At 47.3% G+C, this 131,022-nt stretch overlaps 4 protein-coding genes across 8 annotated transcripts; 3 read left to right on the forward strand and 1 right to left on the reverse strand.

The window, feature by feature from the left end:
* The first annotated feature begins 10,896 nt into the window (after positions 1-10,896).
* LOC119393638 (biogenesis of lysosome-related organelles complex 1 subunit 6) lies at positions 10,897-60,255 on the forward strand. 2 transcript variants are annotated; one of them, XM_049416304.1, is made up of 4 exons: positions 10,897-11,184; positions 55,054-55,148; positions 56,873-56,954; positions 57,440-60,255. In XM_049416304.1, the coding sequence occupies exons 2-4, from the start codon at positions 55,072-55,074 to the stop codon at positions 57,653-57,655; spliced, it is 375 nt and encodes a 124-aa protein (XP_049272261.1). In that variant the 5' UTR covers positions 10,897-11,184; positions 55,054-55,071; the 3' UTR covers positions 57,656-60,255. The 2 variants fall into 2 exon arrangements, with proteins under 2 accessions (XP_049272261.1, XP_037516674.1); XM_037660746.2 differs by lacking the exon at positions 10,897-11,184 and adding an exon at positions 53,986-54,143 and having other exon boundaries at positions 57,440-60,254.
* A 1,305-nt stretch (positions 60,256-61,560) lies between these two features.
* On the reverse strand, positions 61,561-61,939 carry LOC119393640 (cytochrome c oxidase subunit 7C, mitochondrial-like). The gene is made up of 2 exons (XM_049416305.1): positions 61,754-61,939; positions 61,561-61,683 (listed from the first exon to the last, which is right to left on the reverse strand). Exons 1-2 carry the CDS (start codon positions 61,862-61,864, stop codon positions 61,567-61,569), a joined length of 228 nt encoding a protein of 75 aa, XP_049272262.1. The 5' UTR covers positions 61,865-61,939; the 3' UTR covers positions 61,561-61,566.
* Positions 61,940-62,018: 79 nt separating this feature from the next.
* Positions 62,019-93,041, forward strand: LOC119393639 (nuclear pore complex protein Nup205). Its single transcript, XM_037660747.2, has 6 exons — positions 62,019-64,726; positions 68,729-69,336; positions 76,616-76,796; positions 79,673-79,939; positions 88,620-88,847; positions 91,853-93,041. Exons 1-6 carry the CDS (start codon positions 62,162-62,164, stop codon positions 92,642-92,644), a joined length of 4,641 nt encoding a protein of 1,546 aa, XP_037516675.1. The 5' UTR covers positions 62,019-62,161; the 3' UTR covers positions 92,645-93,041.
* Positions 93,042-96,731: 3,690 nt separating this feature from the next.
* LOC119393641 (WD repeat, SAM and U-box domain-containing protein 1) lies at positions 96,732-116,807 on the forward strand. 4 transcript variants are annotated; one of them, XR_005183952.2, is made up of 7 exons: positions 96,733-97,451; positions 104,145-104,674; positions 104,758-104,791; positions 105,621-105,761; positions 106,812-107,208; positions 113,521-113,727; positions 116,704-116,807. XR_005183952.2 is itself a non-coding variant. In XM_037660749.2 (6 exons), the coding sequence occupies exons 1-6, from the start codon at positions 97,182-97,184 to the stop codon at positions 113,664-113,666; spliced, it is 1,515 nt and encodes a 504-aa protein (XP_037516677.1). In that variant the 5' UTR covers positions 96,732-97,181; the 3' UTR covers positions 113,667-116,807. The 4 variants fall into 4 exon arrangements, 2 of the variants coding, with proteins under 2 accessions (XP_037516677.1, XP_037516676.1); XR_005183951.2 differs by having other exon boundaries at positions 96,734-97,451; positions 113,521-113,748; XM_037660749.2 differs by having other exon boundaries at positions 96,732-97,451; positions 106,815-107,208; positions 113,521-116,807.
* The last annotated feature ends 14,215 nt before the right edge of the window (positions 116,808-131,022 follow it).

Below are 131,022 nucleotides of genomic sequence, written 5' to 3' on the forward strand. Positions count from 1 at the left end.
CATTCTACATATGTACTAAATATGAAATCAAGGCTTCGACGGATGCCCGTCTGGTCGGGAAGAATCATTGAATAAAAAGACGAAAACGCCGACCACAAGAGAATAAAAATGTAATAAGACGTTTCGGCACCAAAAACGGGAGCCTTGTTCACAATTGTGAACAAGGCTCCCGTTCTGGGTGCCGAAACGCCTTATTACATTTTTTATTCTCTCGTGGTCGGCGTCTTTGTTTTTTATTCAATGTACTATATGTACTCCTACGATACAGGCGTCATATCCGATTAACGTCTGTAGTTCCAGTGCTGGCTCCGCTTTTATAGCAGTCTAATAAAAATTGCATTCGTATCCCTATGCTTCAACAAGCTATATTGAAGCATTGCTCGACCCCGGTGGAATAGATTAACGTAAGTTACGTGCGATATTCACATGACTGCACCATAAAGCGCACTTAGTTTCGGTAATACTGACGTATGTACTCTAACGTGAGGGCTGAAGTTGCGTCGCACCATAAGTTGCCCTTTAAACTCCAGTGTTGACGGCGTGCTGGGTAAGCCTCCGATGTACACATACATACTACACTTTCAAAAACATGTCGATCGACCTCTTAACGCTTGGCTCAAAGCCATAAAGTGCAGCCTAGAAGTACTCGCTGACTGCTTCGCATGAAACCGATTCCCACAACTCGTGGGATCTGCCGAAATTTTTTTTCTTTAACTGTTGCGAGTATTCTGTAAAGGCGGTAACAACCTGCGTGGATATACTCGCACACAATTGCTGACGTGACAATGTGGGACACGGTCATCTTGTGGCTTTCATACACTACAGCTTATTACTCAGTGAAAATAATTAAAACCGCAGAATGACGTGTGCACCGTATAACTTCTTTTAGACGACACTTTTAACGCAGTATATTTCTCTGTGGCACACATTATGATCGACTGTAAATAAATGCGTGAAATTCACGTAATTCTTAGAATAACAGAAAGCTGAGCTAGTTGGTACGTATTCATTCTAAAAAGACAGGGCGTGCAAACACGGTCAAGAGAAAGAAGTCAGGACACCACAAACGCCGTTTGTGGTGTCCTGACTTCTTCCTCGTGTCCGTGTTTGCACGTCCCGTCTTTTTAGAATCACCTACTTCGAGGTCAAGGTACTGGAGACCAAGGAAGTGCAAGTGTTAGAATGCATTATAGTGTATTTTACAGCAATTAGTTGTAATCACAACGTAAATAATTATCTAATTATTTTATAATCAGTCATGTTATACTTCTTCATAAACCGTATTCAACGACTCAATGAAATTACATGCGACAGTTATCTGCTGGCAGCAAGCATTTACAAAAAGGTAAAAAAAAAATATTTTGAAATTCCTGCCGATACGCCCCACGTCCATCGTCTAGGGCTCCTGCAACACTTTTCCAACTAATCATGAAGTGACCTCATTATAAGAATTTATTGCCTTACGAATCTACTGCCGCAAAAAAAAAATTATAATCCGTCGAGTACGAGCGCGATGGAGATTTGTCGCACGTCCGAAGAGCTTCCTCTCTCCTTTCGTCCCAGCGAGCGTGCTGAAAGCTACACAGGGAAGAGGGGGGGGGGGATGAAAGGGAGAACTTTCTTTTCTTGTTTTATTCGAACGCGTGCGCGGCCAATGCATAAACATCGCGCGCGACTCACCCGCGGCGCGGGAACGTCGCGCCACACCGCAGCTGCCACGGTAACTATGCAGCTCACGATCTTTAAATCAGCCAATGGCCGTGTCTTTTGGGTTTGTGGCAACGCAGTTGATTTGAGTATATGGCATCATTTGTCGAGAGAAGAGCGAGTGATTTCTAGCTGACTCTGAACTTTAAGTTCCCTGCCGAGTGCTGCGCTATAATGTTTGGCTCACATGTTTGGCTCACGCAGATCGACAGCATTTTCTGACCATGTTCAAAAAGTGTTGCAGGGCCCCTTTAAACACGGTACTGCCTTCACCAAAGCGATCGGAAACATGAATGCTTAATTTACCATTAGCTAAGTGTTAGTGGTCTCTTGCCAATAGTGCACAGAAATGGCAAAAGTTAGTCGCGTCTCCGAACGAGGACGCCATGTCGCAAGGGGATATGTAAGGAACGAATGACGTCGGATAAGTGACGCAATGCTTAAAAGAAAAAAAAAATACAGGCACCTCGATTTGTGCCTCGAGTTCTTGCCGGGCAACATGTTCATGAAGAAGACGAGGCGGACCATATTTTTTGGGTAACTGCTCTCTCGTCCCCAGGTCTCACGGATGGCTGTTCGTTGTTCTCGCCTCTCGGGTGACGTCGCCACGAAAATGGCTATCTGGGGCCATGTAGTGCTCATGTACGAATCCCTGTACAGATTCGGGTAGGCCCAGAGATCCGCGGCTCCCGACGGCGGTGGCGGCACCCGCCGCAGGGCTCGTAACGCGGTTGTTGTCGCATGCTGCCTGCTCGAGCAGTTCACGCAGGCTACGAGTGCGGGCTCAGGAACTGCGCATGAGCTATCTAAGATTTGAGGGAAAACAAACAACTGAGAAAATGTTCACGGTAAAGGGGCACCAAAGTGAATCAAGAAATTCGCGTAGACTGATGATAAGTTGCGCTCTGAAAACTCTGTGTCGTTAATTTCCCCGCCATATGTTTATTCATAGATGAGAAAATCAGTGTCAAAAGTCTCGCTTTTAAATGTCCCGCCAAACATCCGTTGGTGGCGTCAGAGATTTCGAAGTAGTCTTTCTTTTTTCATATTTCGGCCACATTGGCTCAACGAAATTTCCTGGAACTTGGTGTGTTAAATCTCCGGCTCCCTTGGAAGATGTATACTTCATTTTTTACCGATTGGGAACTAGACGTAGAAGCTAGTAGACGCTGTCGAAATTCATGACGTGACGGCAACTGCTGCGGGAACTTCAAAGTGTCGTCGCCACCAGCATTTTCTTTTTGCGCACTTTTTCGCTTACCAAGCGTCTTCTCGCAGCAAGCGTGATGTTTATTGCCATCGTGAAAGAGTAATTTACTAAAACGATTAAAATAGTTTTTTTTTTGTTGTTTAGTGTCCCTTTGAGGCTTTTCGCAACGACCAATTTGCAGCTTTCGCGTTTCGGTTTGTGTTCTTAACACTGTGGTCGCCTTGCGCCGAAGCTTTCCGCGGTTTACGGGAGCGGCAGAACACGTAACCCAGTGGACGGTGCCAGGAAAAATTGGAGGAAGACACCACAGATCTCTCAGCACAACGTACGAGCTTCCAGTGCCTGAAGCTTACCGAGTGCGCGTGCTCCGCATTAGTTGACCGCCTTCACGGTCTATATAAGAAACGTGACCATCGCTGAGCTGGAGCCTATACTCTTACTTATACTAGAGGTATATACTAATTTACGGGTGGGTTTCGGTGCCGCCATATTGGGCTCCTAACCTTGCCGTTTTGCATCTGGAACAAGTAAATGAACAGTGCTACGGTAGAAATACACACATGAAAACCGTTAGGTTGGTGCGTTAGACGTTTCCTGATCTTACTTTGAGACCCGTGCTATTACCTGACTCGCTACTTACTGAGGCTGGGCGTGGGACGGGATCGCAGCACGGGCGGGAGTTTCTGCCGAGCAGAAGGCCATATAAACTGGTTGTAGCCCGTGAGCAGGACATAGGGCAGCCAGATTAGTAGCGCAGCAAGGAATAACTTGAACTTCTGCGAACGCGCGAAGCAAACATCGTTAATTCTTCGTTTCTGATCGCAACCCGCCGTGGTAGCCTATAATGGCTTTAGTGTTGTGCTGCTGAGCTCGTTCACGCGGCTTCGATTTCCGACCGTGGCAGCCGCATTTCGATCGAGGCGAAATGCAAGAAATCACGCGTGTTTAGACAGATTGGGCGCACTCCAGTTGGCCGAAATTAATCCGGAGTCCATTACTACTGCGCGCCACATTATCACGAGGTCCAAGTTGTGGCACGCGAAGCCCCAGAATTTAAAATAATTATTCTAATTTATTTATAAATTCTTGTTTTCCTGATGAAGCCTGCATACTCAAAAAAATCTGAATTTGCGTATTGAACCAATATAGATCTTCAGCAATAAAGATGTTCACGATCCAGCCTCGATGTTAGATCACCAGCTTAAAATGCCATCGTAAATAATCCCCACTTCAGAAATTTAAATGATGCTACTTAAGGAATCGCGGCTGCTAGACACAAGGAAGGGAAATAAAAACTGCATGTATGGCAGTGGTAATACAGTATAACGAAGTCGTTGCTGTCTCTGCTAAGTATAACAAAGTACGTTGCTGGGCTAGGTGTTTCATAATCTTCAAAATTGGATAGCGCCAAATCGAACAGGACAACGAAGGAAGGGGACAGGGACAGGACTACGAAGCGCCTGTGCAGGGCATTCACTAAACCGAAGGTTGCTGGATCGAATCACGGCCGCGGCGGCCGAAATGCTCGACGGAGGCGAAATGCTAGCGGCCCGAGTATTCACACTTAGGTGCACGTTAAACAGCCCCTCGAAATTTTCGGAGCCCTCCACTACGGCGACCCTCATAATCGTATCATGGGCTTGGGACGTTAAACCCCAGCAATTATTAACGTTAAAAAGCAAACGAAATACGAAACAAACGCAGCCACACCCTCACACGTATGTCTGTGATAGAGAATGATGTTTTTAAGATGTTTTAAGTCTGTGACGTTCCAGACGTGGAATCGAAGTCACGCGATAAAAGAGAGGATGTCGTGGTCATAAATCGATACTGCTCAAAATCCTGAGGTGGTAATAGCGGTGCTGCGCGTCTACCCTGTTTATATGTCCAGGAGTTCTTACCCTGAAATCAAGAAGTCTCGCTTGCGTCATTGCTGTGGAACGTTCGAGAGCCGTCCTCGGGTTCAGAATCAGCGACGGGCGCTGACGTCAGCGTTAGTACGATGATGATGACCATTGTCCACGGCTATGGCACGTACCCACTTTGAGGTATACGTCATGAATCACCTGTAGACAGGAGATAAGAACGCAAAAAATTGTTTCTGTGATGTATTAACACAAGATCATCGACCGCCTCTTAAAGCTTGCCTTAAAGTCGAACAATGCGGCAAAACCAGCCTCTAGCTGACATTCGTAGAACATCGATTCCAAGAGTGCGAGGTACTTGCTGGGTTTTTATTCATATAGTGTTGTGCGATAGCCTAAGTATTTATATTCATTCTCACTATTACGCAGTAAATGATTACACAGTGAAGTGCTCCAGGTCGATAACGACACGAAAACAGAAACAACGGTCGCCCATCACGGGTTAATGCTTTCCTCGAGTTATGAAATAGTACGACGCAAGCGTTGCTTGGGATGATAGCCTACTCAAAGCATTAACATGTTCGTCACGTACAGTTAATTTCAACATTCCTATGCGATGAAAAAAAAAATGACGGTGGTTTTTCTGTAAGCCTTATATGTTGAACAAGATGCAGCAGATCTTCTCTAGCAGCGGCCAGAGAAGAGCTGCTGCATCTTAAGCCTGCCCGATGCAATGTGTACAGAGTGTACACTCTGTATATGAGTGTACATCTTTGCATCTGTGTATGCATCTGAGTGCACTATCGTAATTTACACCTATGTCCTTGTATTTTACAGCAGAGCTCTTATGTCCGAGGTTCCCAGTGTGTCGTAGAAATAAAATTATCATCATCGTGAACCGGTACGCTCTCTCCTCGTCCTCTTCATCCTCTTCATATTCGCTCCCAGAACACGTGCGCCGATTTGTGCGGCATGGGATGCAATAACTCTGATGGGCGAGAGAACGAGTACAGAGAGAGAGAGAGAGAGACAAATAAATAGATAGAGAAATAGTTAGCAAGGGAAGAAAGAGAGAAAAGGTAGAAGGCGAGAGAACGATTACAGAGAGAGAGAGAACATAGAAAGAAAGAGAAATAGAAAAAGAGAAAGAAAGGGAAAAAAGAAAGATAGAAAGACAGAGGAGGAAATAGACAGAGAGAAAAAGAGATATAAAGAAACAGACACAAAAAAAAAGATAGAAAAAAAAGAGAGACAGAAAGCATAGCCATGTATAATACAGTGTAGCAAGGGATGAGAAAGAGAGAGGTGAGAGGGTAAAAGCCTAGCCAAGCCAGGACCAGCTAGGTGACCACCGACTCTGATGGGACCCAGCCATGCGCTATTTAGTGCAAACTGCGCTAATTTATTGTTACGTATGCACACAATTTCCATTTTTTTCATTTCGTTTCTTTTATTTTTTCGGCTACCTATCACCTTTTTTTTTTGTTTTCATATTATGCCACTATATATTTAAAAAGCAACTGTAACACAATAACTTTGTCAAATTAATGGTGTTGTAAGTTTCTGTGTAACTCATGCACAGTGTTTGCTTCATTCGCTGCCAATTAACTGCCACTAAATGATGTAAAATACATGTGGCGTGTATAGGGGCCCCCGTCAGGCATTGCTGGCCTTTTGCTCCTATACCTTTCTTAAAATTATATTCAAGATCATTCATTCATTCATTCATTCAAATGTCAAAGCAGTCGACCAACCATTGTCCTCACCATGCACGTTCTTTTCCACGTGACCGACAGGTGGAATAAGGAACAAGAAGAAGAAGAAGAAGATTTCCGTATGGGCGCCGTCGCTCGCTTCAGACAGGTAAGGAAAAATATAGTGCGTGCATATTTATGAAGTCTCGAGAACCTGTAATATTGTGCGTCGTCTGCACTGCATGGGGCAAAATCTGGAATCGCCATTTGCTTTCTCACATATGGTACTCGTACGTCCATGCCTTGCAACTTTGATGTCATGGCTTTTAGTTTTCACTGGCCTCGTATTGCGTGCCGCCGTATTTGCTAATTTAATTGTGTCAGTTTACAGTGGAATAACTTTCGCCTGTAGCTTGAGTGCTCTACGCCGGTACGTCGTGTGATATTACCTAAACGAAAGAATGCGCATTATTAAAAGGGCGGCGTCTGCTGACGTAGTGCATTTGCAACAGATGTATTAGCAAAAGCTCCTGACATGCATAGCCATATCCAGTGATACCACGAAGTTCAGCGGGTGTTTGAGACTCGCGAAGAAACGCAACAGTCTGATCAAAGTTCAATCACGCACGGTAGTAAGTGTATCCGTATGCGTAGTGGCCACGGGCCAGTGATAAGTGAGTTTTAGTGCTAGGTTCCCCAATCGCTAGGGGCCCCAAAAACTGCCCAGCATTCTTTTGTAATCTCCCTGTGTTCTGTTCGCCAGCCGCTGGAAGGACGCAAGGGCTTCGGTACGCACTAAAACTCTCTATTGCGAACGCTATGTATGCTTTGAGTCTGTCTTAACGAGCCTCGCTAAATAAACATGCTCAAGAACTCTGTCCTTGTGTTGAGGCTGGTGCATTGAATTCTATAACTGCGAGGATGCGGTGCTATACCTCTCGAGAATTGCCCGAAATTTCGGATGACATTTTCACGCTCTCGATGGAGATCGCTAAGGGGTGTGCTGTGCGACGCAGCTGGGCAACGTTAAGTTGGGTGTTACAAGATGGCAACTCATGATAAACCGTGATCTAAAAACTGTTACATTGTCATTTAGGACAGCCGGAGGCCTAGAAGTTGGACATGTGTAAGAAAACGTCACACATCTAACGGCTGCGGCGGCTCAATGTTTTCGTTTTCTTTTCTTTTTTTTTACTTTCATATTACCCTAAAGTTGGGCTTGTTAAATGAATCAGGTGGCTAAGTCACAATCCCAGTCACTGACTCACACTTCTCGATTCTCTTCTTCTCCCGCCCAATGAATCACGTACCTTCTCAATAATGAAAAGGTCTCAGAATTAGTGGACATGGTATACTAATATCTTGTGTATGCGCACACATTAAAGAAGCCTTAGTGCGTCTGCGTTTCTGATTCCTGGTGTGCCAAGGTAGGCGATATTTAGTGCACGCCCTTGCAACCTACCGACTAACCAACTGACAGGACTGTGCTTACTGTACTGACTCACATGTACCGAGTAGGATAGACTGAGCCGACTAATCTCGCTCTCACTCACTCACTCACTCACTCACTCACTCACTCACTCACTCACTCACTCACTCACTCACTCACTCACTCACTCACTCACTCACTCACTCACTCACTCACTCACTCACTCACTCACTCACTCACTCACTCACTCACTCACTCACTCACTCACTCACTCACTCACTCACTCACTCACTCACTCACTCACTCACTCACTCACTCACTCACTCACTCACTCACTCACTCACTCACTCACTCACTCACTCACTCACTCACTCACTCACTCACTCACTCACTCACTCACTCACTCACTCACTCACTCACTCACACACTCGCTCACTCACTGATCCCTGGGCGTTTATTCATTAACTTGCTAACTTGGTCACTGTTCTACATGCAGCTAAGAAGCCCCGTTGGTTCTGCGTTGTCTCCCACTTACTCCAAGATCTGCTTTATGCTGTACGTGCTGTTCATCGTCGTACTCGCGGAAGTCTGCTACCTAATAAGGATTGCGGTGCACACTCGCACGGCACATGGAGGAATCGGCTTGCCCTTTTTGGTAGAAACCGGAAAGGCTGCTGACAGCGCGTCCCATCTGAACCGTATCTCCACCACATGCTGCGTCACAGGTGGGCTTAGAGTCCTTTAACTATTTCGTGAGAGTGAGTGTCACGACTACTGTGTACGACGCTTCCAACCATGCAATCCTGCACGCGCGTACGTAGCGCTTTCAGTGGAGTGTGCGTTTACATTGTGCACGCAGAATTAAGGTGAATGCCTTCTTTCGGTTCATGGAAGTCGACTTAATCAAGCGACGAGCAATTATTGCAGTAGGAATGGTTGCAAGCACTTTTTTGTTGTTTCTGCGATCTGCACGACAACAATAGGTGATTCTGAAACGCCACTATCAATACACCATTTATCTTGCACTGGCGTAGCCAGGAGGGGGGGGGGTCATCACTCCCCCCCTCGAAGTTCTTCAATTTTTCATGCGTATATACGCGCGCGCACACACAAACGCACGCACGAATATACATAAAGTATGGTTGAACCCCACCCGAAAAAGAATTTCTGGCTAGGCTACTGTTTTCGTGAGTAAGTTTATAACCGTGCGACAATGTTCGGATGTTCATGGGAACAGAGAAGCGACGAGAAAGTCGGAGAAGAAAATAACACGAGTACGTGCTCTAATTTGAGAGCGCGTGCTAATTGCTGTCGTTGGGAACTATTTAAGCAGTACATGCAGCTCGCAACTTTATAATTCTTTAGAGAGAATATTCGCAGCTCGCTTTCAACTTTCGCAAGATGTATATTGTCATTGGAATTCTTTGTTCATTAATTGTATGTAAGATGTGGGCACCTTGTGTAGTCGCCGGCTTTGCTCCTTCTAGCAACATAAACATTCTGCGAACATCAAAACAGTATGGCTCTCAAGGTTTCTTTGCAAGTATTTCATGGGTCGCGACGCAAGCTGCAAGTGCATAAGTCAAAGATCCAGGACTCAGCTAAGCCCGCGCCCTTGAGCTTAGCAGCGCAAGCACTCAGCCGCTAAGCTACCACAGAGAGTAGAACTACATTAAAAAAGAAATATACGCAATATGGCGTCCAGATAACAACTTTGAAACACGGTGCAATCGAACTTAAGACGTGCGTTGTACCACCCTGTTTGCCGAAGTTTCATTCAACACGGATGATCGAGCTATTCGGCACTTGTTCCTGCGTAAACTCACTCAGTTCGACTGAACGAGTTCTTCGCCGCGGTGGAGCAGTGGTTATAGTGCTCAGCTGCTGACCCGAAAGTCGGGAGTTCGATCCCGGCCGCGGCGGTCGCATTTCGATGGAGGCGAAATGCTAGAGGTCCGTGTACTGTGCGATGTCAGTGCACGTTGAAGAACACCAGATTGTCGAAATTTCCGGACCCCACCACTACCGCGTCTCTCATAATCATATCGGGGTTTTGGGACGTAAAACTCCAGATATTGTTGACTGAACAAGCTCAGCCCCGCCGAGCTTCGGCACTCTGACGGCAACCGGCGTCTCCTGTTCCAATTTGAACTACGATTGGCAGCGGCTTTCTGACAAAATCGCACGCTTCCTTATGCATTTGCCTAAGACGACGCGAAGGTGAAAGCCACTTTCTTCTTTTTCTTCTCAGTCGATTATATTGATTCCCTCCCCTTCGAAAGTTTTCTGCACCCAACGTGATTTTGCAATGCCTCCGGGATCGGAGGCACTGTAAGTTTTCTGCCCCTCACGTGGTTTTGCAGTGCCTCTGGGATCGGCATACTTTTGACCAATCGATGATGTCATGTGACGGCGTCATAGCGACGTCATGATGACGTCGCAAGTTGAGCGATCTGTGACGTCATAGTGACGTCATCACATTATGTTGATTTTTTTCTATCACTGCGTGTTGGCGCCGACGGTCACTTTTGTGTCATAGAGGCATCTATGATGGACCACAGCGCAACTGCCGAGACGAGGTATAAGAAGAAGGACGAACAATGCGCTGCTTACAACTAGTTTATTTTCTTCAGAAACGCGCATATGTACGTGGCACAGAAGAAGAAAACGACACGGAAATCACACAAAAAAAGAAAATCCCGTAATAAATCAGCAAAATATGAGGCCAAGCCATTAACTGCTATCGACGCGTGCTCTATTAAGAAAGTTCAACTCTTTCTTGGTGAGTGTTATTGATGCTAGGCTTATGCATTGCTCCACCCCTGTGTTCCTCGTCTGTGGTCCACCATGGATCACGAACTCGTCCAATTTTTCACGTTACTAAGCACCTAAGGATTTCGCCTTAAAAAGCACGCGCATTTGTCAGGGCCTCCGGAACAAGTTGTGACCTGCGTCACTTGCCCGTCTCCATTGCCGAGTCCCTGGTTGGTGATCCGCGAGCCGCCATCATCCGGGCGTCACCCTTCCGACGCCACGACGGCGGACCGGAGCGCTGCCGTACTGTGGGATTACAGCGAGCTGCTGATCACCGCGCAGAGAGCGAGCAAGTGCCCTCACTCGAACCTCGTGGTGGCGGTTCGCACCGAGGCCCATCGGCGGGCGCAGCGCAACGCCATTCGCCGCACGTGGGGCCACCATGGCAACTACGCAAACTGCAGCTTCGGACTCGTCTTCTTCATGGGAGCCGCCTGGACCAACCGAGTCGTCAGACCCGTCAGGGTGAGCGCTCTAGGCAACGCCTCCGAGCTCGTCTACTTGGATAGCAAAGGCATGCATAAGGAAATGGAAAGGCATAGAGATGCACCCGATGCGCCAGTTTGTGCTGAGGTGCACCGCCGTAGTCACAGTTTGTGTTGAGGTGTCAGGATGGAAAAAGAATCAACTGAGTATTTAGAAAGCAGCGATACCAACTATTAATAAAATTTCGTTACAATAACTGCGTAACAAAGGCGGTAATGAAGACCGGACCAAACGCTACACAAACGCACCCTGTAATTCTTCCTTCTCTCTCTCTCTCTTAAAATAAGTATAAAACTGCGTGTGGTGCCGCCACATTCAAGGAACTTAATTCAAGTACAATTGAATTGTACTTGATTCAATTTAATTTATTCAAACAATTCTCTCCTCCTCTGTCACGCCGGTCTATCGAAAAGGTCGCCATTTTTCATTTTCCTATTTCTTGTACGAATGGAGCAGATGAAGTGAAAGGGTTGTGGTCTGCGGTTCATCGCAAGCGTACCACTATATTGGCGATGACAGCTTTCAAAATGATCGTTCTATAGCCTAGTTTTGTAAATGCTTTCACCGTCGCCCTACTGTCAGTAGCTCTAACACCCCTCCCCTTTCCGAATTTTCACTTCAGGGATATTGTTCCGCATATGTTGATCAACGAATCTCGGTGCGGCGACCGTTTCATTACGGAAAGTTAAAGTTATACATAATTCATTCGGTGTAGGGCCTCTAGCTTTCGATAAATGTGAGCAACGTCAAATTTTCGAACGGTGTTCATCGCATTACAAAAATTTCGACGCATCGCGACACTCCGTAGGGTTTGTCTTACTTCTCAAAACGCAGGCCGAGTTCCAGCTGCACAAGGACATTGTGGTCGAGCTGAGGGACAGACGAGCACCGCGAGAGACCTGCACTTTTGTTCTGGCCGTCGAATGGATTCCCAGCTTTGTTCCTAACGCCTCGCTAACGCTTGTTGTCAGCGACGACACGTACGTCGACGTCAAGGCCATCCTATTTGCGCTGGACTCGTTCACCCTATCGACGGGAGACCTGTTCGGTCGCGTAACCCCCGGTCACGATGCGAGTCCATTCCCTCACCTCGAGGATTGCGCGGTGTTTGCGAAGCCAAGCGCTCTGAGGAGACTTCAACCGGCCTTTGCGGACGAAGACCTGTCGTGCGACGCGGAAGTGGCCCTGGTCACCGGTCCCATGTCGCATAAAGCGCACCTCAACGTCGTCCACGTGAACAACGTGGAACCTTGTAACCGTGGAGACGGGAAGAGCGTCGCAGACTCGCCAGCCGTCGTCGTCAGTGGTGATGCTTGGCAGAGGCCGTTCACGCGTACGCGTGTATCGATCAGGGAGATGGAAAGACTGTACCTGCAAGACATATCGTACTACCACAACTTCTCTTCCCTTGTGTAAACGTTTCCGCTTCCGGAGCTGGAGACAGGAGCTACAAGAACGTCCAGCTCTCCAGCGGATTTTTGAGCATGAATAGCCTAGAGATCCCACAGCGATTCCTTAATCATATCAATAAACTTTCGTGATAACTCTACTGTTTCAATTAGAAGGAGTTTATTTCACAAATCGTTGTGAAAGTATAGTTAAGGTGCGGATCCGCGTTAAGAAGCCTCGCACTCTTACCTGTGAACCCAAGTGCCAGTAATAGTTACAGAAACGCTCCTTGTGTCAAGCGATTGAAATAATTTTACGCCCTTCGAATTCGTATGTGGGACATATTCGAACTCACTCTAGTATCTTAGTTCTATTTCTTTGTATCTTTCTATACCTCTATATCTCTGTTACAGAGAACACTCTTTCAACGAACATCAACCTAACATATTATCAGTTGTCCTTTCGCATACAATAGACCCACCCGCCTCCTAACCTTTTTAACATTCACCCAAATATCGGCCGGTCTTTCTTCTTGTTTTTGTTTTTCCGCCTATAAAAAGAGATATTATCGGTAGCGCCGTTCCTGTATCAAATAGCCTGAAGGCTATCCGCGAGACCACAGGCTTAACGAAAAAAATGCAAAATTTTAAACACGCCTTCGCAAAGTGAACGGCTGACAGAGAGAACACAGTGCCCGTGTCTTCGAGAGGTAATTAAGGTTTACAGATCTGCCTTGCGTCTGCCTACACGACATCGCCTAATTGAATTAAAAATATTAATTCGATCGCGGGCGAGTGTTCCGGCCTGTGTTCATATACGCCTCGAAGACCCCGTTTAATTTGCAGCCTTATTCAGGATAAACCGAAACAAACTTCCGCGGGGCACCGACAAGGAAGAATCAAGGACACTACTTAATTCCTCCATTGTGTGACATGCTTATTCATTTTTAACTTGGCCTTGAAAATTTGATAAAGTTCATGTTGATTACTGGACGGCGCGAGGTATTGCATGGAAGTGGCAGATTCAGTAGTTACTACTGGCCGTTGTTCCTTCTCTGTGTCATTCGACTCAGCAAGCAACGGCATCCGCTGTGATAATTTTTGGCGTGTTGTTTGCATAGATGTATGAGTAGTTCGGCTGAAAACTCCGAGGTTTACTAACGTTCTTATATGGCGTGAGCGTTATACGGGAAGCTTGCCCTAGCGCCAATTGTAAGGGTAGTCAAAAGAACTACACGGACTACATCATCTTTTATTAATGGGCGTAACCATCCAGTTGTACTCGGTAGGGCGGGTATGTCTCCCTTTTCCCGAAAGCGTCGAGAGACGACGAAGCAGCTCCGTCGTAGTATGGTGACGTAGCACGGCCGCTGGATAAAAAGCGCACGGGTGCGGCCTGCCGCGTGCTCCGAAACCGGCGTGACGGGCCTAGTTTCCCGGACCACCGCAGCGGCGCCACCGGGCGGGGACGGGTTTCGCGGACGCCCGCGGGATCACATGCGCGGCGCGCTTGCGGCAGTTATGCTTGAGCGCGTGCGTCTTCATGTTACGCCCGAAATCTTCTTCTAAAATTTATCTAGCGTGTACACATCAGTTAATTACCGATATTTCTTGTACATTCTTGCAGCGCTTGGGAATTTTTGTTCTTGCCTTGCCAAAGATGCAACTTCGCGCACCGATCGCTTTTTGCGGAAGTAATCCCGTGGGCATATTTTTCTGGTATCCTAGAAGACCACAACTAACCAACCTGGAGACGCCGCACCTTTCCTGGTGCATCGAAATTCTTTATTTTGGCTCTGAGTATGTTGCTTCAGATTTAATTATTTCAATTCAAAAACGTGATCTCAGAAACTGCAGCCGCCACTGTTTATTTGACACAAAATAAGATAAACTTCTTCTTTCCTCCAAACATGTTTATAGTACACATACGGTACGGTATCACATACAACTGCCATGAAATAATGCTTATCATATGTGCGACCATCTCATAGAAGGAGATTCGAGTCACTTTGAAATTTCAGTGACTACATCTTCAATACTGACAATTGGGCGAGCTGTTACGGATTAATTAATATGAAAACGGTCAGACGGAAAGAGTGATTAAAAGCCTGAAAAACGCACGAACTCAACTGCTTGCATTCCTGCGCTTTTCAGTATTTCTGTACCTTCCCGTTACGCCGTTTTCATGATCGTGCAACGAATTCAACAGTGAACATAAAATCTGGACAAAATGTGAGAAGTCATTTTATTTATCTTGAATTCAGGGCTCATCCCTGCTAGCTGCAAATGGCGGCTTGTTGCAAACGTTGTTGAAATCCAGCAGCCGTGACACGTACCACCTTCCCGTTTTCTCTTATGTCTAGTTTTTTTTTTCTAGTTCCCACCTTTCAGCCCGCGGCACCTTTGTCATCGGTTCCGGTTGTTTACGAACGCTGTCGCGTTGCGGTGGCGTGCGTTGCCCCGCAATGCCATGTGGTACTGATGTTGGTTGCCGTGAAAACCACGTGTATCCCTTTTATTCAGAGAGTTGGGTAGTCTGTGGTCATTAGCGGTACGGGGCACAGACTCAAAGTTATCTCAGCAAAATAGGCGGAGACAAAAAAAGTGCAGAAAAGCGGCTGGTGGGCGACGACAAGACTTCATTTCAAACAAATATACGTGGCAGCCAACACACACATTGCGAGTGACTCACAGGGACAAAGTTAAGGTGGGTCGCTTTTGACAGCTATACGGTAAACAACAACAAAAATGTGTGCGGGGGGGGGGGGGGGCGTTCCAGACCAAGACATAACTCAAGATACAAAACCATATCGTGGTTTTGTATCTTGATTTAAAGAAAACTTCATTTGTAGCTTGATTCTTCGAGATATTAGCCACTCCAGTGATCGGCCTTATATATACATCAATTTGATGACATTGCCCTGCTAAGAACTGTCAAGAATATTTGTAAGCCACTTCTAATGAATATATAATTCCGCAGCCTTTTCAACAAAGTTACGACGAGTGCGTCACTATATTTGTAGAATCCGCTAGTATCAAGCATCCGAAGCTGAACTACTTTTCAGCACAGTATCATGTATCAGACATCATGAAAAAGATTCAACGTATGTTTTTACATGCACTTCCTGTGTATAAAGAACATGAACGTGTATTATCAAATGTTTCAAATAAATACTTGTCAAGCATTTGCAGAAAGGTGCTGAAGAAATGTCACGGAAATCGATATGTTAAAATAACAAACGATGTATTCATTACACGCACATAAATATAACAACCACTTTTTCACACATTCAGTGCCATATAATGTTGCTACGCGCATTGTGGAATATTCTTTCAGACACAAAGCAAAAAGTTAGTCCTGGAAAAAAATGCCAGGAGCTCGGCACGTACACGGAAACTTAAGTGGCTATTTAACCAGATTACGCGAACGGACTCAACTGAATGCATGATATGTCATGACTGCGATAGATAAGATAGAATAAAACCGCTTAGAACAGCTGAGTGAGATCGCTGTTGTTACCACCACCAACTAATTTGCTGCGGCTGCTGCCCCAACGGAGCCGCCGGCACCCGTTTCCCCTCCCCGCCCCGTCGCGCCGCAGCGGCCGCAACTGCAACTAGGGCCAACACGCGCTCTCCCATAGAAAACCGCCCGACGCGGCAGGCCGTACCGTGCGCTTTTTATCCAGCGGCCGTGGACGTAGGCGCTGGGGAGAGGAGGATTTGGAGAGGCCTTAGCTAGTCTAGGTGGTGTTGAACCATCTCGGGCTTTTGCACGAATGATGTATTAGTTTTCGCTCTAAGAAAGAGTACCTGCTACTCCTTCTGGTGAGTCCTGACTTACCGAATATTTAACTCTCCTTAAAGATACACGTTAGCTCTCTTTCGGAGAGTCGCGCTTCCCACGACTCTCCTAAGGGAGTATAATGATCTCCAAAAGAAAGTTCACGCGTACCATTAAAGGGAGTTATATATGTAGCAAGTAAGAACTCACGAAAAAAGAGTAAGAGGTACTGCTTTTTTTTTTCTCAGTTTGTATGTCGTGAGTTCAAATTAACAAGGTCGCCAAAGGCCATATGCATCCATACAGCCGTTTTCACTAGTGTGATTGTACTGCAGCACCATTCATTCAGGTGTTAAAGATACGAAACGGCACCGTTAAGAGCCCTAAGATGGCGGCACCTAAACACATCCGTAAAATAGTGTATAGGCTTATCATTCGTATATGTGCTTCTGTGGACGTTTAGTTATGAGGAAACTAAGCACAGTGAACTAAGTCCGAGAGGATTCTAAAAGGTCTTTGCTTTAAAAAAAGGCTGACCTTTTTTCTTTTTCTTTTTTTTCTTTCCCTTTTTTACGCACGTTTTCTGTAGATAGTTACTGACCATCACGCTCTTTGTTGACTTACCTTCACTAAGGACGCGAGCGGGAGAGTTGGCCGCTGGACTTTTCTTGCTATACAGAAGCACTGCTCCAATGCTATTCAGAAGTCTGGCTGACTGCATAAGAGGTTCAGTATCTAGTCGGACGAATCGGTGAATCTGCAACTTAACAGACAGGGCGAATGAAATAACAAAGAGACAAGAAGAATAACCCTTGAGTCGTGAGTCAGCGCTTGTGTTTCGTCGTTTCTTCTTCTTGTGTCTCTGTTATTTTATTCGCGCTGTGTGTAAAAATGCATAGAGGTTCTCACAGTCGATCGTCTGACGCCACAAACCATAGAACCCGGCATATCTTAACTATAGACACGAGCATCTGGGCCCTAGCAGTCTTTGAACTGTCATGAACGCACACACCGTAGAAACGCAGAATGGCCGCCTTGAAGTCCCCGGGCACGAGTACAGTGCCCTGCGCACCTCGTCAAAAGCGAAATCCGCGCTTCTCGTTGAATCTCCGAGCACTCCGCACGAAATCGAGTGTTTGCCAGGTTGGGCATCGTATTCGCCGTCTCTGACGATTCCAATCGGGAAATAATTGCGCGCGCCGAGACGGACTCGCCGTATCAGCAGATCGCTCGCCGTTGCCTCATTTATGGGAATCGATCGTAGCGCTCCCTTCTAATGTTTTCAACGTAGAAAAAAAAAAAACGTCGTTTCCTCGAGTCACTTGATCTGGACGTCGCTTTTGAGTGTATACCTGTACAAGGCGACATTCGTATGCGACCTTCGAGACGTCGTTTCCTTGGCTTTTTTGCCTATACTGTCTGTCCGTGAACTCGTTTTGTACCATACGCGGTGGACTCATTAGAGTGTCTGCTGCTGGCTATATCAAAACAACGAAGTGTCTACGAAAAAAAAAAAAAAAAGAATACCACAAGCGAGCACTTGCCTATACTCTTCCCGATATGAGCAAGCTGTTTCGTTCTCGCGTAATCAATTATTTCAGACATCTACCGGAAGTTGTGCAATCGAAAACAAGTTATACGCGAACGTGCGTCGGTGTAACGAGTGTAACGAAGCGTTCAACGAATTTTACTGGCTAAGCTCGAATATTATGTAGTGCTGAGTTTGATAGTAGAAAACAGACCCTGACTCGTGTAGAGTGAACAGACCCCGCACGTACTACGTTACAGCTGCAGGAAAAGTGGATAGTGTTACAAAGTACAAAACAACAAATACTGCATTGCTGCATCACTCTCTGATACCAGCTCCAAATGTTTTAAACGACCAATAGTGAAAGAGAACACTACGAAGTTCAAAACCAAGCAAACAAGGTGGACCTTCCTTGCCTGGTTTTAAACGTTAGTGTTCTATTTTGCTATTTCCTTTCTAAAATTGTTTGCTTTGATTTGCTAGGTACTGTATGTTTAATTAGCAACACAAAAAACGCAATTTAGGAAATGTAACTCTTGAATATTTAAAATAATGATAAAATGCAACAGAAATAACGCCACAAGAACGTCTGAAGTTAATACCGCGAGTGAATGAATGAATTTTATGACGTTTGCGTCCTAAAACCATAAAGATTATACGAATACATTAGGATACATGTATCCAACCCTCCCATGGTAGGTGAACGATCGCAGCGCCGCAGTTGCTCCTATTAATTCTACTTGGCAACGCCGTATCTACTGCGTACAGCTAGTCATCGCGCATCGCTAACACGCCCAAGTCGCCACCCAAAACTCTGCAATGCAGCGTGTTCGACGAAGCGAATCGAAATAATAGCTCCTCGACTTTGCAGCAACCGCAGCGGCGCATCGCGTCGTGCCATTCGCAGTTCGTTGGGCGAAGAAAAAGAAAGCCACGGCCTCCGCGACAAACATGGCGCGATCTTATTAGCCAGCCCACTCGATGCGTTGCTTCGGTGATTAGGTGTCGCTGTACCCGGAGCGCGAACTCTGGATTCGCTCGCTCACACTGCGATCGCTCGTTGTTGAAGCCGCAAAAGAAACTTCTGCGCGCGTCGCATCAAGCCAGTGAATCCGGCCAGCCGCGAAATTTTTTTCCGGGTCGTCAGTCACCAAGCGTCTTATACAATAACGCAAAGCCGCCCCTAACGAGCTTCGTCAGAAAGCAGTAAGAGAGAGAGAGTAACACGCCCACGAAGCGTCCGATGCGTTCGTAGTCTCTTCAGGGCTCAGTTCTATATACAAACTCCCATTTGTATTGAAATCCTCTATCCTTCCCCTTCATCTTTCTTTCTCTCTCACAGCACAGCGTGATCGTCAGTGACTGTGAAGCAAACTTTGTAATTACGCTCGCCCCCAGCCTGTTCGAACGTATGATGCGCATGAACGATTCGCGCGTGCTTGGTGTGTTGCGGGCCGCAGCCCGTGCGGTGGCATGCGTATACAGAAAGATACGCGACGTGAACCGCGATGGCGGCAGTTCTCGTAAGCAGCTTCTCTGCGCTTATTTTGGCCGGGGAACGACGAGTCGCCCACGGCTGGTATACTAGCTCGCGTTACCACGTAACGCGCTTCCGACGTGGAAAGAAAAAAATTCGGCAGATCCCACCCGTTGTGGGAATCGGTTTCACGCGAAGCAGTCAGCGAGTTCTTCTATGCTGTATTTTATGGCTTTGACCCAAGCGTTACGAGGTGGATCGACGTGTTTTTGTAAGCGTACTAGCTTTGTGCACATCGTGGGCTTATCAGGCACGTCGACAACACTGGCGTTTAAAGGGTAACTTATGGTGCGACGTAACGTCAGCCCTCACGTTAGAATACATACGTCAGTATTATCTAAACTAAGGACACTTTATCGTGCATGTGAATATCATACGTGACTTTCGTTAATGTATTACTCCGGGGTCGAGCAATGCTTCAATATAGCTAGCTGAATAAAAGGAATACAAATGTAATGTTTATTAGACTGCTATATAAGCGAAGCCAATCCTGGAACCATATACGTTAATCTAATATGACGCTTTATCGTAGGAGTACGTGTAGCGCTTATTGCTTTCTTTTAAAATTAGATAGCCAGCACCACAACCACAATTGACGTTGCGCCGACATTACGCCTGCATAGGGTCTTTTTCCAAAGCAGTTTCTAGACCTGGCGTGGCTCTATGGTAGTATAGCAGACTGCCACGCAGATTGCTTGGGTTCGATTCCTGCTGAGATCCCAATTTTTATTCTTTCCATCCGTCGGGTCAACGCTGCCGATGTCGGTTTTTCTTAACGCTCTCGCATTTAAATTACCAGTGTCTGCTCTCATCGTTCCTGGGTAGATATAAACTGTCGATCACCTGTGGCGCATACCCGTACGCCGCGGCCCGTGGTAAACAGTTATATGCCACACGTGTCTGGAGGAAAGGGTTTGACGACGTACGCAACAGGATTTTCACGTTATTCATGTCATGACCCGACAGTCATATTCGTCAAATCGTCTTACCCTCCTATGCCAAGTTTGGTCTACACCAAGTTAAGGAGGCGACCGTGAGAGCACCTAGATGACGTAGACGGCTAGATTAGTTATAGATAGATAGATAGATAGATAGATAGATAGATAGATAGATAGATAGATAGATAGATAGATAGATAGATAGATAGATAGATAGATAGATAGATAGAAACGCTCAAAGTGCCAAAGGTTCGCTAAGAAATGCTTCGCATTTAAAAAAATCCGGCAGATCACACGCGCTGTGAGAATCGATGTAATGCGAAGCAGCCAGCAAAGTGCTGCATACATCGCCTTGTTTGTCTTTGAGCCTAATGAAATCATTCATGCCATGGTTTCTATTCCACCATATATAAGGCATATTTGCCATGCACGCATGCATGCACAATACATCATGCCCACGGTGTAAGAAAGAGTTAGGTGCTTACACTCGCCGCTCCGCTTGAGGAGAGGGCGCGGGCAGATTGTGTTCGCCGATGACCTTGAGCCACGAGCAGTTTTCGCGGCGCGCGTTGAGATGGCGCTACGGTCAGGGGTCTCAGGGGCTCGCGCGGCGCTCATTCTGAAATTCGCGCGCAAAGAAAGATCTTCCTGAAAGCTTTGTGTGCATGACATTTTGTGATTTATAAACGCGTTACCCTGTGCCTGTGAGCCCCGTCAGTGCATTTGTTTTGCTAGTTCGTCTATTGTGATTGAGTGCACGTATACCTCGACGCTGTGTATGATGCCGAGTATCCTTTAGCGGCCTTGTCGCTGGCTGCGCCTCGAAATGGGCAAAAAATGTTTTGTCCCGAATTGCAAGTCCGGGTATAGGACTTGTGCGGAGCGTGTGTCGCTTTTCAAGGCTCCGCGTGAACCAGAGCGCTTAGATAAGTGGCGACGGGCGATTCCGAGAGCAGACAGAGTTTTGGAGCATACTGACCATGTGTGCGCAAGCATTTCCCGGAAGAAGCGATCTCTGCAACATATCATGCAGAGTACAAGGGAAACGTCCTGTTGCGCGCCCGAAAGAGACCTACGCTCTCTTCGGATGCTGTGTCTAGCATTTTCGACGGCTGCCCAAAATACCTGACCGTGCAGCAAAGAACCAGGAAACCTCCGCGAAACGGCGGGCTCTGCTGCCGCTTTCTCGGAAGCAACGGGGGCGAAAAGGTTCAATTGCTTCGGAACTGCCTTACCCGACCGCTGAATGTACGCCAAATGTATTGCACGTAGAGACAGCGACTCCACGGCATGGCGATGCTGAATCAAAGGGCACGCAACGCAAGAGGCCGCCTTTCGACTTCAGCAGCGACGAGCCTCCTCCACGTGAAGAACAGGAGGCTTCTGAACACAACACTGACAGTGTGAGTGGCCTATGCGCTACCGACACACGTAGTCATCAAGCCGGAAAGGCAATTTTATGTTTTAAATTCAGATGCCACTTTTTGAGCTGCCTGATCTATGACTATAATTAGGACAAAGAAACATTAAATATTGTAGAACAATCAGAGAACAGAAATAATTGTGCTTACTACTTCTCTGATGCAGTCGCGTTTTTTACGTTCACAGTATTCACGTGATTATAATCAGTTTGCCAGGGGTTGACCTTCGGGACCCAATGAAGTTCTTCACACCATATCATGCAGCCGACATTGCCAGAGGCCAAAATGCAGCAAATGCGAGACGCTAACCGAAAAACTGGCAGGGGTCGCGTGTCGATTAAAGTACTTAATAGAACACGTGTAAGTTTCGTGATACATTGGTTGAAACTTGTCTGACGAAGTTTTTTTTTTTTTCGTTCAGCTTGCTAAGCAACTAGAGCGCAACAGCGATATCCACACGCAGACACTCACACATACACACACACACACATGCACACACACACAAACACGCACACACACAAATGCACACACATACGCACGCACACGCACACATGCCCTCACACACGGAATACGCACACAAACGCACACACGCACATGCATACAGACAGGCACACACACGAGCGCACGCGCACGCACGCAAATGCACACACGAGCGCACGCACATGTCCTTAGACACGCGCACGCACACATGCACTCACACACACGCAGACACACGCGCACGCACACAAACGCACACATACGCATACAGACACGCACACATACGCATGCACGCACGCAAATGCACACACACGCGCGCACGCGCACTAATGCACACACGCGCACGCACATGTTCTTACACACGCGCACGCACACATGCACTCACACACACGCAGACACACGCGCACGCACACAAACGCACATGCATACAGACACGCACATATACGCACGCACAAACACGCACAGACATGCACGCGCATGCACACAAATGCACGCACATGCACACAGGCGCGCACACATACGCACGCACGCACGTAAATGCACACACACGCAGGCACATACCCTGCGCGCACACGCGCACTCACTCACACACACGCAGACACACGCGCGCGCGCGCACGCAATACACACACACATGCTCGAACACGCACACGAATGCGCACAAGCACATGCACACAGACGCGCACACATACGCACGCACTCAAATGTACACACACGCGCAGGCACATGCCCTTACACATGCGCACGCACTCACACACACGCGCGCGCATGCACACACGCAATACACACACACACATGCACGCGCACGCACACAAATGCACACACGCACATGCACACAGACGCGCACACATACGCACGCACGCAAATGCACACACGCGCGCACGCACATGCCCTTACTCGCAGGCACACATGTACTCACACACACGCAGGCACGTGACGCACACACACATACACAGGCTCACACACACGCGCGCGCACACACACGAGCAATACACACACGCGCGCACACACACGAGCACGCACGCACACTATCGCCTTCCTTATCGCTAGCGTGCCTGCGCTCTTGGGTGGAGACTGCCTCAAGGTAAGCCAAGCGCAAACGCCCTCGAGCTGCTATCCTTCGAGTTGCTATCCTTATAGCAGCTACCTCGAATTTTCACTCACGGCCAACGCTGTTTTTTTACTCAGAACCAAAGACGCCGACGCCGACGCCGCCGACACCGGAATTTCAACGAAACGAGCTCTTTAACGCGGTCGCGTCAAAATACGACCGCTCTGCAGACCAACGTTTGCTGGTGTCGGAACATTTATATGACGAGAACGCTTTTGGGAATTAATCTTCCGATACAATTAAAAATCAATTTCGTTACTGCAGAATCTCAGTGTACTAATTTATTCACATCTATGTGCATAGGTATATCGAACGTAATAAACAAGCGAGGCTGCGCAGCAGTAACGTACTAGGCGCGGATCGGCGCCTTTCCCCAGTGAGCCCCCGTATGTTAGCGCCACCTGTCGCAGCCAAAGGAAACAGCCAAGGCGGCGAACACAATCTGGACGCGGCGCCGGCGGCAGAGTCATCACCTAACTTATTCTTACACCGTGATCATGCCAATGAAACGCATATTCTTGTATATACAATGCATGACCTGTCGTTTATGTTCATCACGCACTCGTGTGATGCCATACCACTTTTGGTATATATCTAGTTAACAAAACGGCCGGAAGGCACCATGACAGTGGCATGTAAATTATACCGTACATGGCATGCATAACATGATTCGCATGTTAAGACCTCTCATTTATGTTCGTCATACAGTCACATCGCGCAATACCAATTTTGGTGTATATCAAAGGAGCGAAATGGCCGCGAGTACACCATGAGTATAGCGTGTAAATCATGCCATACATGACATTCATATCATGGTTTTTCATGTTACCACCTGTCACTAATGTTCATCATACAGTCACATCGCGCAATACCAGTTTTGGTGTATATCAAGCTAGCGAAACGGCCGCGAATGCACGATGAGCGTGGCATGTAAATCATGACATACATGGCATGGGTTTTCATGCTACCACCTGTTATTCATGTTCTTCATACAGTCACATCGCGCAATAGCAATTTTGGTGCATATCAATCTAGCGAAACGGCCACGAGTGCGCCATGAGCATGGCATGTAAATTATGTCGTACATGGCATGCATGCCATGATTTCCATGTTACCACCTTTCATTTACATTCGTCATACAGTCCCGTCGCGCAATACCAATTTTGGTGTACATCAAGCTAGCGAAGTGGCCGCGATTGAATCATGAGCGTGGCATGTAAATCATGACATACATGACATGCATGTCACGGTTTTCATCTTACCAACTGTTATTCATGTTCTTCATACAGTCACATCGCACAATACCAATTTTGGTGTATATCAATCTACTGAAACGGCCGCTAGCGCACCATGAGCGTGGCATGTAAATCAGTTAGTACATGACTTGCATGTCATGACTTTCATGTTACCACCTCTCGCTTACGTTCGTCATACGGTCATGTCACGCAATACCAATTTTGGTGTATATCATGCGAGCGAAACGGCCGCGAATGCACCATGAGCGTGGTATATAAATCATGACATACATGTCATGGATGTCATGGTTTTCATGCTACCACCTGTTATCCATGTTCTTCATACAGTCACATCGCACAATACCAATTTTGGTGTATATCAGTCTAGCGAAACGACCGCGAGTGCGCCGTGAGCAAGGCATGCAAATCATGTCGTAGATGATATGCATGTCATGATTTTCATGTTACCACGTGTCAGTTATGTTCGTCATACAGAAATGTCTCGTCATACCAGTTTTCGTATATATCCCTTAATTTAAACGGCCGCGAGCGCCCCGAGACCATGTCATGTAAATCATGCTGCACATGACATGCGCGTCATGACTTGCATGTTAGGACCTGTCATTATGTTCGTCATGAACTCCTGTCACGCCGTACCAATTTTGGTATATACGAAATTAACGGAACGGCCGCAAAAGCCCAAAGGCCGTGGAATGTAAATCATGCTGTTCATGACATGCGTGTCACGATTTTCATGATATGACCTGTCATATATGTTCGCAATAAGGCCATGTTATGACACGCCAATTTTGGTATACATCCGATTAACGAAACGGTCAGGAGAGCACAAAGTCGTAGGCGGATAGATAGATAGATAGATAGATAGATAGATAGATAGATAGATAGATAGATAGATAGATAGATAGATAGATAGATAGATAGATAGATAGATAGATAGATAGATAGATAGATAGATAGATAGATAGATAGATAGATAGATAGATAGATAGATAGATAGATAGATAGATAGATAGATAGATAGATAGATAGATAGATAGATAGATAGATAGATACGCTCAAAGTCGCAGAAGTTCGCTAAGAAATGCTTTGCATTTAAAAGAATAGATTGATCAAAGCTAGCGGCACGTTTCTTCCGCGCCATGCAGGGTGTCAGACAGTGACGCGCTCAGATCTATTCACTGGTGTCCTTAAAGGGGTACTGGCACGAATGTTTTCAGTTGCTTTTTTATTGCGTCAAACGAAAGGTCAAGCCCTCAAGAGCCTAGAAAAGGTAGTGCTACGCGCGAGTGCGTCCTGAAAAAGTAATTACAGTATGTTTTTAAAAGCTAGTTTCGGTTCCTACTGTACCCTGACGTCATAACACGGTATGAGCTTCTCGTCACGTGCTCGCACAATATGTAGTGACGTTTCCACGGCCGCTCCACACCGTGGCTCCGTTGGTGATGCACAAGCGGCCATTTTGGAAGTTTTGATGACGCACAAGCGGCCATCTTGGAAGTTTTGGTAGCTAACGGCATCACAACTAGCCAGACTACTGCGTGAAGTCACCAGAATTTGTACTGTAGCCTGACGTCAAGCTAGTGTCGATGTCAATAGGTGCGCCATGGAAAAATTGACTTTAATATCAAATTAAAATATCTTATCAGCATCTGCTGAGCTTCACACTTGCTCAGAGCCGTCTCTGCATACAGGAGATTTGTATGGCGGGTCTGACCGTAAAGTAATGAGACTGGGTGTGGTAAGAAGAATTTATTGATCCGATGAGTATATATATAGTTACAATTCTTCAAAATACTTTTCTTTGGCGTCGATACACCGATTACAACGCGATTCCCACGCCGCAAGGGCTTCCTGAAAGTTAGCTGCCTCTACCCCTTTCAGAGAATCTGTGACAGACCGTCATTGGATGGCGGGAACACCGTCGAAACGATGACCTGTCAGGCTTCTCTTGAGCTTTGGTAACAGGAAGAGGTCCGTCGGGCTCACATCAGGGCTGATGCAGCCCTGAGGCAGCCCTGGTGATTACGTGACATTACATTTTTTTTGTTTTATAGCGATAGCAATTATGTGTACACTCCGTGCACATTCTTGCCGTTGACGTCGCTGTGAAATCCCGTATAAGGTCCAAGATCGATAACATAACCCCGCGCGTCGGGTGTTCTATGTGCGAGTGATAGCGTGCGAGGTCAGTCGACAGACACGGCTCAAGCGGAGAGGAAACGCACCGGCCACCCTCAGTCGCGCAAGAGGCCCAGGGCTTGTCCCGGAGATGGGACTGCGTGGCTCCGGCAGAAGCCACCTGGGCGTGGTCGCGCGCGCCCTATCTTCACAGAGATCGGCAGACATACGGCTCATACCTTTGTACGTGCTGCGCTCTCACCGCTAAGTTTGCGTTGAAGTGATACAGAACACGACGATCGCTTCGCTGGCTGCAGCGGCCGCGTTTCCGTAGGCCAGTCATTTGTTATGTTACGCCAGGTCTAACGCTAAGGGGATTGGCTACTATAGCCTTACTTAGTATAACATTCCAGTGTTTTGATGTTGCATTCATTGTTTCGCCCTTGCGGCGAAAGTGACTTTTTTCGGTCATGCGTAAAAAAACATAGATCCTCCAAAATAAATAGTTTAGCTAAAGATTAGACACCAGTACGGGTCCTTCATTAATTTTTAAATTATTCTTATTTATTGCTACAGTGAACGCTTTTACGCTTGACAACATCCTCTTATCTCCAGGCTATGTTTGGGCGCAATATCGCCAACATTCTGCTTCACAAAGAAATACTTCACGACAGGAATACTACAATTTCGTAGCTTTTCAAGATCGAGGCCGTTTCTTATTGTTTATGTCATTTGTTGTCTTTTCCTCTTCGTGTTTTGTTCTCCTTTCGTGTCTACCTAGGCGCGAAAAGCACGTTCGGTGGTGGCTGCCTGAATTACGGGTCGTATTAATCACGCATTTGCATGGTTATACCGCGTACTTGGTCGGTAGAGCGTCTCAACGACCTAGGGAAGCAGCCACGCGTCAAGTGGCGTTCCGCGGCTCGCCCCTACACGATATAACGGGGCAAACGTGCAGCCAAGCGCGCGCAGGTCGAACGCCTAGGAAGATTTACAGCTAGCCACGGTCGGCGAATACAATTATCGATGCTCGCTTTGTTGCGCGCAAGCCTGGCCGATAAAAACAGCGCCTTTGTCAGGGGCGAGTATTGTTTGTCCCGCATAGCTTGGCCCGGATTGAACGAGACAGAGCCGAGAGTGCGTAACGGCGTGCTGCCATTCGGTTGCTGGGGCGGCTTCTGAGGCGGCAGTGCACCAGCCTATACGACGCTTGCATCTCTCTCCGGAAGGCTAATATTAAGGCGAAAGCCTTAAACGGCTCGTGAAAGGGTCCCTCGGCGAAAAGCCAGCGTGTGGTGCAAGAAGTCGCATGAATACCCGCTCTTCTTGTGGGTCGAGGCGCGCGAGCTGCGTCGGCGGCGTCGGCTTCCAACACGAGGTATAAAAAAAAATCACGTGATTACGTCACACTATGACGTCATGTTGACGACACAGGGCTTCGAAATTTTTGACGTTGTTATGGCGTCATCATGAAGTCGCATGACGACGTGATCACATGACCCCATCGCTTGGTCAAAGGTGGGCCGATCCCGGAGGCATTGCAAAACCACGTTGGGTGCACAAAGATTTCGGGGGATCTATGACTCGACTGAGAAGAAAAAGAAGCTGGCTTTTTGCCTTAGAGTCGTTTTAGGCAAATACATAAGGGGCCGTGTAACCTTTTGTTTCCTTCTTGGCACATATACAGAAGCTTATTTCACATATAGCGATCGCACGGAAGGAACCATGTAGTTGTCTTGCACCTTTGTCTGAGCTATTCCCGACGTATATAACTTTTTGAGATCAGAGGCCGCATTTCGGAAAGAATCTCGTACTTCGTTTCTATCCATTTCTTATAATGTGAACTCAGATAAGACGCGGATAGAAGTTGGACGTTCTTCCCCTTTTTTGTCTTTCTTTTTATTTCCTATTTACTTTTGTTTACCGCTCGGGAGCGCAAAGTTATACTGTGTGCTAGGGAGCCCACATGACCGGCCGGTCATATAGGCTCCCTACTGTGTGCAGTTCGACAACACAGTACTGTACCACGAAACGCGCCCATGACAATTGACTGCGATTACGTAACGCTGTCCGCCGCGGTGGTACAGTGGCTACGGCGCTCGGCTGCTGACCCGAAAGTCGCTCGTTCGATCCTGGCCGCGACGGTCGCATTTAAATGGAGGCGAAATGCTAGAGGCCCACGTATACTGTGCGATGTCAATGCACGTTAAAGAACAGCAGATGATATAAACTTCCGGAGTTCTCCAGGAACCAGAGAAGACGCTACCCACCGGCACATAAATAAGAGGCTCAACAGGGTACAAGCGGTGACATGGAGAAGATTACAGGCCGGAACCTACCTTAATGAAAGGCTGCTGCACGCCGTGTATCCGGGGGCCGGCGTGCGGGACTGCAAGTTCTGCCCGCCGGACACGCCCAACGCCCTGCGATATGGAGCTGTGGGGCAAGAATAACCCACACGTGCCACCGAAGTCACCACCATCAGCCATCAGGCTATAACGGGCCAAACAGAGCAGAACAGACCAGTAGGAGGCTGTGCTGCTGACGCATGACCTTGGAAACCAGCTATGGTTTGTAGGCAGGGCTAGGGCGGCAGCAGTGAGCCGTGGCTACCTGGAATGAGGAGCCACCCACCTTTGGGCTCAAGCCTGGTCGCTATATAAAGTTTATTTCTCTCCCCTTCTCCACTACGGCGTGCCTCGTAATCATATCGTGGTGCTAGCACGTAAAACTCCACAATTTATTATGATTACGTAAAGATGTATTCCGCTGTCGCGCCCGAAGTCGGGAACTCTCTAAAATATGATTAGGGTCGGCCCGCAAGTCCGGAATTTCAAGTTTAAAACTGCTAAATTTAATCTAAAACGAGAACATTTAAGTTTTGCCAAGGTTTTCTGAACATAGGCTCACCCTCACAAATGGTATGACGTGTAGGTTTCCAGGACATAAGACACTGTCAACATTTAACGCGACGCAGGAGACAGCGTTTTTCAAAGGCGACAAACCACGACCCGCAGGGCGAATCTTCACTGATGCAAGCGGTGCTCTACGCGGAATGAATGTCGAGAGCGTGCAGTGCAAATGTCTTTTAAGTATGGCATTCAGGGTGGAGAACAAATAAATACATTCAGCAATCGACAAAAAGAAGCGAGGCGCGCGTATGCGCTTATAGAAAAGGAAAGACAAGCTTACGCGCTACCCGTGTAAACGGAAGAAGCCCATAGAGCAAAGCAAACAAGTAATCGGAAGCAAAGAATTAGGGAGAAGTTAAAAAAGGGTGGCTGCGGAGTGAAACGGTGCGCGTAATCGTGAAGCGCGAAGACTGCGCGGCGCAGTACCTGACCTTTGAATGTCTATGGATCTGCTTTTGTACAAAAACGAATGCTTCTTTAAAGAGAGAGAGACCAATAAAAGAAAGGTAGGGATGTTAACCTTTAAAAACAAAAGCAGCTCAACAATAGGGGAGCACAAACTGTCTGGGACGCGTTGTTACAAAATCACAAATGCGAACTCTAGAAAATAGTGAGAATTTTATGTAACCCAATTTTTCGTCGTACCTCATCTTGCTTCTTGTCACGTGGCACCTTAGACAACTCTTTCTTCTTGCGGTAAGCAAAAGCAGCAAGAAAATAAAACTAGGGATACTTGCGAGGCAAGCTTGAAGTGAAACAACAAGAAACAAAAGCAGCGATCCATAAACATAGCAAGAAGAGCAGCGGTTGTATCTAGCGCCTCTTACGACGTGAGAACGGCTGCTTGTAGCAGCCGATCGATGTCACCCGCACCGCACCCCAAAGTTTCTGAGGCCGGCAGCACCTACCGCGATTTCATAGTGCCGTGAGGCGTCTACATATCATGTGCGTGACGCTCTTGCCTTAGTTTACGCAGCGTGTCGATGGTGGCGCGCCGCTAACAGAGGAGAAAATGTTTAATCGAAGGAAAGGCGTAGTGTCTCTGGCCTGCTGCACTTTATGTGAAGCGAAAGTCAAACGCCACGGGACTGTTGCATCTTCTTCACCGTAATTTTGCAGCCTGGGCGATATAGCTGTTACGCGCCTGCTTGCGGCAATACGCGAAGACCCTCGAGACGCGACGCAGGTGACGCCCGTCTCGACCCAACACCGCTTATAGAGCTAGTTCTATAGGTGGTGTTGGTTGACCCCGCGTTACCCTGCTGTATAAAGTCAGAACACGGTCGGCCTGCACTCCTGCAGGGTTGTTTAAAGTAAGTGTAGCTCCTTCCGCATTGCGCACTGAGTGCAATGAAGTTGGGGATATAGACCACTTCATCTGGTCCTGTAAGCGCATTTGCCCTGAAAGGCAGATGCTCATGGACGGTATGATGAAATGAAAAGAGGGTTTCCTCACGAATGCTGTGAAGAGATTGTGTTTCCGGAAGGTGCGCGGATGATGCGCAAGGAAGTGGCTGCTATTTTTTTACGCCTTCTTTGAGAGACCGGTTTAAGTGATGTATGGTGAGATATAGTGCATGGAAAGAGTCGCTCAGGCGGAGCAATTGCCGGCCAGGTCTGCCAGGCTGATTCTACCTGTGGCAGCATCAGCACCACCACCACAGCTTACACTACAGCATCTTCGAGATCGACCTACCTTTCTATTGTACTTTCTCCTCCATGACTGACCCACTCTACTCCGTTTAAAAACTTACAGAACAGACATGCCTAAATCAGGAGAACTCATGGAACGCTTCGTTCTCAGACGACGATTTATACGTTTCTTTGATGCAGCTAGAATATTTAGGCACTTTTTTCACTGTTTGTCAGTGTACCTTCGTACAGATTAGAATCGGCCACGAACAGATCTGTAAGGCAGGTATAGTGCATACAAGCCGACTCTTTTACATGAACACTGTTCCCTGTGTGAAGCACTGGGCAAAGGCAACAGCAACATTACCCAGCAGCCACGGTCAGCAATGTTCGGGAAACACAGCAACGCAACTTTGCAATTAGAAAGTAAAGAATTGGCATCAGGCACAGAGAGAGAGAGAGAGAGAGAGAATTAAACTTTATTGAGGGACCAGGCGCGCGTGCTCTTCGCCCAGAGGTGGGTGACTTCCTCATTCCAGGTAGCCATGGCTTGCAGCTGACGCTCGAGCCCTGTCCACCAACCGGAGCTGGTCCTCAGGGTTCTCGGACGTCAGCAGCGCCTCCCACTGGTCTTCCGGATTTTCGTCCACGTTCAGATTAGCGTAATTTAAGCGAGTTTTCACTTACATTCTTATATAATGAAGGGCGGTCACGTGGTGTGATTTTTTTCGCTCATCTAAATAATCTCTTTGCGGTTACTCTTCGAAGACTATATTACGTAATACACCAAGTGATTCTCCTGTAGAAGCCTTTGCAGCATCCATGCCTACTGACAAAGGTTTCCCATTGTGACGTCACTCTCAATATGGGAAGCGGGGGAGCAAATGTCGCCCCTCGCTGCCAAGGATCTCAGCTACCGTGTCATAGGCTCTGACGTTCGCCTTCAAACAACAGCCAGCGAGCGGGACAAAAAAGCAACCTCTCCAATCCACCGCCTTCTTTTTTTTTTCACATCTACACCCAAGGTATTTCATACAAAACGCCGCAGGCGCTAACCTGCGACCAAAATGAGGTTAAGGAAAAAAAAGTCTTTCGACGAACCTCAAGATTGGTTGTGCTCCAATTGACAGTCATTGGCTCCTCTCTCTCTTTTTTTATCGCGCTGCGTAACATCATTATGCCGACATTCCTTGCTTATTTTTTCTCGTCTTTTTTTTTCTAATTATTAGTAGCAAGCCGACCTCTTTCTTTACTTTCCTTGGAGGTATTCGTTCTCTCCCCTCCCTTACCTAAAACACTTAGCTGAGATACAGACCGATGGTGTTGCGGCTTTTCGCCATACCTCTTGAGCGCACCGTTGACTTGCAGGATCATACTCATGACGGCCAGCGCAAACAAGACAAGAGACAAGAAAGTACACGACACAGGATCACACGACTTGCAGGATCGCTGTTGCAAATGTGGAGACAGAACGACTACCAGCAGCAACAACCATACACACACACACACACACACAAAAAAAAAAAATAAGAATCAAGTATAGTCGTGTTGTTTTAGTGTTTCTTGGATCACTTGTAGATTCGCGATAACGGACGTGTAGGAAGAGCGAAAACTCGACCACTCGGAACGAAAACAAAATAAAAAGGAAATCGAAAAGAAGAAGCTTCCACTTCATGCCTGAAGGAGTTTCGAGACTACGTGAGTGGGAGCAAATACAAACGTTCACATCCTTCATTACGACGTCGGAAATATATATATGAAGGTGGAACGACTAAATGAAGGGCAGAGGTGCAAGGAAATATCGCCAGAAGAGAGTCGAGACCGGGAAGCAAGGAGAAACTAGAAAGGAAGGGGTGGATATTGCTTTTTTGTGTGTGTGAGGAGAGAGAGAGAGAGAGGGGGGGGGAGGAAAGAAAGGGCAGCGAACGTTGGAGCGAATAAAAGCACGCTTATTGCGGCTGAACGAGACGCGGACTCCCTCGTCCAAGAGTCCGTCATTTCGGCGCGCGGCGACAAATTGCAATCAGCGCTTCGCACGTGAGTGAGGGCGGGGACTGCCCCCGCTTGTACTTGGGTCTGGACACGGTCGCTAACTTATGCATTCAACCCCTCGATGAAGAAGTGGGGGCCACGGACGAGCAAGCGTCAGGATGAAGAAGAAGAAGAAGAAGAGAAAAAAAGAAAAAAAAAACCGCTGACGTCGCGCCCACCGTTAGCACTGGCTGCACGCCCGAAGCGCCCTTTACCGATGCGGTGGCGCAAGAACAGAGAAAACGGAATTGCACGCCTTCATCGAGCGATTCGTAGAAAATAAGAAAAGAACGCTCCACTCGCGTTTCGTCCCCGAGAGAAGCGTGGCAATCTGGTCACCCAGCGCATGTTCCGTTTGGCTGCGAAACCTGGGTACCGTTTGTCTTTCAGAATAATCAGTGTTTTTGTAGGTATTCCGGGAAGATTGGTGCAAAACTGACGCAATGAATGAACTACGTCGGCGCTTGCGCCCACTTGCCTATTTCGAATCATTACCGGCCGTATTGAAAAGCCTCATCAGGTGCAGTTACGGCATTTACCTGTTTCCATTCAGAGAGAAGATGGTAATAACTTTGTTTCTATTTTCAGAGAGAGATAAAGATGGCGACATGTTGTTTCGTTAGAAGTAATTTCAAGCTCATGCACATGTTTATCCTGTAGTCACCATCTAGTGTCCGTTTTGTTTCCTTGGGTGACATGTCCTTTCCTTCGGTGACATTTTCATGAAGCGGCTTAAGAAGGTTTCAGTGATGCTACCGAGGACTTCTGATTTGGAGCAATTTTTGGAGCAGCAAAATTTCCGTTTTGGAGCACTTTGGAGCAGATAATTTTGCATCTGGGAGCACTTTGGAGCAGCGAATTTTACATCCAGGAGTGCAATACAGAAGCATATTGCATTAACATTCAAGCACCCGAGTATTATTACGGGGCTCTTATGAAGGCTAGAAATATTTCGATTCATTGCAAATCTCATGGAAAAAATCATCTCAGGAGCATAGGCGTGCGCACAGGGGGGGCGCCCCCCCCCTAATCACCTAAGAGGGGGGGGGGGGCGCAAAATCTGCCCCGTACATTGACCCTTGCGATAGCAATTATATGGACATTCTCGGCGGATTTTTGCCGTCGCCGTAAGTTTCCGTATAAAGTCCAAATTAATAACATCACCACGCGCATTCTAGCCGCGGGTAACACTCGTGAGCGCTGGCGACGAACGCGGCTGAAGCGGAGATTAAACTAGCCGGCCGTCTGTCTCCGCCGCACGGACAGCGCATGAGATAACATCTTCCCGCGTGCGGGCCTGCCGTCGATTGCTCATCAAACAGAGAGGAAACGCCCCGCCCGTCTTTCGTAAGGAGCATGAAGGGACGCCAGGGGAGCGGAAGGGGGGGGGGGGGAGGCGCATCATTCGAAGGCCGCAGTCGCTTGCGCGCGCGCTATCTCGAGGCATCAGGAGACGGCTCGTAAAGTTGCTGTGCTCTCAACGCTTACTTCGCGTTTGGAGAACTCAGAGCAAGAAAACGCTTCGGTTCCTGGAGGGGCCATATTCCCTTAAACCAGCGTTTTGTTGAGTTACGCGAGATCGGATCCAAAAGAGTTAGCTGCTATAGTCTTACTTCGTTTCACAATACAATTTTTTGGTATCGCATTCATTGCTTCGCTCTTAAGCGAAACTGAGTTTTTTTAACCGTTAGCTAATGACCCCCGAAAGCGAGGGGTGGACGTGTAACATGGCGTAGCCGCTTCACTGTGGGCCGTCAGCGACGGGCCCGCTACTGACAGCTGCGCATTTGCGGCTGCTCCGACCAGGAGATATGATTTTAATAATGAGATGACATTTTTAAAAAAGCAAGCAAAAAATTCGAATTGGAACCCTAGCACATGAGCTCGAAAGGGCAGGGCCTTTTAGGGGGTATTTACCGCAGAGTGATTACAAACTCGTACGTGCTGGCGGAAGGAATTACGAAAAAGCTGTTCTGGATGAAGATCCATGGATAAAGTATATCTGAGGAAAAGTGTCAACGCGTTTCCACCGTTCGCGTGCTCTTCCATAAACGCGAAGCAAGGAAAATTCGATATTGTCCCATATATCTACCAAGGTATATCTACTGCGAGCGATCCCAGATTTCATTCCGTGATGTCCGGAAACAGAAGTGACAGACATTTTAGCGGCATTCATGTAGTTATTACTGAACATTGCTTTACTTACGTGGCGTGCGACGCTTGAAACGAGCTATCAGCAGCGTTTCTGGAACAGACGACGTCCGCCGATGAATCGCCGTCGCACTTTCTCGCTACCGATAGGCCTAGACGTCACGAGCCTCTGCGGAGAGCGCGTTTTGCTGTCGAGCCGACTTGCAGAACAGAAGCTGCGTCGGCACCGTGAATTGCATCGTGGCTTACTCGGAACGCACGCGCGAGCGCTATTTATTCAGCGGAATAATTCTTGATCCATGATTGCGACTTTATTGGCAGCCCCAAGATCGAGCTGCACATGTTCTGACGCGCCGGCGGTGCGATTGCCGGTGATAGACGCCCCCAAACCCGAGACTTTGGCGCAGTTTGGCGGAAATTTCGTCGATATTATCAGGATGGCGCAGTAAATACAATTTGGCGCACTTTGGCGCAGTTGGCGCAGGAGTGGAATCACTGGGTTTGCGAGAGAAAAAAAAACGTATGCGTTTGTGGCCTATGCTGTAAGGACTCCGAAACGTGACAGGAGGGTTGCTATAATGAATTAGTTGCACTGAGCTTACTTTTTGTTTATAGTTGTTTTATCGTACTATATGTGATGCTGTGGTGGGCGTGCGAGTGCGTGCGTCAGAGTTGTCATATGCTACCGAGCTAACAAGCAAACAGTCATGACAAAAAAAAAAAAAAAGCCCGAAAAAGGAGGCGCGACTTTCGCGATGAAGCCCGAAGGAAGCGGAAATTTAATTAATGTTCCCATTCTTTGAAATATTTTTCATTATAATAAAAAATGTCACTCAAACACGAAGGGGAGTTCAAAAACGGTTTAATTATATTGTACAGCGAAAATATGAGCAAATGAACGAAAGCACATATTTACTTTTTAACATTGTCTCCACGGTAGTCTCCATTCGGTTGAATATGCGTTTGCCGGTGCATAATTAACGTTACCTGTTGATTCCCCCAACGTATGTTTGACTTCAACACTCAACTACTCAGTCATCGACAAACGCGCTTTTAGGGAAAGACAAACGCACTATTGGTGAACGTGGTGGTCACTAAAATAATTATATTTGCTGGAAGAATCCAAATAAGCCCAACAAACGTGACAAGCGTCTGGAAAATCCTACAAGCGACTCGGCAAAAAAAGAAGCCCAAACCCGTTTAATAAAAGGCGGAACTGGCAACTCTGACGTGCATGATGTGAAAGCAACTTGTAGCTTTGTTACACCGCAGGTCTGTCTTACTGAAAAGCACGTTTTACAGCATTTACAGTGGCTGCGTTGTCGTGTCACGGCATGAACTACTGTACTCGCATGCCTTCGACGTAACTTTTAGCGCGATAGCGTTAAAGACCTCGTTTCGCAGAAATTCCCCAAGCCGGTATCGGTGTCTGTCTTGGTGTCGGTATCGGCGGCGGCGGCGGCGGCGGCGGCGACGACGGCGGCGTCTTTGGTTGTGAGCGAAAAAAATCAGCATTGTCCGTGAGCGAAAATCTTAGGTAGATGCAAATAAACAAATAATAAAAAAATATTCTCTTTGAGTGGGACCGAGGATTCGAACCTGCGACCCCTCGATCCGTGGCGCGATGCGTTTAGCCGCTCGGCCACAGCGCATAGATCTTCTGGCGTACTAACGGCGAGCTATTTATATACACCATTTAGCTATTTATATACACCACCACACAGAAAATTAAGCAGACCACAGGCTCTGACACTCAGGCTACTTCAAGTCGGGGCGTACCCTAACCCCGCGCTATTGCACAAGATCTATCCTGAAATACAGCCAACTAATGCATGTTCATTATGCGCAGATATCGCTAATCTCGAACATATGCTCTGGCGGTGTCCCGCGTTACACGGCGGCGAAGTCATCACGCCGTCAAAATGGGAAGAAGCTATTACAAGCTCCGGACTCGAAGCACAACTATGGGCAGTCCAACGGGCCCGCGACGCAGCAGAGAGACTTGGTCTTTCTGTTCCGACGTGGGAGCGGCCCGCAACGTGCTAGGGCGCGTTCCGAGGGACCGAAATAAAGTTTATTCATCCATCCATCCATTTAGCGTTGGTGGTACGCACATCTCGGAGGTTTTTACAGCGAAAGCTGTTATGAGATCATTTCACCGGCCGTTTTTGGCGCCGTAGTTGTCCGCCGCCGCCGCCGGTGTCCGTAACCAGTATCGCTCGAAATACGAAAAAAAAACGAAATAAGAAAAAAATTTCCAGGATGGAACGAGGTTCGAACCTGGGTCATCTGCGTGGGAGCCCAATATTCAACCTCTAAGCCATGCCGGTGCTTGAAACTGCTTTGCAAAAAGGTCCTATACAGGCTTCATGTCGGGAAAGAACCACATTAGCATATGCAATATAGCGTGGGTAGAAATAAGCACCAAGCGTCACACAACGCGAATTCTGTAACCAGGCGTCACACAATGCGAATTGCGCAACGAGTAGGTTGTTGAATGCTTCCAACCCATTACAAAGGGCTCTGCCATAATTCTTCATCGTCATCAGGCACAGCATCAACAAAGTGCGCATAATGCCTTACATGCGTTTAGCAGGTACCAACGCTCTCCGTAAAATGACGAAAAATGGCACAGTGCCTGCTGCCCTACTTCTAAAAAATTACAATGATTTATAGCGTAGTGGGTTCCTCGCAAGTGCACTTGTATTGGTTGCCAAGGAAGCCCATACGCGCATGATCCATTTCCTCGGGGTCTCAGTAAAGTTCTTCGCCGCCCCCCGTCTCTCTCCCACGTCAACGTATGTTATACAGCATGACGGGAGAGGGAAATAGCGACCGGGCGTCACCGAAATAAATTACATAACTGGTGGGCCGTTTAAACATTCCAACCCATTACAAAGGGCTGAGCCATAATTCTTCATCGTCATCAGTCGTCGCGTCAACAAAGTGCACATAATGCCTTGCAGACGTGTAGCTGGTGCCTTGCTTCTCCGCAGAATGAAGAATAATGGCTTAGTAGGTGCTTCCCAACTTCACAAAAATTGTGATTTATGGCGTAGTGGGTACCTTTCTAGTGTACTTGTATTGTAGCCCCAAGAGAGCTTAACGGGCTCTAGAAACGCCGCTCTTCCAGCTTTCGCTGTGACTGTGCTGCGGTTTCAGCGCAGGCCTGGCGTTCTTTTTAGCGGCTTGACTTACCGCCCGCGAGGTGGCGCAAAGGGCCCACGGCATTGCCCCGTCGTATGGCCGTGTTTCGTCGCGCCGCACGCATGGATATTGAAACCGAAGGGCGTTCGCACTTTGGCCTTCCTTGCGGCACGGTTTAGGTCTCCACCGAGAAGCGAAGCGAGGCTAGCGATTGGGAAGGCGATACGAACACGGTCCGATAACGCTATGGCGTTCTACTCTTGAAAGCGAAGCTCAAGCGTCCACCAAGTTTTCGGATGATGCACAAACACTGCACGCGATTACATGGTCCATGGGATCAAAGAAAAGAGAATTGCAGACATGCGCGCAAGACCTGCATAGTTTGTTCCTAGTACAGAAACGTGTAAATGGCTGCACAAGGAGGAATTCTCAGCAGAAATATTTTGGAACCAGAAGGATGACTATGACTGGAAGAACGTGGTGGCTTACTCTCGGCCTTATATTTGAATATTGTGTTCGCCTCTGTAGGTGTTGTACTTTGAACACACAGGAACTATGCATCCGATGCCTAAACATCACCTTCTTTATTTAATGTCCCCACGCGACCATCCTCATCCTCTATCATATACAACACTAGGCAAAAGTCACACTGTCACGTATGCATTCGCCTAAGACGACTCGTAGGCGAAAGCCATCTTCTTCCTTTTCTTCTTCTTCTCAGTCGACTGTATTGATAAATAAGTTATAACGTGTCACTCACGCCAAACATTACGGAATCTGTCTCTTCCTGATCAACTACCTCGAATAGCCACTTCAAGGTGTGTATAAGGCGTAAACATTCGTTCACGCTCAAGGAGGAACAAAGAAAAAAAAACTCCCTTCGTAAGCCTGAATCAGAATAATGCGGCAGGCATGTCTGCTGGTGAGAACAGTAAATTAAGCGAATTTAATGACTTCAGTGTATATATCATAGTCATCACCCTGGAGCACCTGCAGTAGCATGTCAGGCGAATAGCCAGGCAAACATCTCCAGCTTTTCATTAAAACATTTCTCTCTCTCTCTCTCTCTCTATGCACGTAGCGCCATCTGTCGTCGGGGACTGCGGTGGCCTGCCGTAACTGAATGGGAAATAGGCGAAAAAAATCATATCTGACGAAAAAATACAGATATCAAAAACGACCCCCGGTTCTATACTTGAACATTCTGTTAAAATTACAGTGTGGCGCTACAAACCGCGTGGCTTCCCAGAGTGTTTAAAATTTTACATTGGGGCCCCATGTATTTCTAATGGGTGGTGTTCAATTGCCCTGGGAAGCCACAGGCTTTGTAGTGCGATACTGCAATTTTACCAAAATGTTCCAGTAGGTCTCTACTATATAGAACCCCGAGTCATTTTTGATAGCTTGCTTTTTTCAAGATATATGATTTTTTTTCGCATATCTCCCATTCAGTTACGGCAGGAGGCCGTCGTTAACGCCGAGAGATGGCGCCACGCACAGATGTCCCCTAGAGTCACTGATGTCCCCTAGAGTTACTCTATATGCTACATATACAGTAACTCTAATGTCCCCAAATCCTGGGAATGTATAGCAAGGTTTGGCTGCTTTATATTATGATGAAATTGCAATGGTCTTGCGTAACTGTTTCTCCAAGTACTACTAACTTCGCAGCGGTGGTCGGGGTGTGCTTCCCGGGTATTGTGCATGAATCGTTGATGTCGTAATGCTTGCCTTGTCGTTCCAGAATGGATGATGTTTGCAACGAGTCCTAGTTCTACCGCTCTTGTTTCTTTCTTTTCTTTTGCTTTTTTCGTTTTACTCTGGGAGTATTCTAAGCCCACGAGCCAGGAAGCCATCATAAAAGTGGCGGAAGCAGGGCAGACACTACAGGAAGCTTTTAAGTTGTTTGAATATGACGCAACGCGCGACGCTGATCGAGCCTTTTAACTTGAGCGAGACACTGCCGAAGCTGTCCTCACGGATGGCGGTACCCACAGCAAGTAGGCGAAAGAGGCGCGCAAAGCCTAAATGGTTTGTACGGAAGCAGGCGCCTTCGAAAGAGTGTAGGACTAGCACTTATTCTCGAAACACTGGTGCACGCGTAATGGTTCGATTTCAATATATACCATATCTGTTATTTCTTTTGGATTGTTGCAAAGGCGATTTATCGATCACTGGTGACATGCGCTTCCACTGAACGTACACATCGAAAAGGTGTGGAACTGTGATGGTTTGTCCCGCGGTCGCCACACCTTACACACAAGGTCCCTGATTACATTTCGTCTAAAAGTAAAAAAAAAGAAAAGAAAAATAAGCGAAATCTTCATACATATGTTGAAATATGCAGCTCTGAACGCCTATAGAAGAAACATTTAATGCTATAGTTCAGACACACTGCAGTGCATTTTCAAATTTAATCTATTCTTTTTTTTTATTTGAACTTGTTCACTTGTTTGGTCACTTGGTTGGTCAAGCGAAGCGCTTGCTTTAATGTTGAAAACTTACAATCGCGTCTAATCGATTTCTTTTGCTTATATTTGTGATATTTGTCCCCATAAATTACTAATTCTTAGGCGAAAGCCTTATATGCCTTATGCGAAGGCGGCCTTGAAAGAAACCACGGCGGGTGGTACAAAAAAATCACGTGACCTCTCAAGCGTGGCTCGAGGCACTATTTACGCGCTCACTTCGTCTTTTTGGCGTTCTTGTTACTAAAGGCCGCGGCTGTACTGACCGTTATGGAGGAACGCGAAAATGACGCACGATAGAAGACGCTCAGCTGCAGGGCCTATAGTGTATTTCGTGGTAGGTCGAAGAGGTATCCAAGACCAGAGGAGCATCGACAAGCAGGAAATGAGACGCTCATCGGATTCTGACATGACGTTTCGGTTTTAACAACGAGGCTGTTTAAGCCGGCCGTAAAAGCTTTGGTGTCCGCAGAGAACCGCACGTGGTTATGCGTCACAGGAATTGGGCAAGCCCCACTACCAAGTACGGCAGGTGCGAGCGTTAAACGGAAACTCTGCTCAAAGAAGTGGAGCACGTGGAACACGTGAAGGAGATAGAGAGAGGGAGAAAGCGATAGAAAGAAAGAGAAAAATAGAGAGAAATAAAGGGTATAAAGAAATTAAAAGATATAAAGCACTTGGTTTGTTAAGGCGAATCAGCGGCCTTCGTTTTGGAATGCGTAGAAAAACATTGTTAATGATCTATAGCATGTATGTCCGACCAATATTAGAGTTTAGGTGTGTGCTATTCTGTGAGGGAGCCACTTATAAATTACCCCCTCATCTAACTATAGAACGTGAGGTATTACGGTTATGTTTAGGTCTTCCTAAGTTTGTAGCCCATAATATTCTTTACCATGAAACATACCTGCCTCATCTGCAAACCAGGTTTCGTATTCTAACAGTCCAGACATTTCTAAACAGACGCTCGCAATATGTATTTCTTAGCGAGCCGTCCATATTTTTTTATTGTGAGTGGTCTCGGCTACTTCGTCCTCAAATAATTTTCGTACAAAAGCTATTGGAGTCATATTGCTTTTTAGCGCAAAAAACGACGCCACAAGCGCTGTGTTTCGTCTTCTTTCTTGTGGTGTCGTTTTTTGCGCTAAAAAGCAATATGGATTCTCACTAACTAGCCCGCCAACGCATTCTGTTGAACTATTGGAACCGTTACAAGTGACAGTCCGTGATATAAGTTTCCCAAATGTACTCAATCATAAAACAATAATAGAATTTTATTATATATTTCCAAAAAATGCTAAACTATTGCCCATTAGATATTTGAACGGGTTGTTGAACAACCAGAGTCTACAGATAAGTTCAGTCATAGCCACAGACGCCTCCGTTGCAGATGAGAAGGCAGGAGTGGGCATTTATTCAGCAGCATTAAACTGGTCTTTTTCACTTCGACTGCCCGATTTTACGCCAATATTCCAGGCAGAATTAATGGCGATTATTCTGGCATTACGCAAACTCCCAGCATCCATTTCTTCAGTGGTTATACTGACCGATTCTTTGTCAGTTTGCGCTGCTTTGACAGTACCAAAATCATCGAGCTGCCTATCAGAACTATATACGTACATGCCCAATCATGTACGTATTGTCCGCTTGGTTTGGGTGTCAGGTCATACTGGAATAACTCTAAATGAAGAAGCGGACACATTGGCGGCAGCATCAATTCAGGGCCCGGTCCTGAAGGTTCTAAGACCCTCCTCCCAAAATACTATCGCACGATTTCGATATTTTTGTATTCGAGAGGAACACACAAAATCTTCGGTTCTAAACGGTGCAGATTTTCAGCACCCTAGGTTTCCGTGGCATAGCTCATGGTGTGGCACAAGACAATTAGAAGTTACATTCACTAAATTGCGATGCAGAATTCCCTCTTTAGATTTTTATTTACACAGGCCTGGTTTCGTTCCTTCCCCTCAATGTTGTTATTGTTCGCAAGCAGAAACCATGGAGCATTTTTTCACAGAATGTTGCAGATATCAACATCTAAGGCAAAGATTTCTCGAACCTCCTTTCCGAAAACTTGGGCTTGAGCTTTCCGTAACGTCATTACTCTCCCTGGGGGCGTCAGCACTGGGTCACTGCAACAGGGACATATGTGATGCGGTATTTAACTATATAAAAGAGTAAAAAATCCTGCCATGCTAATATTCCAAGTACATACTTATTTTATTCATTCATTCATTTAATTAATCGTTAATTATTTATTTAATTCTTTTATTTAACTCACACTCTCTCTCCCCTTTTTCTCGCTCTTTAGCATTCAATACAGAAACTGTAAACACAAATAATATTTTCGTTTACCTACAAATTATATTTTTAGAATTATCCCCCCCCCTCCTTCACAAATCCTACTGCCGTACGATTCATGGCCGATCCCCCGTGGTTGGTTGAGCCCAAGGAGGTTCTATAGAACCTCTGGAGTGGCAGTCCCGGCCGCCGCCAACGGGAGCAAGTGAAGCCGCCGGCGGCCATGTAACTAGAGGAAAAACAGGGCGCGACCGCCATAGACGGCAATGGAATACGCGCGGCGCGCGCGTTGGTTTGCAGTCCCACAGTCAAAAAATGAGATGGAAACTGCTTTAAAGTTACACCCACGAAATGTTGCCTCTTCTCGTTTATGAAACAAATTATGTCATACACCCATTGTCAGCTGCAGACTTTCAGAATAATCTGTTGTCGAAGGGGTGCTTCGTATATCGAGCGCGCTGGCGCACTGTAATTACATATGTGCTACTAGGAACTGGGTTTTTGTGATGTAACGGCGTCAGTGTTCAAGGGGTAACCACAAGCTAACGTGGAACGCACTTATTCTCACATAAGCACACATCCATCACGCGAAAACGGCAAGAAAACTGGCCGCACGGTGAAGTGCGCGAACGAGTGCAGGTGCATCGTCACTGCTCTCGCCTGCGCAACCTTTCTGTTGCCGCGTATAGTGCGTGAATCAACAACTCATTGCTTTGTGTTGCCCTCGCTAACTTTCTGATGGGGTGCGCGATTGCTTGACGCATTTAACTTTCCCACAGGTTCAAAACCAGTGGGGGCATGCCCCCACACTCAAAGCTGCTCCTCCCCCCCCCCCCCCCCCTTAACCTACGTGGGCGACGTGTGCCATCACGGCAAGCGCAGCGCGCACAACCTCGAGACAAGGTAGCTCTCGCCCTCTCAGAATAGACGCATAAAAAGGTAAAGCAGCCGCGTCCATCGGTGTTTCGGTTCCGGTTTGGTCGGATTTCAGAAGAGTTACATCTTCCTCTACCAGCCTACGTCACTCACTCCCCGTGACGTCAGGTCACGTGACCTCTCGGCGCACGTGCAACCGCGGGTGGTTGGCAAAACATTCCCGCTGCCGGCTCAGCGTGGTACAGACGCACGGTGTTTGGCGCACGTTTTTTTTTTCTTTGGAACCTTTTTCTGAATCTTTCGGTTCCAAGATTATTTGTGGTATGTGTCAAAGAACATATAAATGTGTCGTGGACTGCGTGACGAAAAATTTGTCACGCTGCTGGCTGTTTAACTTGGAGAAGTGAACCCACGTGGTGGTTTGTGCGAGGAACAGCGGCATCGTCTTCGAAAATGTGCCGCGTTTACTGTGGCGTGTAGTGTGCGTTGAAAGGCAGCGACGATATCGGTTCACATTTGCGGACGTTGAAAGTGACAATATTGTGTGTGGTGTGTGTTGTGTGAATAACGATGCATCTTGTTTGCGAAAACATCGGCACGCGTTGTTTCTAACAGGGCAATTTGCAGTGACCGGTTGTCGACGGAACATCAGGATTGGACATTTTATTTGACGCGATGATCTGCGAGTGCGTACGTCTCAGTGTTTGTGCTGCGTGCACAAAAAAAAAAGAAAGTGCATGATGTCCGGACCGAAAGGTGAGACTACGCATGAGCTACCAGCGTGTTTTAGCATTGCGGAACATGCACGTACGGTTTACCACGGCGAATATCCAGAACCATACGCGTATCGCCTTTTATTGGAGATATACGTCATAATGGAAGCAGTGGAGATTCTTGTTTGTCATATTCTAGTTAGCTTACCTTTACGGCTCGATATTTATGAAGTGACATTCCGAGTTTGTGTACCAAGTCTAAAGGAGAGGAGCAAGTATGGAAACACGTTGAAGGCATCAGATACAGCGACGTAACCGCGCAAGAGAATATTTATAATTAAATTATTGTGTTCAACATCTCTAAACTGCTCAGTGGATTATGAGGAACGCGGTAGGGGAAAACTTCGCTTTAATTTTCACGAGGATTTTTTAACCGAACGCAGGCTAATGCCTGTTTCCTTCGTTTTTTCTTCTTTGATTCATCTCTGATCAGAATTTTGCGCCGTGAGTGAGAATCTAATCCGTGACCTCGCGCACAGAGCCGCCAATGCTGTACATCGTTTAAAACTGCAGTGCAGATTTCGCTACGGAAATTCATGCCATGCTAATCCATGACATACTAATATTTCTCCAAACACCAGTCGCCGTGAAAATGTACAACGTTCGCTTCCGAGGAGCATAAGATTTTTTTATGACTGTCATCCACGACGAGCAAATCATATGTTGACCTAGCAGAATCGTTCATTACAGGCAGTAACTCTTCCTTCTAACAGCTGTGAGTTCAGAAAACAGCAATTTGCAAAAACTTCTATCGAAGTAAAGCAGGCACACGCAGTGCTGCTATGCAGAGAGATCCCGCCGGCGGAACTTTCTTGCCAACCAGCACCTGCTCCGAAGGCGGGACTTGGGGGCAGGACACTGCCAGTGACGTCACACTGTTTGCAAACAGGGAGAGGTCTATTTCTTCTTTTCGTAACTATTTGTGTTGAAGCTACGTCAAGGAGGTAGAAGCTAAACGGCTTTTGTAGATGCGCTGGGAAAGCAGGAAAAATTGTAGGTACACTGCCAGGCCGTCTGCCCTGGTCGTCTGCCCCGTTCTGTCGAAGCAGCATTCTGCGAAGTGAAGGTGGTTGGTTGGTTGGTTGTTCCTTGGCAACCTGGCGCCACCCACCGCGGGGGATCGGCCATGAAACGGGCGGCACCTTATTTTAGAGATAAAATTGTTTTACATGGAGCAGAGGTGGTCAGAGCTGGTCACCGTCCTTAGCTCTCTAACCATTTCTTCGACCGGCACGTTTCCAGGTAGAACGCTGCGCGCAGTCTTTCGGAAACATGTAACACGGATAATCACGTCATGGAATGTTGCGTTTGCCATTCCTCGCATGCATCAAATTCGATATCCATGCACCGCGATATGCATGCACGCCGTCAGTCTTGACTTGCAAGAAAACACCAGAAATCTCGGAATTCTAAGGGCGTTCAGACTTCCTACTCGTACCAATAATGCTCGGTACGTCCAGCTAGACTGCACCCCACTATTTGGTACTTCGTGGATACACTTAAAAATCACGTACAACGTCGTGTCAGCGAACATTTAAAGCGTAAAATTTTCGTCGATACAACTGTACGCATGTATTACATGTATGCGCACTTTTCAAATTGTTTCCAGTTTAACAGCATGCACGGAAAAACAGACAATCGTCAGCGAACGAAGTGAGGACACTTACACGTGAAAAGTGATCCCAGGAGTCTTCTTATTGCGATTTGTGCAGCCATAAGCGACGCACGAAGTCACCATGGCCTCGTAAAATGTTTAACTGCTTTACAAAAGCATGCCACCGTCCCCAAAGACAACTGCGACGGCGGGACAACAGAGCGCACTCCGTCGTCTGCTTCCGAGTTTTTCCTTTTGCAATATGGCGGCGACCGGATGGATGGATGGATGGATGGATGCTATGAGCGTCCCCTTTATAACGGGGCGGTGACATGTCTGCCACCATGCTCGAAGAAAAAAGAAAAAAAAAAAACTTCCTTGTTTCATGCTGGCCTAATACCTTGTCTACATTGATTAAATCTATCTTATTATACCAAAAAAATTTATAAATTCACGTACGGTCTATCCTCTGCCTCTTAAGGCAGAATGACCTTATTTCCCCCCCCCCCCCCCCCCCATTATTTATTTTTGTACTTTATCTCTACTCTTCTGCCACCAATACTCTAACCGTCTCTTACTTATTTCTATCGCGGACGTGTGCAGCTTTCCATTGTTGTCCCTAAAACCCAAGGCTTCCTGTAGACTCGTGCCCACAAGTATACCTGGGTGAATATCGCCACATTCAATCAGTACATGTTCCATCGTTTCCTTAGTTCCCCCGCAGCATCTACAGTGTTCGTCTTCGTTACTGAATCTCGCTTTATAACTTCGCGTTCTAAGGCAGCCCGACCTTGCTTCAAACAGTAAAGCGCTTCCCCTTGAATTATCATAAAACCTTTCCCTCCTTATTTCGTTTTTTCCCTTTCGGTAGTTACTCAGAGCCGGCTTCTTTTCCATCGCTGTCATCCAATAAGTCCTCTCCGCCTCCCTGACCTTCCGCTTAATGCTCCCTGTTGCCATATCGCCCGCACTGCTAGCCGTATATTTACTGGTGAGCCTCCTAGTTCTCTTTCTCCACTGCGTGTCAACGCTTTTTCTATACAAATACCTGAAAACCTTCTCTGCCCATCTACTCTTCTTCATTTTCCTCAGCCTCTCTTCGAATCTCATTTTGCTCTGAGCTTCCCTCACTTCAAAGCCTGTCCATCCCATATCACCCTTTACAGCCTCAATTGTCGTCTTCCCGTGAGCGCCCAACGCGAGGCGGCCCACCATCCTTTGATTTACATCCATTCCTGATTGTACCTCTGACTTCATGCAAACCACTGAGTTCCCAAATGTAAGCCCCGGGACCATCACACCCTTCCACAGCCCTCGAAGCACCTCGTACCTATTGTATCCCCATAAAGCTCTGTGCTTCATAATTGCAGCATTCCTCTTTCCCTTTGCTACCGCTGCTTTCTCTTGTACCTCCATATATCTATCCCCTTCATTTACCCATACTCCGAGGTACTTGTACTCGCTTACCCTCGGTATTTTTTGGCCCTGTATGAAGACCGCATGGTCTTCGTGATCATTGAATACCATCAATCCACATTTTGTTGCACTAAATTCTAGTCCTAGAGCCTCACATTCCCTTCCGCATATATCTGCCAGTCGTAAACCAAAACGAAGATCTATGGGAGCTTCAACAGCTTCAACCGCACCTACTGTGAAGCCGAAGGAGGCTTCAATGAACTACACCGTCCTATTTGTGCCTGTTACGCCATCGGACAATCTGAGACACCTGAATCGGCAGACCATCTCGAGGAAACTCGAGTCTCTGGCTCCAAACGAAATCAAGGATGTTCGGGTCAACCCCCGCAAGAATGTCTTGGCTATCGACGTTATACACCAGGCATCTCTGCTTGCTCTGACCAGGGTCACAGACTTCGACGGTATCAAGGTTCGAGCTCACCTTCCACTTAACAAGGACATGGTGGTAGGTGTAATATACGATGTAGACATCTCCATTCCTTGTGGCGACCTTGCAATGCTCATCAAGGAAGTTAGTGACCACAGCAACATCGTCCAAGTCTCACGTCTTGGCAACTCGCGTTGCGTGAAGATTGTCTTCAAAGGTGACATATTGCCATCCCACGTGAAGGTGGGACACTTTCGTCACGTGGTCCGCCCGTTTACACCAAGACCACTCCAGTGCCGTAGATGTCAAAAAATGGGTCATGTGAGCGGAGTTTGCAGGAACGTGGCGATTTGCCCCCGCTGTGCAGAGCCACACAATGCGGAATCCTGCCGAGCAACTGCCCTCAGATGTACCAACTGCCATGGATCACACGAAGCCTCATCAAGGGACTGTCCATTAGTGAAAAAAGAATGGAGCGTCATGAAACAGATGGTACGGGACGGCTCGACGCACAAAGAGGCTGCTGATGTGGTGAGAAATAGACATCGACGCTCGCGTCGGCGACGAAGGTCTAAGACTACTGCTACCCAATCTGGACGGACAACGCGATCTCCTACACCTACAGATCGTCAGACTTCCCTTAAGCGACAGCTACCACCACTGCCGCCACCACCACCGCCCAACGCATCACAATTGGAGAGCCGGAAAGACGCAGAAGCTTTGAAAGCGGCGGCGGATGTCGCGTGGCCCTCACTGCCACCACTGCGCACTCATAAAGAGTCGATGCAGAATGCCCCGCAGTGTGCTTCATCGTCCACAGATGATTGTCACGACAAGAACCTACAAGTCCTCGCTGTGTTGAGGTCCCTCATGACCACGATGCGCACTCTCCTAAACGGAATGACAACCCCGTCGGCTCAATGCGCTCTGCAAGTACTGGATTCCTTGGAGCCAATCCTTGCAAGCCTTTTTTAACATCTCGCAGAAGAACTGATGTCAAATATTTTCCCGTTGTGACTGTCTGTGTGTATGCGGTGAACACTGATGTGTGCACGCGTATTACTTGTTCCCTCTTTCCTCCTTGCTCTCTATCTTCTTTTTTTCTCCCCTTCCCCCTCCCCCCGTGTAGGGTAGCAAACCGGGTACAACCTGGTTAACCTCCCTGCCTTTCCTTCGCTTTTATCTCTCTCTCTCTCTTGACTGTCCGCAAATAAGACAATATCATCAGCATAAAATAGACCTGGAAGCTTCTGCTCAACCATCGTGCCGACCTGTTTGTGTGACAAATTAAACCCAATGTTGCTACCTTCTAGCGCTTTTTCCATCCTCACCATGTACAGCATGAATAACAGCGGGGACAAAGGACATCCCTGTCTCAGCCCCTTGCTAATTTCAACGCTGTCCTTGCTACTTATTCCTTCCCATTCTATACAAACTGTATTTTCTCGGTACATTTCCCTCAAAAGCTGTATACAGTCGTCCCCTATGCCCACTTCTTTCAATATATCTCACAAAATTTCCTGCTTAACGTTGTCATACGCTCCGGTGATATCTAGATAAGCTATGTATAAGGGCCTGTTTTCTATTTTCGATATTTCTATACACTGGGTAAGAACAGATTATCGTCTAACCGCCTGTCGATTCGAAATCCATTCTGAAGTTCTCCCAAAATATCATTTTGTTCTACCCACGCTTCTATTTTTAATTTTACTGCCTGCATCGCCAACCTGTATAGCACCGATGTAATGGTTAGCGGTCTATACGAGCGAATGTTATCCTTTTCTCCCCTGCCTTTATAGATTAAGTTCATTCTACTTTTTCGCCAACTGTCTGGTATTTCCCGCTCCTGTAAGCACTTTTCTACGGCTTTCAGCAGTGCTTCTTTAGTGTTATGTCCGAGTTCGTTAATGAGGCTGACGGAAACCCCATCTAAGCCCGGAGTAGTGCGCTTAGGAATTTTTCCTTCGGCCTTCTTCCAATTGCACTCCTTTGCGTACTATTACCTACCGGGGGAATCCCCTGGGTGACCTTTTTAAACGAATCGGCTGTTATCTTTCGGATGTAACCTAGCGCTTCATGCTCTTCCAATTGATTTCCTCCTTCATCTACCAAACGTTGTTGCATTGTGACAGACTTCCTACCTAGCGCTTTTAGGTGGCTCCAAAATATCCTAAGCGCGGCCTTCTTCTTTTCGCGAATCTCTGTCATCCAGCGTTCACTTTCACCTTTAATTTTTGCCTCGACTAATTTCTGCACGATGGATTTTTGCTCTAAATATATTTCCCATATTTGGTTGACTTCGTCCTGTGGCCGCTTCTCTTTTTTTTGCCTGTCTGTGCTCCCGTGATGCCTCACGTCGCTTCTCAATCGCCTCCCGGATTTCTTTGTTCCACCAACTTTTTGGCTTTCTCTTTCCTTTCCAACAAATAGTTTTCTTCTCTTTTTCCATTTCTTTTGTGATTATATGTAGCAGCTCACTATACTTCCAGTCTTTGCCTGGCAGTTCGTCTACTTTTTCTTCGACTCTTGCGGCTACATTCGTTATTTGTTTGTCATTTAGATACAAGCTGCCAAATTTTGATTCTATGTTCTTATTTTCAGTTTTATATCCCATTTGTAATATTATGCGTTTATGATCACTACCCAAGCTGTTAATGCCTTCCTCGTCTATTCTCATCTCTCTAAGTTTGTCATATATTCCTTCTGTCATGAGACAATAATCAATGCTCGATTGCCTGTTTCCGACTTCCCACGTGATCTGCCCCTCACACTTCGGCCCCACGTTAACTATCCCAAGACTATGTTGCTCGCAGAGATCTACCAATAACTTGCCATTGGTGTCTGAATATCCGTCAAGGTCACGAATGTGAGCGTTCATGTCCCCCAGAAGGATTATTTCGGCATCATGGCCAAATTCTTTAATATCGGTGCTTATGCATTTCACTATCTCCAGATTCTTTTCTCTGCAGTTATTCCCCGTCCACAAGTATGCTACACCTAGCCACGTTTTCTTTCCACCTACTGTGCCCGAAACCCAAAGGTGCTCTGAAAACGTCTGCTTCACTCTATCCCATTTTGTTCTGCTATGAATTAGCATTCCAACACCCCCACCTCTCCTTTCTGATGCGATCCTGTTACATCCTTCCGAAATATAATTGTCAATATGTGGTGGCTCTTCCAAGTCTCTAAGGTGTGTTTCTGTAACCGCATAAACACCTATCTGTTCCTTGTTTAACTGTCCCTCAATCTCTAACCATTTTTCCTTTTTTCTGCCACCCTGCATGTTAATGTAACTAATTGCAACACGCGCCTTCTCCCTTCTTTTACCTTTTCTCTGGTTTTTCGCTATACTGCCTGTCAAAGAGTCCCCCTGGTTGTTTTCCTCATTACAAGCTACCCTGGGCACCAAAGGGCCCGCGTGCCCCCCAAAAAAGCTACTGCGCGTCCAGCAAGTCGCCAACCCACCTCATTACCAAGCCTCCTATCGAAGTGTATTCCGTCTCTTTGAAAACCACCCCACCTGTGCACCTCTCTGTTTATTTCCACTACCTCGATGCCTTTCTCTCGACTCATATGCCATATCTCTTTGTTTGCGTCGACAACCGCTCTTTGCAGGTTGACGTCACGCACCGGTACCTCCGTTATTGTGCATACCACTATCTGCACCTGAGGGGAAATGGCGCGCATGTCATCTACCCCTTTCGCTAATGTGGTCGCTAGTTCGGCTGATTCTTCATTCAAGACGTCGTTTAGACCTCCCGCGATTATCACGAGGTTATGTCCATTAGCCTTAGTTGCGAGTTTTGCGCTAGCTTGTCTCATCACTGATCCCAGCCCATGTCCCGGGAACTTCCCTATTAAAACTCGTTTGTCGCCTCTCACCCTTTCCTTGACTGCTTCTGCGCATCTAACTAAATTCGAGTCCCCGGCGATTATCACGTGTTCCGACTATTCTGCTGGACTCTCCCGCACCTGGCCACTGCCTCGGTTATTAGCGCGTGCCACTGCTGCTGTATTGTCCCCTCCCCTTCCCAAAACTACTTCGCGGAAGCTAGGTCCTGTGACCCTTGCACCTGTCTTTTCCAAACCTGTTTCCCCCTTCGCGTCTACCACTGTGGGGGTCGATGCCCCTCTGTTCCCGCTGTCGCTTGCTTCCTTGTTCGCCATGACTACCTTTGCTAACCCCTCCTCGGCTGACTTAAGCCTTTCCCCCATAGCCATCGTTTTTTCCCGCTCTGTCGCCAACGCATTTTCCAGTTCGGCGATTCTTACCATGAGCTCATTCTGGGCAGCCATCATTATTTCCATTTTCGCCTCTAACTCGCATTGCTTACACCTGGCGTCAGCTCCCTCTGTCTTCTCATCCGTACCAACCTCTATTTTCCATCCCATTCCGCACCCTGAATACTTTACGGTCTTTTTGACCATGGCTAGATCGTTCACACGGCGGATTAAATACACTTAAAGCCAAATGATATCACTAAACTCCGCAAGTATGCTACACTGCAAATCACATGTGTACCTTTCAGCCACGTGGTGTCCGAACGAACAAATAATAATAAAAAAAAACCAGGTAACTGTCACACAGGAAACAGTACAAAGTTGTAAGCCCTATTAACCTTCAATCTAGTGGCTTATGTACTCATATAACTAAAAAAAAACAAGCTCGAATCATGCAAAAAAAAAAAAAAAACTTATCTGACGCTGTCATTCCGGAGCCCACGAAAAACACGTCCGTTCTCTAGCAGTCCGCACACGCAAGGATCGTGCAATGGCACCACCTGCAATGGCACCACCTGCAATCACCTGCTTCACTTACGAGGGCGCCACCTCCACTCCAGAAGAAATAGTATATAACCTCCTTGGTTGAGCCATTCCTCTAGGAACCAACCAATCAACTGCGTGAACGAGCAGCGCGTGCGAACCAGAAGAGACCGTGAGAGCGAGGTATATACGCCACTGCGTGTTTGTGTGTCTGATGAGTAGAACACGCTTATAAATTGCACTTCAGGAATGCCTGCTTCGGAACGGAGGTAAATGCCGTTCGTTTTACTTACACCGTGCTCCAACCGTTGCCTGCACGTAACACAACCACGCACTTCAAAACTTTCCCACACGTCGCCCCTGTAAAATGTGCTGCGTACTACCTTTCTGTAAGCTGTCGAGTGCTCGTTGCAGTCGCAGCGAATTTGTATCGAGCGCCATGCATGCCATGCATCATGGCTAGAGTGTACTAGAAGCTTACTCTATCCGTGCCGTGCATGCATACAGATATGATGACGATGATAATGAAGCAGGCTGGTGTCACTGACCGCTTGACTCTTAGCCAAAGCTAAAGAAAGAAACAACACTTAAAAAAAGAGAGAAATGGTGGGAACAAAATGCTCGTCGCACTTCAATTACGGTCCCTTCCATCCACCGCATTCACCTCTCCGGACACTGACGATAGTAACGCCGCTAAACGGCTTTTGCGAGAATGGCGAGCACAAGTCTGCTTTCTTACTGTGTATTATTCGTGCGCTTGAGCAGCTGGCCGCTGCCCCAGCCCAAGTTTTCTTGTCGAGTTGCAGCTGTATCATCACGACCCGACCAAGCTGCTCTGTTACAGCTGATTGCCACTGGGCCACTCGTAAACGCTGCTGTCTGGCTCTAGGTCATTATCATTACTTTTTTTGGATCATGAATGGAGAGTTGTTGGCTGAAAGCGAGCATACGAATGCGTGTGACAACTTGCTGCTACTCTCTGTAATTGCTGTTTTGCCTGCACGCATAATAATACAGCTATTGGGCACCCGTTCATTCAATGCAGGGTTATGTGTTAAAGGATGACTGCTAGCTACTAGCCAGCCGGAGTATCGCGACCATGGCTTCGAAGTTTTTGAGATGTACTCTGTTTAGGTCTGGTACTATCCAGCAGTTGAGGCCGCGATCATAATGTTGGTTGACCACTGTACAAAGACCTTGGCACAAGGAATCGAGTAATTCATGTTAAAAAGGCGGGGCATGCAAACACGGACACATGAGAGAAGTCAAGACACCACAAACGTTACTTCTCTCATGTCCGTGTTTGCACAGCCTGTCTTTCAAACTACCTCAGCACTCTGTGAATCGAGTAAATTGATCGGCAGGAAATAATCAGGCACAACCTCATCTCAGCTTGGCTCATATCAGCATACCTCCGTTTACAGCGCCGCAGTTTCACACAAAAAGCGTTGAAAGAGACAAAAAAGAAAAAGACCTATTCACACTGTTCTGTGTCTTAGATGTCTTTTGTTTTCATTATTGCTTGTGTGAAACTGCAGTGTAGTAAATGTCCAAACAACATTGAATAGTAGCTTGAAGCTTCGTGGCAGTTCGAGTGGTTACTGATTCTATGCCAATTCCAAATGTTGACAATTAAATTTACCCTTTCGTGCATGCCAGTGTGTAAGTTTATAATTCGGATGTGGCCAACATGCAACAAACAGCTAGGAGTTCATAACGCACGTTCCTTTAATTGACATCAGCTCTAACTTACTGATTGTGACCTGGCATTGTCGATTGATTTCTCGAACGCGTCACAGTGACAGCTTTCAAGGAGCATGGCCACAACTACCATGGAGCAGCTTGGCCACGTGGACGACCTACGTGCTCTGCAAGCAAGCCTGGGTGACTTGACGTGAGTGCTTTCTGCTGCATGCTGGTGTTCTCTGCAAAAACATTCAGCTCACCTTAATAAGTGGTGTTCTAACCATCCATAGAAGTTTCAACTTCCTCACGCAATGCGAACCCATGACATGCAGAATTGAAACAGCAGCAGACAAATGCAGAAGTGACTGTGAGATGCGGTTTGACATGTTTGTGGAGTGCGAAGGATTTAGTGTTGTGCAGGTATTTGCGCTTTTACTAATAGCTGTCAGTTTCACAACATATCAGAGGACAATGCACACCCAGTGGTTCTGCGTGGCTTGCGAGATAATGTATACAGCTGTAACCGAGTGTGGCTTACAGTCTGCCCTGCCCACTTTTAATGCACTGGGACTACGGTGGTCACCCCGTTCTGCATTGAGGGCTCTTGTCCCACATCCTGCAAGAGATGCGAAAATCTTCAAATATTTCCGTTTGACACCTTATTATTATTGTTCACCAGTGCCTTGAGTTTAGCTGCATCTGGCTATCCTGTTTGAGGATGTGTTGGCTGCAAACACTCCAAGCTTCCGAAAACGTCAGGTAGCCATGCGGTTCACAGTGACGACGAATGCTTCCGGCGCTAGCTATAGAAATACAGCTTCAAGAAACTAAAACTAGCGGCGTCAAGTACTTCCCAGGGTCTTAATCAGTAAGTAGCATGTGGAAACAAAGCCACATCATTTTTGTGAGTGACTATTGTTTGTATTGGCACATTTTTATGTTTCATGTCAGGGCATATTTCACTGATCTGTGAAATTGTTTTGCTTGCACAGATATGGATTTGAACTTCAACTTCTATTAGTTGCGCATTTCCCTGTTTCAGAGATGATGAAATACTGCAAGAGAAAATTTTTTGCAAAAAGTTAAAAAATAATTTAGGTAATTTCTCACAATGCTGTCTGTCAATTCCCCCCCCCCCTCCTCCTCTTCCTTTGTAGGAAGGTGGTCACCCTCACTGAGACAGTGTATTGAGCTGTATTGATCTTGCATTTTCATTAAGTGCATCTTCTAGACAGACAAGTGACAAGCAGTGAGCTTAGCTTCGAAGTGACTAAGAAGCTGAATGGATGCACTTTCACTCTTCAGTCTTCACTGCGTAAGCAGCGGAGTTAGCACAACATTCTGCCTTCTGCTGCCAGCATTGTGTGCATGTGCATTAATGTTTCCAACCAGTGACTCTGCATGTACGAATCATTAGGATACACTACTATAAGTAGAGAAGACCCCAAACATTTTGGTTACTCTCTGGTCGCATGCTGTTTGTAAAAGTTATTCATGATGCAACATAATTTTATGCACCATTATTTGGTCACCTTGCACTGCTGCCGTAGCTTCATTACGATTTTTTTTTTTTCATTTTTGTCGTGATTGAGCTATAGCTGCTTGACAAACGAGCACGAAGAGCATGCGATTTAAGGCAGGAGTATGTGCTATACTAGATGGGCGATACCTTCTCCACCTTTTCCTCGGGATTATCGCTTCGCCATAGCCTTCATTCTGCAACTCGTATTGAATGTGACACTCCATATGTTGTCCGCAGTCTTAAGATTTCTTGTTAGAATGGGGAACTAGTGCTGGCTAAGAGGCATTACAGCAGATGTCAGACCGCTTTAGAAAGTGATTATTGGACAGCATCACTAAATATAGGTAGTGGCCTCTTTGACAAAGATTATCAAATGCTGAAATTTCCTAAATACTTTCTTTGTTTTGCAGACGGAACCAGGGCTTGCTCTTGGACACAGTGCAGCAGGAAAACAGCCGCTTTGCTGATGCCTTGGGGAGCCTTGATGATGTGGTCTGTCAGCATTCTTTCTCATGCAGCATCTTTCAGACTGCAGTAATGTGCCTGTGATAGCGGACTCTTTGGTCACATTGACAATATGCTACCTTGGCTATCACAAAATTGCTCCTCAACATCATGGGCCGCAAGACACTTTAATGTGGTGGTGGGCATCTCTGTGGTATTGATACCTTTACATGTGCTTGTTAGTTGTTTCGATAGAGGTGAATGCTAGAGGCCCATGTGCTTAGATTTAGGTGCATGTGTAAGAACCCAAGTGGTCGAAATTTCCGGACGCCTCCACTATGGCATCTCTCGTAATCATATCGTGTTTTGGGGACATAAAATCCCAACAATCATTATTATTATTTGACTCACCTTTGTAGAATGTCTTCTGGCGATATTTATGGCTCAAAGAAAAAATTTGACAATGGTACAATCGAAGAATTGCCTTACAGACCAGTGATTGCAAGCGGATAAATTGATTCCTTGTTCAACAGCTGCAGCGGGCGCGGGTGTACCAGGCCAAGTTGGTGCGCCTGAAACGCGACATGACGGAGTTGCAGCAGAGGAGTAGTCGCCTGCGCAAGCGCGCCTTGCGGCTGCAGCAGATGAAACAGAAGGAGGCCTTGCAGGCTGAGCAGCAACGCCAGCGAGACCTGGAACGCACGCGGCAGCTGCAGCCACGCGTGGCACCGCAGTTGGCTCCCCCTTAAACGAGCCAGCGCATCTACTGGTGTGGGATCTGCAGTGCGTGTTGCCCAAGATGCAGAGAAAAGAGAGATGCTGCTACCTGCAATAAGTTCCTCTTCTTCCTCTATGCTGCATCCACTGAACAAAATGAATGACTGATCGAGCCCGTAGATGAGCCCCGGTAGTCAGCTCGCCGCGAGTTTTATGACATTTGCATCTTGGGCTTGTTGATATATATTGTATGAGAGGGTGTATTGTGCTTAGTACAGGACACAAGAGTGACAGCAGATGTGGTTAACTGCCGTCTTCCAGAATCAGGTATTGTGTCGATGCTTTTAGCATGTGTTTACTGAGGCACTTGGCAAAAGATATCTGTATAGCTCTGTCCCTGGAAATAAGGATGTTTAATGTTTAGCATTATGTGTGCTCTGTATATTAGACTTGCTACTACACCTAAGCCCTCATCGGTTGTACTACAGCACTGCTGCCATGAGAATGCAGACAGCTTATGGGGCTTAAGGGGCAATTATGTCAAGAATGGCTCTTGAATTGTCGTTGATTTGAGAAGGTGCACTTCCACAATTTCGCCGAATCATTGGCAGGAAATATCCACCATTGCATTATCTTTAGCATTTCCCTCAAGGTTTCCTGGAACCTAAGCACAGTAGGGAAGTGGCAAAGTGTACAAGTGTCATTGTGGTAGCAGTGCAACAATGCTGTACATGTGCTCTGAATGTTGCTAGATGGGTTGGAACATGTTGCTCGTCTGTTTAGATCATACTTGCAGGTTTGAACAAGTGCACTTTTTTTTACAAGTATGAAAGAGACATAATATGTCTGTCTTGTTTTCTTGCGAAGTGTTTTGCTTATTTAAGCTGCGACGAGATGGATCTGTCATGCCGTGGGCAGCTTGTCTGTAGAATTCTTGCGTGTGGTGTGAGTCTATACTACATCATGCTTGCCTGCAAACTAAATCAGCAATTTAGTCTGTCTTTGCGAGCCTAGCTACACTCACAAGACACTTTGAGAGCATCCATCTCTGTAAGAGCTGCAGAGACAATACAATATTATGTTACTCAGAAAATGAGAAGTATTCAGCAGCCGTAGGTGGGATGCCCTTGGTGAAAGCATGTCTGCCAGTGACATGCAAGCATCCCACATCATTCGCAAACATTCCTGTATGACAACACTTCACAAAGGGCTTTCTTTTTCTCCTTTAGCGCCAGATGTTGCCTCTTTTCACCATTTTTTCTGACGAACTATATCTTACACAGGGTAGGTGACAACTCAGGATACATTATAGTACAAATACTATGGGATGTGCAATATGAAACAGTTGTCAGATAGCCAATTGTGTCTATGCATATGTGAATCTTTATTTTTTCTCTGAAGAAAATGATGTGCAAGAAGCCTAGCAGACCGAATGGGACCTCAGCTCATACAATCAGTGCATGGAAAGTAAATATGAAAGGTTATGTACCGGCTTCATGAAGGTTTTTAACAGTTCTCATGTCCTAGGAATTTTAAGCCTTCTGCATAACAGAAGGCATGCACCGTTTTCTGCATAGTCCTACACAGCGTTGTAAACGTAAAGCAGATTAACCTTAAGATACTTCATTTTACTTTTCGTGTAACAGATTGTACCACACATGATCACATGATTATGCATTAAAATATTTACTCCTTGGCTTCCTCTGGTCATCTATCATTTGCTCCAAGGACCTTTTCCAAATAGCCCAATGCTGCGTGTTGCTTGGCTATACTGACACATTTAATTTTAAATAGAGTGGTTTTGTACATAATTCTTTTCATCTCTATCGTGCCAAAATGCTTTGTATATGTTTCTTCGGAATAAAAGTGACGAGTGGGTTTTGACCTTGGGATTATTTGTTGCTTATATCATGCCTTAGTGAAGTAGGCGCTGAGGACATCATCCGAAATAGCTCTTGGCTTGAAAAGATCGTAACTTTAGGATCGTCTACCTGAAGAAAGCAAGGCCCATACCTTGTCAAGAATCATTGTTAGGGTTGCCACCTGCCCAGTGTCAGACCAGTGCAGCCGATTTTTCAGGCATAGGGCTGGTTGCCGATCGCAACTAAGACCGGCTGTCATTGGCTGGTTTGTTTGACCATCGTATTAGGACTACTTTTTTGCATTTTATGAGCATCAGCTCAACTACAATGATAAATATTTATTGTCAATCACCATAACTTTTATGCTATTTTTTAACCACTTTCTATCTTGTTCATGTAAAAGCTCTAAGCAAGGTTATTATTGCATGTGTACATATAAATGTCCGATACATTGTGGCTTATGCACTGTATGTTTTTTTAACGTCAATTTGCGCATATGATGTCACAGGCCTGGTGGATTCAGACGCAAAGAAGAGCGTTCTATCAACGAAGTTGGTTACCTTTCAGTGCAGCACATTCAGAGCAATAACCAAAACCTCGGTCACTTTTAGCACAAATGTTATTCCATTCATTGTATATTTTATGCCAACCAACAGACTAGTTCGTTAGATCAGTGTTGTGTTTTTGTGTATGTGTACATTGTTGATTTTGCTCTGGGGAAGCAGTGGTACAATAAATGGCATTGCATGTCAAAGACATAACATGCTGTCTATTGGTCAACATAAATTTAACTCTAAAGAGAAAGGGCGTGCAAACACGGACACAAGAAAGTCAGGACACCACAAACGTTTGTGGTGTCCTGACTTCTTTCTTTTGTCCGTGTTTGCATGCCCTGTCTTTTTAGAATAAATACTTACCAACTAGGTCAGCTCTCCGTTATTCTAATGAATTTAACCTCCTGTATAAATACCCCCCAAAGGGCAGTTTTTTTTTACAGCAGAGCTGTTATGGTCGAAGTTTGCCGTGTGTTGTAAATAGAAAATAATCATCATGAACCAGCACATGCCATCTCCGTCCTCTTCTGCTTTGCTCCCAGAACACGTGTGCCGATTTGTCCGGCATATGGTGCAATAACTGATGGACGAAAGAAAGATGGAGAAATTCTTGGTGAGGCGAGATTCGAACCCATGTCCCCACAATCCAAAAGCAAGCGTTGTAACCATTTGGCTATCCAGGCACGCTAGCATAGCGTAGTTTTGTATAGTGCAGTATAGGAAGGGGGTGGGAAAGGGAAGCGAGGAGGAGGGGAGAACGAGTACGGAGAGAGAGAAAAAACGACATAGAAAGAGGAAGATAGAAATAGATAGGGAAGAAAGAGTGAAAAAGACAGAAGGTGAGAGAACGAGATAGAAAGACACAGCCTAAAAAACATAAAAAGAATGACAGCAAGCATAGTATAGTATAACAAGGGGTGGGAAAGAGGGAGGTGAGAGGGTGAAAGCCTAGCCAAGCCAGGACCAGCTAGTTGCCCACCAGCTCTGCCGTGACCCAGCTTGACCCTGCCTTGCGCGACCTAGTGCAAGCTGCGCCATTTTTTTTTTTTTTCTGGGAAGGTGGCAACCCTAACTGTAGATGCCAAGCCTTCGGTTAAGTAGGTTTGCATAATCGTAAAGTGGCGAGGGTACGCACTCGGCTCTGCAAGTTACTTACCACGCGTCGGTAGGTTGTGGACCTCCCACAGTACACGTATCTGCGGATACCCGCTTCCACTTGTTCTTACCATCTCTGATCAGACGCTACGAACTTAACCACAAGCTTAACTGTGGGTTCCAAGGTAATGGCGCTGTGCCGACAAGGCGCCATGCACCCGCCGGGCCTCGTGGCCAAGAAATCACTGCGAAGCCACAAAATATTCGAGCCAAGGGAATTTATTCGACATAAACGGACAGTTAACGTTTCACAGCCTGTCTCACGCAGTGGAACCCTGAAAAGACAAACGAAAGCAGTTACCAATACAATATGAAACCTTGACCGCCAGTGGAATCGATACTAGCCACAACTTACCAATAATTCTTACTACATCACTGCTTCAGGAGTTGGTGTCGAACAGCGAAGAAAGGAACCGCGAAGCCACTTCCGAAAAAGAGGGCAAACTTGATGGTCAGTCCATACTTGTTATTGATCTTGAAGGGCAAGTTCTGCAACAAGAAATGGGGGTCAGGCACATCAATGAGCGTGTACCGGTGCCTCTCTAAAGACGTCTCTTACCGAACCAGGAATGCCGCTGGTGTCGTGGTCATCGTGACCACTCCTTCGGATCGCTGAGGTAGTGAAATTCCGTGCCACAACGGCCAGTCGAGAAACGCGAGACATGTTCATGTTCTCCACTCAACACGCACAACCACGACAGAGTGCCCTCCTTGACCCTCCTAAGCTTTTTTTCTGGATTGGATTGGATACAAAATAAGACGTGCCTTGGCTATAGCCGATGTCGAAGTCAGCACGCTCCGGTGGAGCCAGCCGGCTAGCCAATCAACCAACGTTCGAAGGCGCGACTGAGCACGCGTCAGGTATGTTCGAAGATGTTTCATGTGTTTGAATAGCTTCACAGTTGGCGGCGTAAAACTAATCGAATCGTGAAGTTGTGACTTCGGGGTGCGGCCTGCTGCCAGCGAAATGGCCACCACAATTTCCAGCACGGCGCCTTTGGTCAACATGAGTTGTTCATCACTGTGGACGCCATACAAAGACCTCCAGCAGGCGGTAGAAGCGGTGCTTGTACACAGGGATGTCGAGGCCGTGGCGGACTTCGTCGCCGCGCTCCGACGCCATCGACGGGACTTCGCTGCCTTGCTGGTTAACCCATCGCGATGCACCCAACACCGCGATGCAGTGTCGCGGGCACCGCAGGACGGAATCGCAGTGTCCGGCAAGGCGACGCCGCAGCTGCTACCGCAGGACGTTGTGGGTGAAGCGCTGCTGCTTAGCGAAATGTTTGAGCTCAACGAGCTGGCTGCCTTGGAGCTGGTGCTGGCGGCGCAGCAGCAATTGCCGCTATTCCCGGAGCTCACGCGTGGTTTGGTAGCCGTACTCCTCTATTACGATGGCCGGCGTGCGTTGGTCAACGCGCTGCGGACGCTGGTTCAGGTCACCGAGGGTCGCACCTGGACAGTCGGTCTCAACGCCGACGTGTTGGCCACCGTCACCAAGTACACCAACGGTTTGCGCGACGAGGACGGCGTACTGGCTCGCGCACTTCAGCTGCTCGATCGCTTCGACTATGTGCGCGAACTGGACATGCTGCAAAGAAACCGTGCCCTCGGGCCACCGCGCTACCGTCGCCAGGTGCTGGACATGATCCAGGAGACGCAGCAGTCTCTGGCCGAAGTGGTCTTCTGTTGGGCCTGCCAGACACCGCTCTCCAAGAGCGACACCCTAGCCATTGTGCGTTTCCTGGCCCAACGAGCCCGGACCGCCGGCGATGGCGCTTTGGATAGCGTATCGCTCACGCTGCTGATGGCTTTGCTCTATGCGCTGGACACGACACCGCTGCTACGCGACGCCGATTTGGCTCTGGCACTGCATCGCGAGTTCACGGCCCCGCAACAGGCGTGGAAGCAGGAAGCGCTCTTTAGCATTGCGCAGTTCGCCTGGTCACTCAGTCTGCGGGCCACGTCGCAGCTGCCGGCTGCGGCTGGCCTGGAACCAGAGCTGACCGTCTGCCTGGAAGAAGACGAACGTCTCGTGGATACCGCGATCGATGGCCAGGTTTTTTCTGCTCTACGGCAGTTGGTGGTGCGTTCGCCCCTGCTGCACCGCGAGGAATTCTTCCTTAAGAAGGTACACGCTCTGCTAGCGGACTTCGTAGCCCTCATGCCACTCAAACTGAAGGAACTGCGCAACCAGGGTGACGAGGCAGCGCGCATTATAAACACTTACGCGCAAAACGGGCAGCCACCACCCGTGCAACTACCGCGTCACTTTGAGCAACTGCTGGAAATGGTTGCTGAGCTGTACGCACAAGATCCACTCGAGCTGAAATTGGCAGAGGACTTCTGGATTGAAAACCCCGAGGGCGGCCACAGGCGCCAGTTGGCTAAATTTGTGCGTCTGGCGGGTGACCTACTCCAAACGCCACTTTTTGTGCCTTATGTGTCAGCACTGAGCAGCCTGGCACGGTCTCGTGTCAGTGCGCAGCACTGCTTTCAACTTCTCAAGAGCAATGGCCATCTAGCAGGTTCACAGTGGAGCCCCGTTTCTTGGGACAATTTTCTAGGAGCACTGCGCAAATACTTCAACTGCTTGCACCCTGAAGGTTCATCCGAGTCGTACCGAGCCCCACAGCCTATTTCAGCGCCTGACCTCCGTGCCCTGGTTGCTATGCTCAAGCTTTTAGAGACTGTCGTGCAGTACGATGAGCTCGCTCGATTAACTCTTGCCGATCACCCGCATCATAGCACGCTGGCTCTTCTGGCTGGCTTGATAGGATGTGCAGTGCCTCCAGAACTGAAGGCGGCTCTTCTGCGCGCTTTAGCTGCCTTTGGTGCAGCCCCCGAGTTGGCACCGCGCATCTGGCAGTTGCTAGTGCCCTGCCTGCAAGGACTGCGTGCAGAGCTGGACGAGGTTGAAAGCCGCAATGAAGAATTTCCCATCACCGCAGCATTGCTGGTTCTTCTGGCCGCACTGCTTAATCATGCTCCAGGGCTTGGCGCCACGGTTTTCCTTGAGCATGTGCGCGATGCCGTGTTTCTACGCCTTAATGTGCGTGCCTATAGAAATGCCTCTGAGAAGTGGCAGCTGGCAGCTGCATGTCTGAAAGTACTGGGCAAACCTTGCGTGGAAGCCTTGTTGCTGGAGTACCTTGAAGAAGGGGGTGCGCTGTCTCTTCTACTGCACCTACTTGATGAGGCTGCTGGTGAACTGGGTGATCCTGCAGAGGCCAGCCTGTGTGCCCTACAGCTCATAGAACGCGCTCTGCATTTGCCATTGCGCGAGCGTTCGGGGTGTTCGCTGCACCGTCTGCTGTTGACCACCACTAACCCACGTACCCAACACCCTGACTGTGGGCGCGTGCTGGCGACCTACGTTATCCACGGGGCTCTGCAACCGCGCCATGCCCTGTCTGCAGCACGCATCTTGCTGCAGCTGTGCATGCAGCCGTCCTTGGTTAGCCAAGTAGAAGCTGCCTTCCGGGCTGATCGGGTTCAGGTCCTTATGCACGGCTTTGCTGAAGCTATTGAGGTAAGTTGCTCCATACACATGGTTGCTTCTTGGATTACTAATTGCACATTTTGCTGGTCATTTTCAAGGGCTATGGAGAAGCACATCACAATTAGTTTGTTAACATCAAGCAATGTAAACACATTCTGCTGGCTCGTTCCAAGCATGGTTCCAAGCACCGTGCTCCAGCTCTGCGGCACTCTCATCTGCGACCCGAGAGCACGAAGTAGATTTGCCAGAGTTCTGGTCGTGTGGCTTCTTTTGATAACATTGGCACATCTCCCATGGCATCACTGTAAAGGCTGTGCTTCAGGGCATTCACACTTTCTTTACAACCGATGGCATGCTGATGTGTTTCCTCTTCCCGCTTCCAATTGCTCTCACGGGTAGCTACATGTTTGGCTTTGACATGCCTGAATCAGAAGTGGGCTTCACATTGTTGCAATTTGAATCGGAGCATTGTAGCAATGAGATGAATGTAACATAACTAAACTGGCATCTTGGATGTCAGCAGGGCAGCACACACGACACATAGTTGTCATGGGGCACATGCTCACATATGCTCAAGCACCGTTTGCAAATAACTAAATTAGATTAAGGTTCACCTTTCCATCATGCTAGTGGTCATCCAACATGCCAGCTGTGAGGATGCCAGTAAAAGCCATGTCCAGTGCCTCACTACAGTAGTTCTGTAGTCGGTTGCAAAGAAAAATGTCAGCTCCACCCAGAGTGTTAATCCAGTGTTAACAAACACTCCATTAACACTTTGGGTGGAGCTGCCGTGTTGCACTAAACAAATGCAGTGTTAACACTCCACCTGTTTAGTGTAATTGTCTGTTTGGCATGCAATACATGTGATGTTAGCTTTTTCTATATTAAAATCATGCCATGTATTAGCTGGTAAATTAATTTGGGATGACCTTGTTTCGCCCTAATGGACAATAAGTTCTTGTCAGCCAAGAACTTACCATAAACAAACTTTTTCATTGCACCCATGATCCCTTAAAGGGCCCCTCACCAGGCCACATAGCAAATTTTAGTTACACGCTGGAAGTTGTTGTGTGCCGAATGAAGAGCTATGCCGCAAGAATTTTTCAAATCGGTCTATTACGAGCTGAGAAAAACAATAATTTGTAGCGACACGGAACCATCATGCGAGGAGGCGGTTTTCAAACCCTTGCCACTCGCCCCGTGTAGCCTTAGCAAGCCAAATCCCTTCCCTGCCCTCTTCACTTGACACATACGCATGAACACATCATGCGCATGCATGGTCACGTGCGCATGATGTGCCCGAGCCAGCCCGAGCCATATTTTTCTAGAGGGTGTTGCCCGAGCACGCGAGCGGCGTTGCACGGCCGCTACCTTTTTTTTTTTTTATGTAGCGGCCGTGGGCGTTTTGTCGGTGTTCTCTGTGGTGTACTGCCTGTTTCTGCGGGACGGGCATGAAAGTTGAGACATTTTTACGGGCACGAGAGTGGCGGTATCATCAGCCAATGCCGCATTAACGTTTACTTGGACGCGGTAGAATAAATGAGCATAAAGAGTTCTCGAACGCGCCAGAACATTACTTTCGTTTCCAGGGCTGGCGTCTGCTCGAAGCGCTAGCCACGGGGACACGAACGCATGGGAAAGGGAGGCACATTAGCCCCGCATCTCGCTGCAATTCGTGAAAAAAAAAATGAAAAGACGCACACATTCCCTTTGTGTGTCTCATTATTGCTCTCAAGTTTTATTCATCTATTCAAGCAACAAATTACACAAACTACACGTGTCAAATAATTATCTCAGTGTCACGTGCTACCGTTGGCGACGGCAGAGCACAGTCGTTTACGTAGAGGAGCGACGTCACAGCATTACCATCTACGTAGGGCCAATTTCTCATGTACGTCATCCCCTCATTCTCTAACGCGCGCGCCCGCGAGAGGAAGGGCAAGCAGCGTTCACCTTGAAATTTGACCCATTTCTGCGGCGCGTAGCGTTGCAAATTTTGGCAGACGTTATCGTGAACGCCCATTGAATGCATTGCGCTCGTTAGCTCAAAATTGTCAAACCTGGTGAGGGGCCCTTTAAAGGCCAACTCCAGCGATTTTTTTACCATACCAAAGTAATGGTCCTTCTATGTTCCTGAGACGCTCCTGTCATAGGCCCGATTGTAGAAATACCCAGGAAAAATAATTGAAAATAATTCGGAAATTACAGAGTGCCTGCAGCCGCCATTACAGCTTCATTTTGTGCCTGCACTAGTGGTAGCTGCCAAACATTTCAGGTTTTTTTTTTCAATGTAAAATTGTGCACAGATGTCTGGAAGTAGACTTTTTTACACTGCCTTAAATTTTGTTTCCGTTGATCTTTGCTGTTAACTTTCTCTAGATCTATGCCCACCAAAGGCACCAACAAGGTTTCTTAAGCTGCAGGACCTTTAAGGAGCATTGAATTATTTGTTATACGAATTCCCTTGAGCTATTACAGAAAGTAAATTATTCACTTACACAGGGAATATGGGTGAACTTGCACGTTGCACTTTGCTAGAGGCCATTTGTGGTCTTGCATCTCAGTTGCTTCATCACTGTCACTTGAGAAGGAACTTCAAACTCATTCTTGTGTAAAGCAGTATAACTTCCGCCATTTATTTACACTGGTAGAGAACCATTCTTCCTCTTTTATTGCGATAGCAATTATATGGACACTCTCGGCTGATTTTTGCCGTCGCCGTCATGCACCGTATATGTATGTCTATAAATATATATCAAAGCCACAAAGAAAAATAATTCAGAAAAACTTTCCGATGCGCGGAATCGAACGCGCGACCTCCCGCTTTCCAGCGCGCGGCGTTAGATGGTTAGGCCACGAAGAGCCCCGTCTTTCAGCCAGCTAACGGCGAGCTATTTATATACACCACTTACATCAGTATGCTTCCTGAGTTACTACGTAGATGGCGCGATGTCCGCGCGTGGCGTGCTTTGAAGATCGTGGCCCCGTTCCTGCGAACGTGCTCGCCTTCGTGTGCTTATCTCGAGGAAAGAAGGGGGCGGCTGGCGGGAGAGCGGGGGGTTGTATGTCTTGTGCTTTCCCCGAGATGTCTGCGCTGAAGTGACAGAGTGTATGAAGGTCGCTTCGACGCTGCAGCTGCCGCATTTGCGAAAGGGGCGCGCTGTTCAAACTGAAATGAGTAACAACTAGGACAGTTAGTTCGTGCTCCGCCTGTGTGTACCTGTTCGTTCGTTTCGTGCGTCCTGCTTTATGTTTGAGCAGTGCGCTTCCAGTGTCGAGCTGTGATGCATGATAGTTCGCGCTCGTCCTGTGTGCGTTCTTTTCGTGCGTCCATTTGGCTCGAGCGACGCGCTGGCAATTTGGAGCTTCTTTCCGTTCTTCACGTTACATTCCAATTTATTGCTATCGCATTCATTGCTTCGCCATTGCGGCGAAACTGTAACTTTTTTTCCTGACCTGCTTCTTCGTTGTCACCGTTTCCAATTGGATCACACAGATCACAGGGAACATCTCGCTGGGCATTTTCTTATAAGCCACAACAGTACAACTGAAATGAAGACCCAAGCAAAACGTGCGTTATACAACGACCAATTGCAGACGGCACTTGCCTTGTGGTTGTTCGTTCTTCCTCGTTTCGGTAAATTTATTTATTTATTTATTTATTTATTCATTTATTTATTTATCAATACCTTACAGGGTCCTTGTGGGGCATTGTGCAAGGGGGGCAGTATAGCAAAGGCATAATAGAGATAAATATGTAATAACACCTTAAGAAGGTAAAACATTGATCAGTGCAGAAGATGCGACTGAACTCGCAAACTTAAAATATACAAAAAAAGCAAGGTATAGTATTATACAAAAGATAATATGAAAGTGAAAACAACTGACGAAAGAGTGTTTCCCGCAAATAAATGTACGAAAAGAAAGTAAAAACAAAACAGCTAAAAAAAAGCACATCGGTAACTCTACTATAGGCACGGATGAATGTGAATATGCCATACATCATATTGAATCTTTTCACACACTCATCAGGTCCCCAGCCTGGAGCTTCCCATTGGCCATGAGGACAGCTGGTCTCCCGACGAAGTGAGGGCAGCCACAGCAGGAATGCTGCTACAGCTGCTGTTAGTGTGTCTACAGCATCAATCCACGGAACAGCCAGGCTGGGGCTTGGCACAGCTCCTGCTTCTGGGTGGTGCCGAGCGCACTGCCTCTCTGCAGGAGCCCGGAGTAGGAGGTCAAGCACGCACCTGCCTGCACGCCCTACTGGCACTGCTGGAACGGCCACCGCCACACCGCAGTGGCAACGGCAACAACGGGAGCGGTGCACTGCTCGCGCTTGGCTACCAACTGCTGTGGGCGCTGTGCGTCAGGCCCACGTGCGGCGGAGACACGGCTCTGCGTTTCCTGCGCTCGTCGAGGGACTTCTTCACCCGGCACTTGGAGCTGCTGCCGTCGTGGCCACCGCCGCTGGCCCAGGCCTGGTTTGTGCGGCTGCTGGCGCTCGAGCTGCGCCTGGCGGCCAAGCACGGGCCTCGGTCGCACGGACAGGCCTTGGTGCAGTTGCTGTTGCTGGACCGGCGGCTGCTGCGCATGCTGGATGGCACCAAGCAACCTTCGCATACTCCTGCTGTCAAGAGGCATGCCCATTTTTCATTGCTTATTACAGCAGAACTGTTAAGCTTTTGGTTTGTTCGCTTGGATTGTACAGAAAACTATCATCATCAGAGGGCATGTGCTTTCTTCGTCCTCTTCTTCGTCTTCTTCGCTGCGCGAACACGTGTGCCCTTGTAGCCTTGTATAGTTAACAAGGTGTGGCAAAGGGAAGTGAGTGTGTGGAGGCGGGAAAGGAGGAGGGGCAGAGTAAAGCATAGCATAACCTTGTATAATATAGCGAGGAGGTGGGGAAGGAGGAGTAGTAGGAGGAGGAGGATGGGAGAGGGTGAAGCATAACAAAGCCATGTATACTACAGTATAGCAAGGGGGTGAGAAAAGAAAGTGAGGGTGAGGAGCAGGGGAAGGCCACCAGCTCTGCTGTTTCTTCAGTCATCATACCACTAGTGCGTAGCTGTCCCAGCTTTTTTATAAGCCTCTCTGCTGCAACGTTCGTGATCCAGTAGATTGGCAGTGTGTGCAGCGAGAACTTTAATGCAGCCTACACTCTCAAGGTTGAACAACGAATAAGCCTTTTTATGGTACAGTGAAAGCTCGTTAATTCACACCTCATTAATTCGAAATTTTGGATAATTCGAAATGGTCGCCGCAGTCCGGTCCGCAGTGCATAGGAGACCATGTGTAAAACGATTCGTTAATTCGAACAGAAATTGCCGCCTCTACGGATAATTCGAAGCGCGCGCCGCGAGCGTCATCATCGTCAAACACTAGTGGAAGCTTTTACGGCCGAACGATAGGTGGCACGACCGGTTTTTTCGAGCTTCAAGTGGCCTCCGAGCAAAGGGCGAGCAAAGTATGGCCTCCGAAATCCAGGGAGCAATTTTTTTTTTCCGTAGCTCTCCCGCTATCTCAGCGCCTGGCGCCACTTGTATACGCGGGACCCGCGGGACGCTGAGGAGTCGGCGGAGTAGTCCTAGCAGTCCTAGGCCGCACCCGGCAGCGTCACTTTGTTCCTCGAGCACGTTGTTCGTTCACGCCGTCAAGCCGTCTTATTCCGCATCGAAGTTGCAAGATGCCGCGGGGAAACTACTGTGCGAAGACTGTCAAGGAGAAGGTGGAGATTTTGCGAGTGGTTGACCAAGGGAACTCGAGCAAATACGAAATTTCGAGGAAGCACGGCATACCTCCGAGCACGTTGTCAACCTACATACGCAACAGGACGGCCATTGAAAACGCCTATGAAGCCGAGGATTTTGGCGCCAGTCGAAAAAGGCTAAGGACAGCGAAGTTCCCGGAACTGGAGTCAGCTTTGATTATCTGGGTTAAAGAAATGAGAGCCCAGAGTATCGCATTGAGCGGCCCTATCATCATGGCCAAGGCAGCCGATTTCGCCCTGCGCTTGGACATTGAAGACTTTGTCGCCTCCGAGGGATGGTTTCATCGTTTCAGGGAGCGGCACAATCTCGTATTCCGCACGTTATCCGGCGAGGCAAAGGAAGTGGACGCTGAAACATGCGCTACTTGGAGAAGCGACTCCCTGCAGCAGTACTTGGAGAGCTACTCACCACAGGATGTGTTTAACGCTGACAAGACAGCGTTATTTTTCAAGTTGCAGCCAGACAAGACGATCACCTACAAGGGAGACAGCTGTGCCGGTGGCAAGCGCAGCAAAGAGCGTGTCACTGTTCTGGTCGCCGCAAATATGACCGGTACGGAAAAGGTCCCCCTTTTTGTGATTGGCAAAGCACTCAAGCCACGGTGCTTCAAAAACATTCGGTCACTGCCGACGGAGTACGGCGCAAACAAGAAAGCCTGGATGACAGGTGACCTATTCAGGAAGTGGCTACTGAAATTCGACAGGCGAATGGAACTGGGCGGCAGACGCGTTCTTCTTGTCGTCGACAACTGTTCGGCGCACAAAGTCGACGTTGAGCTGAGAGCAACAAAGTTAGTGTTCCTTCCAGCAAATACGACTGCGGCCCTACAGCCAATGGACCAGGGTGCGATAAGGAACATCAAGTGCTTTTATAGGCGTCACATGCTGGAGAGAATGATTTTGTGCGCGGGCCACAGGAAGGACTTCGGCATTACGCTGCTCACTGCCATGCACATGTTGGTGCGCGCATGGGAACAGGTGACCGCGACCACAATCGCAAACTGTTTCCGCCACGGTGGATTTGCAGCTGGAAGTGCGCAGGATAGTTGTGACGTCGACGTGGACGGGGCTGAGGAGCTCATGCCAGTGGCATTGCGCGACACTCTTTGGGGCGTACGTTTTGCCGATTATGTTGAAGTTGACACCGGTGCATCGGTGTGTGGTGCCCTGACTGATGAGGACATTATCGCTCAAGTAGCCAGTGCGCAGCCTGTTGCTGAAGAGCCAGAAGGTGAGGAAGACGAAGATGACGAAGCGCCTGTGCGCCCGTCAGCTTCTGCGGTGATGGAGGCACTTAATGTGGCGCGTCTCTTCTTCAGCTTTGAAGAGGGTGAAGAGGATTCCCTGCGTCGCATCTGCGCGCTGGAACAGAGAGCCGCAGCTGTGGCATTCAGAGAAAAGAAGCAGATGGTCATCACCGACTTTTTTGGCCAATAAATATTTTTCGTGCCCCCACCCCCGAAATCCACCCATTTTTGCTCACTTTCATTATTTCGAATTTTGTTTAATTCGAAATTGCTCAGCGTTCCCGTGGAATTCGAATTAACGAGCTTTTGGAGCAGGGGAAGGCCACCAGCTCTGCTGTTTCTTCATTCATCATACCACTAGTGCGTAGCTGTCCCAGCTTTTTTATAAGCCTCTCTGCTGCAACGTTCGTGATCCAGTAGATTGGCAGTGCGTGCAGCGAGAACTTTAATGCAGCCTACACTCTCAAGGTTGAACAACGAATAAGCCTTTTTATGGTATTGTCAAAGAAAGGCAGACATGAAAGGAAAATGTATTTACAGTATGCAGGAGAACCTTATTGATATGTTCAAATTTCTTATGATTTCCCAGTGCCACCTTTCACTACCAGGAACACAAGAAATGATTTAGTACAGTTATGCTTATTTTTCACGTGTTAATGTGTTCCCGGAAAACACGATTGCTCGTGTAATACCACTTTCCGGCCACTACAGCTCAAGCGTAACAGAGAAGTCTTAATGCGCACATCATAGAAAGCAGTGGCCATCTATCGCAGGAGCTTTTCCGCAGTACTAGCCCACCCATGTCGTGAGAAAACTCCTTGTGCTCTCCTTCCACACTAGCGCATCACTCTGCTGGCCGTTGTAAATCGCATTCATAGTGGCACCGCCAACCCGATCACGATAAGTGCATTTTGGCAGCACGTGTGAAGTGGTGCAGTTGGAGGGATAGTGCACGCTAATAATTGTTGATCAGTGCTTCCTTCCGCCTCTTTCAGTGAGAACAATTTTAGTGTGCGTTGCTTGCAGAAATGAAAGCAGGCCATAGGTGTTGCTTATGGGGAACATGAGCCTTGGGATTCTGAAAATTGCGGGGGGGGGGGGGGGTGGTATTAATCAATTTCTTGAAACCACTGGTTTCAATATCTGCAATGCCAAATCTATGCTGCATCATATAGCTTTTTCAGAAATCCACTATATACCAGCGAGAAGAGGATGTGATTGTCACAAGGTTTATTTTATTAGCACTAATGGCGACACTTCATCATAGAATCGCGCAAACACAGCGGTGTTCACAGAGGTGCCTCTTGCATTTCCCACCACTGAGCGTCACCATCTTGATGTTGTTGGAAAGCTGAAAGTTTTGTTTCCCGTTTCCGTGTTCCTTGCCTCCACTGACCGCATGGAAAAAGTGCATATATATATATATATTAAAAAAAGTCGGGCACAATAACTTGTGCTATTACAATGCCAGCAGAATTTTCGCCAGCCGAGACGTGAATGCCGAAAAGGTGAAGTACAAGCATCTGTTTTTACTGCAAGTAAGAGGATGCAGTTACTGTAAGGTTGAGATGAGCCGGCAATGATTACATCGTGTCATGCCGAACAAGTTCTCAATGCATTGTTTAACTCCATACCATATAGTAAAAATGCAAGCACCCCCCTCCCCCCCACTTTTTTTTTTTTTTTTCATGCAAGTCGAAATTGCCTTCAAAGTGGAGAGGCAGTGCAATCCTGTAACTGCACCAAAATTCAAGATGACGGCAACAAAGCTTTCCTGCCAGAAAAAAAACCAAGTACACGTGGACTTTCTCGGAAGTCTTCTGGCACTCGTTCGTGGCACAGCGCATTGCTACATTTACTTGCATAATGATTACACTTTTTCTTTTTTGAAAATTGATGCAAATTTAGGGGTGAGCTCATTGCGCAGGGTAAATTTTCTGAAAAAAATTTTTACATTATGTACAGTAAAAGCTCATTAATTCAAACTCTGTTATTTTGAAATCATGCTTAATTCAAAAGATTTCTGTGGACCCGTATTTTTCAATGTGAATTTGAGTGGATAAATTGAAGCAGCCGTCAGCACCAACCCGGTTAATTCAAAAACTTTGGGTTTCAATTCCCGATCTCGATTTCGCCACAAATCCGCGGAATCGACTGCCCTTAGGAGCCTCAAGGCAATGCAATGTAGCGATAATTACGAGTGACAGGTGAAGCACCCCAGCCTCGCTGCTGCCAGTGAAAAAAAGAAAGTCACAGTTTCACCGCAAGGGCGAAGCAATGAATGCGATAGCAACACATTGTAATATTATACGAAGTGAGACTGGCAGCTAACTCTTCTGGATCCGATCTCGCGTAAGTCTACAAAACGCTGGGATATGAGAATATGGCCGCTCTAGGGAGAGATGCTCTTTCCGCACAGTCTCTTCGCGTTGAGAGCGCAGCACATAGAAGGGTATACGAGCCGCCCGCGCATGGCTGCCGAATAGCGCGCGCGACTGCGCCCTTAGAATCAAAGTTCAGTGTTGCTGCTCGAGCGACAACACCCCACCTTGTAGTGTGCACGTATCTCCCAGGAGTACGGCCACTAGTGTGGGTTCGGACTTAGCGAGCCACAGGGCCGCGTCTGCCGTCGCCTCGCGTGAACTAGCACGCCGCTGCACACGTACGTTCGAGCGCAAACAAGGCGCCGAGCGTAGCGCGGCAAGTACACAGTACTGCTCTCGAAATCCGCAACACTTTATTGCCTGCGGCAACACCACAAAACGCAGTACAACGCCCGCTCCCAAAGGCGGCGGGAGAAGCAAAACAGGCTTAACCACGCCACGGGCGAAAGTACAACACAAAGGGTGCCGTGAGCACGTCTCCGCGGGCAAAAGGGCTCACGGTGACACGCTGCTGAGGGAAACGGACCCTCGCGACCATGCTGCGTACTCTTACGATCTGCGACCACAGGGCCCGATCGCTCGAGTAAGGGCAAACTCCGCTCACGTTGGCTTCGATAGGTACGGTTTCGGCGTAGTATGACCACGCACGAATGCACCGCGCTGCTCTTCAGCCTAGCGTTCGGAAAAGGACAACGTAAGGTAAGCGCTCGCCGCTGGCGCAAGGCACCGTTGGCGAACTCCGTCCGAGCGAGCCCAAACAAAGGAGCCGACGGACGGGAAAGAAAATGCGTGCTTACCCTACGAGGTCCAGAGAGGGTCTGACCCGCCGCGCAAAACGTCTCGCGGGACTCGAATGCGGCGCCACCGTCGCGAACCGGCGCCGGGGTGAGGAGGGTTAACGTCACCCCCACTCGCCCAGCGCCGTAGGACGACGGAGGAGAGGAGCGACATGATCGGACATGAGGATGGCAGAAATAGGCGAAAAGCCCGCGCAATGACGACGGGCAAGCCTCAATCCCCACAACCTCCCCTTCCATCTTTTCATGCTCGTTCAAGACAAGCGAGGCATTACCTCTCTGCTTCGACAGCAGGCCTCCTGAGCGGGGTGGTGTTATCGCATGCGCCCTCGAGCGGCAAAGATGGGCTGCCTCATTTGATCTCTGCTTCAGCCGTGTTTGCCACCCCAGCTCGCGCGCTTTTACCCGCGGTAGAACATACGATGCGTGGGGGGATGTCATCAATCTGGTCTTTATATGGGACATGAGGCGACAGCAAAAACCCATCGAGAGTATCAATATAATTGCTATATCACAGTAAAAGTGGTGTCGTGGTCAGCTGAAATGTGCGCTTGTGGAAAAGAAGACTTGTTTCAATGCAACACAGTGGTGACACGCGGCCAGTAGATCGCATGCTTCTTGCAAAGTCAGCACGTCGTGATTTACCCATTCTTTCTGGGAAAAGAAAGGAATAACAAAGGACTGTCTAACGGAATTCGCGATGTATGTGAACCTCCGATTGCCGGTTGCTCCGGCAATTTTCGCACTTGCACTGCTGGCAGAGTTCTCGTCTGCAACGTCTGCTTCGAAGACTCAGCTTGAAAACTTCAATGATCATGTTTTCCAGCCAGAACACATCGCAAATTTCGTCGCACTAGCCATTATTAAATTCTTTGTTTTACCAGAGAGAATTGGCGAATGGTCATATCATGAGGTGCTGACACTGCGAGGAGCAGGTGACATGCTGTCCGCGTGTCACCGCTGTGGTGCAGTGAAGCACGTAGTCTTATCCGCAGGTGCGCGTTTCAGCTGACCACGAGACCGTTGTTTTCTTTCTCTCTCTTTCGCTCTCTTTTCCTTTTCCTTTTTTTTTTTTTTTGCAGTAGCAGCAGCGAGGCCTGCCGTTTCCCCGGGTTTGCGGCTAAATTGGGACTAGGTACTGCTGAAAAACATGATCCTTGGAGCCGCAAACTAACAGGCGCAGCCAAACGACCACCTCTGATTAATTTCAGTAATTCAAAGTTCCTTGCATCCCACTTTTTGTATGTTTCGTTAATTCGAAGATTTTTCAGTCCCAGTGACTTTCAATTAACGCTGGGACGAGGTTTTTCTATATAGGTGCTACTACATGATTTGCACACAACCTTTTTATTTTTCTGTCATTCTACGACTGTCCTCTCACTTTTATTCAGAGTCCAAGTCCTCACTGCGCTCGCCACAAGATTAGTTGCCAAAGCTGGCACTGGGGTCATCGTCGCAGTCCTACTTTACACTAGAAAAAAGCCGTGCAGCATTCACTCGTGCACATCGGTCATAAGGCTGACACAGAAGAATAGACAAACATCAGTGTGTTCTATAATATGTTGACCCTCGAAAAACGGCGAGATGTGGTGTGGCAAAGTGGCTTGGCATTAAAATGCAGTATCAACTTGACTTGAAACACAGGGGCTGGTTGTCGGTAGTAACACTGGGACAATGAGGAGGAAGGACTTGTTAACGTTTTGTGAATTCGGGCATTTCAGACGTGGTACATCTTTGGATCTGCTGGATGCGTCACAAGTGGAGACGCTGCTGTCGTCACTGGAGCAGCGGGACTCTTTGGGCGGTCCCCGCAAAGTGGATGTTGCGGCACTTCACCAGCGGCTGCTTCAGGACAGCCATGCCCTGCTGGCCATCAGCAGCAAGGAGAGAGTCCAGCAAGAGGTCATTGCATGCGTACTGTCTCAAGCTTACGTGTGTAAACTACCTTAAAGGGGCCCTGCAACGCTTTTTCAGCATGGTCGGGAAACACTGCCAATTGGCAGTTGAGGCTCCTGAGAACATGTGAGCCAAACATTATAGCGCAGCATGCTGCCTGAATTCTCAACGTCAGCTAGAAATTGCTCGCTCTTCTCTTGACAAATGATGCCATAAACCCAAGGTCCATGGCCATTGGCTGATTTGAGCATTGTGAGCTGCATAGTTACCGTGGCTGCTGCGGGAAGCCACCACATGCCTGCGTGCGCACTCACGATCACACAGCAAGTAAGCCGCATGTAAAAAAAAGGTGCTCAAGGTCATGATGCGTGCTGACGAACGGGCGTAGCTTCTTGCCTCCTTGTCATCCCCATCCTGCGTAGCTTTCAACGTGCTCGCTGCTAGGAAAGGAGAGAAAAAGTGATTAAAGCGTGCGGCAAATCCCTGTGACTGCTCATACTTGACGGATTATAAACATTTTTGTGGCTGTCAATTCTTGAGGCGATGAACTCCTTTAACACTTTCGTGACCGCGCCTATTCCCATCGATATGTTATCGATGACTTCAAGTTCAAGTTTTCGCACTCTCTGGGCGGTTCTGGACAGCTAACGCAATGCAAAGGGTAAAATAACATGTATTTTATCAGTTTTGTTTGTGAGTTTCTTTTTTCCACCGTGGGGAGATTTTTAAAGCTCGTTCGCAGTCGGGTAGGTGAGCGCTCGTTGTTTCAGACTTCGCGTCGACGTTGCTCGCGGGTGCTTCACAGAAACGGCGAATTTCGGCGGATTCCGATTAATCTGAGTGGGAATCAATGGATGATGGTAGCAGCACAGACACGGAAGACGACTTTGATTCGCCAGGCTTTAGTACGGACGGCGAAAGTGCGTCAAACCTCCCCGCAACATCAGCAGCTATCCGCCGGTAAGTTTCGTCTTCTCCTCCGGTCGTTTTATCGCTGTCGCGCCTCGATGTAAGCGTATCCATTGCATACTAAAAATAACAGCTCTTATCTGCAAGGTACTATTAACTTCATTCGGGTGGGAGAATTTGGCGCCGGCTGCAGAAAGAGCGCAGTTCTCTCCGCGAAGATGGCACGGAGTGTACTTTGACCCAACGCTACGGTGTGCTGCACGGCGGCGTCTTTGTGTTGTTTTTCACCGCAGAAGTCGTCAGAGAGATATGCAACCACACAGAAATGTATACGTGGATGCATACTTTCGAAAAGCCAACGTACAGTGAGAGGGACGGATCCATGGAGGGGGTTTACTGAAGAGAAGATGAGCAAGTTCGTCGCACTCCATGTGCACATGGTAATCGTTAAAGTCCCGCGCTTGCATTGGTGTTGGTGTCGACAACACATATTTTCAGGCCTTCGTCCACCATCAGTGATGCCACGGAAAAGGTTCAAGGCTTCCTGAGTGTCTCTGATCTGAAGAAGACGACTGTCGCATCCCACGAGAAGCTTCACCACGTCTCTTTTCTGTTGCAACACATGAATGATTCTTCTACGCTATTTTTTAACCCCGTCGTAACCATTCAGTGGATGAGAAAATGGTGAAATCTGAAGGTCGGTATGGTCTTCAGCAGTATATGTGAGGGAGAAAAAGGTCAAATGAGGGTACATTTATGGTTTTTTGCAGATTTGGAACCAGGCTACCCTGTTCATTTCAACGAATACACAGGAAAATTGAAAAATACCAGAACTCCAATCTATGCTAGGAAAGTTGACAAGAAAAAAAATTTTTTTTCCGAAACATGTGCAGCCAGCCTTTGTTTCACCGCGTTGAGAAACTGCTTCGCGCGGTGGCATGACAGGCACCAGTGCCTATATTCTTGTATTTATGTAAATAATCTTTGTACTTACAGAGCTTATTATCCACTATATTATTCTACGAGGGCTTTGCGTTCAAAACGTTTATTTCGATTTTTTTTAATGCTTACCCTTTGCAGAGTAGCATTGATGTTTTATTAATCTTTTTTTCTTATTTCTTTTTGATGCACTTTTCTTTGTTTGATAATTTTTTTATTATATTCGAAATAAATCTGTTGTTTAGAATTTATACTGTTGGAAAGACCAATTCTTCCTCTATCATTTGATACCCTACACTTAGCATCAATTATTTTCTGTGGCAGGAAAAAAAGATATTTTCTGGACTAGCCGAAAACAACTGGTTTTTCCGCGGTCACGAAAGTGTTAATGAAGCCATTGGATGATTACTTGGAAAAGTGTTGCAGGGCCTCTTTAAAGGGACACTAAAGAGAAAGCTATTTTTCTCGTACAGCTGAAACTTGATTTAACGAAATGGTTTGCATAGGGACTGGGGTTAGGTCCACTATAACAATGTATGAGGCGGTGAGCGAAAGACCAGGGAACCGTTCGGGCCGATGGCAAGAGCAGAAGAAGCCATATTTTATTCTTCTATTTTTCTAACCTTGCAGCACGAGGCACATGTGCCTGAGCACGCCATAAATAATAGGCGGCCAATGAAGATCACGACGGCCACTAGAGTTTTTACGTATTTATGTTTTCTTTTCTAAAATAATAATTGTTGGGGTTTAACGTCACCAAAACCACAATGTGATTATGAGAGAGGCTGTAGTGGAGGGCGCCGGAAATTTCGTCCACCTGGGGTTCTTCAATGTGCACCTAAATCTAAGTACACGGGCCTGTAGAATTTGCGCCTCCATCGAAAATGCAGTCACTGCAACCGGGATTCGAACCCGCAACCTGTAGGTCAGCAGTCGAGCACATTAAATTAAGGGCAAAGAGAAAAAAGCCGTAACGGTTAGGAGTGTGATGGTCACAGAATGTGTGGAACCTGATCTTTTGAATTCTCTCGTAGGTGAAAGCTGTGTTGCAAGCCGCGCTGGAGCGCAACGCAGAGCACGAGCGCACCTACGTGTCACGACAAGCGTTTAACGCCTGGCAGCAACTGGCCTCGGTGCTGGTTGTGTGCTGGGCGTCGCAGCTGGATGCTCAGCTGCTGCTGGAGCTTGCACACGAGCTTCTGTCGCCGTCACGAACAGTGAGCGAGCAGGGACCCGCAGCTGAGCTGCTGCTGCTCATTGTGGCTGCACTGCGCCAGCAAAGCAACACTGCCACCGATCAGGTTGGTTGAGTTGCAGGGGTGTCTCTCAAACATAAAATAAGTTCCTAATTGAATCAAATTAAGAGTATGTATCCTCTGTAAAGTGTGGTGCAAAAGAACTTCCGTTGCAACTGTGGTGTACTCCGTTCCAAATGTAGCAGCCAACACTGTAGAGGCCACGCAAGAAGTTTGATGAGCAAAATTTATACAGTCGAACCCGGGTATATCGAACTCGCCAAAAAACGTTTATTAGTTCGATATATGGCATAATTCGATATAGGCCCGCTATAGGATTTTGACACAAAGGCACATAACAATAAGAAAAGTACTTTATTAATATGGTGGCTTACTTGCGTGCCCTACTTTGGAACAAAATAGTCCTGGATTTTCTTCTGTGTCAACGACTTCGCTGCCTGCGACAGCACACACGCCTCCACGTTGTCCAACGAGTCGGAGCAGCTGAGGCTGCAACCTTCCACATTCACGCAATAGCGCCGGACCAACGCAAGTGCACTAATCACTTCAGAGGATGTAGGCAATGGGCCATCGTCAGTTTCCTTATTGTTGTCACTTTGGCTCGTGGTCGGCACGACGTCTGCAATGTAGTCCTCATCTTGTAGCTCACCCATGATGGCGACATCATCGTCCGCACTGACGAACTCGTCGAATGTCGATCCGTCGATAGCTCTCGGGAACTCTGCCAGCTCGCTCCAAACTTCGGCGGAAACACCTGCGGTGTTTTCAGTGCTGTCATCGGAATTTGGGGTGTCATCACCAGGCATGCGGAAGCCGGCACGCCTAAAGCAGTTCTGGATCGTCTCCTTCGTGACATCTGCCCACGATCTACTCAACATAGAAAGAGCTCCGAGCAAGTCGATCTTAAGCTCCCTGCCGACACGAAGGTTCACAGAGCCCCAACAGGCAACACCACCAGCACGGACCACGCTGAATGAGGACTCGAGGAAAACAGGCAGCAGCAGGCACACAAGCATAAAGAAAGAAAAAATGGCGCTCACTTCTACCGCCTCTGTACCTCGGAGAAAGCACGACGGCCTCTGATTGGCTGTAAGCGCTGCGAGCGGGCCAGGATCATTTCTTGCAGGGGGGTGTTCGCCCGTGCACAACCGGGTCTAACCCACTTTTTCTAGGGTGGCGCCGGCAGTTTTCCCCGCCACCGCGAGGGAAAGCCAACTTGCTGGGGCACTTTTGAGGCACATGGAGTTTGATATATCGGTTGTCGTTGCTATTTTCGTTCGATGTAACAGTAACTTTTGCTATATATTCTCAATGTAAATTTACCGTGTTTAGAAATTGTTCGATATACGGGATAATTTGATATAAACGGGTTCGATATATTCGGGCTCGACTGTAATTCTGCACGACTCATAGCCACGTTTTGTTCTTGTAATTGCTTATGCGAGCAGAGCAAGGGCACGCGCTTCAAGCATAGCGACGCTCCTAATCAAACAACAAGGAAACAAAGACAACGAAATGCTAAGAGATATATAGAACGTATTTACAGCTGTATAACGGAGCTTTTTTCTTTAAGCCACAAAAACTTCCAATTTATTACTCCACATAAAACAGAAAAAAATCACGTTGTGGGTACGAAACAAGACTGAACTAGTTGCCAGTGTGATCACATCTACTGTAAGAAGTCTCGCTAGCCTCCACAGCGTTGACTCCTATGTATGGAACGAAGTACAGTTTGCTAAAGAATGCAGAACCTTGTCAATAGCGTTTTCATTTCCCTATTGCAAAGCCCAACGCCGCTTAGTCCCGGTGTCCAGTGTCGCGCTGGATCCTGAAGGGCTGAAGGGGCACGCTAGACTGGGAAGAGCTGGACGCTGGAGTGTCAAATGGGTCTGGAGTGGTCAAACCATGGTGCCCAGCTGCCGTACATAAATAGAGTCGCCGACCGTTTATTCGGACGCTGAAAATTCGGACATGCTCGTTTATTCGGACACCTTTGCGGCACCACCACTCCTCCCATTGAAGTAATGTGAACTAACAACCGAAAATTCAGACGCCCCACAGTATGCCGTTCGATTTTTCTGACCCAGGCCGGCTGATCGAGTGTGACTTTGAACACCATGACAAGCTGTCAGAGATGTTTACAATATTTTTGCTATGTTCCCAGCATTGAAATGTTGCAGTGGCTATATCTGGAGATCATGCCACTGTCTAAATCCACGCAGAAATTACAATTGTCGATCTCGAAGGCTATGTTTGTTGGCTACATGTAATGGTTGCCTTTTGTCTTTAGCCAGTCAAGTATCCATTGAGCGGCTGCCACGGCCAAACAGCAGGCCAAGCCAAGCGAAGCTCAGAGTCAGCTCGGTGCGGCGTTTGAGGTGAATAACAGCGTGTACGAGTACGTCGCAGATCCTAACTCAGACAAAGATAGTACGACAGCATGAGCGCTGCAACACGAACTAACTCAACGTCGTTTTCTTTTGCCGTTTGGAGGGCTTGCATTGTCAGATTTTTGTGGCTGGTCCTAATCTGCATCCTGCACTTCGTGTCTCGCTCCCTTGTTTGTTGCTTGGTGCCGTTCTCTGTGCGCCGTCAGAACTAAAGGAACGCGACAACTACAAGGCCCTGAGGATGGCAAAAAAAAAGCAGCGATTAGTATTCACCAGATGTGGAGGCTATTCGAACCAGCGCATATGGATAGTGACGGCCATGATGATGTGCCTCCCACACCACAGCAATCATATGCGGATTTAGCATAGGCCGTTACAGTGCTATTGCTGACCTATAGGAGAGGCCAAACAATGGCTGAAATACAGACCGTATCAGTCGCGTGTAAGCGTCCATGTGTACAGACGTGCATTGACAAGTTTTTTCCGGCTGCTGGGCTAATAATAGGGGCTTTTTTCTGGTGAATCCTTGCTTTTGGAATCCCGATTATTTGGACTTTTTGGCAGTTCCCTCCAAGTCCGAATAAACAGTCTGCGGCTGTATATGAGTAAAGGAAGCAATATGAAAAGCCTTAGTACAGTCGAACCTCGTTAATACGTACCGGCTTTAAGCGTACTAACGGTTAAAACGTACTTGCGACGAATCCCCGACTGAGTCTCATAGAGCCTAATGCATTCGCTGACCACTTAAGCCGTACGTGCTTCGCCCTACGCCTCGGTTAGTGCGTAACCTGCGTACCGGGATAATGTTTTGTGCCATAAAATTTTACTGCACCGCTGAACTTCCCGACGCCACAATGTGCCGCCAAAGGTTTTCCGTCTTTTCGAGAATTGCGTAGATCGGTCGATCACAGATTCTGACCTCCGCGCGATTGCGGCGGCGCCTTTGCGTGTAAGCATCGGGAAAGAACGAAGGTGAGGCGGTGGCCACCGACGAACGCACCAGCCTGACTTATCGCCGACAACCTTATCACAATAAGTATCTTCAGATATCTGCTCGGGCACGCGTGCGGCGCAGCACTGCTTTAAACCTACTGCACGCTTTTGATAGGCGACAACCAAAACGCGCTGGGCCGCCGATCTCTGCCGCCTCGTTGTGCGGGGCTGTGTTCAAGCGCATGCCGCTTTGTAGAAACGAAAGCAGCTCGCTGTTGCGGAGTTGTGCGTTGCTAGTTGTGGGCGACGAGAAACCTCTTTGCATAGACGCTATCACCCTAAACGCACGCGTACGGTTCAGCAAGCGTAGCGCTGTTGTAACCATACTGCACGCTTTTATTGGGCGACCACCCAAACGTGCTTCGGTCCGCTGCTAGGACCGCTAGAGCATCGCGGAGTACGCATCGCTTGCAAGAAGTTCGTCATCGCCGCGTTAACCAAACAAGCTCGTCTGTGCTCATCGCCGCATCCGTGCACGGTCTGGGGCGAAGTGGGTACAAAGAACACTCCCACGACAAATGCGCGCGTGCGGTACAGCAAGCAGCCCGGCAGTGACGGCGTGAGTCGAGAAGGCGACACGCTGCATGCAACTAGCCAGGAGACGATCGGCTCCATGCAGCCGTACAGCGTTTCACTGGAACTGTGTCAGTTTTCATTTAGTAGCAGATCGCGGTACAGACGCACACACATATATCGCGGAAAGTCGACACTGTCCGTTCTGTCGCTACGTCGGTCACTGCGTTGACCGGACTAATAGTTCCAAAATGCTCCTTGGCGTCACCACCGCGCGCTATCGGCACTATCGGACGGTAGTGCGGGAATACCAGAGTCTTCTCCAGTTTGGAAAAAAAAAAAAAAGAAAAGGCTTTGCAATGGGTACTTTAGGCAATATGTATTTGCTGTGGCACTGTATTTATTTCTTTGCTGGCAGCGATGGCGTGCGCGAAGAGATGCAAATTTTTACTTGGTGGTTAATGCGTACTACCGTTTAGTGCGTAGTGGAACTTCGATTATACGTCCCCCGGTCCTGCGACGACCCGCGTTTTACGACGAATTGGCTTGGTCCCGGCAAAACCCCATAGAAATAATGTATTAAAAACCTCAATTGTACGACGCAATTTTACGCCGGCCCCGCCTCGTACGACGCTTTGCTGGACTGTCCGAGAAAAAAAAAGACCTACGATGACGCGGGCTGGCACGCAAACACACTGCGGCCGGGCGAAAAAAGTCGGGAAACCGAGGAGGGCCTCTTCAATTTTTCGACACGCGGTCGGCCATAGCTAGCCAGAGCCAACGTTGGCCGGAGCCAGCCGGAGCGCATTCGTTTTGTCGCATTGCACTGCGCACTTCCGTTGTCGCTTTTTTTTTCTCTCTCTCTCTTCTTTTGGGTGGTTTTGTAGTGACCGTGACCGTTGTGACCGCAGTGACCGTTGTGAGCAGATAACATGGCAGATAATCTCGAGCTCGCTTTCTAGTATACGATAACTTTCACTACATTTCGTGTCGTTATACCGGACGTGTTGAACGGCGATTGTTGAGCCAATGTTTGCGACAGCCGCGGGAACCGGAACTCGCCGCTGTCTAGCTACCAGAGGGCTGGGGCGTTTTAGCCGCTCGCGATTGGTCGAAGCTTGCAAATCGAATAGGCCTACTGCCGTGCTGCCATTCAGCCATTCCTTCACGTGTTTGCCTCATCGGTTGGTTGTGCTGCGCCGCAGCTGCTGTGTCCACGTGCAAAATTTTCTGTGTTCGGTCATTGGTGTGCGAGGAAGCTTTCGAACTTTTGGTTGCGAGTGCTGCGTCTCGCAATGTCGCGGAACCGAAAACCGCTGACGCTCGGAGAAAAGCTTCGCATGATCGAGGAGGCAGAGAAGCGGAACGGAGCAACAAAGGCCAGCATTGCCCGCAACCTGAACATTCCCGAGTCGTCGCTGAAAACGATCCTCGCAAAGAAGGACAGCATCCTACTAAATGCGGCAAAGTTCAGCCTGAACAGGAAGGCCGCGAAAGATGGCAAATATGCTGCCATGGAGAAGGCCCTCGTTGAGTGGTTGCGTCAGGCCCGCAGTTCAGGAATCGCCGTGGATGGCGCAATTTTGAAGGAGAAGGCTGAGACAGTTGCATTGCGCTGCGGCATTGACGACTTTAAAGCCTCCAATGGCTGGTTGGATCGCTTTAAAAAACGCAGTGGAGTTGTGTACAGCCGCTGCTGTGGAGAGAGCGCGTCAGTCAGCTCCGACACTGTAGAAAAGTGGACTGCATTGCTGCCGGAATCGATACGGGAATACAAACCGTCCGACGTGTTCAACGCAGACGAAACTGGATTATTTTATAATATGCAGCCAGAACAGACATTGGCATTCAAAGGAGAGAGCTGTCACGGGGGTAAGCGAAGCAAAGACGTGATCGGCAAGTTTGAGAAGCCGCGATGCTTCAAGAATTTGAAAAGGCTGCCGTGCCAGTACACGTTCAACCGGAAAGCCTGGATGACGGCTGCTATGTTTTCTACATATCTGCAGCAGCTGGACTCCAAAATGGGGGCTAAGGACAGAAAGATTCTTCTTCTGCTTGACAATGCGCCATGCCATCCATCAGATATGTCGCATTTGAGAAATGTGAAAGTTGTATTTCTGCCCCCCAATTGCACTAGCCAGCTGCAGCCACTTGACGCTGGCGTCATCAAGTGCATGAAACAGAAATATCGGAAGTTTCTGGTGCAGCGTCGGCTGGCGGGCATGGAACGCAAGCAGTTGGATAAGAAACTTTCTGTGCTTGACGCAATGCACTACAGTGCTAGTGCATGGGACGCAGTCACGCCAGAAACTATCGCCAACTCCTTCAGGCACTGCGGCTTTAATAGAAGTGGTGCTTGTTCTACCAGTGAAGCTGCACTGCCTGTTGACGATGAACCAGAGTTCGGCAGCCTGGAGCTGCCTGGATCTTTCGCGGACTATGTTGGTGCCGACGACGACGTTGCAGTGTGCAGTGAAGTGTCGCTGGATGACATTATCGAAACTGTGCGTCCCGACACTGCGGGAACTTCCGACGAGGAAGAGATGGACGACGCTGCAGAGGCTAGCGTGTCCGTTCCGACTTACGCGGACGTGTTGTGCTACGTCGACCACATTCGGCGGTTTGCTTGCGCACGCGATGAGATCGGCGACTTGCTGCCAGATGTTGCAGCTATCGAAAGAAAGCTGATGCGTCGTGGCTGGGCAAACTCTCAGAAGAAAATCACAGATTTTTTTAAAAGGTGAGAAATAAAGGTTCGTTCACACCTCCGATAAAATGCGTGGTTGTCATTTTTTCAATTAATTTAATCTACGTTCCTCGGAGCAGCGTACGTTTGTGCCGCGGACTTTCTTAGGCATTATGTGCCCGCTGTTGTGGGGCAAAAATGACCGTCACTGCCTATATTCTCGGTTTTTCGATTATACGACGCCCGGATTATACGACGATTTTGCGCGGTCCCCTGAAAGTCGTATAATCGAAGTTCCACTAGTTATGCGGCGTTTCCGGCAGGTACGCATTAACGAGGTTCCAGTGTACAATAAAAAGTGCAAAAAGAAAGTTGTATATAAAAAAAGCTGTAAAAAAGCATGTAAAGCATGTTGCTCAGTGTGGACATGTATCATCCGATACAGCAACACGTCACTGCAATTTTGAGTATGTTGACAGCACTTTGCAAGCGCTCATCCAGTTACCACTAATACATACCCACCTAGGCGCTCCATAGTGGAATTTTAAATGCAAGGGCAAGCACTGAAGAAAGCAACATTTTGTGCGACTTATTCTGCCGGCAACGTTCACTCTTTCACCTCTGTGCTGCACTTCCCTTTGGAGTTGCATGCGCACTGTTTGAAACTGAGTGATTAAAAAAAGAAAAACTTCATTTTCTACAATGTGCCGTATCATCTGCATGTAAAATTCTTGAACACTGGGTTTTGCTGGAGTCGACGCTTCGACAAGCGTTCTTGTCTTTTCCAAGGGTGCAACTGCCTACTTTAGCCAGTGTACACGCAATAAGGTAGGCAGTTGCAGCCTTGAAAATGGCATGGCCGTTTGTCGAAACTTCGGCTCCAGCAACACCCCTTATTCAAGAATTTTTCACCTCTTGAAGCTTCCATCGTCCCCAGAACTTCTATCCTTTTTTTTTTTATCAGCTGCATGAAATAAGGATCTTACAGTCCTGGAAGAAAAGTTGGTCTGTCTGAACAGGTTTAGTGTTTGACTTGAAAGTCGAATGATGGCTTGTTTGGGGTGTTTTAAATGCGAATGCATTTCTTAGTCGGGCTATGTCCGGCGTTGTCCGCGCGCCTCTCCGCTCTCACTCCCTCTCCCATAGCAATAGCTGCGGGCGCGCGCCCTTATCCTCGCCCCTAGCAACCGGAGCAGGTGGTGCGGGCGGAGTAGCAGAGAGTGAGTGGAGAGGAGGAGCGCGCTCTGGCGTGTGAGGGCTCGGCGGAGCTCCCGCGTGTGTGGAGAGAGTGTAGGAGAGGGTAGGTGCAGTGCTTCGCCGCTCCTCTCGCCGTTCGCTCTCTCCCCTCCCTGCGCCACCACCTCAATGCAGTGCGTTTGAAACGCGTTTGTGCTGCCTTGGCACAGCCTGAAAACAGCACGTTCTAAATGCGTTTGTGCTGCATTGAAGGCGGTGGCAACATCCCTGAGGTGATTACGAATGCGCATAGGAAGCGTTTGTTGAAAGAGGCGCCCAAAACCGAGACACTTGAGCGCGTCGATGTGTCCAGCTTTACGCCATTAAATTTACTATGCCGTGCACTCTCGGCGCAAGAAATGCATTCGCATTTCCTCAGGATTCCCTTCGGGGAGGTGGGGGCATTTTTCATGTATGCTCGTGAGTGTTTGTATGTGAGCGTAAAATGTAAAAAAAAAATCGAAGGGGGGAGGGGAGGGGGTGAACCCTTTGAGCTCTATTCTGGATACACCAATGATAAATCTATATGCATAAGATGGAGTAGTGTGTCAGACGTGCTGCCACCTTTCGGACCAACTTTTGTACAGGAGTAATAAGACATTGTAAAATGACGTGTATACTAGTACGAGCAGAGCTCTCTTGCATCCATTTACGTCATAATTACTATACTATACAGTCAAAACAGACAAGTAATGTCCCCTGTATATACCTTCCATAGCCTCATTGTCTGTTGATTTTATTAGGCTGCGTCTAACGAAAGAAACGAGCCCTCGATCGATCTTTCGCTTCCATTGTGACATACAGACGTGGCCATACCTCTCGATGCAAGCATGCGCAAGAGAGGAGCGCGAGAGCCTTTGTCTTCATTATAACCATGACGGATGCCGCCATTTTGTGTCCTGTACAGGTGTCGGCCACATCTGCACTGGAGCTGACCCGGTCCCTGCTGCAGAGCTTGATTGTGTCCGGCAGTGGGCAGCAACGACTACGTGCGCATCTGTACGCGGCACTGCAGAACCTCCTCCTGGGCTGGCGAGGCGGCAGCGGTGAGAGGGCTGCATTGGCTCACCTGGTGCAGCTGTGTGGGCAGCCCCTGCGACAGCTGCTCTGCCGCGATGCCACTGCTTCTCATGAGGTATAAAGCTAGTCAGCGCCTGACCAATGAGGGCCACTATTTTAATGGAGATTTACAGTGGACTCTCGATAATTCACTCAAGGTGACCTCAGCATTTTGTTTGAATTATCAAAAGTTGTCATAAATGTGACTCAGGCCACCATACCAACTAGCGTTGTGATTATTGTTTCTCAGTGTCGCAGCGACATCATAGACAGCTCTGCATGATTGCCAGTACTAGATATGTCAGCGATTGTACTGGTATATTTGTTATTACATTAGGGGTGTGCGAACATTCGAAATTTCGAATATTTTTCTAATAGTGTTTGCTATTCGATCCGATTCGCACTGGAATTTTACTATTCAAACTTCCCAAAAACAAATATAGTCAACGTCCAATTGAAAGTGACTCCTTCAGATTTTCAATATACTTCACCTCATTACACTCTCGTATTGCGGCAAAGCTGCCTTTCAAGCTCCGTTGCAGTCGAACTTTGCCAAAAGACAGTCAATGTCCGATTAGAAGTGGTCCCTAGATTTTCAATATGCTTCACCTCATCACACCCCGGTATTGCGGCAAAGCTGTCTTTCAAGCTCTGCTACGGTCGCAAATGTACTAACTCAAGAAAACGCTGGTTTCAACATGGAGATGAAAGATGTGGCAGAGGTGGGGGCTCGATTAATGGTGCTTTGGGCCTGAAATTTGGGCAGGAAGTCCGAAAAATCGGACGCCGAAGCTTTTTAGCCTCCAAAATTTCAGATGTTCTTATATATCGATGTCTACGAGGCAGATTTGGAACTCCGGACTTGAAGGGAGCACACCCTTGTCCACCACATCAGTTGGGCTTCCACAGAAGTTGAAACAGGAAGAGAGGCTGAGGAAACGGCATCTTTGCCTATCACGTGTAAAGTGTTGTCGGCAACACTTTGGTTGCATCAAACCATGTACATAAATAGAATTCGGCCTCTACATTGCCTCATTCTTGTAAGACAACTATGAAACACCACCCCGCCAGCGCTTCATCAACCTAGTGAAAAGAAACACTTTCATGTTGCTATCTCATAAGAATATGCTTAGGAATCCTCTCTAACTTTTTTTTCTGCAATTTCACTTCGAAGTATTCGAAAAAATATTCTAGAAATATTCAAGAAATATTTTTAAATATTCGATTCGATTCGCACTCAGACTTCAATATTTGAATTCGCTTCACACCCAACATATTGCTATTCGCACAGCTCTAGTTATTATAAAACGTGTGCATGCATATGTAATTAAGAGACTAAATGGGCTGCGTCCGATGACAGCAGGGGCGTAGCCAGAAATTTTTTTCGGGGGGGGGGGGGGGGGTCAACCATACTTTATGTATGTTCGTGCATGCGTTTGTATGTGTGCGTGCCTATATACGCAAGCAAAATTGAAAAATTTCGGGGGGGGTTTTGAACCCCCCCAACCCCCCCCTTGGCTACGCCCCTGCGATGACAGTAAGAAACCGCTTCCTATTCTTAGGATGCTTTCCCACACGACACCAGTGTACAGTGGTGAAAGTGTTCGGTATGCAATAGACCAAGGCCAGACTGTTTTGAGATTTTTTTTTTCTCCTTCCTCGGTCAGCATGTGATTGTTTATGTGCGCGGTTTGACTAGTTTGGCCTTTTCTTGGCAGGCAGTCAGCTTTATGTGTGACCGTTAGTGACATAAAAACCGAATGTTCAGCTAGGAGCAACAAAGGCAGCAGATATTTCTAGGCATGGACAAGCAAAAAGTTTGAATTAACCGAATTTGTGCGGTGGGCCAGTTGGAATTAAGTGGTTTTAAAATTCATTGAAAACATAACAGGCCAGCCAGAAATTTGATTTGTTTAAATTAACTGGAAGTTTGAATTATCAGAGTTTGAAATATTTAGTCTACTGTATGTTGAATTCCAATGGCATGGTCGGAGCAGCCAACGGAGCAGCAATGGAGCAGCAACTTTTCCTGCTCCACGCAGTGACTCCCACTCTGAATCCTCTCCGACTCTCCCCTCATTCTGTCAAATAAACAAACTTGCTCCAAAACCAGCCTTTGGAATTCAACATTGGAGGGGCAGATTTGCAGGTCACTGCATCGAGCAGAGCGGCGGAGATGCGATCATGCATGCACCGAGTGCTGGGTGGCCAGACGTGGTGCTTGTGCCCGCTCATCATAGCGGAGCATGCCCAGCATGCAAGTGTCTTTATGAAACCAGCATGTCGGCTCTTGGCACAAACACTGGCATGTCAACATTGGCACTATTAGATCGAAAACACCATAAATGTCGAACATGTTGAAAACATACGATTAGTAGATTTAGCATAATAATATCAAGCATAATTTATAGTAGTCATTTTACAGTATCTCCAACCTGTACTGATAGATTATGCAGCAAGGAGCACCGAGTGAGCGGGTGAAGAAAACCTCTCACTGTAGCAAGTGCTTGCTCCAACTGCAGATATAACATAGTTGGAATCTGCAATATCCACACTTGCAACAGTCACAAGGTGCACTGCATAACGGTCAAAAGAATGCGACCCTCATGCTTGCCTTATGGAATGGTTGCTGTCCTCCTGCAGGCCACTGGTGTCTGTGGTAAAACATAACTCCACTTCATTCTTCTCTGTACACCTTAACAGCTGGGGCTTACTGCACTTTGCGGCTTGCCTGAGCTATAACCAGAGCATAGCTGAACACCTATGACTATATTAGCAAGTGCTTGATGCCACTGAATAATGTGCAGTCTCACTGAACCGTGTGGCAGCTCTAAATATGATTTTCTAAAATAATAGAAGTCACATCATATATCATCCTTTAGTGCTTACTTTAAGTTTCAATCCTGCGTGGAGAACCTGCACGTGAAACCTATGATCGTGTTACTCAATCATCATTCCTGGCATTTGTAAGATTTGATGGGGAGGTCATATCCTCTATCTTAAGTGCGTTTTGAAGCTAATGCTTTTCGTAGCGCACAGGTTGTTCGAACTGCAGTAGCCTTTAACAAATTATTTACGCAGGTGACACAGATGCTTGCCCTGTGCGTGCTGGATGCCTTGGTGTCACTGGATGCCAGGTCCTGGCTGGAGCATCTGCAACGAGACGGATACCTGCCGCAGCTGGTCATGACCAGCCCCGCCACGCGGCCGCACCTCCGCGAGGCACGACTGGCACTGCTCGTGCGCATTGCATCCTCGGGTGGCGCCCGCACACTCCTCGAGGCAGGCCTGGACTCGCTGCTCTCAGCTTCCGATTTTCTCCAGGGCTACAAGCAACCCGGGACAGAGAGCAGCAGCAGCAAGGCAGCGCTGAGACTGCTGCTGGCTCTGTCGGCCACTCTAGGACCCCGGTGGGGTGCACCTTTGCTGGTCACGCACAGCCAGCCCTTGGCCGAACTGCTAGTGCAGAGGGATCCACTGGCCGCACAACTGGTGGCACGTTTGGGGCAGCCACCACCTGTCCTTTTGCGCCAGCAGGCACTCGCACTTCTGGCGACGACGACGGACGAACCGGCGTTGGCTGTGCCGCTACTGGTGCTGGCGTGCGCCTGCGGCGAAGACGAACCTCACCCAGACGAGGCCCTGCTCGCACGCTTGATACGGCGATGGGCCGGCAGCGGCGAAACGGTGCACACAGAATTGCTTGAGCGTACGGTCTACTTGCTTTGGCGAGGACACCGCAAGAGCCCCTTGGGACCGGATGCGCGCGCTGCCCTGACTGACTGTGCCGAGCAGTTGAATGCGCAATCTAAGTTCTGTCAGGCCCTCGTGCGCCGATTGCAAAGGATGGCCCTGAGTGTTGCGCCTACCTGAGGCTTCAGTCGGGAGCTGTTAGCTTTGTCCCGTGTGTTGCTGCGTCATATAAGCCTGTTTTCTCGTGTTCATAGTCCATATTTCTTATGCAAGTACTCATTCGTAGAAATTTTATTGGGGGTGATGAGCGGGAATCTGGCTTTTCACCAAATAAAACTAACCCGTCGTTCAATTATGTAATGTGAACATGTGTTGCTGTCAAATTGATTCAGTTAAAAAGGCTAGTCCAAAATTTTTTGTTTCTAAACAAAGCTCCATAGCCACCACTTACTGCGTGGTGCGACCACCTTTGCATTTTCAGATTGCTCTTATTTTTGCCATGTTTCTTTCCACATTTCTTGAATACAAATGTGCACAGTTCTCTCATCATTTGAGCGTTGCCAGTGTATAGAAAATATTCGACCGAGGCAAATGGCTCCTTGATGTCTACTATTTTGTTTTCCCTTTTTTTTTTTTGGTACTGAAGTCATGACGACATGCTGCAGCATGTGTGAGGTAGTCCATGTGGATGGCAGATACGGTTTTCTGAGAAATGATGCTCCACCCTACACATGCTGTGAGGACATGCACACTGCGGAGAGCAGATACGACTCACAAGGCAACCTTTGTGGCACATGGCAGGGTGCATGAGACCATGGTGAGTCATTAGCTCAAAAAATGCTTATCTATAACGCCCTGACTACACAATGAACTTCGGATAGTTGGAATTACTGTGACGCACCACGTAGCCTGTCCAGAAAAAAGGTAGGAACCAGTAGAAGATGGAAGCTTGTGATGAAAAATTCATAAACACGGGTTGCGCTGGAGCCACCGTTTCGACAAGCGGACTTGTCGTCTTCGAGGCTGCAACTGCTTTCCTTAGCGCTTGTGTGTATATGCTTCGTACCCTCTTTTCCAACCCATACAAAGGAGGAGGAGAGGGCAACTGCGAAAGTGGGAGTGGAGGTGGGGGAGAAGGAGAGGCTGCCGTGACTAATTGGGTGAGTCAAAAGGAAAGAGGTATTCCATGAAAAAGAATGAAATCGGGTGGGGGGGGGGGGGGGGTAGACGTTTTGCCGAATTGTGGTTGTAGGAAGGAAGCACCATTTGACAATGGTAGGTTAGAAATTCCTAGAAGGGCTTAACGCATTGGTTTTCGTTTTGTATGTACCATATTGGATGCATTCAAGAGCCCCCTTTAAAACTTTCATACCTGCTGGCTGGAGTGTTAAGTTTGAGATCGTCAAAGTTGTGGCCTGCTACATTTATATGCTGTGCCACTGCATTCAGTAATTTCTTTGCCGTGTCCGTGCAATGCCCATTTAATCTAACATTAATAGGCTGTCCTTTTTCGCCAATGTACCTTAATCACGAGTTTAATACACACCAGCCAGCAGGTATAAACATTTCAAAGGTGTCTCTTTGACACCACAGCTAGCAACACTGCAGCATGAACTGAAATATGCAACAAGAGCAGCAGGTCTGTTTCTCTCAAACAAGGTTCGTGCAAGCTGCTGCAATCAATTTCTGCAAGTTATGTTGCAAGAAAAGCTGAGTGTTGATGTTCAAAGGATCCGTCACCATTGGAAATTCTGGTTACAAGCTCATAGTGCAAGTTGTAAAGTACTATCTAAGGACCATTTTGCTGAAACAGTGTTTCAAACCAGTTAATTATTGGAGGAAATTGAACTGGCCTGTTAACCATGTCTTTGGGAGGGGAGACACCCCGCCAAGAGACGCACTCTCGCTCTTTGCCTCTGTTAGTGTCTGAAAGAGCCGCACCTTTCCTGCGTCCTCCTGTGTGCTAGAGCTGAGGGAGGGTGTCACTTTTTGTGATGAACTCTGCCTCCTTCTTGTTTTCTAATTTTATTTCGGTTTTCATCACGAAGAATGCCATATGGCACATCAGAAAAGCACCCTTTCACCCCCAATCAAGTGGGCTAGTAGAAAAAGTGGCGAGGGCAGCCAAAGATGGACTAAAACAGCCCACAATCGAAACACATTCAACTTGGTTAAGCCGATTACTGCATGATCAAAGAAGCACACCTTCTGGAGGCAGGGACAGATCCGCGGTTGAAGTGCTCCTGGGCTATTGACCCAGCGGATGCATTGACTTGGTTTTGCAGACACCACAAGGACCGAACATCAAAAGGCACGCGCCAATAAAAGGGAAATGCGTCTGTGGCTAAACCGTCCTTTTCCGTAACTTTGGCTTGCTTTGGATGAAGGGGACTGTTAAACATGTCTTGGGAAACAAAATGCTCAAGATTGCCACCACCAGATTATCCATCATGCTACACTTTGACCAGGTTCGTCATTGCAGTGATGGTAGCTGTACTGAGAAAAATGTATGGTGGGATGCAGGAACCACAGTTAAGCTCAGCACAAACCCCTGTAGGTGAAACTCGCTCATCACTGCTCACTCGTATCTGGCTATCGCACACCCTGACTGAACATGTGACCTGGACATCAGTGGTGTGGCTCTCAAACCAAGTGTGGGGAAGCATATGTAGACATAGAAAATCTGTCTGCAACTGTGGGGCATAGGGACAAAGAGAACAGCATGGCGTCGAAATAAACATGTTTATGTTGCTCTGTGTAGTCGGACTTGCTACCACTGAGTGGTAACCCAGGGTGCACCAACGGCTCTCGAGGTGCATTTTTTAAAGGCGAAGCATTTCTTCATGAACCCCAGGCACTTTGAGCGTTTCTATGTACATATCTATCTATCAATCTATCTACCTACCTACCTAACCGCCTACTACAGGTGCTCTTGTGATCGCCTTCTTAGCTTGGTGTAGACCAAAATTCACATGGGAGGGTAAGGGGGGCAGACTGATATGAATGTCTGATCATGACATGAATAACGGGAAAATCCTGCCACGTATTTTGTCAAACCCTTTCCTCGAGACACGTGTGGCACATACCCGTATACCATAGGCGACGGTAAGCGGGTATGCACCACAGGTGATTGACAATTTGTATCTTCCCAGGAATGGCAAGAACAGATATTGGTAATTTAAATGCAAGAGTGCAAAGAAAAATTGACATCGGCGATGTTGACCCGATGAATGCAAAGAATATAAAGGATCCCAGCAGGAATCGAACCCAAGCATTGTGCGTGGCAGTCAGATATTCTGCCACAGAGCTGCAACATATCTTGAAACTGCTTTGGAAAAAGACTTATGTAGGCGTAATGTCGGTGAAACGTCAACTGTGGTTGCAGTGCTGGCTATCTAATTTTATAACAAAGCAATAAACAATACATATGGTCTATGATACAGGCGTCATGCCGGATTAGCATAAATTGTGGTTCCAATTTGGCTTCACTTTTATAGAAGTCCATTGAATATTACATTTGTACGTCTATGATTCAGCAAGCTATTGCTCGACCCTGAAGGAATACGCTAATGAAAGTTACGTATGATATTCGCATCATCGCACTGTAAAGTGCACTTAGTTTCGATAATGCTGACATCCGTGCTCTAAAGTGAGTGCTGACGTTACGTCAGATCATCAGTTACCCTTTCAAACGCCAGTTTAGTCGGTGTGCCTGGTAAATCCACGATGTTCACACAACTAGTATGCTTATAAAAGCACATCACTCCACCTCGTAACACTTGGCCCAAAGTCAAGAAATACAGCATAGACAACTGGTTGCTCATTGCTTCGCATGAAACCGATTCCCACAAGACGTGGGATCTGCCGAATTTTTTCTTGTGGATACTTTGTCATAATAAGGCTTTCAAGCTGCAGGTATGATTAAGGTATGCATTCTATTCCACAAAGTTCCACCAGATGTTCTCTGGTTCCACTGCAATTGTTTTGCGGTAGCAGTCTTAGTCTCCCAAATCCTTTTGCATCGACAAGCAGTTTACAAAACTTTGACGATTTTCAATATAGCTTAGCCTACTCATCACCGACAAAACCGATGGTGTCATGACATATCGCACCGGTGCGATGTGTCGAATTTGCGGTAAAAGACTGGTTTTATTGTAATCAGCGCACTACTAGTGTATTCAAAACTGGCGCAAGAGTATTCCTTGTGATGTCATATACGCGCGCGCTTCCTCTGCCCCTGCCGCCCATTGAGTTTGCTGTGCGCTCTGTGGCGACGCCCTCCTGTGCGAAAGCGAACTAGCGCCGCTAGCGCGCGATGGCCGGATGGCTCGGTCATGTCGTGCGAACGTTGGTCGTACGCAGAGCAGATAAGTTCTCCCGAAAATTCTACTGCACGTAGCCCGTCCTAGCTTGTCCTGTATCAAAACTCAGCGAAATGAGGAACCCTCTCTGAGCGCCACGCGCGACCGTCCCTCTGGGTAAAAAAATGCACGGAAATCGACGTTTTCGCCTGCATGCGCCCGCGTACTACGGTCCTACGGCCCCACCTTCCGAAGCCAACTGACAATACTCAAGTATGTGGCGCCTGTGCGAATCGATGCTGGCGGGCGGACGGTGCGACACGCAAAGTAGCGATCTGCTGACCGAGAGAGCATCATTGTTTTCGGTACCCATGGCAGCGATTGTAGGAATCAAACACTAGCTTGACAAGGCGCAAATGGCGACCCGCGAGTGGAAACTCCGGCAAACGGTCGAGTCGCACGCTGGCGACGTGACGGGCTGCGACTTTTCGGGCACCACTTTGGCCACCTGCTCGAATGACAAGACGGTGCGACTGTGGCTCTACGAGGCGGGCTCCTTCGCAGAGTCGTCCGCGTCTCCTCTGGTCGGTCACAAGTACGGCGTGAACGCGGTGCAGTTCTCGCCGCTGGGTACGGCACTCGCGTCGTGCTCTATCGATGGGAGCGTGTTCATATGGAACGTTCAGGTGAGCGTGCTACTGGGTGCTGGGTTTCGTCGTTTCGTGGTGTTTCACCTATCGCTTGTAAACCATTTAAGCAGAATACATAGCGCAGGACCAAACATAGGACATGAAGACGACGGGACGAGCGCTTACTTTCAACAAACCTTTATGACAGTATCTGAAACTGAAAAAAAAGGGGGAGGGGGGGGAGTACAACCCATGAAGCACAAAAGCTCTATAAAACGTATTCAAAGCGTTTAAAACCTTCATAAACCTCTATAAAACATTTTATATAGGTTTCGTGTTTCGTGGGATGCTGCATAAAAAAAAAAAAGTGCCACGCGTGACGTATACGCCTATAATTTCAAGTTCCTTCTTTGATGATGCTACTGTCTGCTTACTCACGCACTCATCACCTGCCCGAGCTATTTCAAACGCTTCTGTAAAGAAACTATCGATCAGCCAAGGAACCACACAGACAGCCGTTCATCGTTCCAACTTCTTCTTCTTCTACTGCAGTGCTCGCCTGCACGCGTTTATTCCTTTTCTTTTTCAACATACTCCCGCCCCCCAGTAGTGTCGCTCAATTCGAGCTTGTACAATTTCTGTACTGGCTTTCTTAAAAACTTTCCGTCTTGGGCTTTCACCCGGCAAGCTCGGATTATGCCATCTTGACCCGGGTAAACGTCTGTGACTCGCCCAAGGGGCCAAACACCCTGAGAAATGCCAGGCTCTTCGATGATTACCACATCATCTACTCGTAGACAGCTGCTGGGATGTGCAGGGTATAGGTGAAGTGCCCGCAGTTCTAGCAAATACTCTTTTTTCCATCGCATCCACAGGTGATCTATCAGCTTCTGTCTGTGTCTCAACTTCTTGCTGATGTCACTTCGAGTAGTCTGAGGACTTATAGCATCGTAGTCATTGTTGGGCCGCTCTGGAGAAGCTAGCAAGGAACGTCCAACAAGAAAATGCGCCGGACATATCGGAGAAGGCTCTTTGGCGTCCGTATACGTGTAGGTCAATGGTCTTGAGTTAACAACTGCTTCAACCTCCAGCAGCATCGTCTCGGTTTGTTCGCTGGTGAGTTTGCTCTTTCCCATCACCTTGCGCAACGATGACTTCACTGTTCGGACAAGCCTCTCCCACCAACCACCCCACCAAGGTGCACCCGGAACGATAAACTTCCATTCGATGCGATGGGTCAGTAGGAAAGACGCGAACGGAGAGCTCTTCATGACATTCCAGATGTTCCTGAGGTCCCGTGATGCTCTCTTAAAGGCAAGAGCGTTGTCAGAGTACAGTGTTGCTGGTACCCCTCTGCGAGCCAGAAACCGGCGGAACGCTAGTAAGAAAGCGCTTGTCGAGATCGCACTCGTCAGTTCAAGGTGTACTGCTCTCGTCGTCGCACAGGTGAACAGCAGGATGTAAGCTTTCGATGCATCACCATGTAGCTCCTGTTGCTTTATATATAGTGGACCTGCAAAGTCCAATCCCACTACATCAAACGGTCGTGACGAGAGAAGCCGGTCCTCAGGCATCGGCGCATATTGTACGTTTCCAGGTTTCATGTTGTACCTTCGGCAGAGGAAGCAAGCATTAATGATTCGTTTCACTTCTTGTCGAGCGCGGATAATCCAATAACGCTGTCGTATTTGCATCATAGTGCTTGCCACACCACCATGCAAAGCTCTGCAGTGAGCCTCTGTCACTACCAAAGCCGTGAAGGGATGCCTCTGTGGTAGTATGACCGGATGCTTTTCGTCATACGTAGCGTCGATTCTTTCAAGTCGTCCGCCAAGCCGAAGCTGTCCGCTTTGGTCCAAGAAAGGGTGAAGATCGAGCAGCTTCGAGTGTTTTGAGAGAGTGTCTCCAAGTTGAAGCTGTTCGACGTCCTTCGCGAATACTTCGAGTTGAACTCGTTGTACCCAAAACCTTTCAGCCTTGCATAGCTCCAGTGTCGAAATTGTTTCGCTGAGCGATGTTCGAATACCACTGCATCGATCCACAAAGCGGAAGACCCAGGCGGTGACGCGCAGGAGCTTCTGCAGATTGTTGTGCTTGCTTAAATCAATCACAGGGTGTAATTTCCTGGATGATGCTTGAAGAAATACATGTTGCGTGTCAATCTCTGCCTCTTCGTTGATCGGTGTGCACTGGTTCGGTTCGGTAGGCCAGTTTGATTTAGGCTGGGACAACCATTCAGGTCCATACCACCAACAGCGACATGCACGTAGAGTCTTCAAAGGTATGCCCCTAGTCAGTACATCTGACGGGTTGTCTTCACCCGGGCAGTAGCGCCATTGCACTGGTTCAGTAGCTTTTGCTATTTCAGTCACTCTGTGCTTTACAAACTGACTCAACTTGCTATGGTCACCGCGGATCCAGCTCAATGTGATCATAGAGTCAGTCCACATGACGCAGTGGAAATCTTTTGAATCCCATGAGGAACAAATGTACTTTAGCAATCTGGCTCCCACTACCGCGGCCATAAGCTCGAGCTTTGGTAGTGTTAAAGTCTTAATAGGTGCCACTCTTGACTTCGCTACTATCAGTGAAGTAGCCGAGTTCCCGTCTTCGTCGAATGCTCTCAAATAGGCACATGCTCCATAAGCCTTCAAGCTGGCGTCGACGAATATATGCAGTTCAGCCTCTTTCACTGCTCCATGAAGCCCGTCTCTCACGCAGCGCGGAATCTTTATGTGGCCAAGCTGAATCACGTCCGCACACCAGGCTGTCCACTGCGTCTTGATCTCCTCGGGTAATTGATCATCCCAGGAACGGCCTAAAACCCAAAGGCGTTGAAACAAAAGCTTCGCTGTTACGGTGAAAGGCGATAGAATGCCAAGCGGGTCATAAATTCGAGAAGCAGCCTTTAGTAGAGTACGTTTCGTGTCGGGATGGCCAGCGACTAAATATTGCGCCACAGATTTGGAAGAAAACTTGAAGTAGTCCTTTTCTATATCCCATTGCATTCCCAAGACCGCAGCTGCTTCTCTGGATGCTCCTTCTACTTGTTCCTCCTGGTTGTCGAAAATGTTCTGCAACTGATGGCTGTTGGTCTTCCACTTTCTGAGGTTCATGCCTGCATCTCTCATGATTGCCTTTGACTGTTCATAGATGCGCAGACCTTCATGGAATGTCTCCGCACCCACCAATAAATCGTCGACATAAAATGCCTTCTTCAATGTAGAAGCGAGTGCTTTATCTTCGCATGCGTTATCCAAGTGGTAGTGTATAGTTGCCATGAGCAAGAAGGGACTTGATGTTGATCCAAACGGCACCCGTGTCATGCGCCATTCGACAAGCTTGCTGTGTTGGCTTATCGGAGTAGTATCAAACCACAGAAACCGGAAGGCATCTCGGTCTGTCTCCTGGATCTCAATTTGTAGGAATGCCTTTTCGATGTCCGAGTTTATGGCGACCGGGAACCACCGAAAGCGAAGGAGGACTTGCAACAATTCTGGATTGAGGTTCACTCCTTTGTCCAAGCAATCGTTAAGGGATGGTACGCCTTGAGTGTGTGACGATGCGTCAAACACTACCCTCAGTTTGGTAGTTAACGATTCCTCCCTTATGACTTCGCGATGTGGCATATAATATATAGCCCGATCCCGATCCAGAGGGCTATCCTTAGGCACCACTTCAGCGTGACCCAACTCCAGATATTGCCGGATGACTATGTCGTATCGCTGCAACAGTCCTTCCTTCGTCGATAGCCTCCGTGTTAGTCTTTGTAGACGTGACAGCGCGATTTCCCGGTTGTTTCCTAAGAGCGGTTTCTTATCTTCTTTCCAAGGCAACGCCACGGTGTATCTGTTGTCTTTTTTGCTAATCGATCCACGGAATCCTGCAACAGACTCATGTGACGGAGATTCCCCCGAATCTGTAATGCCCATGGCTTCTAGTTGCCAAAACGATTGCAAGATCTGTGACGTTGTTTCGTCATCACCAATTGCTTGTACTTTTAGAATGCAGACCATGAGGCTGGAGTCGCAGTCCAGAAAGGCTTTTTGCTGACTGGGTCCTTGTAGCGTCCATCCAAATGCTGTGTCGATCGCTACCAGTCCTGGAACTTCTGCGCTCTTTACAATTTCTCCAGACATTACTTGCCAAAGATGGTCAGCTCCTATCAACAAGCTGAGGCCATTTTCCGTCTCCGCTTCGAACTTCTTTTCGTCCGCGATGAATTTCCCTTCGAGCCGCAGGTTCTGAAGGAAGTGGCTGTCAGCTTTCGGGGACGCAATGTCGTGACAAATAGCTGGGACAACAATTGCACGCACTATGCGGGTGTCGGAAGAGTGCTGGCTGCGCAGGGGAACTTCTACAACCTTCCGTCTTTCCGCAGTACTTGGTGATGCGCAGCCAAACGTGTTCAGTGCAATCCGTGTTTCTCCCAGTACCTGCAGGTGTAACTTCCTGACGAGCTCTTCCGTGACGAAGGATCGCTGGCTGCCTCCGTCGAGAATCCCTCGGACATATCTTGAACTGTTATCTTTCACGACAAAGGCGCGAAAGGTCTGCAAGTATACTTCTCTGTCATTTATCTCGCTCCCGCTCAGTGAATCCTTGTCGCACAGCATAACCGACTGTGATGACACCATTCCTACTGAGCTTCCAGAGGCGTCCACTGGTCGAGGTGTCACTGCCATGTTCTTCCTGTAGTTAGGGTCGCACATGCTTGATGCGTGCCTCCCATGACAGCTCGAGCACGTGAGTTTGACTTGGCAGGACCGTGCCGGATGACCTCGTGACGTGCATCGATAGCAGCGGTTGTCCTTAGTCAGCATCTCTTTCTTAGAAGTGATAGAGAGGTCGGCGTCGCAGGCGCGTGTGCCGTGCTTCTTCGATTTGCAGAAAAAACACTCGTTCCAGTTGCACGATGCGCTGTGTAGTACAGAAGCGGTGCTGGTGCTGCTGCCTCGAGTTCGCTGTGCACGGTCATCAACCGGTCGCTCTGCAAATGGCTTACACTGCTCCCGGCTTTCTAGTTCGACGCGTGTAAAGGTGAGCAGCTCCTTTAACTCTGCATCCGATGACGCAGCTGCAGCGGCTGGCTCGAAGACGTTTGCAGAAGACCTGCTTTCCCTTAACGCTTGACTGCGCTTTCCACGTGTATAGGCCAAAACGATGTCATACGGCAATGCTTGCTGTAAAATGTCGATCAGCATCGCTGAGAAACTGAGCGTGGGAACGTTTAGCGCAGTCAGACACCTGATGTTGAGCTGCACGGCATCGTAAAGTCGCCTGAGGCCTCGAACGTCGCTTCCTGACTTCACGTGAGGGAGACTGCGAAGCGCTGACAGGTGGTGTTGCTCTATCCGTTTCCGATCTCCGAAGCGTTCTTTTAGCAACTCTATGGCGTCTGCGTAACAGGATTCGGAAGTCGGAAAACCAGATATCGCCGCTGCCGCTTCACCCGCAAGGTAATGCCGTAGATAGAAAAACTTGGTTGTAGTTGATAGAGCGTTGTTAAGATGAACAGTCTGCTCGAACTGCTCCCAGAAAGCTGACCACTCGTGAATGTCTCCTCTAAATGTTGGCATGCCAAGGTTCGGCAGTCTTGGGCCAATCCTGGTCGGAGCATCAGGAGCTGATGGCGTTGCGTTCTGAGGAGGAGCAGTCGCCGCTGTACTGTTTCCGCGTTCCAAATCGGCTACTCTGCATCGAATCTCGGCGAGCATGCTAATGGCTTGGTCGTTGTACTCCGCCGCCGCTACGTACTCCGCTTCGAGCTCCTCGTCGGCTAGGTGCTCTTCGAGTGCATCATTAATCTTCGAGAGCTTGCTGTTGCTAGCCGACAAACGGTCATAAATACCTGTTAGCTTGGGATTGTCCGCGGTAGGATCCGTCAGCAGGGACCGTGCTTCCTGTATAAGCTTGGTATTCTGGGCTCGTCGAGCTGCGCGCTTGGTCTTTAGGCGATCCATCCGTGCAGATGTCGAAGTGTCGGGCCCACGCTGATCACGAGCGATGCGTTGCGAGTCCTCGCCGCCCGCAGAGCGACGCGGTCGAGTAGACGGTCCCCTTGAGTCGTGCGATGAGAGAGACGTGTCCGCACGAGGGTTTTCGGCACCAAAATGTAAAGAAACTATCGATCAGCCAAGGAACCACACAGACAGCCGTTCATCGTTCCAACTTCTTCTTCTTCTACTGCAGTGCTCGCCTGCACGCGTTTATTCCTTTTCTTTTTCAACAGCTTCGACTATCTCCCTAGGTAAACTGTTCCCATCCATGGTGATACAAATTACAAATTGGTCTGTTCAGAAAGCGGAGGACAAAGAATAAACACACTACATCTTTTAGAATGGGCTGTTGGTCGTCTGTCTACTGCCACATTACGAATTTTGTTATTGTGCTCTTGCAGCCGCACGTTCAAACGCCTGCCTGTCTGCCCTATGTAGTGCCTACCACACGAGAGCGCTATCTTATACATTACACCCATTCTGCAAGAAACATAAGCTGATTGGTGTCTAATTGATTGGTGAAAGTGTTTTTTTTTCTTTTTTTCTGCAGTGTGTACTTTTCCTTCATCAGCTTTTTTGCAGTTTCAGATACCGTACTTACACATGTGCACAATCTGCAAGAAAGATTTGTTGAAATTTAGCACTCGTCCTGTCATCTTCTTTACCTCTGTTCGGTTCTGCACTATGTATTCTTCTTAAGCGATGATCAACCAAGACGCCCAAACCTTATTACTTCAGTTTATACCTGCAGAGCGGCGAGGTGCTGGGCCAGCTGCAGCATCCGAGTGAGGCGGCACTACGCTGCTGCAGCTTTTCGCCCTCGGGTGCATTGCTGGCCACCGGAGGAGACGACGAGACGCTGGTGTTGTGGGACGTGGCCACACGCTCGCTGGTACGATCTCTCGGTGGCCACGGGGCTCTGGTCACCGCATGCAGCTTCTCCCCCGACGGTGCGCTGCTGGCTTCCGCATCGTCGGCCGGAGATCTACGTCTCTGGGATGCGCGCTACGGTCACGGCAGCTGCCTGCTGACACGATCCGAGGCTCACGACCTGGGCGCCACCGGCTGCCACTTCAGCCCCCAGTTCGAGGCCAGTCTTGCGCAGGGCACGCTCGAGAGCAGCTACCTGCTCGCGTCCTGCGGCAACGATGACCTCGTGCGCGTGTGGCAGGTGCGCATGGCGCACCGCTGTAGCCTCTGGTCCCAGTGGGTGTTCGAGGGCCACTCGGGAAACGTTATGTGCTGCCGCTTTGCACCTGGCGGTCAAATGCTAGCTTCCAGGTGCGTAATTGGGTTTGTGTGTGCTCAGGTACGCTGCGGCTATGTATTTACAGTCTGTTTACAGTTCTTGCTTTCGTGTGCAGTGCCGGTGACAAGACCACCATACTGTGGGATGTGGTAAGCTGACCGAGCACATTGCTTATCTCCGCTATGTACTTACATCCATATTGTGGTGTTAATAGCCACTGATGTCAGTCGACATGTTGCACAGATATAGGCAGCCACACAAAACTTGCACAGTGTACTGCAAGTTTTGCAACATTCCGCTAATTGCACTATCGGGAACACATAAATGTGTAGGAAAATGTCCTTTCTATCTTTTATATTACCATACAGATAAATATCAGTTCAATTTAAAGCAAGGAGCGAAGCACAGCCAGCAGGAGGAAGCTCCTAGGCATTACTGACTGTCCGTACAGATATGTGTACTGCTTGTTACAATAACCATGTCAAGTGACAGCCTTCTCTTTAGATGCCATGCAACACTAGTGTACCTTAAAGTTGTACCTGGTTGTCTGGCATATCTGTCAAGCAGGATTTTGATAACTGCCATGGTGGCATACTGCTAAGCACAATGGTGCCACTTCGCTTCTCAGCTATGGCAGGCACATTTCGATAAGGATGAAAGGCAATTATGACCATGTATATTTAGGTGTATATTAAAGAACTTGGGTTGTCAAAAGTAATTCAGAGTTTGTCACTATGGCATATCCTTAATCATTTCGTGGTTTTGGCTCTTAAAACTCCAGAATATTAATTAGACTTCTCGTCTTTAACCCTACTCTAGCCAAGAAACAGCTGTTGGGCAGTGCACATGCAAGTTTAACTTCCTCTTGTTTTTTTTTTTGTTTTTTCATTGTAAACCCTTGACATCACACAAATTAGGCTTCAGGGAGCTGCCATGTATCCAAGGGATCTGTTCACCCTCTGCTGCATGTATCTGCAGGGCACTGGAGAGCAGCTGCAGCGGCTGACCAAGCATACTCGCTACGTGCCCTGCTGTGCCTTTTCAAGCGACGGCGAATTCCTGGCCACGGGCTCCAACGATCGTACCGTGGTTATTTGGACTCAAGTTGAGAGCACCACGGTGAGTATCTGTACTTGCCGCTAGGCAGGCCTGGAAATTGGACTAAATTTGTCTTTGTCAACTTGCAATCATGATCAACGTCTGGAGAAGGCAGTCGCCAATCTTCTAAAGAAGCTCAGCACCAGCTAATGCCAGTTCCTGATGTGTGAGGGGCTTTTGTTGGCTTTAATGAAAAGGTTTTTGTAGCTCTCACATTCGATGCTGACGGGATTGCTAAGTAGAGCTTGGAAAAAGTAATTTGACCACTGATCTTGCATAATGTGTGTGCGGATGTACATGCTGGAAAGAATTGAAATGAAATAGAGGTTTGCTGGAAGATGGACATTTACAACAGGTGACGAAATGGGGGAAATGTCGGCTTGAACCACCAACACAAGGACTTGGCTTTGTCAGCTTCTTGAACTGTACTCTTACCAGTTATCCTTGTCTGTCATTAGGAAGTTGTGAGCGCGAGCTACATTGGTAAACGCTGCCAAGGAAAGTAGTTGTTCCAGCAAAGGCAAGCTCTTTCTTGAGTTATTGGCTTTTGCTTGATACATCCTTTATTCAACCACTGTTGATGCTGGAAAGGCAACGTCTTTGTTGTTGCAGTAGAAATTCTACAGATGCTCGTGACGCATTACATTATCGGTGTCACTGTTGTCATGCTGTCCCCCAGACCCGGCATGCCTGGCTTGTGCCAAAAGTTAGAGGGTCTCTGGAGATCCAGGTTGGATTTAACTGCAAAAACAACACAGCATTGTAGATGCACCATCAACATTACACTCAATCACTTCGGTACTCAAAATTGTAGCTTGGCAATGAAAGTATCGTGCTGCTTAGCATGAGGGATTCACTTTGTCAGGCTCAATTGAGAGCATTTTCTTTTTATGGTCACACTGTAACAAGGGATGTTCGTTTGCCTTTACTTGACTGCAAGACATTGTTGTCTAACAGAAAGTCAGCGTCATCCTATGGTGTCCCTCATAATCATACCATAGTTTTTGGACGTAGAACCCCAACAGCTATTGCACAGTTATAGTGAGAACAATCCCTCTTTCTCATCCTCAGCAGGAGGAAGGGCAGGGAGAGAAACCGAAGCCCCTGCCACCGCAGCAGCAGCCACCGCCGCCCAAGGAGGGCGTCGGGGTGGCCGCGGTGGGCCGCTGGTCGGTGAACCAAGTGGGCGAATGGCTGGAGGGCCTGGGCCTTGGACAGCACCGGGCCACCTTTGAGGAGCACGCCATCGATGGCCAGGAGCTGCTGCACCTGACCCATGAGGGGCTGAGCAATGCCCTGCATGTGGACGCCCTGGGCACACGTGCCCGCCTGCTGCGCGAGGTGCAGGCCTTGAAGCACCCCCTGTGGCGGCACTTGCCTCCTGCTGGGGAGGACGACGCTGCCCTGCCCGAGGAGCTCTTCTGCCCCATCACCCAGGAGCCCATGCGCGATCCCGTTGTGGCTGCAGGTCAGTGCTTTGGAAGTTCTTGCTCAGTTTGGGAGCCAGGTCACTTGGGAGACTACATGAAGGCATAAGAGGAAACACAGCAAAATTATGTAAAACCTTGAATTGGAACTGTCCAAAACATGCATATTGTTACGTGGAAGTGAGCATAGTGTTTCTGTTGCAGTATGATTGCAGGCAATATGCACATATGCATCTGAACCGATAGTTGGGCAAGTTGGTGTGGATCCACCGTGGGTGTGTTTGTCATTGTTTACTCGTCTTTGTTTTTTTCGCACTGTTTTTACGTTTAAGATGCACATATGCACCTGCGTTGTCATGTTAGTATTCCACACATGAATTTTTTTCGTCTTCTCTTTTCTTATTATATGTACTGTCATGGATGATTAAAATACACACTATAGTAAAGCCTCGGTGATATGAGTCTCGCAGGGTCACCAGAAATGTTTGCATCACCAGAAAACATGGAAAATTAGTATGCAACAAAAGAAAGCTGGCATATGTTTTCATTTACTGTTTCTCAGGGCCGCAGCAATGTCATGAACAGCTCTGAATGATTGCCAATAACATTTTTAGACGTCAACGATCACACTTGTACTCGTAAATATATGGTGCATGCGCGCGCGTGTTATTAATGGACCAGATGTGTTGTGACCCGTGACAGCTAGCAGCACCCCTACTGCGGCGAAAGTGACCTATAACACTAAAGGCAAATGTCAAGTCGACGTGGATTGCTGAAATAACATTTCAGAAACCTTGTAGTGCTTGTTTCGTGCCAGGAAAATGCTTATTTTAGAAGAAAATCGCGTTTTAGTGGTCCGCACAGCGTTAGCACACTTCAAATCGCCCGCCTGAAAAGGCCTCCTAACAAAGTGCTTGCCTTGCCCAACGTTGCCCGCCTTTACTGCCCGGCAGCCGACGGTGCGGTTTCTTCTCTCAAGGGCACATTACAAGCCTTGCCCAAGTAGTGGTTGATCTCGTAATACTACTCTGCACAAAAGTGCAGCGAGCACACATGCACATTTCTTGGTTGTTTAGCACACTGTCACAGAGGCACGGCACCCAGCCACTTCGGCGTAGGGGTTTATTTGCGGCACCCATTGAAAAATCACATTGATTTCTTTGCTGCAGCTATTGTTGCTCAAGCGGCGCACACCATTCAGGCACCCGGCAACATAACAGGGACGTAGCATTTTGTCGAACTTTCCGTTAGAGCGACTTTCGTGAGCGTGCAAAGCACACGCAACAGTACGCGATAACGAAACTACCACTGAGATGCAACCGTGTGAGCGGAGAGCAGCCCGGCTAAAACCGGACTTTTAAACCACCCACGCCATTCTCCTTGGTAACACCAAGTTCTCTTTTCCATGAATGAAGCAGAAACACACAAGCAGCATTTTATTACGTCTTGTAATGTACGGAATGTTATTTTTTTTATTATAAGTAGTTTGGAGTACTAGTGATTAATTGTACTCGGGACTCTTGACGTCATCGGGCTCATTCCAAAATGTCCCGCTTTTGGCGCATAATGTGTACTCTTAACTTCTCGTTTAGTAAAGCACTGCTGTTGATAATATTGACATTTTAGGCGTCCTCAAACATTCACCTTTTGCTCTGACATAAATTGTTATATTTGCCTTTAGTGTCCCTTTAAGGAGTGCTTTGTACGTGATGAAGGTCAGAAAATTTTAAAAGCACTGTCCTTTGTTGTAATTATTTTCTTATCCCGGTGGTGTTGGGGATGTTCGCTCAAAATTCGGTAGCCTCTCGTGCAAATCGGTGAATTGGCAGGTATGCGTGTCCCCAACAATCGTGCATGTTGACACTGTGATGCCTAGCTCCTTGGCCAAGACTGTCCGCTTCCTCTTTCAATCATCGTCCACCTTTCATAGGATGTTCGATTGTGAGGACATGGCTTGCATCGACGTGGAAAGCATGTGTAAGCGCAGTACAAGGACGCTGCCTTGAGCACAGCAACACGCGTCGATGCATTGGGGGAAGAAAAAAAGCCTTACGCCATTGCCATCTGTAATCTAAACACGAAGGCACGCAAAGGTGCATTAAGGCGTCTAAGATTCGCGCACACTATCTCGGAGGTTATGATGCGCCACTGATGGCCTATCCTGACAAACTGGTGGCGCAGTGCACATGCCCACGCATGATTGCCGAGCCTTTCGCGACAGCGTGGGCAGCACCTGTTCATTCCTGCGCAGTAACGTACGTTCGTATCAAACGTCGTGCTGTGAAAGTCTGCTCACAACAACTGTACTTTATTATGTTACAGGCTAATGGGCTTTGGCTGGGACTGCAGAAAAATTTGTATCACCCCTAAATTTATACAAGCTCGGATCGTATCACTGAGGTTCTACTCTAGTTGGGGCTAACCAAAACGCATTCTTTTATTTTTGTTTTTCGCCAGTACTCGTAATACTAGCATTCTTTTGATTTGCGCATGTAAGTGTGAGGCCCAAACAAATTTTTGCAACCGCATAATTACCGAAGCGAGATTGTGCTCTCGAGTTGTCACTTACAAATGCTTTTCCACTCTGTAATGTCTTGTTCACATATTGCTTGTCCATGTCTGTACATGTCCATGCACAACATACCTGTGTTGTGCCTTGACTGTGTTTCTTTCTGTGAGTGCTGGGTTGAAGCTGGGTCAAAAGCTGGGTCAAATTTTTCTATGATGGCTTGTTAGAAATGATTCATATAGCGTTTGCTTTTAAGCATTTGTTGGCCACACTGCATATCTTCTACCAGGTTTTTAAACGAAGAGTTTAAAGTATTGTTTATAAATAGGTATTTTAAAATAGGGATATGGCTTCTTTTGTACTTTGGTGTAAGGGGTAATGGGGTTCGGATGGGTGAGATCCAGTATTTAGCACTTTAATTAACTAAGACCACTTTGCTTTATTTACCTTACGTGGCTCATTGCGACGGAAACATTTAGGCGACCTATGCATATGTTTAATCCAGGGTTTACATATTGGAAAATTACCATTCCCCTTGCTATTGTAGTGCGTTGAATACAGCCAAATCTGGATACAAAGGATCTCAGGGGTTCTGCCAAAATTGTTCGTGATTTTGAAAAATTTTTCTAGTGAAAATAATAAAACATTCACACTAAAAATCGTAAATGCAACAAAAGCAGTCGCCTGCCTTTGCTGGGTACACCCACAAATGCTATTTTCTTGCAAGTGCAAAAGAAACAAAACACGTATTCCAGAATGAGGGCACGTTTATTAGTAAAAGTTCTCATGATCTTTGCCTGGTGGGTGCAGTTCAACTGCTGTAAGGTACACTCTTCAAAGTTGTCCATTGCCTCAGTGACATTGCTGCACCTGCCAAGGAAAGTGTGTATCTTTCTTACGCACTCCCTTATTAAAAAATCGTTAATGTGTTATTCGCTATAATGGGATTAGACTTTAGGGGCTTCTCTTGCACACGAAACTGAATCACTGAAACTGAAGTGCGCTCATGATGACACCCTCGAGCTGACACTGCTGGTAGATATGTCATCATCATCATCAGCCTGTCTATGCCCATTGCAGGGCAAAGGCCTCTCCCATGTTCCGCCAATCAACCCGGTCCTGTGCTTTCTGCTGCCACGTTATACCTACAAACTTCTTAATCTCATCTACCCACCTAATTTTCTGTCTCCCCCTCACGCGTTTGCCATCTCTTGGAATCCAGTCAGTTACCCTTAATGACCACCGGTTATCCTGCCGGCGTGCTACGTGCCCGGCCCATATCAATTTCTTCTTCTGGATTTCAACTATGATATCCTTAACCCCCGTTTGTTCCCTGACCCACTCTGCTCTCTTCCTGTCTCTTAAGGTTACACCTATCATTTTCCTTTCCATCGCTCACTGCTTCGGCCTCAATTTAAGTTGAACCATCGTTGTAAGTCTCCAGGTTCCTGCACCGTAGGTAATTACCGGTAAGATGCAGCTGTTATATACCTTCCTCTTGAGGGATAGTGGTAGACTTCCATTCATGATTTGATAATGTTTGCCGAATGAGCCCCAACCCGTCCTTATTCTTCTAGTTATTTCACTCTCATGGTTCGGCTCCTCGGTTACTACCTGTCCGAAGTAGACGTACTCCTTTACAACTTCCAGTGTCTCGCCACCTATCGCAAAGCGCTGTTCTCTGCCAAGATTGTTCCACATTACTTTAGTTTTATGCATATTATTTTCAGACCTACTCTTCTACTTTCCGAATCCAGTTCAGTAATCATGAGCTGTAATTCGTCTCCCGCGTTACTCATCAATGCAATGTCATCAGCGAATCGCAGTTACTGAGATACTCTCCATTAACTCTTATCCCTAATTCTTCCCAACATAGGGCCCAAGGGACAAGGAAGGCAAGGTCACAACCAATATAGATAGAATAGTTGAGGTAGCGGAAGAGTTCTACAGAGATCTGTACAGCAACCGAGACAGTCAGGATGATAACGTAAGAAGCAGTAATAGCCCAGAAGAATCTGACATCCCACCAGTATTGACAGGAGAAGTAAAGAAAGCCCTAAAGGGAATGCAAAGAGGCAAAGCTGCTGGTGAGGATCAGGTAACATCAGACTTGTTGAAAGACGGTGGAGAGATTATGTTAGAATAACTGGCCACCCTGTATACGAAGTGTCTCTCGACGGGGAGGATACCAGAATCTTGGAAGAATGCCAACATCGTCTTGATCCATATGAAAGGGGACGTCAAGGACCTGAAAAATTACAGGCCCATCAGCTTACTGTCCGTTGTCTACAAGCTATTTACAAAAGTAATTGCTAACAGAATTAATACGACATTAGAGTTCAATCAACCAAAGGACCAGGCAGGATTTCGAACAGGCTTCTTACAATAGACCATATTCATACTGTCAATCAGGTGATAGAGAAATGTGCGGAATACAACCAACCCCTATATATATCCTTCATAGATTACGAGAAGGCATTTGATTCGGTTGAGACATCAGCCATGCACGCACTGCAGAATCAGGGCATCGACGAAGCCTATATAAACATAATGGAAGAAATCTACAGCGGATCCACAGCCACTATAGTCCTCCATAAAGAAAGCGACAGAATCGCAATAAACAAGGGCGTACAGCAGGGAGACACGATCTCTCCAATGCTATTCACCGCGTGTTTACAGGAGGTTTTCTTAATGTCATCTGCCCACCTAACTTCCTCTTTCCCCCTCATGCGCTTGCCTTCTCTTGAAAGCCATTCTGTAATTCCGGTGTCACACAGGCACTTTTGATCGCAATTAGGGTTGATCTGGATAGGATTTCTTGATCACGATCAACAATCGTCACTGCGACACGGTCCAACCTAATCCGGATCGAGTTTGGCGTAGAGGTCAGTCAAATCGCGACCTGGGGCAGCTAGATCACGATGTGCAGATCACGATTATATGTGACCGTGTAGCAGCACCTGATTCGGATCGAGCCTAATCCAGATCATCCCTGATTGCGATGAAAAGTTGCAGTGTTCCAGTACAGGGGATGTTAGTATTGGGGACTGTTAAAGGGATACTGAACAAAATTTTTGCTGCCGAGATAAATGGCCCAGTTGAAAGATTGGGTGCTGAAATTTGTTGAAACAACCTTCATTTCAGCCAGAGACTAGCAGAAAATAATGAATTTAATGTATTTTTCACAAATTGGCGCGTCTAGCGGCTGCGCCGCGAACTAGAGAAGAAGTGACGCGAAACTCGGCGGATACTGACTCGCCAACCGTGCTCGCTGCAAAGTCGCTTACCAATCGACATCGCAAGCCGCCACCCGCTGCCGCGCGTCTCTCTCAAAACGTGTTCTCACGGTCGGGAAGGTGTTCTTGAGAGGAGAGGCGGAGAAAGGGAAGTGGCAGGGCAGGAGAGAGTGTGCCGGTTGCCCCCCTCTTGCTGAAGCATTCGACGTCACGGCCATCGACAAGCGCACTGGCGTGCAGCCGCCGCGCTCTCACAATCCACTAAAAATACGGCCAGCTGCTCGAAATCACGTGAAATAAACGCTGTTTATATTAACAGTCGTGTCATCCGAGTCGAATGCAAGTGTTTTCGTAGCTTTTTCAAATTTTTGTTCAGTATCCCTTTAATGACCAGCGGTTATCTTGCCTTCGCAATACATGCCTTAGGGGGGGGGGGGCATGCCCCTTTCTTCTTTTGATTTTGGCTAAGATGTCCTTAGCACCCATTTGTTTCCTTGTCCACTGACTGGTGTTACTGGATGTGCATGGAGGGAGACATGTACGACTGTTTAAAGTTTTTAGGTTGAGTTGTGGCAAGCGTGCAGCACTCTGTGGCCTCTGTTGTGCAGATGGTTACAGTTACGAGCGGACGGCCATCATCCGCTGGCTGGAGAGTGGGAAGGACACCAGTCCCATGACGAATGAGCCCCTGGAGCACACCATGGTGCTGCCGAACCGCACCCTGCAATTGCTCATCCAGAAGTACCTGCGCTAGAGGCATGCCTGAGTGGCGTCCACAGGCATCGCCTGCATGCGCCTGGGTAACCTTGCACTGGGTGTGTGCTTCACTTGACGTGGTAGGTAACAGGGAAGCACTGTGGAACTCTGCTCTGTGATGCGAGGTTAAGCACAGGATCTGGAGATCTTAGCTGCACAGTTCAGCGTACTCACTCTCACTAATTTCACATTTGTGGGCATGAGTGATTGATGCTGATGGACTTGGGTGTGAGTGTGAATGATAGTTAGGATGAGTGTATACATGAGTGCAAGGGAATGTGAGCATGAATGTGAACATTAATTTGAGCATGAATGTGAGTGCCAATAAGGGTTAGCAGAAGTACATGTGCAAATGTGAGTGTCAATCAGCATGAGGGGGCGCAAGCAGGAGTGCAATCTTGTGGCAATGAGCTTGAGTCGTTGCACTATCCAGAAAAAAAAAGGACAGCTTTGATGAGTAAGTGTCCACTTATTCTGCTGACTCATGACTACGGGTCATGCGCCCGGCTGCCCGGCTGTATGATCTCCAAGTCTTGTGTTCAGTTTCACATCAGAGCTCAGTGTTCCGCTGTGTCTCGGCATGAAATGTATCTACTGCAACACATAACGGGGAAGTGCATTTATGCCATATAGCGTTTGAATTTCATCGCTTCGCTGCTCCTGTTTCCCACCAATGTCTAGTATACCAACATCAGAGTGCTGTTGCTATGTGGCCCAGATCTTTAGTTGTGATATGTACAACTTTCCTCGTAGGACCAAATACCCATAGCTTTGTTCAAAGAAGATAGGCCTACACAGCACTGTAAGAGAATGCAGGCATTAGAACAATAGGATCGCTGTGCGACAGCATTTACGCCACCATTCCTGCGTGAAATTGCACCACCTTCTTGTGAAGCCACCCCCCTCTCCCTCACTTGTTCGCTCCTTGCACCGATTTCGAGAGCTGAACGCAATTGTTATTCCAGCAGTGGTAATTATGAGACCTCTGCAAACTCTGCAATAGATTGCAGTTTTGGCAGCTGACACCGGGGACGAAGGGAAGCTTCAAACTAGGAATGAGTCATAAGATACTTAATGTAAGCCTAATTAAACCACACCTGGTGGAACAAGGGAGTCATTACGCATAAAACTGAAATGGTTCGACTAATGCTGCAATGAACAGAAGAACTTTAAAAAACACTGAAGTGGTATAAATGGCCTTTGATGGATCGAGGAATCACGTTTCTAAAATACCAGAAACATCAGTATTACTGCAGATTGAGGCTTGGTTAGCCAGAAAAGGTACGAAAACGAAGGAAGGGCTAGACGTTTTTGTGCTAGCTCTTCATGATGTAAAAAAGTTTGGGGAGTGTGTTTAGGTCTAATTAATAATTTATCAATGAACTAGGATAACATGGTGTTCTCAGCAACCAGAAGCTCAACCTAGAAGTATTGCTAACTTTTTCTAAACTGCAACTGCCCAAAAACTGTACTTTGAAATCCACGACATTCTGCCTTAGTGGTGCTGCTGCATTTGGGAATGTGAGTGCCGAGGTGGAAAGGTTGCCACTAACATTCCGTGCTAATGGCTTACCTTTTTACAGGATAAATGCAAATTACGTGTTGAAAAACACCTCACAAGATTACACTACATTTGTGCCACTCTTTACTGTCATTTTGAACAAAGAATCGTGTGCCTCATTTCATGTTCAAAGTGATACATGGCTGTGAAGCTCACAGACAAGCGTTTATTTCGTCATGGCTTAGCAAAAGTATCAATGTGATATAATTGTTCCTTCTTGCCTTCCAGTTTCTTTCACCATTCAGACAAAATCCTGCTGTAAACCACTTCATCATTACTAGGTTCTCTGCTTTGGGGTTATGACTAGGCTTGTATGAATGGTACATTTTAGGTTCGAAGCGAATTCGAAGCGAATAGTGATTTGGTAGAATAATTTCGGATCGAATTCGAACAGAATACGGCACATATTATAAAGAAACATGAGTATATTTGTCATGACCCAACTAACCTGCACAAAATTTTTTTTTAAGTGAAACAAGACTAGTTAGTTGGTTCATTTGGTTTTTATGGCACAAAAGCAGCTAATGCTATGATGTGCCAGTCACAAGGTGTTGAGCAATGAACAGTGAAATGATGCAAACAAGGCATGTGCAAATGTCATTCTTTTTGGTTCAAAGGAAGTGGAAGCAACTTTGAATAGTAGCAAGATTTGACTTTCGGTAGAACGCAAGTGATAACCTGTAAAATATGTTACGTTTTAAAATTTACTATGCTTAGAGCATATAAGCCGGTATAACAAGCTTTTAAACCTAAAAAATTATCAATGTGAGGGTAATATGTTCATTTAACCTTGAAGTGGGGCTTCGCGGCAATGCGGATTTTCTCTGGAAAGGTATACTCACGGCATAGCACCCCTCCACTGCAGCGAAACCACCTTTACAGGGGGGCAGGGGGGGGGGGTTACATGCAGACAATATACACCTATTCGTTCATTTCGAATACTTAGAAATTTCCAATAATTTAAATTCGAATCGAAGCGAATTCAAATACTGTAATATTTGTTATTCGCACAAGCCTAGTTATGACGACTAGTAGAGCTGTAGTTGTGGCTAGTTGGTTACAAATTTTGATTGCAATGCATTTCCGAGCAGCAAAAACAAGGGGAAAGGACACTGGCATCACAGAGACGAGTGGTTGTCCGCACATATTATGTGCATCTTTTCTTTTTAGTGTTCTTTTTGCTCGGTAGTGTGTTTCGATCGATGACGTGATGACGGCGAAGTCCTTATGAGCCAAATTTACCCCCTTACCATCTGATTTGATTCTGTGGTAGGGGCTGAGAAGTGACATTGTCACAGTCCAGCCATTTATACGTATGCAGTAAGCAACAGTTATTTAGGTAAGCAGTAAATGCATTACATTTATAGGCAGATAAATTTAGAGAATGTTCCCTTGACTATGTAAAGCAGTGTTATGGATTAAACGGGTAAGTTTTAGCGGTTCTGCTATAACAAAGCCTTTCGTATGCTGACAGGGACATGGCTGGAATGGGTGTAACGTGGCGGGCACGGAAGCGTGTTGCAACTACTCTTGTGTCCTCTGCTTGCCCTCAAATAAAGTTCTTTTCCTCACCACGTGGATTCCTGTGAGTTGTCGAGTGAGTAAATAATGCTCATTGAGTTCCTATAGGGGTGCTGTGATTAGCTGTAACCCATGCTGGCAAGTATTATTGCCAGTTCCATGTAGTGCCATAGTGAATTGCCTTTTTTTCTGCGAAGTTGTGTGCAAGATTCCGATCTCACACATCACTTCTTTTTGGTGCTTGAGTGCGTTAGTGCTTCTTTATTCTCAATAATCATAACTTGATGTAATCTCATTGTTCTTGAGTCGGTAACTTAGATTAGGAACTTTCCACGCCATCCTCGAAATGTTTACTCATTTAAATTTAGATCTTTCTTTGGAAACATGAAGACCGATGTCTATACCGTGGTCCTTGTTGCTTTGTACCTAGCCATCCAGTGGTACTTAGACTCGTTCACACTAATATATCCTTACATACTTTTTTCAAAATGCTGCTGCATTTCGATGGCATATGTTCAAATGCAGTTAGGTGAACTTTAGATAAAATTGTATAAGTTATCTCTTTCATTTTTGTGAGTTCACAGATGTGGTGGAACATTTGTCGGGGCTTCTAATGAAAATGGCAATCAGCATGTTGGTCCAACTCGAAGCAATTCCCAATAAAACTGTTCCAGCAGAGGAGTGTTTAACGATCAATGTTATTGCATTTAAAACAGGTTGTTTTAAGCAAAATTAGGTTAAATTGTCATGTCTTGGTAAGCAGCTGACAAATTTTGCAGCATAGGCTTTTCTACTGCTGACTTTGGCTGATGTTGTGATGGGCATCTAGTAAGACGAAGACCAACTTGACTTGGCCATAACCGTTCTAGCCCTTGTGCAGACAGTGACTGTGTCGCTGTAGTCGTTGCATATTTGTAATATGGAGACTTTATATTGGGAGAGCCATGCATTCTTTGCTAAAAAAAAAGAGAAAAAGTTGACAACAATGTGACACTTGGGATAACTATGCACTCGTGGCCTACTGTGCATCCACAACTGTGGATCACTTAAAAAGTCATGTTGTTGTTCCTACAAGAACTAAGAGTGCCATTTCGTTATGCCACGAGTGCATTTCAAGATGCCTTTTTTTTTTTCTCTTAGCTGTGACACTACAGTTACACCATCATGTATTGTGTCACATAGTTGCTGCAATTGTAGGGCTTGTACCGCATTTTCTCAGATATAACCTGCACAGAATATGCAGACAGTTCGGAGCTAAAGTCGGGATGCAAATTATACGCGAATTTCAGTGTGCATGTTGGGCTTCACGGCACTGATTCTTGGTAATGCAAGGAAGGAGTCTTCATGGCAGTATGTGGAATTTTTTTTTTCTCTCTTTTTTTATTTTTATTTTTCCGCAGTTTGTAGTTAAGGTGTGGGTTATATGCAGGGGCGGGTTATATGCGAGTAGTTATAGATGTGTAATCTGTACAGAGTGTGACTAAGTTGAGAGAAGCTTGAGACTTGCATTATGTTAATGTTGTGGGGTGGCACTTGCCATCAACCAATGTGTGGAATCTTGTTAAGAGTGCAAATACCTCGTGCAATCTCTGGAGCTAGTCAGTATTGTAGAATAGCTGTATGAGAGTTTGTAGTCATTTAAAAACTCGGTGACAGTGTTACTTCGTATGCTTCATGGTCAACAAGTTATGTGATTATCCCACCCTGAAAATCCACACTTTGCCAGCCATCTTGTCTTAGCGTTAGAGATGTGCTATGCAGTGTGTTGCTGTGTTTTTGCGTCCCAACCTTCCTAACACAGATGCCAAATCTTTTCACTTGGCTCTAGCAGCACATTCCTATGGGCTGCAGCCAATGTTTAGAGCAGGCACCATTTTTTGCGATAGGCAATGTGCAGAAGCGACTTTGTTAGTGCATAACAGCAATGAAAAGCCCTTTCAATACCAAATATAGATTTGTACCTAAGCAGCGTCATTGTCGATTCGATCTATGATTGGCTGCACCCGCGTTCAGCCATCTGTAAATTTATTGGCTAGAATTTACTTAGTTTACTGTAGGCATAATTGACCATCTTTTGTTTTTTGATGTGTGGTCTGTAACAGATGAGATGACAGAAAAAAAGTACAAGTTCTAATAACAAAGCTGAGCTGTTAGCACTAGTTTGTTTTTTCCCTTCAGCCTGATTTTCTAAGCTTAGTTGCTGCAGTTAATCTGCACAGTGGTAATGAGAATGTTCATTTACTGTAAATTATTGCATCCCAGTATTATCTGTCACTTCATTGTAATTGTAGTGCAAAAAAAAGAAATAAAATAAGAGATTAGTTTTATGGCTGTACTTTAAAAGCAGCAGTGAAGCAAGCATTGATTTATTGTAAATGGCTGCAATAAAGAAAGCTCTGGAATGTCAACACCATCCGCATTTGCATGTACTGCAAATTTTTAAATCATTGTGCTGATTTAAGTGCGAGAATTCTTGCAGGAGACCAAGGTACTTCGACTTGCTGTGCATTTTGTCTATGAAGCATGATCAGGTGTTACGGTATTACGTGGACCAAAGTACTGAACAAACGAGATTGTTAAGTAAGGATGCATGGCACAAGTATGTCGGAAAGTAATTGTAACAAATTTTTCCGTCATTCGTTGTTGCTTTAATGGGTGGCTGTTGTACAAGCGATCACTGTATGAAGCCTCAATTTTACCAATACTGTATGTGCAGAGCGATTACATAATATAGTTCATTGAAGTGAGTTCAGTATGGTTGTCCAGTAATACCATCACAGAATATGTGGCATAGAGGATGTTAGGTATTGGTTACCATGGCGTTAAGGTCTATGCCATATTGAGATGCACAGTCGGTGTCTAATTACAGGCACAGGTTGTGCAAAAGGGCTCAACCTCGGTTCAGTTCAGTTAGGCCTACATGCCCAGGTTTCATGAATGTTTAGCCATTTTGCAGATTGTGTGCACGGTAAAATTTTGACGTGTTGTCCAGACAGACAAAAATATCAGTGGAGTTGGTGTGCTGACGTTGTGGGTTTGGCTCCAAGCAGCCAACTATAGATTTTTACACCGTCATCTCCCATTTTATTTATCAAGAACGTAAAGTGCATATATCTTAAATTTAACCTGTACCCCTACTATTCCTGCCTGCTAAAGTGGCATCTAGGCTAAGTGGCAGATTTAGGTTAAAGAATCCGAGGCAGTCAGTGAAACTTGAGTCTCTCATTACAGCATGCTTCATTATCATGTTGTGGTTTTGGTGTGTAAAAACCCATAATTTAATTATAGCATAAAATAATATCTGTAGATAATTACTGCTGCTCAAGAGACAAGCCCCTTAGTTTTCCTCTTAATCCTTGTCACTAAATTATGAGTATTTGTCAAGTCTGTTGGTTGGTTGTGAAGTGTGATGTCACAAACCAACTCTAGTTAGTAATTGCTTCTCATCATTATGCGATGGAGAAATTGATGTTTCATACCATGATTGCTGAATCGGCAGTGATCCAATGAATGTAGAAACCATAAGAAAGTTTGTCATGGTTTCTCTAAGCTGTCCATACCCAGGAATAATGTGCTCGGGACACAGACCAGAAACAAGGGTTTTTTTTTATCAAATGAATTTTATGAGTTCACATGGGTATGAAAATATCTGTTTATGCATTCACACTTAAAAAAATAGATTCCATTTTTTTCTGTGCTCTCACCGTAGTGAAGACCTCGCGCAATTCAAACGTTAGGCTTTGGGCAATATCTGAGCCTATAGTCAACCGTCCATAACCATTTTCCTTGGGAAAAGAAAGAACAAAAACAGACAAGGCAGTGGCTGCTGTTCTCTATTTCTCAGGGTTGAAGAGCTTGTGGCCAGGAAAGACAATGCTATGGCCTATTGCAGACAGGTCTGAAGTGATGAAGCCCTGTGGCTTCGAGCAAGTGTGGTGCGCCTCACTCAGCAATATCTGATGAAATCTACTTGTGTTTGTGCATCGGCATCGCACAAAGCTGGTCAGTGTGCTTTCTAACGGGAAGTTGTGTGGATTGTTGCCATTGTCCTGGTATTATTTACTCAATAAATTTTTATCCAAGAATATTTATGTGCCTGTTTCTGTGAAAACCTGGGTGATATGGCAATCCGCCTTGCTCACCGTACCACGGCGCATGCGCCCTTCCCCTGCCGGGGAAGTCGCGCAACACTATGGTATAGGTCTCCGAGCTCAGAGCCTTTGTTCTGGCGAGGCCGGTTGCCCCATATCACCGCGCAATGACCCCTTGAGTGAACCTGCTAGGTCGTGGTGACACTTGTTGAAACCATTTTTTGGGCAACAAGTTGATAGGAAGCATTACAAGCCGTGAACACCGACGGTTGAGGACTGGTTCAGGCTTCAACAATGGGACTTCCTGTCTGCTGGCCTGGTATGAAGCTTAGCTAACTGTGTGTTTCTGAGCCAGTAGATACTATGCGAATTAAAAATTGTCTATAGACAATCGCAATGTGCATGCATATGCATGTTCGTGCGTGCATTTGTATGTGTGCATGTAACATGCAGAATTTAATTTCGGAGAGGGTTTGAACCATCCCGCTCTGGCTACAACCTATAATCAAGAGAACTTGCTCAATGGCCACGAACACTCTTTTCGAAACGCTGGTGTGATGAACGGCTGAAGCATATGTGAGCAACTCTTGCTTCAATGCGTGTTCGAAACAACACGACTTCCAACACCAAACTTGCCGGTATATACGGCACCTTTGCATCAGCTTGCGGATTACTGCAAAGATCGGGCGCACCGGACGCCCGTGCGTTCTGCCGCTCAGACAGCTAGCGCCGCGGGCGCAGACGTCAACGGTCGCGCTAGCTCGAGGAGGATGGACGATCCTCCCCACTCCTGCCACGCGCTGGAGTGGAGCAGGGAGCGGGGGGGGGGGGGGTCAAAGTAACCCGGAGTCCCCCACGACGGCGCGCCTGATACTCATATCGTGGTTTTGGCTCGTCAAACTCCAGCAATTAAAGCGAAATCCTTAGACGCCTCATCAAACGCGAAAGTTCACCGTCGGCGTCATCACGGGAAGACGTCATCGTGAGGTCACATGTAGCCAAACTTTGTGACGTCACATGACGTCATCACATCACATTACGTCGCTTGGTCAAAGGTGAGGTGCAGAAAGCTTGCAATGCCTCCGATCCTGGAGGCAATGCAAAACCACGTTAGGTTCGTAAAGCTCTCGGAGGAGGAGTGGGAGGATCAGTACGTCGACTGAGAAGAAAAAGATGGCTTTAGTTGTCCTAGGCGAATGCAAAAGGGACAGTTTTGTCTTGTCTTGTCTTGTCGCCTAGATCTTGGCTCATACCCACAAGGGGGATTGGCCACACTGTACTTTATAATGTAAATGGTTTACACAACGCTTTCTAAAAAATTAAAAAAGAGAGAAATTAGATAAGAACTATAATAACATTCCTTAAAAAAAAAGAAAGTGAAAGGGGCAGAAGCTTTCGATAAACCATAATATATAAACAAATTAGCAAAAATAAAGAAGGGGGTCAAAGAATTGGATGTAACTGGCGTTTAACAGCGAAGCACACGCTCTCTTCATTCTCTTTACGGTGAAGTTGTTTAAGCTATAGGTAACTTGTGCTTCGTCGTGCAAAACTGGTCAGGTGGGCACGCGCCGCAGGAATTGGGCAAGCCCCGGGTACAGCTGGTGCGTGTGTCAAACGTAAACTCGTGAAAAAGAGAGAGAAAGAAATATGCACAAAAACAGAGAGAGAAAGAAAGAGGAAGAGAAAAAGAGAAATGAAGGGTATAAAGACAAAAGGAGAAAAACTTGAAGAGGTAGTGAAAAATTGAGAGAAATTATTTATTTATTTGATTTGCATACATAGATACACAAGGACATACAGAAAAAAGGGAGAGAGCAAGCTGGCAACTGCCACCTAGAGGGGCACAACGCCTGCCTACTCTTTCGGGAGGAGGGAGGAGACAGAGGAAAGGAAGTTAGGAGGAGAGAAACAGGAAAGAAGATAGGAAAGTAAACGAAAAAATTGAAGACTTCGATAAAAATAAGTAAAAACAGACAACCACACAAAGAAACGCTTATGAACGGGTGGCCAGATCTGTTTGGTCCATAAAGATCAGAAGAGCTCGGTGGGCCTAGTCGCTTTCGAGATACACAACCTCTCGGAAAGAGGTAATCGTCAATGGTCGCGCACTTAAATCCGAGGAATTTATATTCCTTAATCGGCAAAGCCCGCTGCGTAACAAACGCGGGGCAGTGTATTATAAGATGCTCAAGTGTTTCACAGGAGCCACAAGCTGCACACAAGGACTGTTCACATGACTCTTAGTTTATATATAATAGTGCTCTGGAACGACGAGGCAAGCCACGACCACGGGAATAGAGACATAAAAAGATAAAAAGGCAGAAAAACAGAAAGACGAAGCGTAAATAGAGAGAGGAAAAGAAATATAGAAAGAATGAGAAAGAAAGAAATTGGAAGCATGTACAGAAAAGAGATACATGAAACAGAGAGAAATAAAAAGAAACAAGGAAGGTCACCGAGCTCCGCTCTTCGTTCAGGCTGCCATAATTTTTCGTGTAGCAGTTCGATCTTTTTCTTCGACGTTGTCTGGGATAGAGCCAAAGTATCAAGAGTAGTTAACAGTGCTAACGTTTCAGAGAGCTGATGGAGCAAGGCCCGGTCCGCGCTCTGGTTATGCTAGTGGTAAATCCCAGAATGTGTATGGTTACCGTTACATACAGCAGGCGTTTCTAGGAAACATTATGGGCAAACCTGTGTTCGTCAGCTCAATATGCCCGACAGGAAAGGGAAGGGCGTCCCTCGTGCTCGGTTTGTTGACGCGTACGTGGTAGGCAGAGTTGCCAGGTCGAAAGAACAAAAAAAAACAGTAAAAAATTGGAAAAACTAGCCAAAAAGTAGCCAACGTACTGAGCCAAGGCCAGTAAAAGTAGCCAAAAGTAGCGTGTGTGAAAACAATGGCGACGTTTTTCGGCGAAAATTTAAGTACCGGATGAATCCTTCAAAATAATTGAACTGCTGAGATTCAAGCATGATTTTTTGGCTTTAGAAATGACATAACGAAGTTACTTATACTATTGCAAAAATTGACATTTTTAGAATAGGGTATGCAGAGCTTTGCGTTAGCGTTTTGTGCCACTGCGCATACGTGACACACTAACCACTTGCATACGCACGTCATATTCCTAAAATAGCGTACGCACCGAACCAACGGGCCGCGGCGGCTGCATTTTCGATGGAGACGAAAATGTTGGAGGCCCGTGTACTTAAGATTTAGGTGCACGTTAAAGAACCCCAGGTGGTCGAAATTTCCGGAGCCCTCCACTTCGGCGTCTCTCGTAATCGTATCGTGGTTTTGGGACGTGAAACCCCAGATATTATTAATATTACCGAACCAACGCAAACGCTAGGAACCCTATAATAAAACTCTATGTGGCACTCTCTTCACGAGTCTCGCGTGACTTTTCTTGCGAGGACTAGAAGTAACAGCCTCGTGGCGACAATAAAAACGAGTACGTACGGCAAGACTGTGTTCAAGATCGCAGCTGCTGGGATGATGGCATTGAAGCATATATTGACATTTTTGCAATCGCTTCTTATGTGATGATAATGTCTCAGCAGTTAATACCCAAGAGTCTAAATTCGTACCAAAGCCAAAGAAATGACACAAGCAGTTCGTCGAATATTCCATTTCTAATGTCGATAAGTGCAGAACGCCCAGGGCCTCCTCACTTCCAAATTCCAGTTACGATTTAAAGTCGCGTTCAGCAATAAGTGATCTGCAGAACGAGGCCCATGCAAAAGCGAGCCACGCGCACCTAGAAACATTTTCTTCTTTGTCATGCAAATGCCTAATTCAATTTTGGGAGCTCGAAACGCGCCTCAGCCGCCATGTTTTCACTCCGAATAGTATTCACTCCGAATATTGAATATTCGGTTCAAATCGAGGGAACGAGAAACTAGGCAAAACGTAGCCAAGACGTTTTTCTCTGCCGCCATCAGCCTGAAAATGTAGCCGAACCTGACAACCGTGGTGGTAGGTACAACGAGACAATGATTATAGGAAAACTGCAGACAGGGATTCTGATTATTGTCGCGCTGTGCGTATGCCACATCAACACCAACTCGCCCAAATTAGGCAGCTGTTGGTGATTCGTTTCAAACCGCGTTTCTCTATCACCTCCTGTTACTTATCGGTTATCCGATTTTCGCCATTGTGTCGCCGGTCTTTTAGCACGCGGGTGGATGGCGTGGTCTTTTAATTCGAATGCCATCATTCGTGTATCAAACGGATTTTTTTGTCGCTCATCGAGCAATCACCGCTTCTGATTGGACGCTCTCTGGCGTCTCCAGCCGTACACTGCGCACATCATCAGCCGCCCCGCTCCTTTCAACACAACTAGAGGGCACTGCCATCCGCGCGCCCGTAGAAACTCACTCATTCCCACTGCCATTTTGTTTGAATACAGTTTATTCCGCCCTTGTGGAAGTGCGGGAGCCACACTGACTGAATGACGTAAGCCTGCAGTGGATACGATCACTGTGCCCTTTCACCATAGAAGTGTCGTAATACTTGAAACCGACGCCATGATTCGAGTGGGTTTCTGAAATCGATATTTGCACGTGCGCCGCACAACAGGAAATGCGTGCTACGTTTACCCCTACAAACATAGTTACTACATTCGATACGGACATCAATAACGATGCCAATCGTATTGCTAGCTTCTCCTCACATAGACACTTTATGTGGCGAAGCCAGCTTTAACAAACTCGGTGAAAATTGTTAAGATTTAAGACTGGACATGTTGGTAGGGCATACGTGAATTTGGATAAAGGTCGGCAAAAAATTTGGAGCTCACTCAGGCTAACACATAAAATGTATTTCGCCCTTCGGGCTCACTCGGACTCAGACTCGCCAAAATTTTTCTCAACCGGACTCACTCGGACTCAAACTCAGCCTAAATATTAATCACTCGGGCTCACTCAGACTCACGGCTCGATTTGAGTCTAAGTGTGTCTGAGTGAGTGGACCCATGAGTCCTTTAGCTTATAATTAGCTTTTTCGATCAGGGATGTCAACGGACGCCAATATCTTGCATAATCGGTGCTCTGAGATACGCGTTTTGATCTCGTAACTTCACATACGAGTTATAAGTGATTGCATTTCAGTAAGGACATTTTTATTGAAAAAATATGACTCACACGAGGTATTTTTATCAAGAACTTCCTTAGAAAAGTATTCCATAGAAAAGAAGGGGGAGGGGGTCAAGGCACGCCTCTGATCAATAAATATTGAGCTGGCGTACGAACGCTTGAGGTATCTGTGAGTAGAAGTGAGCATAGGCATGCGCAAGGGGGGCGCAAAATCTTCCCCATACATTGACCCCCCTAGTCACCTAAGAGGGAGGGGGACGCAAAATCTGCCTCATACATTGACCCTCTAATCACCTAAAAGGGGGGGGGGGCAACATCTGCCTCGTACATTGACTTGGTAAAGGGGGGGCGCTGCGATGAACTCCCCCCCCCCCCCCCCCCAATGAGGAGCCCTGCGCACGCCTATGGAAGTGAGTATCAATGTGAGCCATCATAATCTCAAGAAATATATCTTGTGCTTAGGGCTCACTGGGACTCAGACTCACCAAAATTTTCCTCAACCGGACTCACTCAGACTAAGACTCACTAAAATTTGTCTCAACCGAACTCACTCTGACTCAAGCTCACCAAAATATTATTTACCCGGACTCACTCAGACTTAGACTCACGGCTCGATCTGAGTCTGAGTGAGTCGACTCATGAGCTCTCCGACCTATGGTAGAGCATACTTGAATTTGGATCGCGCACCAATTCCACGGGAAACTTAGAAACGATACAAACACACACAACAGAGCGCCGCTTCCAACCGTGGAAGTGAGTGTCCCGTGTAATTGTTGCGCCATTCAAATTCAAACTCTATGGAAGTTTGGCAGGGGCCGGGGTGGGGTGGGTAGAGGATTGTTAAGGTCTAGCTCTCGCATAGACGGATAGCTTTGCGACTGTTCTATCTGCAGTTCTCAAGAGGTAGCGTTATATAGGGTGTGGTTCGGAAGGGGCCATCCCCCCCCCCCCCCAAATATTTGCCTTTTATATGCGTACATACGCGTACACGCGTACAAACGCACGAACATACAAAAAGGGGAGTCGATATGCAGCACAATACACATTTGTCGTGCTGCGTAGTTTTGCCCTTCATTCGAGGCCTAGCTGACAGAATTTTAAGATTTGCTTCTACTTCTATTGCTGAGCCTCCCACGCAGTTGTAATACGGCGTCAGGCCCGTAGCCAGAGGGGGGGGGAGAGACTGGGGGCCCGCCCCCCCCCCGTAAATTTTGATGACACATGGTGTTTTATCGAAAATAAATCATGAAAATAGGCGGTTTTCTCAAATAGTCAAGGCTTTCAGCAAGTGCCCCCCCCCCCCCCCCGAAAAAAAAAATTCCTGGCTACGGGCCTCTACGGCGTTACAGTATTTCTAGTCGCTCTGGCTTAGTTTAGTTAATCTTCCTAAAAAAATCTGCGTTTACGCAATTTGATATTGCTACTGCAAGTTGAAATAACTCGTATAACTTTCGTCTAACGGCACGACATTACATCCAAATCAGCGCAGCCACCGCCTAATGGAAAACTTTATTTGTTCGCATTGTGTCAGAGTAAATCACGCGTTAGCTCGCGTGATTTGATGAACGGCTAGGTTTTCTGAGCAAGAGCGCTTGCCTTGTTTGCAAGTCGTGCTCACGTACATGTCGTTACTGCGAGTGCCGTTTTTGTGTGAGCATATGCGCGAGGACGCTGTGCAAATCTACATCCAGCAGTCAATCAACGCTTACAATACTACCTTTAATGCATTTCTCTTTTATGAGTGCACTTACAAAGCAGCGGGGAAGAAGTAATCGCGTCCATTTTTTTCGGCATTGGATGGTGAATGTGGAAGGCACACATCTTAGTCTGCGCACGTCAGGGACTAATAGGGTTCGTGATTTGTGCCACGCCGAAAGAAAAAGGGCGATCAGTCGCCATGTGCGCGATCACGCCTCATCGCCTATGGCGTTGAAATGGAGCTGCCCAAAACGAGACGAATGGTTCCTCGAAGCTTGAAAGGCCGCGTTCGGCGAAGCGCTCGGTCGCGCGTTGACGCGTGCCGCCGTTTGAACAGCTGTCCACGGCCGGTGACCATGATCTGCACCCTTGAACGACTTGCCTCCTCACGAGGGTAAGCCTCTGCGCGGCCACTGCAAGCGCGATATGTGACACAATCGCATTCAACTGCATGCGGGTCCTGTACCTGTTTCATACTTTTTGGGCTTTACTTTTTACATTTAAGTAATTTGAGTGATATAGATATTGTCGGGAATGGCACTTAAATAGCGGGTTGTAAGCGAGAACGCCCCTCCCCCCCTTTTATTGTCAAAGTGAGTATACCTTTCACACCTCGTATTGTTGCTGCCATTCTATGCACGCAGTCGTTGGAGAACGAACTCGGCAGCGACGTGCATATTAAACTTAAAATCTAAAAAAAAATAAAAGTTTGCGCCTGAGCGCTACGCTGTAATTAATTGTTCAGATGTCGCAGAATTATCGCATATGATTGTCCTAATCGTTTAATGTAACACGTAACCCTAGAAATTGCCAAGTTTTTAATGAAAACAGAAGAAATGTTGGTTTCGCTACCAAGGCGACGTACACCGCCAACTGGTTTCGCTGACTGCCGGTTGCTGTGCAAAGCGGCATTAAACGCTGCCGCTTGATGGATTTGATCAATCAAAATCCATCATGATCAATCGGGTCGCTTATTCTCGCACTGACGCATTAGTGGACTTACTTAATTGAATAATTTGTCGGTGTGGATATTATGAGAAATAACAACCCTGCTTGTTGGCGTGATGACACGTAACGCTTGCTTTCTCGCCACAGCGATGGCTATCTCGTACGTCGCACCCCCCCCCCCCCCCCCCAAGAAAAAAAGAAAGAAAAAGAAAAAAGGGTTCCTTATGCATTACACTAAGACGACTGGAAGATGAAATCCATCTTTCTTTCTTTTTTGTCTTTTTTTCTTGCCCCATTCCGAGATATTTCTGCACCTAACACGGTTTTCTTATGGTAGATTCGACTGGTCGTTTTCGAGCGCTCCACAGGCGCTGAAAAAAAGTGTGTAAAATAGCAACTAACCATTGCTACTAACATTATCGGGTCAAAACATGATCAGGAAGGAGAAAAATGACTTGCATACCTGCTTGTTCTCGTTGAAAAGGTTTAAAGCTGTTGAATTCAACAGTTTCAAACACAGTCAGAGCGCTCTCAAACGACCAGTCGAATGTACCATTACTGCCTCAAGAATTGGAGGCGTTGCAAGCTTTCTACACCTCACATGGTTTTCTACTGCCTCCGTGATCGGCCCACCTTTGACCAAGCGACGATGTCATGTGACGTCATGATGACGTCACAATTTCTGGCGATCTTTGACGTCATGACGATGTCATACGTTGACGCAATCAGATGGAGATGATTTTTCGCATCACTCGCGTTGACGCCGACGGTCAATTTTCGCGTTTGATAAGGTCATCTAAGGCTTTCGCCTTAAAAAAAAGAAGTGAAAGAATCCTGGCGTCGCCCCGGCCAATGCGGCAAAATCGAATGCCCAACGAAAACTTCAGTGTATGGAGTCAACATATTCCCGCATCGCTTTCCTTGCTTTTTATGTACACGCTCTTGCGCTGCTTCAGTGCCCACTGAATAAGTGATGCTATAGAAACCATGCAAGTTTAAACGCGGAGCGGTGCAGCGCCTCGCGTAGTCAAGTGGAATACACAAGAGCGCGTGCTGGGTGTATATACGCGGGCATATGCACGTACGGAGACTTTGAAGAGCGCTATGTTTAGAAGTGATGGTTGCAGGGCCGGTCGTTTACGTATTCGCTAGAAGGCTTCCCGAGCGTTCAGAAGCGTTGGTGAACGTTTTCAAACGATCGAGCCTAAGAGTGTGCCGACCCAATGAAGCCTCACGCAAACGCGGTCGTCAGCACGTTCTTTTGTAATGGCCTCTGAGAACGCCTATGAGAAAAAAAAGCAGGATATGTACGAAAGCGCGCGCGCACGCGGTTTAGGTTTTGCCGAGGTTCGCTATATCAATTGCTGCTGGATGGAAAAGCACGCTTGTGCGTTACCATCCAGTTTCCGATAAACAGCGAAACCTCCCGTGACCCTGTTTCACATGCGAGCGACTGAGCGGCGGGGCCCGCGGCGATTGAGCGGCGACAGGACGCTCGCACGCGGCTTCGTTTCACATGCACCGCTTTTGCGCGGCGCGCGCCTCTGCGATGCGCAGTGATGGTTGTGGAAAGCGCCCGTTACCCGCGGGTTTCCTTTCTCCGAGTTCGCTTCTTTTGGTGCACTTGGGTTGCGAGTTTCACCAGCCTTCTACTTCGGTGCTCGATTTTCACGCGCCTAAACCTTGAATGACGAAAATGTGCAGTGTATCAGAGTGCAATTGAACAACTTCAGTAGTCACGTTTATTTCTGTTACAGCTTTCTTTTTTTACCACGCAAGTCTTCTTGCACGTTCATACACTTGGCCATGAAAAAGCAAAAAAAAAAAAAGAATTGGTTTTTGTGGTTTTAAGCTTTCAGAGTGCTTTCGGTGGCTTTTGCTCTCGAATGCCGCAAGGCGTTGGTGCGCCGTCTGGGCCGGCAACCATTGCAAACCCACAATGTCGTCGTCTGGGGGCCTCGCATTTGTCGTCTTCGGGGTACGTGACCATTGAAAAAAAGAAAAAGAAAACAGTAAACTATTCGAACGTGCTGGGTCAGAGTAGCAAAAAAAAAAAAAAACTGAAACATGCGACCAACAAGTGCGCAGTGCCGTAGGGTCCCCCTGTACGGACCTGTGTTGGTGCCACGATTCTATAAAGATACAAAAGAACAAAATGACACGTGTAAACGATTTGTCTGCTTTGATGGAAGCGCAGTAGAGAACAACAGAACGAAAAGAAAGGCGTTTCTACACTGCCAGCTTGTTACAGCGAATGTCGTCTGCTAGGAAACCGAGTTCCTCCTGGCGCACGCTCCCGCTCCTCGACTCCGCCCCTGCAATCACGTGCTCCCCACGTCACTGCTCTCCCATTGGGTGACCTTGGGCAGCCGCTCTGCCGCTAGCGAATTCTTCCAACTCCGGCGATCTCGATCGCGCGTCCGCTGGTCGCTCTAAAAAAC

Source organism: Rhipicephalus sanguineus, chromosome 5 (genome assembly GCF_013339695.2).
Source record: "Rhipicephalus sanguineus isolate Rsan-2018 chromosome 5, BIME_Rsan_1.4, whole genome shotgun sequence".
Classification (NCBI taxonomy): domain Eukaryota; kingdom Metazoa; phylum Arthropoda; class Arachnida; order Ixodida; family Ixodidae; genus Rhipicephalus; species Rhipicephalus sanguineus.

Excerpts from the sequence above, each read along its gene's own strand:
- LOC119393638 (XM_049416304.1), top strand. The coding sequence starts at position 55,072 with ATGGCCACAACTACCATGGAGCAGCTTGGCCACGTGGACGACCTACGT. Across the intron at positions 55,149-56,872 it reads GCAAGCCTGGGTGACTTGAC|ACGGAACCAGGGCTTGCTCT; the intron begins GTGAGTGCTTTC and ends TTTGTTTTGCAG. Across the intron at positions 56,955-57,439 it reads TGGGGAGCCTTGATGATGTG|CTGCAGCGGGCGCGGGTGTA; the intron begins GTCTGTCAGCAT and ends CTTGTTCAACAG.
- LOC119393639 (XM_037660747.2), top strand. The coding sequence starts at position 62,162 with ATGGCCACCACAATTTCCAGCACGGCGCCTTTGGTCAACATGAGTTGT. Across the intron at positions 69,337-76,615 it reads CATACTCCTGCTGTCAAGAG|ACGTGGTACATCTTTGGATC; the intron begins GCATGCCCATTT and ends CGGGCATTTCAG. Across the intron at positions 79,940-88,619 it reads GCAACACTGCCACCGATCAG|GTGTCGGCCACATCTGCACT; the intron begins GTTGGTTGAGTT and ends TGTCCTGTACAG.
- LOC119393641 (XM_037660748.2), top strand. The coding sequence starts at position 97,182 with ATGGCGACCCGCGAGTGGAAACTCCGGCAAACGGTCGAGTCGCACGCT. Across the intron at positions 104,675-104,757 it reads GGTCAAATGCTAGCTTCCAG|TGCCGGTGACAAGACCACCA; the intron begins GTGCGTAATTGG and ends TTTCGTGTGCAG. Across the intron at positions 104,792-105,620 it reads CCACCATACTGTGGGATGTG|GGCACTGGAGAGCAGCTGCA; the intron begins GTAAGCTGACCG and ends ATGTATCTGCAG.
- LOC119393640 (XM_049416305.1), bottom strand. The coding sequence starts at position 61,864 with ATGAACATGTCTCGCGTTTCTCGACTGGCCGTTGTGGCACGGAATTTC. Across the intron at positions 61,684-61,753 it reads CCAGCGGCATTCCTGGTTCG|AACTTGCCCTTCAAGATCAA; the intron begins GTAAGAGACGTC and ends TTCTTGTTGCAG.